This window comes from Pholcus phalangioides, unplaced genomic scaffold (assembly GCF_987345545.1).
Source record: "Pholcus phalangioides strain wild (caught in Gottingen) unplaced genomic scaffold, Ppha-v1.0 ptg000010l_1, whole genome shotgun sequence".
NCBI classification, from domain to species: Eukaryota; Metazoa; Arthropoda; class Arachnida; order Araneae; family Pholcidae; genus Pholcus; species Pholcus phalangioides.
In genome coordinates this window covers 26679873-26822077 of record NW_028301603.1, presented here as the reverse complement: position 1 = coordinate 26822077, position 142205 = coordinate 26679873, and the positions used below count along the sequence as shown (strand labels likewise).

Below are 142205 nucleotides of genomic sequence, written 5' to 3'. Positions count from 1 at the left end.
GGCATCTTCCCGTAATTTTCCACGAAAAAAATAGTAAAATGAGTGACCTCCCAACGGCTTTGGATTGAATTATCTTCGTAAGTCATTATATTTGATGATAAATAACGTATGGGACGAATAGGAAGAAATTTGGGACTTATCATACCTGACGTTATAATGGGACGGTCGCAATAACACACGGTCGATTTAACGAGCGTTGACTGTACATAATATGGATAGAACATCACCAGTTATCATTCTGCAAATTCTCTCTCTCCTCCAGAAAAAAAAAAGAAATGTATTTATTTCTTTGCAAAGAATTGGGATTCTTGAGCTTTCCCTATTTTCGTTTGTTCAACAGAAACCATTTTATGAAACTTAAGCGAAAGTTATTTGTGTCATACCATTTGAGAGTACAAAGAGCACTTTTCTTACCCCCCCCCCCTTCCCATACACACAGCACACGTGGCAAAATTACCAACACAGACAGAGGGTGTTGAAGCACTTGAGTTGGAGAGAATCTAAAAAAAAGAATCAACATACATAAACATAGAACATCTTAAAATAACGAATAGATATAGTATGTATATACACACATGCACGCGCGCGGCATTTTTAAAAACCTGATAAATACATATATATATTTTATAAACACACACACACGATAAAAATATGTACAGTATCTCATTCTAACGAGAAATATTTTTAAGGTGAAGAAATGGACTGGATACACTACTTGAAAAGAATCTCGCTTGTTCAACTACATATGAACACCAGTCATTGAAAAAAAATATCAACAAAGTATTTTGCTTTAGACGGCTTTGAATTTCTGATTTCATTTGAATGTATTTGAAGAACCCGAACAAAACAGTTTCCTTTCCTCAATTTTTTCCGAAGACTGAAAAACCGTTAGGCTTTTATATAGGCCCAATGATCTTATTTTTATTTTTTTTAGAAAATTTGTGCACATACTGTACGCACATTCCGTATATACTCGTATATAAGCTGACCTTTCCCCCCTCCCCCCCCCCACCCAACTTCAGGACCACCAAAACCGTAATAAATTGAAAACAACCCCGTGTATAAGCCAACCCCAAAAAATCCGTGCACACACACACACACATTTCAGAAAAAAACATTTTTATATTTTCATGCAAAATGAATAGTTTGCGGAAATTTACAATAGAAAATGATTCAAACTTTTTAATCTGTTTCTACTGACTCTCCAAGCTCATCGTAATCCATCAGATCATCATAGGTGCGGCATCTCCGTTTTTATCTTCATCTGGGCTGTCATCGCCATTGTTGCTTTCAAAGAGGATATCATCTTCAGTTCCGTCCATCGCATTGCTGATGCAACACTTTTTGAAAGATCGGTGGAAACAGAATTCCACGCCTCATGTACCCATTGGCACACTAGGCCAATGTCAGGTTTCTTCAAAGCACCACCTTTTTTTGTAGTTTCTTTATCATCGGAACTCATCCATTCGATCCACAAATTTCTCAAATAGTCTTTGAAAGTCTTGTTGATGCTCACATAAGGCTGTACGATTGACGTTAGCCCATCTGGTATCAAAGCCAATCGTGTTTTCGATTTCTTTGCCATTATCGGTTCTGTGGGATTTGAACATATCCCATACCAATAATGACGGTTTCTCGAACACTGTTCCATATTTCCTGGATCTATTGTAGAACGACCTTTTCATCAATACAGCTCTTTTCTTGGGGCTTTCACGATCATTCTTAGTTTAAAATTCGGAGGAATTTTCTTCCTTTTGAAAATCACAACTGGATGCAATTTCTTTCCATCTTCCATGAACGATAGCACGACCGTAAATCGTGTTTTTTCGTATCCAGTTGTTCTAACAAAGATGGTTTTTCCGAGTCCATCAACAGTTTTTATTGCTTGGAAAATCGAAAGTAGCTGGGGTTTCGTCCATGTTACCGATTTGTGACAGTTCAAATCCGTCTTTATCGCAGTTCAATTATGAACTTCTTGAAAGATTCAATTCCGCTTTCCAATTCTTCTGGGAGTTTTTGTGCGATCTTTGTTCGGTGGCGTAAGCACAGGCAGGGCCGTCTTAAGAGTATCATGGGCCCCCGGGCCAAGTGGTTTTTCGGAGGCCTTACCTGGTAAATCCTAGAAAATTTCAACCGGACCTCATTTTTGGGAGGCCCCTCTTCTCTTGAGGCCCGGGTGGGCCCATGCGTTAAAACGGCACTGAGCACAGGTCGAAATGGTTCATGAACCGAGTGCACCAACCTGGGAATGCATAGAACCTTTCTGGTTTGTGTCTTTGAATTTTACCTTTCAGTCTGAGGTACGTGTAGCACCCATTAATTCAATTCCTTCTCAAAAGTTCAAGGGAACACCGATACTTTTCCTCGAAGAGCTTTTTTGTCTTCCGCATGGCTGAAATTTTCTCTTTCATATTCCGTCATTCTCTCACTTGTTTCTTATTGACGTTATATGTCCGAGCTGCAGCAGTTATTGTTTTCTTCGGCGAATTTGATAACTTTCAGTTTGAAAGACGCATCACACACAAATCTTTTTGCTTTCCCCATTTTTGATCGTTGATACTCATTGATGCAACAATAGATCAATGGTTTTTCTGTGGGTGATCACGACTTGTACTGACGCGGGAAAAAATGATCTAATTGGGTTTCTGAGCGCTGGGTCTTGTATAAAAAGTTAGTTTTTGTATTTCAATAACTGCACTAACTGTACCCCTTGCAACATGGATGACGTATTTGAGGTCTACACGCTATTTGGATACTTTTTCTAACTGGAAGTATGCCTCAAGGATCAACGATTCGTCATTAAAATGTGGCCTAGGGGCTTTCCTTACGACCCAGAATTTATCTTACACTTACATGCTGTACGTTTACAAGTTTATTCGAACTAATGAATAGAAATGCCCGTAATTTATTTTCAAAATATAGAGTAGTCTGATTTTTATACACTGGCAAACTAGATATTTTTGGACTTCATATATAAAAAAAATATTTTTTAACACAAATGCACATTATTGCCAAAAATATACAGCAATCACTCCAAATGAACGAGCTTTTCCCAAAATAGTTAATGACGACATCTTATATTTCAATCGATACAAGATCCAGATAGCCCCGTGGTGTTGCCGCCTGTGTGCTGCACAAATTTCGCAGCCCTTCTCCCATTCTAGTCTAATTTTCTTCACCACTCATTTCTCGAATTCGCCGCCCTATGCTTAGAACCCACCTCTGTACATAAGCCTGCGACCCAACGTCACTCTTTTAGTTACTCCCATGTTCACACATTCCAGGTCACTCTTTCGGTCATTAACATGATTGCACTTCACTATTTTGGTCATTCACATGATTGCACTTCACTCTTTTGGTCATTCACATGCTTGCCACTCACTGGCCTAGTCTCTTTCTCTACGAGCAAAGGCGGATTTATGGTGGGCAATACAAATTTCGCAGCCTTCTCCCATTTTACTTATTTTCTTGGCCACTCACTCCTCACATTTGCCGCCTTGGATAAGTTCGGAGGGGACTAACTAAGTCAACACTCTTAAAAAACATCTTCTTTGGGGGATGTTGGCTAAGCCTGGCTGTACATACATGCCCCCCCCCTCGAAGCTGTCTGGTTCTGGCTCTGACAACAATACAGCTTCTGGATCACACATCTCCGTGAATATATCACTTTGACCAAATTCGGTACGTTTTACCAAGCGAAGGAAAACATTTCTTCACAGAAAGCAATAAACACGCCTGAAAACGTCAATTTTTTTTTATTTGTCAGGTTCTTGCACCAGATTCTTAATTTTTCAAGAAAATTACGTGTAAATGAGCTTTTACACTGTACATACATACAAACAAATACAACGCCACAACAGGCAAATTGCCCAACGAGGTGGCTGACTTGAGAACATCATGGATCCCCGAGCCATTTTTTGGAGGCCCTACCTACTACTGCTACACCACACATGCACCCCCCCCCCCCGCGGAACCCCCAACGAATCGGTACATGCGGGAATTTAAAAAATACGTGTAGTGAAACCTGACGAAGTTTTTTTTTGTTTCTCTGTAATACTTGTTATGTGTAGTTAGAAAAACCACCAGTTTTTCTAACTATGAGTGAAATGTTATGATTGAATGATTCATCGTTGTAGGACTGTTGCTCTCTGTGGCGAGACTTTTTAACGGGGAGATCGGCTCGCATTTGCGCCTTGAAGTTGGGAACCACAGAAAACCAACTTCAGCCGATCACCACTGTGGGGTTCGAACCCGGATTCTCGCATCGCGAGTCCGTAACTATAACCACTCGACCACCACAACGGCTTTTTTTAAAATTCCATACGCCCAGTCACCTATACACCCTGTGAACTGTAGTTGAATTTACGAACTAACGAAAATGATACATGGGATGTTTTTACTAAATGTGAGTAGCATAATATAATTCTCGGCTAAAGGAGCCTATAAAGGTATTTCGGTGAGCGAGTCGTAGCTGTAGTCCGACTGTTTGTTTTCAAGATGCTTATACAAAATAGCTGCTCGGCCTTAAACGAAGCTTATTTGGAATTTTAAAAATAAAAAAATGGGGGGGTTGGCAGCCACACCTACATTAATAGTCACTCGATAAGCGAAATTCCTTCGTCAGCTGCAGGAATTTTTTTTGCTGAATTTGAAAAAGGAGGAAGTAAAGAAAGGCTTCCCTCAAAAATCATCGAACAGAGATACCAGAACCACGGAACGCGGTTGTGAAAGGGAACACTTTTCGACCGCTAACAGCAGACTGGAAATTTTATTCCTTAACTTTCGAAATAAAAAGAATCACATTTCGCGAATCTCATTACTAAGGAATTTTACTTCTTAAAAAAGAAAGAATCGCGCATAACTCGGCTAATAACTCTCCACGCAGGAAACAAAGTTTGGAAATACCAAAATCTCTTCGAAAGCAGCGTCTCCCCTTTTTTTTCATTATTAAAAAAAACTCCTTCCCGTTTCCTTTTTTTTTGTCGGAAGGAAGAAACAAAGAAAAAAAATCTTTTCTTAAAAACTTTAATCAGGATCGAGGAATTATTAAGTTTACCTCGGCAAAAAAAGTAATATCGACGAAAAATGGAATTTTGATAACGACACTCAGTTACACCAACGCCATCTGTAGCAGGGCCTTCGCACGAAGTTCGTGACGTCACTGAAGGTGGTCATCTCATCTATAGCTATTAACTATAGCAAGCCGACGCATGCGCCATCTTTAGCCTTTTTTGTAGTATATCCACTGACTATAAGTGAGATGACATTCTTCTGTGACGACGAGCTTCTGCTATAGATGGTATTGGTTACACTCACATATACAGGGTACATTGGTAAAAGGGCATATGATATTTTCCTGGTGAGCCTTTGATCTTAGAGGCATGCTTCCAATTAGAAGAAGTATCCAAATAACGTGCAGTACTCATATATGTCATTCATGTTTCGAGGGGTCGTGTAGGTATTAGAATAAAATTTAAAAACAACAAAACTTTTTATGTATGGACACCCTTTGCTCAGAAACCCAATTAGAAAGTTGTTGTCTTGTCTCTGCTGTTGCCAACATTCATTCATTCAAACCGAGCAACTCGGGTCTATCGCCATAGGTAATTTACTACCGATTGAGTTGTGCCGGAAGTATGAGTGTGTGTGTCCTCTCAAATCCCTCGGGGCACGAAAGCGATTGTATACAAAGTGTAAATTTCACAAAATACATTCAACTGCCTGGCATTTGACCAGCTGCCACCCAGCCCTCACAGTCCAACCGCTTCTCGAGCAGTTGCCCAAATGGCATGGTTTTAAGGAAGCTGCCTCGCGACTACTGTTGCCTATACGGAACAGCTTTCGCCTTTATTTATTAGAATCCGATTCTTGACTTCCTGCCTTCGCCTCGTCCTCATTGGAAGTTGGAGTTCGAGCCCAGGGTCGTCTGCCTCTCTCTTGATCGTTATTTTCCTCCTCACTCCGTTCTTCTTCTCCGTCCTGTCTCCTGACGTCTTTTGATCCTCTCAAAGCTTCAAAAGCACATGTAAATGATGTATTTTTTTTTTAAGAATTCTCAGAGTTGAAGGATAACCAGATATTTAATACGGATCAATCGGGTTTTAATAAAGAAATTCATTCGGGGAGAATGCTTGATTTTTTGGGTTCAAAACAGATTGTGCTGCACAATCTATCCATGCTACGACCCATTTTCATATACTGTAATGCCAACAATCAGCAAAGATGGAATGCTGCTATAGCCTTTATTTATCGTGTATTTTGAACCTAAAGGACAATTCGGAACCCAAGTTCGGCAGAAAATGTTTCAAGCTGACAATATTTATACCGTCGCTTCGAAATCGGGGAAAATGGGATCAAAAGAACTGCTATCGGAAAAGAATATTTAACGGAAGTGTATTTTAAAAACACATCCTAAGAAACCGTACTTTTAAAAGTGGATTCTTGGTCACCCTTCAAAAACAATGATTTGATTGATAGTGTTACGCCACCGGGTAAAATCGTTCACGTGTTTGTGATGCCACCTAAAACTACTCATCTAATACAACCGCTTGACAGGTACGGTTTTCGGGTGTGGAAAAATTTCGATCAGAAATTTTCAGATCTAGTTATGATTGAACAAGTACAAATCGATTTTGTTTCATCGAGACAACATTTTTAAAGTACAATATATTCCACATAACCAGTTTTCTTCACCACGGTCACTCATATGATTGCACACTGTTGCTCAGATGATTATTGTTGCTATATTATGATTTACACATACTTTTGGTGAGGGGGTCCTCAACCTTTCTCGAGTCACGAGCACTGCTAATGTCCATCATCACACGAGGAGCTCTTCTTTGACGTAGAAACTTCGACGTAGCCTGTTTGTGCCCGAAATCTGCACAATAGTAAGCCTTGAATGCCATGCCATTTTCACAGGGAGTTTAATTGAAGCGTGTATCAAGTGCTCGCGAGTGACAGGATGAAGATGTCTGCTCTAGATTATTCTTTTGGTCATTGCGCACGCTCTAGGCCACTCCGACCCGGTTCCTCGCTCTGTAGGCCACTCTTTTAGTCAATAACGTGCTTGCAAAGTCGTTTTTTTTTGTCACTCACTGACCTGATCCCTAGCTATCTGGGCAGAGGCGAATTTATTAAGGGTCATAAAATTTTTTCCACCCTTCTCCCATTTTACTAATTTTTATGGCCACTCATTCCTCAAATTTGCCGCCCTGGGCTATAGCCCGCTAAGGCCCGCCCCTGTAAATACGCAACTGGACAAAGGGCTACGAAAATAAAACATGGTCGAAGAGGGGCCATGGGCCAAAAAAGGGTGGGAATCAGCAATATAAGGTACGTTCAAAATGCAATCGTTACGTATAAATCTGTTCATATAACGTAACGAACCAAATGGTTAATGGTGTGGCAGAAATATTTTTATATAAATATTTTAAATCTTCTCACTTTTCTTTCTTGTCAAACAGCCACCGCATGGATTTAAATCGTGTTGATATTTCGGTATGACTTCGAAACCAGAAAAAAACTCCAGATAGCCCGATGTTCGCCATTCCTCACTCACATAATCTGGGGGAGAATAACATAAACGGACACAAAGGACTTTTGTACTGGTGTTTAAAAAGAATTATTGTTGTACTTAAACAATTCCTTCTTTGAAGAACCAAGGAATTTCAAATCAAAGAACAAACATTTGCGTTATGTTGTAACTTGGCTCATTGCCAGGCTGATACGAGGACCCAGATAGGTTTCACTTGTTTCTAATTCTATAAAAAAGCGCATACTAACAACATGCAGGTCAAACAAACATTTATTCTGTAATGTCAGAGATGAAAGATATCTCATCAGACTCAATTTGATCTCTCCCTCCCCCCCCCCCCCCCCGAACGATATATGCCATCAATGAACACGGACTTGAGCCTGCTAGATAATTGAGTAATTACTAGTTGAATAATTCTAAGATGCATTTTAAAAGCGTTTAATAGTGGTTCGGAAACATTTTCTACCTTGAAATAGAAAAATGATAACTTTGATACTTTGGAACAATAAAATTCAGTGAAATGAACCAAAAATTTGTTTTTTTACACACATTATTCAATCGTCCGCAAGGAAATATAGTGAACAAAATTTCTCTAGAATACTCTTCTAGAAGGTACAGAGGAGTACACATGGGTAAGGGGAGATTTCTTTTAATTCAAATGCTTATCAAAGGTTGCTAACTCGAAAATTTTTTGGAAGAAATTATTTGTGCCCCTTCCCCAAACATCGGTCTTGCATACGCCCTGGGAAGGTATAATTGCAAGCAGCATCTAATTCTCTGCTCTGCATAATTAAAAAAAATTCCAAACATAGAAGTTCATCATTGCAATTTTTTTTCAAACATAACAGACGTTACTGTCGTATTAGAATCATTCCGAGTGCATCTCTATATTAGGCCCCTTTCACACGGAGCGGATGCGGGTCCGCATACCCTTTCACACGAGCACTAAAGATGCGGGCGATTTGCCCGCATCTTTAGTTCGAAATTCGTGCATAAAAACTGTTTTTTCGCAATTTTTGTAATTATTTTTCTCCTTCATCCCTGATTCAGTGCCCATAGGCAGCCTAGAGGCATTCTTTGGTGGTTTAATCTACAGCCCCATAGAATATGGGTATAAAGATGTCTTCATTCTGATCCTCACAAGTATTCGATGGGAGAGAATGTCTTAAAATATTTTCAAAAATAAATCTGTCTTTTCGGAAAAATATGAAAGAAAAATTTCAAAAACATCCAATGTTCGAAAAATCCAATCCAAAAACATCCAAAACATTTGATGTTCCAAAAAATTTGCAAGTAGAAAAAAAGGGGAGGGGTGGAGACTTTTAAAATGTCTGTGCTTAGAAATATTCACATCACAATTCTGTCTTAGGATTACGCTATAAAAGTTTGATAAAAGTTCGTTTATAAAACGAAAAGTGCAACCAATAGGCGGATCAGTTAAGTTCGCTCGAATGTAACAGATGTGTTTATTGGCTACATTTTTCAAGTTTTATAAAAGAATTTTTAATTAAAGTTTTATAGGGTAATTAATACCAGTCTTAGGCCGGGATTACACTTTAAAAGTTTTGTAGAAGCTCTTTGATAAAACGTGAAAAATTCAACCAATAGGCGCATCGGTTGCATTTGATTGAATGCAACCGATGCGCCTATTGGTTGAATTTTCAACTTTTATAAAAGATCTTTCATAAAACTTTATAGTGTGATCCCGGCCTTAAGCCCAGATTACACTATACAAATTTTATAATAATTCTTTTAAAAATGCAACCAATAAGGTGATCGGTTGCATTTGCTCGAATGCAATCGATAAATTTATAGGTTGATTTTCTCAAGTTTTATAAAATAACTTTCATAAACCTTTTAGAGTGAAATCCCATCCTTAGATTAGTCACTTCTGAAATATAAAATTTATTTTTTTTCCAGTTTATAGGCTGAATATCGAGTAAAATATTGGATTTTAAATTTGCTGGAGCAAGGACCAATTTGGTCAAACTGCGCCATCGAGTAAAATATACTTGTAGGTTTCGGGGGGGGGGGGGCATCAAAGATATGCAAGTGCTTAGGGCCTTCAAAAATCTTAAACACCGTACGTGGATAATATTGTTTAATAAAAGTATTTTTTTTTAAAGTTTAAAAAAATTAAAAGATCGAAAATTTAAAAAGTAATAAATATTTAAAATAATTTTCAATACTTATATTTTTTAATAATTTCAAATATTTAAAAAGAAAAAATTAAATATTTTAAATTAAATTTAAAAGTATGTAGTCAATTAAATATTCGTAATGAACAGAACGGCTTATAATTTTGGTCCCGCCAGTGGCCCTTGTTGGCAGGTTTTATTGTATAAAATTGTAAAGTATGGACAAATGGCAGAGTTGCTATATCTCCTCCATCTCAGAAGGAAACGGAGGGATAGACGTGTGTGGATGCATCCTATTGATGAACAGGGGCCTTCATATGGTGTTTTCAAGTGTATTTATGGCAAATAATTTAAAAAATTCCGTGCAAAATCCTCTAAAAAGTAGTCAAAGATGCGGACGAATTCGCTTCGCATCCGCATCGTGTGAATAGCTCCGAAGAACGCAATTGTTAAAACTTCTATGTGCGGATGCGGAGCCTGCACTTAGGTTTTGACACAGGCGGACGACGTCCAGACCCACATGAACATTTCCTAGGTGCGGGGAAATTTCGGCTGGCCTGAAAGGCTCAGTATATTCCAATTGTTAAAACTTCTTCCGGACCCGCGTCCGCACCGTGTGAAAGGGGCCTTAAAGAGATAACATATCCACTCCCAAAAAATATATACACAATATATACAGGGTGGATACTATCGACTGTCCAATAATTTCACACGTAAATACTTGTGGAAAACTAATATGGAAAAGTTCTTTCCGTTTTTTGATTTGACCAATAATTATTGAATTGCAGCAGGGCTGTTGCGATTAATTGATCAACTGTTAATCGCTGTTAAAAATTTTGAGTTAATCGACTCGATCAATCCAATAAAAATTCGATTAAAATTTTTTTGCAGAAAAACTTCGTAATTTAGCTTGATTTATTATTAAACCAATTTTTGATGTCTTAATTGTGTTCCTATACATAACATTTTTCCCACACACAACTCGTACACTTTTACAAAATTTCTTTAGCCAAATTTTCAATTAGCAATCCCAGCTCGTACGAAGCCATACCCTTTAAGGAGCGAACAAGAGCGCATATTATCCGTCACCACCTACAAAGTTCCATTTCAGTCAGTCAGGCATAAAATTTTAGATGAGTGACCATATTTAAAATTATTTGAATCAATGTATTAATCAAATTTTTCGTCATTGAGGAATACATGTAGATTTAATGAAAATTGGTGATACAGAAATTTCAGTTTCAAATTGAGTTTAATGGACGTTTCACAGAAGACAAGACCAAAATTTATTGTCTCCACAGTGAAAACAACAGTTTCCGTGTATTCCGTATATATTTTTGACATCCATATTTCCGCAGACATTTTTTCCCCAGCCATTTCGTTGGCAGTTGGCCTGTTGTGCTATTTGTATTTGGGAAGCATCAGCTCCCAACAAGTACTATCAGGCAATAGTTTCTAGGAAAACAAGCTACAGTATGAAGATTGGAAGTAGTTTTGAAATTAGTTGATTAACGTAAAAAAACTGATTTAAATGATAAGAACCAAAAGTGCAGAAACTCCAAGATTTGACAAATAACGTTCAGCATCTTAAATTGCTTCATGCGGGCAGCCTTGATTTCTTATTTACCCTTAGATTTATTTAAAACTAGCGAATATTTGTATACCATCAGTTACGAAAAATATTCGATTAAAATTCGATTAATGGGTCAAAAATTTTCGATAAACCAGTTAAAAATTTTAATCGATTCCCAGCCCTAATTATAACGCATTAAAAATAGATGTGACGTCCCTTTCGAATCCTGCAAAATTTACCGAATGCGCACCAAACGTATAACTAGGCGTTTTTATGATAGCAATGCTACAACCCTGACAATGATCAAGAAAGCTAAAGCTGTGCAAACTAGATTTCTTCCCCTTGTCCTTTCGCTCAAAAAATTTCACTTAACAGCGAAGGAAAATAAATTATCACATTTCGGCAAAAAACTGTTTATTTTGGGAAAACATTTTTTCCATTAGATCTCGTTTAGCTAACGTTTTACAAATCTGGTGATAAATTTGCCAATATAGTGGGGGGAAGGTAACACGTAATAACAAGATTGACATCATTCCATACGAAGAGGAAAAAGTACAAATCATGAAAAAAAATAACAGTTTGGCTCACGGGGTTGAATATTTCAGTTCAATTTTAAGTAGCTGCAACCCGTTGCATGGGTAATTTTTTTTCATTGGGTGTTTGGCGCATAACTGATCGTCAGAAAATTGACACGTCACAAAACTTTAAAACACTGTAACTCCCGTAATATTCGTCCGATCCTCAAACGGAACACACTTTTCCATATTAGTTTTTCCACAAAGAATCACGTGTGTAATTACTAGGCGGTCGATAGGATCTACCCTGTATAGGCCCATAGGAGTGAAGTTATTGGAAGGTTTCTAATATTGGGGGAATCCTAAATTCAATGTTTCTATAGGTGCTATGGCGATAGTGGCAAATGAAGTTGGGGCTCCGAAAACAAGTTTATGCCTATTTACAGGGGCCTTCAACCTTTCAGACATTGTGGACCAAATTAGAACTGGTCCACAATAATTATTATACTGTATAATTAAGTCGTGAATTAATGACAGTACCATCTTCAATTTTGCATGCAGCAACATCAACTTGGTGGTTCTTGAAATTTCATGAATTTTGCGAAATTCAATTTATAAATGGACTTTACCCATCTCATTAAGATGGGTTGGAAATGAAGGCGCTCTTTATAGATGGTCGCCTCAAGTTCATTAGGGAAAATATCTAACCTATATCTTCCCGGATTCGAACTCGTGACCATGACAGCAACCTTCACAGTAGTAGACGAGCATCTTACCACCAAGCCACTCGAGCGCAACCTTGGTTGCAAACTGACCCAGTCCCTCGATTTATAGATCACTAGCTGAATGAGTTATTTTTATCTCTTGAAACTGCTCAAATGGTAATGGTGGGGAAACTGATGCTTCCCAAATAAGAAAAGTGCTGTTTACAGTGAAAACAGTAAATTTTAGCATTGTCTTCCAAACTTCCAAGAAATTAGATTTGAAACTGAAATCATCGCTAGCTTTTGTAGAACAGACTTGTTTCCCCATGGTGAAAATTTGATAAAAATATTGCTTCAAATATTTTTAAATATGATCACAAGTCGATTAACTCAACTAACATTTTTAACTGCAATTAACAACTGATTGCTCAATCAAACCAGCCCTAATAGTGACCCATAGACTAAAAAAAGCCCCTTCCTATTGAAAAGTAACATGTCATAAAAAGTTTCCCACAGCATGTGAACTCTTTTGTCAAAAGCTTAAACAGTGTTCACGAGGTGAAAAATGAAAGTTCTTTCTTAAAACCAGTAAAAGAAAATATCTAGATTCAGAGTGTACTCATGTATATTCATACATAGATATGTTTATATATATGTATATAACATACATTTCTACATACATCTTCTTTTTAACAAACTGAATATACACAATTCAAATATTATCACAGGCGAACAGCTTTGTTATTCGTTTTTCAATCGCGTGCAGTGTCATGGATGATGGTGGGTAGGAGGGGACAAATGCGCAAACAAACCTTACGGAAATGGTAAAGCATGAACAATATTTCTGAATGGAGCTGTTGGATTTGGAGGTTTAGGAATTAGTCGATTGTCTGAATTCGGTGCTGAGGGCTGACTGCAGCTGGTGATGGAAGAGTGGCAATGATTTAGCACAGAGGATACAGGACTTGGAACTGCAGCTGCAGGATGCGGAGGATAAAGAGATGAAGCACATGACTGATGAGGAGTAGAGAGAATTGCGGTCGACATGTTTGGATGTAGTTCTTGGTGACTCTGAGGCACAGCTGTAGGCGATTGAAACTTTACGGATGAGCTGCTACTGCTGCTATTAATAGGATTGCCCATATCTGGCAGAATGTTACTCAAGTTGAAATTTCGTATGGGGTGATGACTGGTATTAGGAAATGTACGAGTCATTTTAGGATTTGTAGTGCATGGGGAGGACAAAGGTAATGAAGGAGGTGGCATAGGCAGGGGTGCTTCTGAATAGACGGGAGCTTGAAAATTCAAGTTGAGAACACTTTCATTCTGTTGATGCAAGGCAGGATTGAATGTATGGTGCATCACACTCCCAAGCATAGAATCGGGCAATTTAGCTTGCTGGTTACTTGAATCTATGCTCACAGAAATTATAGGCTGAGTATTATGCTTTGAGTAAGAATTAGGAACATGAGATATATTTGATTTGCCGCAAGACAAATCAGGCACAGTGAACAAGTTAAAGTTAATACTACTAGCATTTGCACTGAAATTCAAAGTCTTGTTACTGCTTCCATCAAGCAGCTGAACTGTACTGTGCTTTGATTTCTTTGCCTTTCCTTTGGAATTTGTAGTAGCAACAGACCTCTGCTGCTGAATACTGCTTGCCATCTGTCCATTTCCACTTTGCTTAGGCCTTGATGTTGCATACGTTGTTTCCTGAGACAAATTCATGATGGACGGTTTATTCCCAGCAATTGCTTCATGACTGCAATTAGTGGGTTCGTGGTATATGTTGCCGCCATAGGTGCTTTGTGAGCTGCTCTGCACCATATGAGCTCTTTGGTCAGGAATTATACTTTTTCCAGGATGAAGCGAACGAATGGGTGGTAGTATTGGAAATGATGTTGATGGCAATTTTTCGGTTATTTCACCATTACCTACAGGTGGTTGATCTCTGTAATGGCAATAACTTTGCTTTGGAACTTGCTGAGCATAACTACTATTCACAAAGATAGACTGGAAAGAGGAACCATTATCAGAGGTTCTCATAATATCCAAACCTGTTTTTCCACTTTGCAGAAAATTGCAACTGTTATACAAACTTCCCGGAGCTTCTACATTCAAACATAAATTAGAATGTGATTTTGAAATCGGATCAGAATTTTGCGAACCACAAATGTTATTTTGTACACTTGGAGGAATATTAAAGTTTGGATTTTGGGATAGGATACTGTCTTGTCCATGTGGATGTTGATTGTTTTGATATTCAACCATGGGTTCAACATGGACATTAGATGATATGCGAACATTAGTCACAGATGGAGGTGGAGGAAACGTAGCTGGAAAACTTGGGAAAGATGTCACTGGTGGAAGAGATAATGAAGAAACAGACTGTACACCCAAGTCTGGATTTGAAACTGAAGCAAAACAATTGGTCTTGCTCAAATTTTGTGATACTCCAATAGAGTTTGGTACTTTTTTCCCACTCGTAAAGCTGGGTCCATTTGTCTTTTGCCTGGCTTTGTCTTGACTGTGAATAAGCCTTTCTGCTGAGTAAGAGAGAGCAGCTTTTGGAATTCTATTGCAGTTTGAGGATTGAGGGTGCAGAGCTTCAAAGCATGAGGCTGCAGTAGATACACAGATTGAGCTACTTATTTGGGGAGCCAATGATTCTGTCATTCCACTGAAATTGCTATTCGAAATGAGTGACAGTGCAGAGTATTTGTTAGCTGTTGATGTTGGAAAAGAACTGCTGTTAGTACTTGTTGAAATCGGAATACTTGGGATTAAAACAGAGCTGCTGATAGTGTCCACGTTACTTGTGTTAGCACTAGCAGAGGTTTCTTTCAGCAATGAACAAAGAGAGTGGCTCAGTGAATCTGCATTTCCTGATGATGGCACAATGTGAGTTTTATTGGCTGGATGCATAGTACTGCTTGAACTCAAAAAATTAGGATCAAAGAACTGAACATTTCTACCGCTGAAGTCATTTGAAAGTAAAGTGGATGTATTGGGTATCAAGTGCTGAGAAACAATACTGCTTGGAAATGAACTCACGAGGGCGCTCACAGGTTGAGACACACTCAATGGCTCCTGATTTCTAAGTGCAGAAATAGTTTGCGTGACAATGGTATGAGGTGCAGTAGATGCTAGGGATTTATGCTGAGGATCAATCTGAAACATTGAGCGTGAAGTCACTTTACTATTGGCTGTTTGTGCAGTAGAAACACTTGGTTTTGTCAATGTAGTAAAATCATCACTAGCACAAGACTTTCCATTGATTTGAATGTTTCCTTGTGGTAACAGACTATCTGGGCTATTTTTGTTATTGCACGACGCAGAATAAGATGGGTTCACTTCACTTCTAGCATCACTATATATACTGTTGAACAAATTGTTAACAGAATGGAAAATGGCTGTACTGGAAGTTAAGTTATTTGTATTGGGTAAAGAGTTGCACAACTGTGTGTTGTTTTTATCTGATGAAGATATTTGTTTAGCACAGTTATCTAAAGTAGTGGAATTCAAATTGATACTGATCCTAGAATGCTGAGGTAATGTTTCTGGTCTGGTCAGCAATGAAATGGTGTTTTGAGATAGCACATCTTCATTAGGATTAATTCGAACATTTGTCAAGTTCTGTACAGGTTTCATGCTGCACAGAGAATTGATTGTATGGTTTTGCCATGTCACTGGAACTACAGGTGCTTTATTTTCATCTACAGACTTTATTTTCTTGCACTGATTTCCATCAGATGTATCAGTGCTCCTTTTATTCAAATTTGGTGGGGTTGCTGAAGTTGTCTGACAAGAGTTATCTTTGACCTGTTTTGACGGTGGTTCTTCTAAAAAATTTTTGCCATTGTCTCTCAATTCCGGCATGGCAGCAGAAAAAGATGGATCAGTACTTGAGAAATTTCCAACTGAGCATTCTTCTGTTTCTGACACATACATGTTACTGCTATTAGCAACAGAATTCTGTGAGCTCTGGTCTTTTGATCTATGAAAATCATGATTTCGGGAGGTCGATGGGGGAATAATTAAAGAATTTGAGAAAATATCTGAAGTAGTAAAAGCTATGGCTGCATCATACTGATCACTGTAATCGACTTGTGTTTGCATTTGATCATCACTTGAAAGCTCTATATTATTAAATGCATCATGTCCAAATATTGATTCAGCAGCTTTAGCCAGTATGTCTGATGTAGAACATATTGACACATTTTTAGGAAGTAACTCATTATGGATAGACCTCTCACTTGCGATCAATGCAGAATTTAAGGCATCTAAAGCTGAATTTGAAAAATTTGTTGTTTCATTCACAGACAAAGTTGGGTGTGTTGTATTAGATGAAGCTTTAGCTCTTTTCATTGTCCTTGGTCTTCCTTTATTTCCATTCTCACTCACTGTGTTTTCATTGTCTTTGTAACTTTTGGTTGCTTCATTATCATGAGAAACATGAATTGAAAGATTATTGAACATATTGCTAGAATTCTTTGTGGTTTTGCCAAGAGATGGCTGCAACGGCACAACAGTGATTTCTATTTCTTTAGCACACATAATTTTGGTACTTCTATCTACACTTTCACTTTCTGAGTTTGACGGTTTTTCATTTTGGGTTAAAACTGTTTCAACACACACTGGTAATCTGCTTCCGTTTAGCTGTTCATTACCATTGTTTGCTTCATTATTTTTAGTGCAGAGGACAACAGCACTTGATTTGGCAAGGTTACTTGCATCAGCTTTACTACTCCCTCTGTCATTTGAATGAGTACATGTGTCTCTTCCAATTGACATTTCTTTATTTGGGCCACCTGTATTTGAACTTGATATTGATTTTTCATATACATTATTTGCTGGATTGGTCAAAGAAACTTTTGAATCATTGAGACATTTTTCATCAATATTTGCATGACTAGATATGGATAATTCACCACTTGAAACAGAATCAGATTTCTTAACATTGCAGAACACAGCCGAACCAGCAGTTTGACAAGATATTTGAGGCAATGAAGATGAGCTTGATACCCTAACAGGGAATATACTAGAGGTAGCTGCTTCCTCAGAATCAGTGATCATCTGATTATTTGATGTATCTAAATGGTGTACAGAAAAAGATGTTGATACACTGGATGACACCACACTGTTTGCATCAATATTTTTCAATGCTAACTGGTTTGACAGAGTAACAGGTGTTGAAATTTTTCCTTCGAGAGACTTAGGTGTTACATCTACAAGTTGCAAAGTTTTTGAATTAGAGCTTAGGGTGGTCATATGATGAACAGTTGGTGAAGAATTTGAAATGCAATTTTTCTGTTTTGCAGTTTGCTTAGGTGATGAGTTTGTTGGGTTTGAGGAAGCTGTAACCACATTACAAGATGCTGTCACAATTTTATTACCATTACTAATAGAAAGGTTGCTACCATTGGAACTGTTCTGTTTGTGCAATACTGGAGATTTCAGAGCTAATTTACGCTTGCTAGCCAATGATATTATTTCATTAGCTGAAAGCACTTGCAAAGGCAAAGGGGTTCTTTTCTTCGTTTCACTTGAAATCAACGATATTGAACTTAAAGAAGCATCTTGGTTACATTTAATACTCATGCTTTCAGTGAGCAAGATATTTTCACTGGATAATGATTCAGTTGCACTGAGCAATGACACTGATTCAAGCAAACTTGATTTTTCATTTTCTGGTACTGCTGTGGAAATAAGTGGACAATTTGTCTTCACATTGGAAACAACAGCTGTTCTGTTTCTTTCCGTTGATTTCGAATTTCCTGTTTTTTCTTGCTCAGTTGAATCAGCAATAAAGCGGTTCTTTTTTAAAGATTCTGCACAAATGTATAAAGAAGGAAGCACTGATGTTTCTGAAGAAATTGAAATCTTGTCAGTTTCAGTGTTGTTGAGAGTAGTAGACTTTGAAACTGCATCATTCGGGCTGCAACTTTGTGCACATGAAACAGGCACAGAGTTTTGTTCAGGAACTACAATCGTTCTGCTTCCAGCCAAATTTATTTCTGGCTGCACGATAACACTGTTCGCAGCATTATCTGTTGCAACAGTCAAAGTTTGCAGAGGCACATTTTGAGGCACGATAACTGGCCACATGCCATCAAGGCAAGGGCTAATAACAGGGATGTTTGAAGGAACAAATGAGGGCTGAACAAAGCTTGTACCTGTAGGTAAAATAATAATCTGCATACCCTTACTGTATACATTGCCAAAAGATGAACCAATTGTGCTTGACATAACAGGTAGGGAAGGTAATGCAGATGTAACACCCCCACCAGAACTGGAAGGCACAGAATTTTCCTTCCTCATACTTAGAACTGAAGGTTTTACCAGAGCAGCAGTTGATTGTACTGAAGTGGAACTACAAACTGTATATGATACACTGCATAGAATTTGAGGTGATGACGATGAAAGAGATGGTGATGATGGTGTGATCAATGATGCTGTAGTAAGTTTATCTGTTGAAGCATTACAAGGAGCAGCTGTAGCCACTGAGACAGCATTTTTCACAGATACTGTGGAATCAGAAGCAATTTTAAGAGTCTTATCCACTGAAGTTGGACTTTGGGTGCTGAATGTCACTGTTGATGAGAATTTTTGTAGAAGAACATTCCCAAGATCCTCTGAGAATTTATTACTGTACTTCTGATTTTTTTTAGGGAGTGAGTTCAAGCTGATGTTGGCCTGTTTCAAAAGCTTTGCATAAGCAGCATTTTGCTCTTGAAGCTGCTTTATGTTTCTTTTCAATGAATTAATTTCTTCCGCTAAAATAAATTAAAATTTTTTTATTAGAAATAGCATAAAGTTTAGATGATTGATCATTCTAACTAGAGCACATATGTTAATACGTTTTTTTAATGATTAACATATCCCTATCATTCTCACTGATATCTCACAAACGCATTTCTTTTGGTCTGTAAGAAAATAATTTGTTTATCTTGTAATTTTCTTCACTTTCTGCTGCACTTATTATTTAAACATCTTCATAGTTGAGTGCAGCCATCTAGCTTTATTATTACACAAATAAATAAATACTACTACATAATAAATTTTTAATTTTTTTTATAGCAAGTACAGGGTTCTTCCATGCATGGTGTACTTGTTGCACTTCCAATTGGGGGGGAATATAATGCATTTTGCCGAAAACACTGCTTTTGACATGAATACATCTTTTAAATCACCTGATGATACTGGGAACATTTGCAAAAAGCTTGCATGACAAAATTTTTCAAACACTCATACCTCCAAAAAGTAATCAACACACGGCAAAAGCAATGGCATCATCAGATGCATATTGCAAAAGCGCATCAATGGTTTCAATATTTTTTCCTGTCTGGGCACCAGGTTCACCGCTGATTCATATAACAAATTGCTTTATGCTATATCTGAAGCAGTTCACATCGAAAATATATTACATTGGTATCATTTGTTAGAAAATTAGTTCCAAAGACAAAGCCAATAATAATGACATAATTATGTAAATGATTAATTCTATTCCACTATTCAAGACAAAAAACGTATTCACGTCAAAACCTTGCAGCCATGTCTATGACACAGCCTACCCAATTTTTTTCTTTTATTAAAACATTGTTTGAAGACAAATATTTAAAGTACTAAAGGACCTGCCATGTTTCACACCCCTAGGTGCCACAACATGTTAGACTCAGGCTGTCTTAAGAACATCATGGACCCCCGGACCAAGTGGTCTTTCTCAGGCCCTACCTGGTAAATTCTAGAAAATTTCAACCAGATCTCATTTTTGTGAAAAACTTCAATTGAGGCGCGAGTAGGCTCATGGGTTAAGACGCGGCACTAGTTAGATCGTTCGAATATTTGTATAATTAAGTCATTTTTAATGAAAATTTTCCCTAAGGGTGGCTCGGTCTTCAGGTAAAAAGTTATACCCGACTTTCATACTGAAGAAAGAAAATTTGTAATTCATAGTACTTTTTTTAAACCAAATAGTTCAGCAAATCCTTCATGCTTTGTAAAAATTTAACAGGCGATAAAGCATCAATAAGACATTTTCTGTGATCGATAACACTGGACAACAATGAAATTGCATTCGACATGAAAATATACAATTCCAAATAGTTTTGACCTGCTGAACATGAATATCACCCTGAAAAGTTTTATTGGCTATTGTTTTTAAGATATTACCTTGTCAAAAATTAAAACAAGCTTTATGAGTGCTGTTGTATGGCAAAAAAGTGATGATAGTATGAAACGTTACCAGAGAAAAGGCAAACATTGAGCGTGATCACTGTTACTCCTTATGTCCAGTACAAGCATAATGCAGAACGAAGTAGCATGCCAGATATCGATATAAATGACTTCAATATTGTCCTATTTACATTTCGATGTATTTTTTGTTGTGTTTCAATGTAATTGTGTTGTGTTTTATGTATATTATTATTATGTTCATATATATTGGCGAAGTTTCAATACAACTGTGTTGTTTTTTCTGTGTATATAAATTTTTTTTTTCACTATGTTGCATTATTACTTATGTTGAGCTTCTAATTCATTGCATTTTGTTATTATACAGGGTACGCCAATTTAAATCAGCTTGATTTTTTAAACAAAAATCATTGATTTAAATCCCAATATTTAAATTTTGTTTTTTCTTTACATAAATTCAATGATATTGAAGTAAATGTAACCTGGTATAGTTTGCATGTTACTGATATGTGATAAAGTTTGTGATTAAAAGTAGTATAGATCTTTTTTGGGGTAAATTAGACTTGAACTTAATCCCTAGATACACTTCAGAAAGAAAGTTGCTCTATTTCTAGATTTTATGCATGGAAAACATTGAAGAAAAATATAGGGAGATAAACTTAGCTAACCTGCATTATATTCAATTCATTGCTATGTCGCACTAGGGTTCCAATGATTAAAAAACAGAGGAATTATTTTTTTGTATAAAGCCTTGAATTCTATGCCCTGATTGTTGATTGAAAGTAATTAATGTTGTACCCACATATCACTGGGCTTTCAACTTTACTTTTCATATTAAAATTTTGTGTTTGTTTTTACCAAAATTCATTAAATCTTTGAAAGAATTAAAATATGTAAACTATGTCCCTCGAGGTCACAAAAGTGTTATATATGTTTTTATATTGTATAGATATTGTGTATGTGTACATATTTTGTATTTGTGTAAATTAAAAAAAAATTATTAAGCAACATCATGCAAGTTGGAAACACATCCATTCACTGCGCAAGAAACAATCTTGCCAATATAGAATCTGTTTTATTTAGTTGATGCTGAATGGCCCTTTGGTTGTACATTGAGTGAATTGACATGTCTGCACCACATGTGGGATATTGAGTTGCCACCACTCATTCACTTTAATTTGGGGGAGTTCATGAATTAAAAAATACTTTCTCTACAAAAAAATGTTAATTCATGAAGTTAATTTGGGCACAATGACTTTCCATGTTACGTAAACACAGATTTTTGGTGTTTGTATTTTTTGCTTATAGTTCGTTTGTTTGTTTGATGCTTAATTAAATTTGAGCAATTAGGAGAAAAAAGCAGTTAGGTGATATGAAAATATGCATTCTTAGTAATTAACAAGATTTGTTTTAATTAATAAGAAGTCAGTTAATTTATAATCAAAAAAGTACGATTTAAATTTAAAAAAATCTGATTTCAATTTTTTCATACCCTGTTACTATATGTATGCAAAATGTGCAATTTCAGAAAAAACCGTAGCCAACTCAGCTTTTTTATGGTCAAATTTGTGTTCAGCACACTGAATTAGAAAGAAATGCCTGTTTTTGTTTTTGTTTAGGATGCAGAAACTCTATCAGTATTTGTTGTTCAGTGTAATTTGTTATAAATTAGATTACACAGAAATTCAAGTCAAATTTCACGCATTATTTACTGACTTAATGAATAACAAATGCACTCAGATTTTAATTTTTCACTTCATAAGAGGTTTTTAATATAAATTGTGAAAAAGTAAGATTTATAAATAGATATAGCACAGTGAAAATACCAATGCATGAAATTTTGAAACTTTTTATAATTTTATAAAATAAAATTCTTAATTGTGACAAGCAATTCCTTACAGACTATTCTTTAGGAAAGCATTTTTTACACTGATTGATTTTTAATTAAATTTTATAATGTATAATAGACTTTTTTGGTCAACCCCGTATATCTTTGTCATGCCTCAGTCATGATGCAGGCCATGATATTCTGATGATAGATGTTTCACTAATTAATTTAGCGAGCAAGTCCCTCATGATGTCAGATTTTCAGTTTTTGCTGAATGAATGTAAATTTTTCTCATGTTCAGCATATTTTGTTGCTCTTGTTGTTGCTTTTTTAGACAGGTTTTAATACAACACTTGCATCTTGTACTACTTGAGATTATCTCTCATACAGTTAATGAGCTCATATTATGGGGACTCCCAAACTGTAAAGAAATAGTTACCTTGAACCTCAGAGCACTTGTCAGACAGAAGTTTATCTCTCTCAGTAACAATTTCTTTGATGTAACCAACAGCCTGCTCCAGAATGCTAATCTTGCTCTGCAATCATAACAATCAGAAAACAACTACATTCATAAAAGTATGAAATATCCAACATATACTTTTAATCTGACAGATCACAAATACCATCAGCTTACTTTTTTGTTACCGTTCTCTTCTGGGAGCAGCTCGGACAGCCTGTGAATCCAGTTATTGATTTTGCCTTTTCGCCTCCTTTCCACTTCATTATGTACCTGGCGCTTCCGAGGTGCTCGTTTTGGTTTAATTTTCCTGATCACAATAAAAGTTGCACACAAAAATAAAAATTAAAAAGTGATGATCTTAAAAGGCGATTCAGTTGAAAACAATCAAAAAATAAAAAAAATCATGACCTAATACACTGAATTTAAACACATAATTTATAAATGTTTGTGTTGAGGAATCAAATGAAGTAACAGTGGATTATGGAAGAAAATGTTTGGAGAGGGAGGGGAGGCGAGACACACCAATATGATTTCACATTCTAAAACAACTTAGTCTTGAGATACTGTTATATGGCGCTGTCCCTGCTGTAAAATAGTAGAGCATGCCTGCACAAAAACCAACTCCCATATTGCTTCTCATCTATGATGATCACACAAACCATTCTTTGTATTGCTCTTGTATGCTTTTTGTTCGACAAATTAATTAAATGTGGAGGGAGAAGTGTGTGTTATTTATGATCTAAATTCTCCTATGATATTAAGCATATTTGTTTGTGTAATAATACTACCGTTTTTAAATTGGAACCTTTTTGCCAAACTGAATGAGTTAAATAGAAATGTAGTGAAACATCTCCCTTGCAAACACTGGGGGGGGGGGGGGAAAGAAAAAAATTCATCTGTAAAAGATGAGTAACTATAAAAAAAATGTTCCTATAGAAGCTTCCAAAGTAATTCATATGTTGTAAAGTATTATTAGTTGTTATAAAATAAACACAATTACACAATTTTAATAAAATAAGATCAAGATTGCAGGTAAAACTAGCAAAAACTTTTGCACAAATATGCAATTAATTTACAATGGAACATGAAAAACAAAATGACCATAGTTTCTGGTAAATGATCCAAGGAAATGGATGATGTTAGGCCCGATATATTGATTTGTGTAAATTGGCTGCTATTTAGTATGTTAACTGTAACGAGCATCTTTTTTGAGTGTTTTAGAACAAGGAAATAGGTCACTGTAAAGAAAGAAAGATGAGCAGTAAGCTCTCTTTTTAATAATAAATTATGCCACATCATAAACTATGGGAACTCGGGCACATACTCTAATTTCTTATTTTAGATAATATCATAGCCACTGTAATGAAATAAAGAGGCGATTGCAAGTCTAGCTAGCTACCAGAGTAAGCTTCCATGATGAAAACTGGTGCCTAAATCTCTTGCAATTATCCTAGCTGTTCCCCCTCCCCCACCTACTTTAATCATAACCTGTGTTTTAAGCTTTCATGAACTTTTGTTTACAGTGCTTAGTGGTTACATCTTAGTCCTGATAGCAGTTTGCTTTGGTAAGTATAATTATTGCTTTGACTATGGATGGTAATTATTCTAATTATAACAGTTTTTTAAATACTGGTTGTTTCACTAGTGAAATGTTTAATATTTGCAGGGTGACTTGTGTGTGTGAGGACAGTATTTTATATTTGTTATGGGCACACACAGTTTATACAGATGACACCAACATATGGGAAAATTTTAGGCTCCAGGCCCTCTAAAAATTACATAGAAGATAAGATCAAATTGATTTAAGAGATTAACACCGAAACAGGTTTCTTCAACTAGGCAGATTTACACTGCAGACTTAAAAGAATAATTCCTTAAGCATTATTTATGTATTTATACTTTTTCCTATTTGTCCCTGATTATTTCGTTGGGTGAGATGGTAACATATGCTTCAAAAAGTGAAATACCAGGGCAATAGAGTATCCATCTCTTCAGGTGAGTACAACTTAGCATCCATTTTTCTCCATCACACAATGAGTTACAAAACAATTATCTTCGCATAAACAAATATTTAAAAACATATTTTTTCTCTATTGGTGTAATTTTTAGTAAAATACTATCTCACAAGTCCTTGAAATGAGCAAAGGATGAAATAATTTGCAGGACGTTACAGATTCATTCACACGGGGAACAGCTAATTTACATGTAATTATAGAAAGCGATTTTACAAAATACGGTACAAATAGATTTCTTGTATTGAGCTTAAAGTCCAACAATTCTCTCTATTCCGGCATCATTTTTAAACACATAAAATTTTCCTGAAATTCTACCGTAGTACCAGTCTGGCAGCACCACCACATGGAGGTCAACGAAGACCTTCTCGATCTTTCCACATGATTGGAGTGTTCATCTTCACATTTCTGGTTTGGCAACAAGAGATTACTGTCCCGAGGGATTCTTTAAAAAAAAATGTGTTACTGATATTTTTCGTAACAATATATTAATTCATAAAGGAGATAATACAAAAAATGTCCAAAATCTGTATCCAAGTCACCCCAGTTTAATGCATTTTGTTTGCGGGTTCAATTTTTGTAATTTTATTTGTGCACAGTAGTAGCACTTGAGTCAATCAATTTAGTTATTGTCCAGCTTGATAAAAAAATTTTCAGAGCAATGCCATAACTTTTTATATGCTGCAGCTTTGTATGGGCAGCATTTTAGTTTTATCCAAGAACAGATTGAAATAATTAACATTCACACTTTTTTCTGTAAGGGGCCGTTCAAGTATTACGTAAGAAAATTTTTAGCCATTTTTGACCCCCTCCCCTTGTCAGCAAAATTTTGCCATCAGTCCTGCCTCTCTGAATTCTAACGCATATTGGTGGGATCAGATACGTACTATGGAGGCATAGGTGGCTCATGCCCCCCCCCCCACAATCAAAAATTTATTTTTTAATGCAAAAAAATATTTTTTTTAATTGAAATTTCGAAAGAAAATACCTGTATGTTATTATAATCAATTTCTGTTAATTTCAATGTTATATGAAGCCTATGAGCCTTTTATCATTTTTCATTATCAAAATTTATCTTTAATAAATTTATTGCAACCCACCCTCTAAGCGATATTTCGATAAATCGCATAAAGCCATTTGGCCAGCAGACCAAATATGGCCCTGGGGTTATCTGATGCGGCCTGCCCTCCTCAAATCTAATTTTGTAAAAATGAACTAAGCGGCACATTTACAGATTGTTTGTGTCTCGTGGTACAATTCCACAACATTTAAGCAGCCCTTGGCACATTTTCAGATCACTTAAATGACCCGCGACACAGTTCCAGAACACTTAAGCGATCCGTGACATGTGACATAGTTTTAGAGCACTTAAATGGCCCCCAGTGAGGTTCTACATCACTCATGTTACCTGCGGCACATTCTCAGATTATTTAAGTGTGTTCCATGGCATATAATTATGGATCACTTGAGTGACACGTGGCACAGTTCTAGAGCACTTAAGCTGCCCAAACACATTTCCAGATCACTTGGATCAGCGAAAAATTTAGAGATCACTAAAGTGGCTCTGTAGGGCACTTATCAATAGTGGGGGGGGGATGTTACTTCACAAACTATTGAAAGGTTTTTCTTGTTTTTGGCTCACAGAGTAAGATGGCATTAAGAATATTTCATATTTTCATAATGGGTGGTTGATGATGTGCCAGACATTATCCAGACCCCCCCCCACCCGTCATCAAAAGTCAGCAAATCGGAAACCCCCCTCCCCCATTGATGATGACTTCAACAGTCCCTAATCATCAACCCTCATACAACTTTTCCACCCATACGTCTCTGAATATATAGTGTGACCAAGGAAAGATGGCTTCTGACCTTGTATGACCTTCTTGACAAAAAAGAGGGTAAATTCTTCTGTAGGAAGAATTGTGGGGGGAGACGACTCCAGCATCCAGCAGCAACCGTGAAGGATGTTTATTCTCTTTTGTCCTCCCATTTCTTCCTATATACTGAAAAGAATGAACCCTCTCTTTTCATCATAAAAGCCATGCAAGATCAGAGGCCATCTTTCTGTGATCACACTGTACACATGCAAAACATTTTTTTGGTTGTTTCGGATATGGGAGGATTTTCTTGTGAGAAATCATATCCATGGCCCATTAAAAAAAATGAAGCGGCGGAACGGAACTCACTCATTTTCAGGGTGCGATTCAGCAGATGACATGATATCATTCACTCAATCCATGACCAAACCATCCTGTGAAGATTAGAACATGACACAATTATTCAAATGTAAATATAACAAGAAAATAAATACATATAATTCATCTATGTATAAATTATTATTCAAACTTAAAAAGTTGAAATAAACACAATCTGCAACAGAATTTGGCAATCAAAAGTATTTGAAAAAATTATATCTGGGGCCATATCCTGTCATTTTTTTGAGATTATACGTGAGACAAAGTTGCGTGAAGAGAGTTGAATTAAATATGGGTAGGGATGAGTAAATTTTGCAACCAAAAAAAATTGAAATTTCATACAATTTTTTTTTCCAAATTGGTAATTTTGTATTTATTAGAAACAAAAAAAATTGAATAAAAAAATTTACATTTATTTATAGAAAACAACGCAAACTGCACACAAATAGTTTTTTCAAGGGTTATTACCAGACTATATAACTACATTGAATTCAATTAAGTATAATTTAACACTGCAGTCCTTTCTGTATTCTCTTCCTTTAGCTATCTTAGATTAACCCTTTAAGCAGCAATGATAAGACGTCTCGCTTCCATAAAAACTTCTAATTTTTAGCATTGACAAGCCCAGAAATTTTATAAAAATGGAAAACTTTTCCTTATACCCCTTAGTTTGCACTTGCTGAAAATTGGAAAAATCCTACTTCATTACAAAGACATGCCATTTTGAAGGGGGGAGGGGGGTGGGTTAGTGATTTTAATTGCAGTTTAAAGAGTTAGATTAAATGAAGTCATAAATGGGGGAAATTATGTTTTTTGCAGTTTTAAATACAAAATATATATAGTACAGTAGAATCTTTCAATAACGAACACTTATCAGACCATAAATTTCATCCGCTAATGGGATGGTACAATATACAGTGGAACCTTGTTTATACCAGGGTTGTAAAAAACCCAGCCCAGACGGGTTTTTCTAAAAAAACCCAGGTTTTTTGGGGAAAATTGAATTTATCATTTCCACAACCTCAACATATCAAATTTGAACATGTATGTACATCCTTTATGTGTACATCTCACATCATGCCTAAATATAAATTTTTGGTGAACGTTAAACTACGTATTTGATTAATGAAATTGACCATACAATAAGGGAATAATTGTTCACACACAAAAACACCCACTTCCACATAATTGTATCTGAACCTTGAGTTGCATGCAGAACTGTAGCAAGAAAATTATTTGTGGTAAAAACAAATGAATTTTGATAATGAAAATTCTTAGAAATTAGGATGGTACCTGAACTTTTTCTCTATAAATTTTTCAAACACTGCAGAAAATGTATTTAAAAGTGTCCTGATCCGTCAAAAATAAAACCTTCGGCTATGTGACCAGAACCATTAAGTTTTTGTTTTTTTTAATCGAACCCAAACTTTCGGGAGCTAAAATCACATGCCCCTCTTTCTCTTGAAAAATATCCCTGCTTCATTGAATTAAATTCTGAAATATTTTTAAAAGAGCAGTAATAAGTAAAAAATAAAATGATCTGATGAAGAGGAGGAGATAGCAGTCATTCCGAGGATTCATTACTCTCAAGGTGTTTTCCACTTGTATAAATTAGCCATTTTTGGGAACTTAAAACTACAGAATAATATGAATTATTATTAAATACAAATGTCAATAACATTGTATATTAATATCACTTTATACAAGACAACCTGCCATGTATAGCAACAGAATACCTTCATCAGGATGACGATTTTAACAGGCTAATTTTCGGGGGGTTGGGCTTATATTGTGAGCATTTTGAAAAATCAAGCTAAGACTTAATTTCTGGTTATAGATCTTATCTTCGGAAAAAACTATACTTTTTGTTCTGTTTCACTTGAAGGTGTTCATTACCAATGTTGAATTCAAGAATCTCACAAAGTTATTTTCTTTTCATTACTAGATAATGTTATTTTTGTCTCTTGATATTCCAGTTATGAAAGTCTGATGTACCTGTATAAAACTTATAAAAATGTAATGCAAACGTAAATATTTTTTGAATGAAAATTCAGTTTACATACATTGGTTTACTTCTTCACAGAGGCTTCAATTTATTTATACAAGGATTTGTGTGTGTGTGGAAAATTATTATAATACCCAGTGCTGCTCGGGTTTTCTTCAATGAGGTTTTTTGGATCATGTGATATCTCCCTCTTTCTTTGAGGGATATACAAACTGTGTCCACGTAAAACAACATGGCGACTTCCTTTTACGACTCATGAAATAAACAAATCTAGATTTAAAGAAACATGGAAATGAATATTTTTTTTCCTTTTTCAAGGGGCGCTAGGTATTTCGATCCCCCCCCCGAACTTCAAGTTATCCATCTACCTATATCAACTTCCAAAAATGCTTAGTTAAAGCTGTGGAATTTCTTTGATGTACAGGCCCATAATTAATTTTGAAACAACCTAAACTATATGAATTTATGCAGTTGAATATTAAAAGACAATACAGACACATTTTCATTTTGGAGCTCGAGAAGATGTAAATAAAAAGTTGAAATCAATGTTATCGCATGGATTTATCCAACTTAAAAGTAGGTCTGGCTAATTACTTCATATTCAATTTTCTGGGCTTCGTATCTCTAAGCGAACTCAATATTTCAAAAATTGAGATTTCACAACAATTTTTAAAATTATTGATGTGGCAGAAAACCACACTAAATTTCTGCATTTCTACAATAAAATCTGCAATTTCAATATTGATTTCTACGAGGATCATCCTTTGTCTGTCCCTCAAAGTGATGTTGAGGATGATTCTGGCGTCTATTCAAAAAACTCTCATTACTAGGAGGATTGAAAAAGTGGAAAACCATTATAAAGGCATAAACTATTATACATACACTGGCTGGTAGCATTAAAGAAGTGACAAACCATTGTAAAGGCATATACATGTCTGAAACGCATTGCTAGGGAACCATGGTAACCAAAGTAATTGTTCCAAAAAGTGATAGTTGAGGCCCAAAAACCATTGTTGCCCTACAGTTTTTTGCCTATTTGGGGCATTTGCCCTGCTCTGACGAGGAGGAGATAGCAGTCATTCTGAGGATTCACTACTCTGGAGGTGTTTTCCACTTGTCCAAATTAACCATTTTTGGGAACTTAAAACTACAGAATAACATGAACAGAACATAACAGAATTTCAAAGTAGCCTATCGTTCAAGTCGGGTTCCATTTGGTATATATGCAAAATTTGGCGACGATCAATCTAAAATTGTAGATTTGTACAGAGAACATACACACACACAGAGACAGAAAATCAATTATATACAGTCGAATCCCGATATAACGAACTCCAAGAGACCAGAGAAATAACTTCGTTATAACAAAATTTCGTTATAAAGGAATTCCAGGTTTTTGTATTGTTCCTATGTAAAATTATCTGGGGGATTAGAAAAAGTGTTCGTTAAAACGGGATTCAACTATATATAGATTATAAATAAGCAATAATTTCTTTGGATATGTTTATCACATATCAGGTATAATACATATATTACATATTTAGGTTCATGGATACATTATCTATTTGCGGTTTTTGGAACATTTTAATATGTGAATCTCGTACCTAAATGCTTACATAAAAAAAAGTAGTTAGAAGAATTATAAAAAAGTGTGTGATTCCAAGAAATTATTTATCACATTTTTCCTCCCAAAAAAATCTTTTAAAAATACTTCGAAATATACATATTCTAAACACTGCACTATGCAGCAATTTCTGGAATACATAAACTAACCTTAAAATAAAATTTTAACCTGAAACAACACATTTTCTTCGGAAACAAACAATTTTCCCCAAAAAACCCAGGTTTTTTAGCGTAAAAAACCCAGCCCGGGAGGAAAATGGGTATCTACCTGGGAAGCAAATTTGACAACCCTGGTTTATACAGCGTTCACATTTATACCACATTTGTCTTCTGTCGCAAATGGTTCCACTTCATTTTAATGCTAAAATGTATCACACTTATCAACAAACAAAACCAACAGTTCAGTTACTTAATAATTTAATAGACGATTTATCGTATTTACCAACATGCATTTCACGTGGATCAAACATAACCTTAGTTGAATGATACATTCTCGGTTTATGATAAAAAAATTAATAAATTAGAGTTTGCAAAAACATAAGAGTTTGATATCTGCTAACAGGAAGCAAAAATAGGGTTTAATAAATTATAGCCCTATTACACTGAACCAGGGATCAGAAAACTGCTCGCTAACAGGAGATGCCCATTGGGGAAGGGGGAAGTTTCACTGCATAATATTACATGAAATACTATAAATGCTGCTACACATGCTTTGGTATGCCTGATATGCACAGGTGTGCCTGTCAGATACATTGAAACATGTGTAGCAGCCTTAATGTATTTACAGTTTACGACATTTCGAAGATTACGTTACATAAATTGCTTTGAAAAATAGCCCTTCAATGTCTTCATACAAGTACAGTCAAACCCTACAGTAGTGCCAACCCAGCTTAGCGCCACAAATTTTCAGTGAAAAAATCTTTCATATGGTCATTATAATTTAGAAAACTCAATTGAGCACTAACTATTGTTTGGAAGTGTACAATTCATTTTCCAAGCATTTCTATGGCATTTCTTGGCCATCGCTTTGTTTTTTTCTCCCCAAAGGAGTTGAAGATTTCTTTTGATTCCACTGTTATCATCAACAGTTTAGAGCAAATGACTTAAGAAATAAAGAATGGTGTGGTCAATTGGGGGTCTAGAAAGCATATTGTTCATGAATACCTGGACATGTATAAGGGCCTTAAAGCTAAACAACCAACCTATTCAAAGAAACAGATCAAGTTTACTAGATCACGTGCGCAATGAGTGTAGCTACTGCAGTTTGCTCAACATTGCCAAGATAAGTTTTTCAACAGTGCATGGTTTTTACTCTTTAGTCATCACATTTTGGTGGTAGGGGAATCATCAGCCTCCATATAAGACTCCACCACCTCACACTTCACCATAAGACATCATCTCCCTCGATTCATGTCAAAAGCTGTTCTTTCTGGGAAATTTGTGATTATCACACCAATGCGAACTAAACACAATGCCGCCATTATTTTCTTTTGTTTATTTTGTTTTGGCACTTGTAAAATGCATCGCTAAATGCATGCAGAATATTTTATCATTAAAATACTTTTAAAGATAGGTGTATGTTTGAGGTATATATGTAAGGGTATCTGTTGACTTTTATACCACGAAATAGTTGAGTAATTGTACAATTTTACGAATTTTCTCAACTTCAAATTGAATGCATATAAAATAGGTAATTTTTGTCATGATTCAATACAACACCAGACTCGTTGCAATGCCAAAATTCTTTGTAATGGATGGTGGTGTTATAACAAGGTTTGACTGTGCTCTTTAATGGTTCAGGGAGCATTATGGTGCTGGTGAGCAATAACAGGTTTAAGGTCTGGACACACACATATCCTCACCGTGCCAGGACCGTAGCTCGGGCGTCAGTTGGCTGCGACTCTGCTCATCCTCCTTCAGACCACACCTTTCCGTGTCTTGCCCGTGCCGTTGCCATATGCTAGCTGTTAGCTTAATGAAGCTGTGTTGTCTGCTTCAAGATTTTAATGCAGCCAGTTTGGTGTAGTTAAAATTTTCAGTAAATTAGCAATTGAAATTTGGCTATAATAGCCTTAGAGTAAATTAATAATGATTAGCAATTATTCTAAATATTTCTGTAAATAATCTGTATATGTATTAAGTTTTTGTGTTTGTGTATATGTATTTTCTCAATAGGAATTTTTATTTTGGAATGATTTGGCCAGATTTTTTTTTTGTACGTGACAAACCTGCAAAAATGATAGGATCTTCACATGCAGGTGAAAATTTGCTCAGTTTGACTACATATATATGTTCTTGTTTATAGTTTGGAGAGAGGGGATCTTTTTTGGGGAGAGAGGAAAAGAGTCATATATAGAAATTTAAAAAATCTGCGGGGGACAGCGGTAGCCTACTCTCTTCCTCACGTACACACTTGTTTTTATTCAGCAGTCAATGATGGCTGGCCATCATAAATAAAATCACCTGTAGAGGGCAGATGGTGTCAAATTCCGATAACACCTAGGAGTGCATCTCAACTCAGTAGGAGCATATTGTAAGAAACAGCACATGTATTTCACTCTGTGTGTGTACGTGAAATCTTCTAAACCAAAAATTGGCTCCTCTACAGATGGCAAATGGAGATAAAATCAATAATAATTAAGGGTGTTTAATCTGTTGGGACTTGATTCAATGATAAAACATTGCCAGTGTTCAATAATAATTTAAAGCACTCATTGACAAAGTCCCAGTTGCTGAAACACCTATGTCGGATATTTAGCACAAGGGTGCTCAATGTTTTGGGAAGTGCAGGCCAAATTCTTGTTTCAGAAATATGTTGTGGGCTTCTTGAGTTATCTGGAAATGTGCCTAGAGCCTGCAAAATTATCTATAAAAATGCCACAACCACTTAAGTGATCTGTAAGTGTGCTGTGGGCCACTCGAGAGATCTGGAAATGTGCCGTCAACCACTCAATAGGCTAATCTGCAAATGAACCACGATCCATTTAAGTGAACTGGAGGTGTGCTGCTAGTTCCTCAAGTGATTTTGAAATATACTTGAGACCACTGCAGCATTTTTTTTTTGTCACAGGTCACATCAACTGATGCCGACACAGGTGTCGGGTATAGTGGAGATATGTATGTCTAGACCTTTAAGATGTTTTTCTGATACAAAGTCTTCAATTCAAATAGAACCAGTTTTTCGAAATGCAAACATTTTCCTGCAACTAATTAAAAAAATAAATTTATGAAAAGTAGCAAGTACCTCAGATTTTTCCGAAACTTGGCTAATTGAAGCTCAAATGATAGGAGGGTCATACTGCAATTTCAAATAATTTAAAGCACACGCAGAGAGAGAGAGAGTTTTGTAATGCACAGATTCTCATGTTATCAGGATGACCTAGTTTATGCAAGAAATATTGGCTTTTAAATAAATAATAAGACACGCTTCATTGCAATATGCAAAAAAAAGGGGGGGGGGTTAGAACTCTGAACCCCCCAAGCCAAGATTCTAGTGTTATTTTGTGTGGAAAAAACTGAGAAAATTACGCATATCCCTATGACACACTATGTAAATGCTGAGCGTAATTATGACACATTTTCGCTTTTAAAAAGCATAAATTATATAGACTTTGCATTTTGAAAAGTAGTATATGAAAATTATGTATCCCCAAACATGGGTAAGATAAGAGGATGGGGTTTCTTCAGAAAGATAAAAAGTAAACGTGACTCCTAGCCATTCATATTTCACGCACTGTGGTGCAGGACGTTGAAGTAGAGGTATTAGTATGCTTGTCCCCCCCCCCCCCACACACACACAGTGGGACAATAGATGGAGTGAGACAGCATTTTCTCAGCCCAATACGTCAAGGAATTAGACTTTTTCTGGATATTATGCCAAGGTGAACTCGGAAAGAAAAGTTACCCGGTTTCCGCCAGGAATTGTGAACCCAGGTTCTCTTGCGATCCGGGCAAGTGCACTACAAGAGAACCTAGGTTCAACTCTCGGTGAGTTCACATTGACATAATATAAAGAAAAAGTCCAATTCAGAAAAACTTCATCGAAAAAATTCGGAACAATATACACATCAATCACTTCAAGAAAACATTCCTAATAAGTAGCATCACACATGGGGCGGGGGAGGAGGGGACGTCTACTGATGAGTATCTCCCTGTCGGGGAATTCCGCAACTACTTTTTTAAATTGCAAAACTTTTAATCACATGCTTCCAATAGCTTGTGTACAAACTTCAGAGTCAACCTGAAAGCTGATTAAAGGTGTGATCGGAGAAGACAGATTTATTCTGTGTCCAGCTTTGCTTATCATTTCAAGTAACGGACCCATACACAAGATAAACGCTTATTTTGAAAAGGCGAAAAATCATTACAGTACAATTAGCGACGTCGTTGATTGTTTTTCAATCCACAAAGGTAAATAAATATCGATAAAAGCATAAAACAACATCGGCTGATACGTACGAAACGTCGGCGACGAGTCAGTTTCAAGCTGAGCTAATCTCGAGTCCATAATGTGCTCAGCAATAAATAACCACCGATCACTTATCCTTACAACAATATAATCGACCACAAAATTTAATTGCAGACGAATCCTTCGATCTCCGTCTCCATCACGTACGATTTCGCACTTCCCTCTAGTTTCGGTCCTCTCGCCATTATCGCTGCGTTGCCACAGGTGCCGAGTCACACTTTCAGCCAAAAATCTTTTTATAAAAAGCTGGAAAATTTTGTTGCTTACCTAGTGATCATAATTGAATATACCCATTGCACGGTTTTTAAATAGGGGGGGGGGGGCTTCACGGACCCCTTAAGATATGGGCAGGTGCGATGGGTGCAGCTACACCGGGCCGCTGAACTTTGTGAGCCGGTTTTTCCGAGGAGCAGGTCTTTCTACGCCGCGTGACCTTCTACTACTACTACTAGAACAACTGGACCTTCTCCATTTTGAGGTCAATTCAAACGTCTTCGTACGAAAAGACGTCTTTAACATCTTTTGCCAAAAAACTCGTTAAAGGGCCCTACACACGCTCAGTTATACCTGCGCAGTTATGCCTGTACAGGCCAACTATGTAGGCATAACTGAGCGTTTGTAGGGGACGTCAGTTGACCTGCACAGGCTACCTGAAGGGAATGGGTTTTCGATTAAATGGGTATAACTGAGCGTGTGTATGGGCCATCAGGCATAACTGAGCGTGTGTATGGGCCATCAGGTATAACTGAGCGTGTGTATGGGCCATCAGGTATAACTGAGCGTGTGTATGGGCCATCAGGTATAACTGCGCAGGTATTTTTTCCCGCTTTCTTATATTCGCCCTTCTTTCTTCCCTCTTCTTTTTTCACTGATAAAGCATGGTTCTTGGAGATTTTAGGGGCCCCGTGACATCAGATTATTTTAGTATTCTTTCACATGTACTTCCTTTAGAAATCAAGATTCCTAGAAATCAAGCAGGTGTTTATACGAGTTAGTTAATGTTTGCAATTGTTTGCAATTTCAAACGCAGGATTCCCACTACTTTCTTGACCGAAAACCAGCAAGCATCAATAGGACAAAAATCACTGTAATTTATTATTTTCTTTTACATTTCTTTTACATTTAATGAATCTCATTGAATTTGTTTTTTGGACACATCTTGTCAGATTGCAACGAATTTCAACTTTCAGCTCAAACATTGAAAGAAAAACATTCAGATGAAATTACGCTAGTTAAACGTAAGAAAACAATCGAAAAATTCTTTGAGAGAGATATACGATTGATAATATAATTATATCATTGAGTAATACTATTAATATACATACTATGCTTAATAATAAGTCAATTTCTAATTGAGTTGAATTAATCGTAAGAGGTCGCGTGAAAATGCAGTTTTCTTTCAAGGAAAAACACTACGTAAGTTACCATAAAAATCTTCAAGGCAAAAAAATTATTATTTTTTTAAATCGACGCTATCGCGAGAAAAAAAATGCTATCATACGATGCTGAAGGAGCATGTATCCCCTATCTGTATATTCAGAGGAGAAACGATGCTTGTTTTCGAAGATACAGTCGACGCTCGTTATGACAACTTCACGTTATAGCGATAAAGACTGGTAGGGTAAGTCCCAAATGTTTTATGTTTTACTTATATAACGACCGTCCCAATCAGGCCCGACCACAACCCCAAGTCTCCCCCTCGCTACGACTTTGCTCCAAATATAACTTCCATTCTCGATGGGACGAAGGGGTCGTTATATCGGGCGTCGATTGTAATACCAAAATTTCTCTTTTATTGCCTACACGTATTGTCATAATCACTGTAGATATGGATAGCATTCTTGATAAGCATGAGTAGGCAGTAGTGCCTTTTACTTAAGTCATGAAAATCGGTCATTATGAGAGGTTTTAGTAACATCAAAATACATTATTGTACTTATGGTGTAGATTCACCTAACATCTTCCGTTACAGCAGTCTTCCTCAAAGTGTGCATCGCGGCTCTTGGGCGTCACCCCCCTGCCCCTCCCCACCCCTATCCTGCCGCAGGGCACAGAGGCTATTCTCTTTGCCGAGCCGCCACTATAGTGAATTTTTTAACGTGGGAAAAAAGAATGATTGGAATCATCTCGGGCTCTGAAACCAGAATCCTGATCCCAATCCCATCTTTGTGGGGGTTGGGGGGAAATGGCTCGAATAATGGCAATATTCATTAGTAAAACCAGCCCCCGGGGATGCAGGACCCCAGATGGTGTGGAGATCTGTGACAGTAGGCTTTACCGATCAATTTACAGTTAAAATACATCTGGAATGTACAGCGCACATTCAAAGGGAGAAAAAAAAACACTTTAGCTCTGATGAAACAAGTACGAATTTCTGTGCGCAATATTAGTTTTTTTTTTGCCCAAGGCCCATATTTACAAAGGCTTCCTTGGTAAAATCGTCTGAGTTTTCGAAAACTGATGTTTTCCTCTCGTCCCCCCATCACCCCCTTGTGCCCATTCATAGCCTGGATAGTCCTACTTTGGGAAACACCGACTTCAACCCTCCACCAGAGTTCAGTTTAGTTTTCACGACTTGAGGTTTACAATGACGAGTGGTCTTCGAAATGGGCAGCGCGAATGTTTGGAAGAATTCATTGAAATGTATAGGAATGAGAAATGCTTGTGGCAGGTGGAAACTAAATATTACCATAACAAAATTAAGAAAGATGATAGTTATGAGAGATTGGTGTGGAAATAGATCCTCTAGCGAACAGAGACAGTGTTTTTAAAAAATAAACAGTTTGCGAAGCAATTTCCGAAAGGAATTGAAAAAAAGAAGCTTTGAGTAGGTATCTTGATCCATTCTGAGAAAATTATGCCAATCTTTTGGTGCAAATCTCAATTCCTGTAATAATTTAACGTGCGAATATTGTTGCCTTTTTTTTTAACCAATCTTTGTACCACGTTATCCGTTTTTTTTTTTTGTTTTTTTTTGAGTTAATAACTTTCAGTGCCGTAACCAATCCAACTACACCCAAAGCATCATCTGTGGAAATCATACTAGAAAATTCCGAACTTTATAGACAGTAAAGTTCCCCTCTTCTTCTTATCGGTCGTAGGTCCTCGGCTGTACCTCCACTACGATTCCAGGGCGAAATAACTGGATTCTAGACTCCCAAAAGGAAGAAAACAACACTTTATTTAATTTATTATCCAACACCTCCACGAAACCGTCCTGTCTCTTCGGTACAAACTTTTACACTATCCTTCTTTTCGAATGTCTCTCATCGTTCTCGTTCCTCTCTCTCGCGACTCCTGTTTCTCCTCGGCCTTTTTCCAACCTCTTTTCTCCTGAACCTTACACGTCCCATCATCGAAAAGCACATCCATCATTTTTAAATGATGATGATGCTTCAAGAGCGTAACTTGGTTTCTCACTGCTACTGTGACAGGGCGTCGGCATTATCTTGCGTATCACCCTTTCGGGTCCCCCAGGCCAACGCATGACGCTATCCGGTAGGCGAGTGTTGTACCGTGCAGTAGCAGCTACTTTGGCGGCGGCCATACCACCCTTGAATGGCAAATAACGGTTGTTCATCCAAGAGTTTATGGGGTGGTGGTCACCACCGGCACAAGAGAAGGATGACCTTTCCCTGCCCTGATTCCTGGGTACGCCGTTGTTGACGATTGAAGATCTGGCCGGTTGGCTTCTGGTTTTCTCGGTCTTCGACTGCCGGTTCGTAGCTCTGTTGATTCCTTTGGCAAATGGACACGAAAACAATCGCCAGTCCGATTGCTTGGACGTTTCCTGCCTAGCCGGGAACTGGTTCGTTGCCGATCTCCTCCTGTTGACAGAATGACCATCGTCGTATCGTTTCGAGTTCATCTCCTTGAGCTGCGAGGCCTTGCCCTCGGATGCGGACGCGTCCCGATTGGTCTTGCACTTGACGAGGGCGAGCGTCTTCTTCACCATGTTCCCGTTGACGTAGGGACAGCGCCTCGTACAGACATATGGTATCTTGGATCCTCGATTGACGACTGCCACGTCGACGACTTCTCCGTGTTCTGATATAAACTGCGACACTGACTCGGGTGTCATTCCCTCGGACGGCATGTTGCAGACTGGGGTCATTTTAGCGCATCTGGTCTCGCAAGCCGGTACGGGCACAATACAGCGCACTTTAGTGCCTCCTCCGTTGACTTGGAATTTGTTCGAGTTCCTGAGACAGTACCGGACGACCCTCCAGTCCTTGGTCAGAGTCTTGACCTTCCTGAAAGATGAGACCAACCTCAGGCTGATGTAGACCTCCTTGTTTCTCTGGATTTGTTTCAGCAGGAAGTTGTTCTTCATGATGTTGAAGTTGGTGAAGTAGCTCTCGACTTGGGATATGATCCTCTCTTCAAGTTCTTCGTTAGGTATGCAAAAATCGTTGTTATTGCCGTTGTTGGCCTTCTGTTTGCCATCGGCAGATGAAGTACACACACCGTCCCTACGGCTCGGCTCATTGATCGGACTTGGAACTGGTACATTTTCCAAGAGTGCGTCGTATGCCGTCGGACATATTAACATTTCATTTATCAAGCGACTCGACACTGCGCAAGTAATCGGCACGTACCCGTGTTTGCCGTCGCTGATCTTCATCATACATATTTTGAGAGGGGCTATCTCACTTTCGCCAAATGTGGACTTGATCCTTATTCTCCCCTCGCCTTCACTGTCGTCGATTTCAACCAAATCAGATCTAACGACTGAGATCTGGGTCCCAGAATCAACTACGCCTCTTATTGTCTTCTGACCACATTTCAAACTCACGGTCTGCGGTGTGTCAATGTCCGCACCAACACCAGCTGCCGGCACCGTGATATGTGCTGTCAGAACTGTGGTTTCTTCAATCGTGTCCCCCTCTTCTGTCTGGACAGAGTTCACCTGGGCCCGACTCAATGGCTCCTGCTGGCCTCTTGCAGAACAAAACCTTGCTATATGGCCTTCTGCTCCACACGCGTAACAAGTGACTGCAGCTCTCTCTCTGGGATTCGAACCCATCGTCGCCTTAGGTGGGCAGGACTCACCCTGAAGCCTCTGGTTTCCGTTGGCTTTCCATCTCGGATTTTGATGAACCGGTCTTGGGGTTCTCGTCCTGTCACTAGGAAAGGGTGTCTTCAGAGTCCTCTTCACATCATCGAATCTATCTAGTTTCTCCGATAGCTCACTTGGTGACACCATATCACTCCATTCGTCCAGATAGTGTTCCTTAAAATCTGCTGGAACGCGTTTTTTCATTTGATCGCTGATGATTAAATCTCTTAGTTGCTCAAACGTCGTGACCCCCAAAGCCTCCGTCCATCCATCAAAATAGGTACACAGTTCGTGGTAGAAATCTCTCCAGGTGTCCTCTTGATTCTTGTGGCGCGAAGAAAACATCTGTCGGAACTTCTCAGGGGTGAGCTTGAATCTCCGCAATAACAATTCCTTCACTTGATTATAGTCCTGTACTTGCTCTTCCGGCTCGCGGGCAATTAACTGGTTCATCTCGTAGGGAAGAAGTCCCAAGAGCTCAGCTAACCAATCTTCCCGTGCCAAGGCCGCGCGACGAGCTTGCCGCTCGAACAGCACCAGGTACAGACTTATGTCTTCTTCCATTCTGAACTTTTGCATCATGTTCTGGAAATCCCGGCTGGGGGTTCTGCCGCGCCCAGCTTGATTATTCTCCTCTCTTCTGACTCCTGTCTCGATCCTCAGTCTTTCGAGTTCATGTTCCATCTCCTTTTCTCTACGCCGCTCCTCCATCTCCATCTCTTTCTCTCTACGCCTCTCCTCCATCTCCATCTCTCTCTCTCTACGCCTCTGCTCCATCTCTTCTCTTTCTTTCCTATTGCCTATGATCATTTTCAGCATCTCTCTGCACGTCGCTTCGTTGTACAGTTCACTTTCCTGTATGGTACTCACTAGTTGCATTAAGTTGAACTCCGGTCGGACTTCTACTCCCAAGTTGGCGGCGTAGCCGGTCAATTTGTCGCAATCAACTTGTCGCGCTCAACTCGTCGCGCATCAATTTGTCGCAGTGCCAATTCGTCGCGGTACAAATTCGTCGCAGAGCCAATTCGTCGCGATACAAATTCGTCGCGGTACAAATTCGTCGCGATACAAATTCGTCGCGGTACAAATTCGTCGCAGAGCCAATTCGTCGCGGTACAAATTCGTCGCAGAGCCAATTCGTCGCGGTACAAATTCGTCGCAGAGCCAATTCGTCGCGGTACAAATTCGTCGCAGTGACAATTTGTCGTGTAACCAATTCGTCGGGACGTCAATTTATCGCAGATTCAACTCGTCACGCGATCTGTATGTAGGTTTTTTTGTCTCATACGTGAAAAAATAAACATGAAGAAAAGTTTTTTTCCATCAAGAAATGCACACAGTTTACTAAATTTTTTTTTTTGTCATTTCGAAAAAAATCATCGAAATTACATCGAAATTAAAATTACAATTGATATTAATGTTTTATTATTTAATTATTGTAAATGTTAAAAAAATCATTTTTTCTATGATAAAATTTTAAAATTCTGTAAAAAAATGTCGGTGTTTATGATATTCCCCAAATTACAGTACAGCGGAGGCTGTCTTTAAGTGTAAACTTGTATCTGTCCCATGTGGAATCGAGACTCCCACCAACATTAACCACTACAGTATCTCCACAAGAACCTGAAATAATTAATAATTTAATTTAATTAATATTTCATTTTCACCGGATAAGCCACACTTGTCGCTTTCTCTCGAGATTTGCATTACTCGTAGCGAGGGGAGTTGGGGCGCACACCGAGATGATAAATTGCGATCACATACATTTTCAAAATTTAATTTGCACCGGATAAGTTGCTCAAGTTAAAAACTCAAAAAATCCAACCAATAAAGTTCATAGGTTACATTCGAGCAAATGCAACCGATAATCTTATTGGTTGAATTTTTCAAGTTTTATAAAAGGACTTTTAGAACACTTTCATAGTGTAATGCTAGCCTTAGATATATTGTCGGTAAAAAATTCCTCAAAGATGTATTCCCTACATGGCAGATACATATTCAATAGTGAATTAGGGCCATTCAAGTATTACGTGAGCAGATTTTCAGCCATTTTTGACCCCCTCCCCCTTGTCAGCAAAAATCAGCAAAACACTGACCCCCATCCCCTCCCCCGTCAGCAAAATTTCACCAGAAGCTTAGAATATTTCATATCTTCAAAAAGGGGTGGTTGATGACGTAAGCGACCTTCAACCCCCCCCCCCGCCATCAAAAGTCAACAAATCCGAAACTCCCTCCCCGATCCTGACGTAATACTTGAATGACCCCTTAGGCAAATTGTGCTTTGGGATGGGCATTGATCCTAATTTATCATCTTGGTGTGTTCCCGCAACACCCCTCGCTGCGAGAAATGGAGATCCCGCCAGAAAGCGGGAGTGCGGCTTATACGGTGAAAATTTAATTTTGAAAATTTATTTTATCGTAATTTATCATCTTGGTGTGTTCGCCCAACGCCACTCGCTGCGAGAAATGGAGATCCCGCCAGAAAGCGGGAGTGCGGCTTATACGGTGAAAATTTAATTTTGAAAATTTATTTTATCGTAATTTATCATCTTGGTGTGTTCGCCCAACGCCACTCGCTGTGAGAAATGGAGTTCCCGCCAGAAAGCGGGAGTGCGGCTTATACGGTGAAAATTTAATTTTGAAAATTTATTTTATCGTAATTTATCATCTTGGTGTGTTCGCCCAACGCCCCTCGCTGCGAGAAATGGAGATCCCGCCAGAAAGCGGGAGTGCGGCTTATACGGTGAAAATTTAATTTTGAAAATTTATTTGATCGGCGTACTGACTCTGCGACAAATTTGTACCGCGACGAACTGATTCTGCGACAAATTCGTACCGCGACGAACTGATTCTGCGACAAATTTGTACCGCGACGAACTGACTCTGCGACAAATTTGTACCGCGACGAAATGAGTCTGCGACAAATTTTCACCGCGACGAACTGACTCTGCGACAAATTTGTACCGCGACGAACTGACTCTGCGACAAATTTGTACCGCGACGAGTTTGTAGCACGACGAATTGACGCTGCGACAAATTGATTGCGACGAATTGTCGTGCGACAAGTTGATCGCGACGAATTGACCTAGACCCAGTTGGCGGCCATGGTCTCCAGATCCTCCTTGTTCCCCTTTGCCAAATACGCCATCTTCATTTATCGTCTCGATACCGCCGTACAACACTTGCTCCTTTTTGCCTGGGCAGGATTGCCCCTCTCAGCACCGGTTGTCGGGTTGACTTCACGAAAAAAAAACAGCGTGGGTGCTCGACGCTGCTACTATCCTTCTATACGAACCGGGTGGTTCCACCGTCGCTAGGACACTCTTCTTCGAATTCAGCTCGCAATCTTGAGTCGTTGAAGCTACGACCTCATCTTGTCGACTGCGCCAGTAAAGTTCCCCTCTTCTTCTTATCGGTCGTAGGTCCTCGACTGTACCTCCACTACGATTCCAGGGCGAAATAACTGGATTCTAGATTCCCAAAAGGAAGAAAACAACACTTTATTTAATTTATTATCCAACACCTCCACGAAACCGTCCTGTCTCTTCGGTACAAACTTTTACACTATCCTTCTTTTCGAATGTCTCTCATCGTTCTCGTTCCTCTCTCTCGCGACTCCTGTTTCTCCTCGGCCTTTTTCCAACCTCTTTTCTCCTGAACCTTACATAGACTATGGAAAAAATCCGAACTGATCAAAAGACCGCGAAGACAGAGATCGAAGAATGAAAATATCCCCACAGATTGCCTAGAACCGGTTCCAGAAGCTTCACCTGCACAGGTATAACTGAATGGTGTGGATGCATCGAACCGTTCAGGCATAACTGTGCAGGCATAACTGAACGTGTGTAGGCCCCTTAAGAAATTTTTCGAGAAGCTTTCTAACTCCGAGTTCGATACCCTGGCGGAAATCTCTCCCAATGACAACGGGGAAAAAACTCGCATTCCCACGGCCGAAGAACTTTCTTCATATGCCTTGACCTGTCGTTCTCAGAGTGTAATTCAATGAAAATAAAATTTTCTTGTGGATTGTTTTTCCCCTCCAAATCGTTTACTTCGCATGTGTAAAAAACTCTCGAATTATTTAATGCTAAATACTGGTCTTGATAAGATCTCTCTTTTATTAAATAGGTGAACATCTCTTATGTTATCTTTTCGGTTCCTAGTAGTAGTCAGTGCGGTCTTAACGCATGGGCCTACCCGGGGTCCTCAAGAGAAAGGGGGCCTCACAAAAATGAGATCTGGTAAAACTTTTCTATAATTTACCAGGTAGGGCCTCAGAAGAACCACTTGGCCCTGGGGGCCCATGATGCTCTTACGACGGCCCTGGTAGTAGGGACACCTGGGAATGGCTTCAGATGTTAAAAACCAAATAATTAATTAAATAAATTTGTGACATATTGTCATAATCGGTGGAGGTATATTATCACTTTCTTCATTATACTCCCATCGGGTTCCGTTCACAATCCCGACAGACGAAATCCCGACAAGTCACAATCCCGACAGACGAAATCCCGACAGGTCAAAATCCCGACAGGGTCGAAATCCCGACAGGTCAAAATCCCGACAGGGTCGAAATCCCGACAGGTCAAAATCCCGACAGGGTCGAAATCCCGACAAGTCAAAATCCCGACACGGTCAGAATCCCGACAGGGTCGAAATCCCGACACGGTCAAAATCCCGACACTGTCCAATTTAAAAATTCAATTTCGCCGTATAAGCCGCACTTCGTGATTTCTGTCGGGATTTGAATTTCTCGCGGTGAAGGCCGTTGGGGTGACGATGAGAATGATAAATTGCTATCAAATAAATTTTTCAAATTTTAATTTCGCCGTATAAGCCGCACTTCGCGATTTCTGTCGGGATTTGAATTTCTCGCGATGAAGGCCGTTGGGGTGACGATGAGAATGATAAATTGCTATCAAATAAATTTTCAAATTTTAATTTCGCCGTATAAGCCGCACTTCGTGATTTCTGTCGGGATTTGAATTTCTCGCGGTGAAGGCCGTTGGGGTGACGATGAGAATGATAAATTGCTATCAAATAAATTTTTCAAATTTTAATTTCGCCGTATAAGCCGCACTTCGCGATTTCTGTCGGGATTTGAATTTCTCGCGATGAAGGCCGTTGGGGTGACGATGAGAATGATAAATTGCTATCAAATAAATTTTCAAATTTTAATTTCGCCGTATAAGCCGCACTTCGCGATTTCTGTCGGGATTTGAATTTCTTGCGGCAATGGGCGTTGGGGTGACGATGAGAATGATAAATTGCGATGAAATAAATTTTTCAAATTTTAATTTCGCCGTATAAGCCGCACTTCGCGATTTCTGTCGGGATTTGAATTTCTCGCGATGAAGGCCGTTGGGGTGACGATGAGAATGATAAATTGCTATCAAATAAATTTTCAAATTTTAATTTCGCCGTATAAGCCGCACTTCGCGATTTCTGTCGGGATTTGAATTTCTTGCGGCAATGGGCGTTGGGGTGACGATGAGAATGATAAATTGCGATGAAATAAATTTTTCAAATTTTAATTTCGCCGTATAAGCCACACTTCGCGATTTCTGTCGGGATTTGAATTTCTTGCGGCAAGGGGCGTTGGGGTGACGATGAGAATGATAAATTGCGATGAAATAAATTTTTCAAATTTTAATTTCGCCGTATAAGCCGCACTTCGCGATTTCTGTCGGGATTTGAATTTCTTGTGGCAAGGGGCGTTGGGGTGACGATGAGAATGATAAATTGCGATGAAATAAATTTTTCAAATTTTAATTTCGCCGTATAAGCCGCACTTCGCGATTTCTGTCGGGATTTGAATTTCTTGCAGCAAGGGGCGTTGGGATGACGATGAGAATGATAAATTGCGATGAAATAAATTTTTCAAATTTTAATTTCGCCGTATAAGCCGCACTTCGCGATTTCTGTCGGGATTTGAATTTCTTGTGGCAAGGGGCGTTGGGGTGACGATGAGAATGATAAATTGCGATGAAATAAATTTTTCAAATTTTAATTTCGCCGTATAAGCCGCACTTCGCGATTTCTGTCGGGATTTGAATTTCTTGTGGCAAGGGGCGTGGGGGCGCCGATGAGAATGATAAATTGCGATGAAATAAATTTTTCAAATTTTAATTTCGCCGTATAAGCCGCACTTCGCGATTTCTGTCGGGATTTGAATTTCTTGTGGCAAGGGGCGTGGGGGCGCCGATGAGAATGATAAATTGCGATCAAATAAATTTTCAAATTTTAATTTCGCCGTATAAGCCGCACTTCGTGATTCCAGAGGCCTGAGTTAGGTCCGACCGTTCATCGCATACAAGTTCCAAGGAAAAATTGATATTCTTTGCCTTTGTAGTCTAGTGGGCTCACCCAGAAAGCTCGAGAACGTGGGTTTGATTCCTAGCAAGAGCACAGGTGAATTTTTCCTTCCTAACTTCATCTCGCATCAGCTAACCGTTGAAACCTCCGTATAGATAGCGGAAAGTGATATCATCCTCGGAAAATACAGTGTGTGTGGCTCAAAACAAAAAAATCTACATTTTTCTTTGATTTCCCGTCCTTTAACTTCCAATTTGAAAGTTGTTGCATTGTCTCTCCTGATGCCAACAGAAAAATTGCATGTTTCTCAGTGCAATATTCGCTAAGATATTTGAATTCGAAAACTGGAGAAAAGTTATGAAAAGACAGCAAAAACTAATCGACAACGCTCCTTCCCCAAAGTTATGCTGTCCTTTCCACCTTTCCTTCGAATTTTGAATTCAAATATCTCGGCGAACATTGTACTTGTCAACTTAGATTTTTTTTGTTGGTCTCAGGAGATACGGTGCAGTCACTTTATAATTAGAAGTTTTAAAAATTTATATTTTTTTATTTTGTTACACACTGTGTTTTCACTCTCAAAACTGGTACAGGGTAATTTTTGAACGCCTTTTGAGCATTTTTTCAAACTGAAATCATCTCTACCACGGATGGTTGAGAAGACAATGGCCGTACTAACTCTTAAAGGACACCCTGTATGCAACTACACTACCACACAATTTGCATACTCTCTTCAAAGCCTTAAGACCAACTTAGAGATAGAATTTTAAGAAATTTTTTTGGGAGTCTCAACAGTATAAAATAAAACTATTGACAGAATTTTATGTTTATAGCTTCGTAGTGAGAAGGGGGGAATTGGGGATCCGGTCCCTTCGAAATGAGAGAAAATGATTGAAATAAGTTAAAACATGGCCAAATATATTATTTGACCACCTTGTCCCCCCCCCCCCCCCGAATGGAATTTCTAGATACGGGCCTGACCTTCAGTGGTTGCGGCTCGGCGATGAATCAGTGAATTAAGCTGTCAAGGCATGTAATTTTATACATATGAATAAAAATATTTCTCTACTATTACATTGCTTTCGAAAACCTTGAAAATTTTAAATTAAGATCTTCATGAAACGGTCTAACTTCGTGCAATATCATTTGACATTTTAAGTCTATTTGAAACTTGAGCGAGAAAGAATTTCGAAAAATTCTCAAAGAAAATAATAAGGAACAGCAGTGTTTGTGGAGGATAGAAAAATCGATAAATGCCAGAAAAAGGCAACCCTGAATCCTTTGCTTTTCGCCAAGTTGGAAAAGTAAATGAATTTCCAAATTATTGATCTCCATTGATCATGGTATGCGCCACAAACCACTTGCAGCGACAAACGGAAATCCCGACAGAAATCGCGAAGTGCGGCTTATACGGCGAAATTAAAGTTTGAAAATTTATTTGATAGCAATTCATCATTCTCATCGTCGCCCCAACGCCCTTAATCGCGAGAAAGTCAAATCCCGACAGAAATCGCGAAGTGTGGCTTATACGGCGAAATTAAAATTTGAAAATTTTATTTGATCGCAATTCACTATTCTCATCGTCGCCCCAACGCCCCTCGCCGAGATAAATTCAAATCCCGACAGAAATCACGACGTGCGGCTTATGCGACAAAATTAAAATTTGAAAATTTTATTTGATAGCAATTCATCATTCTCATCGTCGCCCCAACGCCCTTAATCGCGAGAAAGTCAAATCCCGACAGAAATCGCAAAGTGCGGCTTATACGGCGAAATTAAAATTTGAAAATTTATTTGATAGCAATTTATCATTCTCATCGTCACCCCAACGCCCTTCATCGCGAGAAATTCAAATCCCGACAAAAATCGCGAAGTGCGGCTTATACGGCGAAATTGAAATTTTAAAATTTATTTGATAGCAATTTATCATTCTCATCGTCACCCCAAGGCCCCTTGCCGCAAGAAATTCAAATCCCGACAGAAATCGTGAAGTGCGGCTTATACGGCGAAATTAAAATTTGAAAAATTTATTTCATCGCAATTTATCATTCTCATCGTCACCCCAACGCCCCTTGCCGCAAGAAATTCAAATCCCGACAGAAATCGCGAAGTGTGGCTTATACGGCGAAATTAAAATTTGAAAAATTTATTTCATCGCAATTTATCATTCTCATCGTCACCCCAACGCCCCTTGCCGCAAGAAATTCAAATCCCGACAGAAATCGCGAAGTGTGGCTTATACGGCGAAATTAAAATTTGAAAAATTTATTTCATCGCAATTTATCATTCTCACCGGCGCCCCCACGCCCATTGCCGCAAGAAATTCAAATCCCGACAGAAATCGCGAAGTGCGGCTTATACGGCGAAATTAAAATTTGAAAATTTATTTGATCGCAATTTATCATTCTCATCGTCACCCCAAGGCCCCTTGCCGCAAGAAATTCAAATCCCGACAGAAATCGCGAAGTGCGGCTTATACGGCGAAATTAAAATTTGAAAAATTTATTTCATCGCAATTTATCATTCTCATCGTCACCCCAACGCCCCTTGCTGCAAGAAATTCAAATCCCGACAGAAATCGCGAAGTGCGGCTTATACGGCGAAATTAAAATTTAAAAAATTTATTTGATCGCAATTTATCATTCTCATCGTCACCCCAACGCCCCTTGCCGCAAGAAATTCAAATCCCGACAGAAATCGCGAAGTGCGGCTTATACGGCGAAATTAAAATTTGAAAAATTTATTTCATCCCAATTTATCATTCTCATCGGCGCCCCAACGCCCCTCGCCGCGAGAAATTCAAATCCCGACAGAAATCGCGAAGTGCGGCTTATACGGCGAAATTGAATTTTTAAATTCGACCGTGTCGGGATTTTGACCGTGTCGGGAATTTGACCCTGTCGGGATTTCGACTTGTCGGGATTTTGACCTGTCGGGATTTCGACCCTGTCGGGATTCTGACCGTGTCGGGATTTTGACTTGTCGGGATTTCGACCCTGTCGGGATTTTGACCTGTCGGGATTTCGTCTGTCGGGATTGTGACTTGTCGGGATTTCGTCTGTCGGGATTATGACCCACACCCACTCCCATCATGTTGGAGATATATTATCACTCGAATCGAAAAATATTTTATGGGAGGGGAAACGGTCTGTGGGCCCGCCTCAAAAACATTACGATTTTTCCCAAACCATATCAGTTTCCAATTGCCATCAAACGCTGCTAGGCGCACATAAGATTTCGCCACCCTTTATGCTCTTATTCCAATCATGGCTTAAACGCACTACTGCTCATACAATCGGCAGAGTTATTTGACAAAGAGGGTTCGCTGAGTTATTATTACGTAGTGGAACCCCGGCTCGCACCAATCAAGGTCTAAGGTCAAACGTTCTCCTACGTTACGGATTCCGGATCTGTGCTGTTTAACCTTCTCGATTACAAGCGATTGGCAAGAAACTCGGATGCTCTTTATTTGACGAATCGGCAATAAAAATGGTAACCTTGTCTTAACCTAACCGCACGTTAAAAGAAAGGAGAAGGGGGGAAAGAGAAGAGAAAGGAAAGAAAAAGACAAATGGAAGAATAAAACAGTATAATAGATAAGTTGATAACATATCAACTATCTATCAAGAAAAATCTAAAAAACAATAAATAAAGTACACAAATAAACTTTGTGTACCTATAGGTACACAAAGTTTTTTGTGCACACAAAGGATTTTTCTTTTCACCCTCACCCAACCTGTTCTTTTTCACAAAAATACTGCCTTAGACCTTGATTGGTGCGAACCCGGGTTCCACTGCGTAATAATAACTCAGCGAACCCTCTTTGTCAAATAAAGGCCCGTTTACACGAGGCAAGTGCTTTAGTCGGTAACATAATTTTTAGTTGCCAAGTACGATACAATGTATGCAGACGATAAGGGCCGTTTACACGGCTTTAGTTGGCAAGTGCGCAAGTGATTTAGTTGGTAAGTGAGATAAGAACGGTTCTATTTTTTCCGGTTAAGTAGACCTATGCGTATGCGCCAGTGGGCGTGACCTGCCGCTCTGGAGGGGTCTTTTTGCTGTCTCACGGAGGGGTTTATTTTGATCTCAAGCGTGAACCTGTTCATACTCCGTCGTCTCCTGAAGTTTCGCTAGAATTCCGCCGAAATATTGGATGGTGAGGTGGCCAGAGGACACAATCTTTAAGTTTATCGAAAAATATATTCGCCATGAATGTTTGTTGAACTATAGAAATGGAAATTACCTTAACAAACAAGCTAAAAATTATTCGATGTTGGAAAAAGCTATGGAATATTCTGTCGACGAGATGTCAGGAGTTAAAAAAAATTGAAGATTCAAAAATATATATCAGGTGGGGAGGATTTATATATTAAAAACTGGAGGGGAGTTTCGAATATTTCTCTCGTCCAGAACGAATTTGCTGCCATCTGTTGTAAAAATATATGATCAAATATTTAACATAAAGATATCATCTCTATAGATTAAATTAAAAAATAATAATGATTTCGAAAATTTGGAAATAATTTTTGTTAATGAATTTTGATTATTTAATTTTTAACCCTTAGAATTTTCTACGAATGCCAAGAATCTTCTCCCGTATTTTCGGCTTATATAATTCATAATTTATCTCCTCTTCAACTTTGATTAAAATATCATATAATCGATATTTACAACTTGGACGAGAAATAGAGAAATCTTATATTTCTTCTCGATGACTTTTACTTAAGTTTATAATATGTTGTGTGTTCTTTTTCCCCCTGTGGCGTCATCTCTCGTCCCCTTGCGTGGGTGGCAGAGGCGAAAAAAAGGGGACAAGCGAACTGTTTCCCTTGCGTGACCTACTTCTTGCTCAGTGTGTTGCTCTCGCGCAAGTGAGAAAAAAGTTTCTCCTTTTTTATTATGTGGAATTAATATTGTTAACCTATGTAAATAGTTTTTTAAAATTAAATGAACTTGAATATTATCAACCGTTTCTTCAATTGGAGTCAGAATATACATCGTCCTCAATGTGTACCACATAACTATACCCCCCCCCCCCCTTGAGTAAGTGAAAGTGAATAAATTTATATTCTTTAAAAAAAATATCATTTAATGTGGCTCTGATCACAGTATTCTCAAGTTCTACCTGCTCATCTTCATCCATCGTTACGAAAGCTATGAGCTTTAAAAAAAGCACTTCTCTGAATACCAGATAAATAAAAAATTATTACTATTATACTCCCGCGCGTTGCGTCTCTCTCTCTCCGTGGATTTGAGTACACTGAAGTGCGCATGCGCTAACTGCGCTCGCCTTTGTAAAAATTATCCGATGAGTATCTACTTGCCACTTACGTGTGGACACTTTCAAGAAGAATTGGTAAGTTAAAATTAAGTTGCCAACTAAAGCACTTGCCTCGTGTAAACGGGCCTTAACTCTGCCGATTGCACAAAGCCGTGATTGGAATAAAAGAATAGGAGGGTGGCGAAACTTTATATGTGTACCTAGCACCATTTGATGGCGACAATAAAGATACTAATATGGTTTGAGAAATCGTAATGTTTTGAGGCGACCCAGACCATCTTCCCCCCCCCCCCCCCCATAAAATATTAAAAAAAAAATACTAGCAGGGTATTCAAAAAACCGAGTGGAAAAAAACTCATAGGATTGCAACAACTCTTCACGAGGACGAGGAGAGAGGAAACAAAACAGGGTGAACTAGCGTGAATTTATTCCACTAGTGTTTGGACGCAATATTAGGTCCTTGCTCGTAAAGTGGTTAAGTGACAACATATTTTAGCCACTGAGACCGCAACTTTTGATCCAAGCTCACGCGCACGTTTAATATAAGAGGAGGCGATTTCTTTTCCAAGGGTTTATTAACGATTTCGCTTTTATTTTGTCAAAATGTCTCCGCTACTACAGCGATAAAGTTACAATGATATATAATTTAATAAAAATATAATAATAATGGTATTAACATGCAGGGCCGTAACTGGGGGGGGGGGGAGCAACTGCCCCGGGCAGCAAAATTTAGGGTGCGGCAATTTTAGGTAGGAACGAAGAACACCGTTATAAAATTATAGAATTTTAAAGTTGTGGGGGCGGCAAAAATCATAGTTACGACCCTGTTGACATGCAATAAATACAGCAGCTTGCAGCATGTTTCGTTTCGTAATGAATCTACTTTTGATTCATAAACCAAGAAATGGGTACGGGGCTTAGCCTCGCCACTTTCGCTGTTTATAACTACCCCTTAGCTCCGTGCATCTGGGGGGGGGGGGGGTAATCTAGTGCATCCCCGTGCATCATCTAAAAAAATTAAATTTTATTAAAATTGAATATAAATTTAAGATTATCAAGAAGCAAAGATGGAAGACAACCGGAGACATACTTTACTCGAAGAAATTACCTCTTATATTGCTCATGCGCATGAATCTGGATCGAAAGTTGCTGTCTCAGCGGCTAAAGTCTTGTCCTCCCCTAATGCCATCTGTAGCTAGTATAGGAGTATGTGGTCTGATTTTGCGGTCTGATTTTCTTGAATAAATATCTATTCTCGCCAATCCAAACTTTCCGTCCTTGGACTATAGCCGGCTTAGGCTCCCACGAGGTTTGACACGGTTGAGCCCATCCCCTCCCAACAGCCCAATAATTCACTAATACAAAACGCAACAGATATCTCCTGCACTAGAATCCCGTATGTACGGGACAACTAGTGACCCTAGCTTCCCTCCCCCCTCCCACAATATTTTTTTCTTCCTGTAGATTTTGAAATTGAAATTTAATTAACACATGAAGACAAATACACAAACACACATTGCATTCCAATATTAACCCAAGGGATGCAGGGTTAATAGACTATTTTTGCAGTTTCAAGACTATTTTTTGCAGTAGTGAACCAATATTGTCGGGCAGTGTTTTTCTGTCAGTACTTCTCCGAGGACCACCTGATCTACGACAGAGGATAACAAGTACTGCTTGAACTACGCTATTGTTACTCTCGAGAGAGAGGGTGCATAGCCAGGGCCACCTTAAGGCATGGGACTGCCCGGACATGCCCCTTGGGGGATGGGGCTCATGTTAATGAGACCAAAACATAAAACATATACGGTATACAGAGCGGATACTATCGACCGCCTAGTAATTACACACGTAATTCCTTGTGAGAAATTAATATGGAAAAGTGTTTTCCGTTTTAGGGTTGGACGAATATTTCGGGAGTTATAGCGCTATGAAGTTTTGTAACGTGTCAGTTTTCTAATGGTCAGTAGCGCCAAACATCCAACGAAAATAAATTTGTCCCCCTGCAGCGGGTTGCAGTTTCTTGAAAACAAACTGAAGTATTCAATCCCGTTAGAAGTCAAGCTCGTTTTTTTCTTTTTCACGATTAGTGCTTTTTTTCTCTTCGTGTAGAGTGATGTTATAACCTTGTTATTACGCATTACCTAGATCCGATATATTGCGATGCATTAATATAGGTGTTTGTAATTTCTTTTTACATCTCTGACACATAACGTGACTGCCTTTGAGTTCGGTTGTACTATGGGTCGTGCTCTCTAACGAGCTGTGTTTACGCTGATCGATCAGCGAGAGTTGAAACGTAGAAGGATTCTCTATTACGAAAAAGCATATCTTACAATAGGTCCTGAACAACACGGTTTCAGAAAATAACATTCTACGACAACTCAATTACTGAGAGTTATTGAAATATTAAGAGAAGCAAGGATTTATGGAGACACAGCTGCTGTGGCCTTCCTGAACTTGAAAAAGTCATTTGATAAGGTATGGCACAAGGGTCTACTGCATAGTCTCCCAAACTTTTTGTTCCATCGCCCCCTTCATCAGAAATTTTTTCCTCTCATCGCCCCCAACTCAAGTAAACCCATAGGATCCTATGTTAAATCAGTAGGTTCTATCGCCCCCTTGGACCATTCCATCGTCCACCAGGGGGCGATATTGCCGACTTTTGGAAACACTGGTCTACTGTGTAAAATGGCTAGAATGGCCCTTCCTCACAGTATAATCAGGTTTGAGAGACATTATTTGGCCGCCAGGGAACATTTAGAGTTAAAATAAATACCACCATTTCTAACACACGAAGAATAAGATCATCCATTGCACAGGGAAGTGTTCTGGGGCCTTATTTACATAATTATCACATGAATGCCTTCTCGGTTGCACCAAAAGATACCACGGCATTGTATGCTGACGATTCAGTAGCACTGACAAAAAACCAACTAAAGCACTTAGTAACTTACAAGAATTATAGTCTACCAAGTTGAAGACTGATGCGAGTATACTAGAGTAGAACTAAATGCAGATAAAACTGTATTTATGTGGATAACTGGCGAAACAGATCTCCCCCCCCCCCTGATGCACAGATAGAGATAGATGGAAAATTTATCTCTCCAGTACCCATAATACAAAGTATCTTGGAGTGATAAATAATAGATAAACTCTTGTAATTTGTTGAACATAGAAAATACATAATTCAGCGAGCAAATGTGGCCAAACACACACTCAAGCGCATTCTATCATGCAGATCTGCACTTACAATTGGTAACAAATTAAACTTATATAAGATGATGGCAATAAGACCAATATTGCTTTATGCAGCTCCCGTGTGACTCTATTCTAGTAATTACCACATGGTTGTTCTAGAGCAGTGATTCTCAATGTGGGTGTTAACGCCCCTTTGGGGGCGATGAAATGTTCCAGGGGGCTGTAGAAGCTACGGGTATAAATAGGATCCTATGTGTTAGATAGCGTTGGGGGGCGATGGGAGAAAAGATTTCTGAAGAAGGGGGCGATGGGACAACAAAAAGTTGGGAAACTATGCTCTAAAGCGATATCAGAATAAAACAATTAGGGCAATAACAGGAGCCAATTGGTTTATGAGAAACTGAAGTATAAGAGCTGATACCAAATTCCAGCTGTTTTTGACAGAAATTAGCAAAAAATTTCTTCAACTCATTAGAAGAATCTAATTATCAACATCTAAGAGAGATAGCAAACTATCTAAGAGAAAAAATAGTCAGACATAGAGGCCTAAACTTTAAAAGGCCAGAAAACTTTTTGATCATGACAAGACCAGATATTCCTGGTCTATAGAAATGGTATTTGGTGAATTTAATCATTTTTTTTTTCAGTTATTTTTATCTTGTAAATGCATTTAATCACATTTATTTGTATGTATATAATACATTTTTCGCATCAATGTAAGAATAATTTTGAAATATCTTTTGTAAATAAATTTAATAGGATTTACTCGCATTTTTTAATGTTATATTAATACTAGGGGGGCAAAGCCCCCCTGACACCTACGGCGTCCAACCCCCCCCCCAACTCCTCCAATGGAGTTAACTACTCTTCACATCTTCTTTAATTATAAAGCAAAATATTCCTCAGGCACTGCAAATGCCTGCGAAATAGTTATTCATTGCCAGTTTCCCATTCTGATTTCGATAAGCAATGCACTGCCATCATAAATACAACAGAATACTCGATGCACCGCAATACATACGTGATACACCAAGATAGACAATACAGCACAATAAGTAATGCACCACTATATGCAATGCACCACCATATCTCAGCAATACAGCAAATTAAGTAATGATTCACTATATACGGTGTATAACACGCAAAGCACCACTATCGGCAATAAAGCACAATACTCAATCCACCACTATATGCGGTGCACCGCAATACAGCACAAAATGCAATGTACCACCATCGGCAATGCAGCAATAAGCAATTCACCACTATATGCAATGCACCAACATCAGCAATACTGCAAAGTAAGTAGTGTACCATGATAAGGAATGCACCACAATACGCGATGCATCGCAATAGGCAAAGTACCATAATATGTACCGCAATACACCGTAAGAACTGCATTACAATAAGCAACACAGCACAATATGCAATGTACCACAGTACGCAATGTATCGCATTGAACAAAACACAATAATACGCAATGCACCACAATACGCAATAAGCACTGCGTTGCAATAAGCAATACAGCACGCGATGTGCGCAATGCACTACAATATGGAATGCACCACTATTTGCAGTACGCCGCAATAAGCAATACACCCCAATATGCAGCAAGCACTCATTGAAATAAGCAATACAGCACGCGATGCACTACAATACGCAATGCATCACAATCAGTAATGCACCACCATTTGCAGTGCACCACAATAAGCAATACAGTATAGAATGTAATCCACCACAATACGCAAACGCGATGTATCGCATCAAGCAAAGCAGAATAATACGCAATAAGAACTGCATTACAATAAGCAATACAACACGTTATGCACTACGGTACGTAATGCATAACAGTACAAATCAACAACCAGCAAAATCAGCAATGCACTGCAATAAGCGAAACATCGCAATAAGCAATTTACCACAATACACAATACAGACTGCATCGGACTGCATTATAATAAGCAATACAGCATGCGACGCACTAAAATCAGCATTGTATTGGCAGTGCACAACAATAAGTAATACAGAACAATAACAATACCCACTGCATTACAATAAACAATACAGTACGCGATGCACCACAACACGTAATGCATAACAATACGCAATACACACCATAATAAGCAATACAGCTGGATACGCAATAAAGCACTATACATCGCAATAAGCACTATACATCGCAATAAGCACTATACATCGCAATAAGCACCACAATACGCAATACATACCATAAAAAGTAAGCAATACAGCTCAATACGCAATAAAGCACTATACATCGCAATAAGCACCACGATACGTCATAACCACTGAAACACTATAATCAGCAGTGCACTATAATCAGCAATGCACTATAATCAGCAATGCACAACTATTTGCAGTACACCACAATAAGCAATACAGCCCAATACGCAATGCGCCACAATACGCAATAAGCACTGCATTGCAATGAGAAATACAGTACGCGACATACTATAATGCATAACAATTAGCAACGCACCACAATCAGCAATACAGCACGCGATGCACCACAATAAGCAATACAGCACGCGATGCACCCCAATAAGCAATACAGCACGCGATGCACCACAATACATATAACTATATGCAATACAGTACAATACGCGATGCATCACATAAGCAAAGCACCATAATAAGCAATGGATTAGAATAAGCTATACAGCACACGATGCATTACAATATGCGATGCACCAGAAATAGCAATGTACCACTATTTACAGTGCCCCGCAATGCATCATAAAACGTAATGCACCACAACACGCGATGTATCGCAATAAGCGAAACATCATAATATACGCAAAAAGCACTGTATTACAGTAAGCAATATATCACACGCGATGTGCTGCAATGCGCAATGCACCACAATAAACAATACAGCATAATACGCAATGCTACAATAAACAATACAGCATAATACGCAATGCTACAATAAGCAATGCACCATTTTCGGCAATGCAGCACAATAAATAAGCCTTATATTAAGGGCACCACAAAAAACAATGCACCACTATATCACCACATAAAGCAATACAGCACAATACTTAATGCACCTCCATCGGCAATACAGGACAGTGCTTATTGCACCACCATCGGCAATACAGCACAATAATTAGTGTACCACCATATTCAAAGCACCGCAATAAGCAATGCACCACTATATTCAGTGCACCACATTAAGCACAATACGCAATACACCACAATAAGCAAAACAACACAATGCGTAATTTACCCCCATCGGCAATACAGCACAATAACAAATATACCACCACCGTAGTGTCAGCCCGTTGTTCATGTTGACTTTTACTTAATTACTAAGTATTTAATCAATTATTAATTCTCAAGATTCGATCAACATGTTTACATATATTGCGTTGTGTTATAGACGTATAAAAACAAATTAACATACAGTAACCCAGTTATTAAACGCACGGAGGCAAGTAGAAGTTTAAAAATTATTTAACAGAGAAGTTTAACACACAGCAGACATCAATATAGACTATAATGTATCTCCTTAACAATTACTGTTTTATGCGATCAGCACCAATGCAAGTAACCTGTACTGTATCTGAGACGTTACACACTATATACAAATTCAACAATTACCTAACTGGACATTACGGGTTAAGGAAACGATAGAGTGGTGTACTCACCCCAGTCCTCGTGTGTGATCGCCTTGCCATCTTAGCTGCTGCTGTTTTCCCGCACGGCACTTCCTTTGTCCGGCACTTCTTACACCCGGCCCCATATCCTTTCCATATTCCGCGACTCTCCACTATATCTCGAGTCTGACTCTCTCTTCTTAAACCGATGTCCAAGTCCCTTCTCTCATTCCCCGTTCTCCTAAAAAAACACTTTCCAACTTACATCTCACTTTCTCTCTCTCGATCTCCCCCTCATCATCCGGGCCTCCTGATTTTACATCCTCTTCGGCTCCTCCCTAGAACCCAGGATTCGCTCCGTCTTGTAATTTTTCTTTCCACTCTACATTTTAATTTGAGGCCTCAAGCAAGGTCAATTCGATTGGACTTTCGCGTGACCATTCCTGAGAAGATCAGTGCTATTCATCCCTAATAAATTTCGCTCCTTCCTAAATAACCAGAATGCCTACGTGCACCGGTCACCTTCATATCAATACCTAAGGCGACCCCCCCCCCCATGTTACAAGCAGAGCACGGGTGCTCTAATTGGCAATGCCACTTTGTATTTATATTTCCTCTCTTACATCCATTTCTAAAAGTGAGCAATATCCTTACTATTCATTAATTTCACCATTTCATTGTTCTCGCTCTCCATAACTTCTCCACACCTACGATTCAGGAATCGAATCTCATTCCGTAACAGCTCATATTCACGTATTTTAGAAAAACACCTTTCTCCTGTCACCAAGCCTTGAGCATACCAGGTGACGGTTATACACCCGTGTGAAAGTCGTACCGACAGTTTGCTTAAGGGTGACCTATACATGACGATTCGATCTCTTTCTAATATCCTCATCCTTCAATACCCTCTCTCTTTTCAAGTTGCGTTCAAATTGCATCTTCTTTTCAGTGAAGGTCCCGAATCTATTGACATCCACTATTCATGTATTTTCCATCTTACATTGACATCCACTATTCAGGTATTTTCCATCTTACATTGACATCCCTATTCATATATTGTCCATCTTACATTCTTATTTCGTAGCTTCATACCTTGCCAGATGAATTGTGCTTCATCGGCAGTTGGCCTAAAGCACGTTCTTCCTTTCTTACATAGTCTTTTATCACTCGTGGCCGCCCTGCACGTGTTCTTTACAACTACCCAAAGTCAAGCCTCAATTAATTCTAGACCTGTTACCCAGTCACCTTTCCAATAATTCTTTAAATACAAAATAATCCTTAAACAATTACCCATTTACCTAAATTAACAATTTTAACTAATTACCTTTATATTCAAATAATTAACGAATAATTATGAGCGGAACGGACCCGCTCATAGTAGGCAATACAGCACAATGAGTAATGCACCTCAATATACAGTGCACCACAATACGCAATGAACATGCATAACAATGCGCAATTGGCCAATATTTACAGTGCACCACAATAAGCAATGTAGCGCAATACCTCATGCACCGCAATAATATGCGATGCATCGCACTAAACAAAGCACCATAATACGCAATGAGCCACAATAATCCATAAGCACTGCATTACAATAAGCAATACAGCACTCAGTGCACCACAACACGTAAAGCATCACAATAAGTAATGAGAAGCAAGTATTCATCCTCGACTCAAAATGAAACCTGTCAATTTCCCCATAAAGAGATCTTTCCAATGCCCCGCCATGGGTACCCGGACCCTGTGTGTTGGGAGCACTGTGGTGATGTATACATACCTCTGGGTACATGCGCAAAACTTGATCCCTACAGGTCAAGCGGTTCCTGATGTCCTCAGGAGTTAAATGAAAACTCGACCCAAAATCGTAACCGACTTCCGTCACTCAAAAACGTAACAGATTTCCGTCACTCAAAAACGTAACAGATTTCCGTCACTCAAAAACGTAACAGATTTCCGTCACTCAAAAACGTAACAGATTTCCGTCACTCAAAAACGTAACAGATTTCCGTCACTCAAAAACGTAACAGATTTCCGTCACTCAAAAACGTAACAGATTTTCGTCACTCAAAAACGTCACCCACTTCCGTAACATAAAATCGTCACTAATTTAGGTTGCATAGAAACGGGCCCTTTTCGAGTTTGTGATTTTATATTATAGAGTAGATTTAATATAAGAATGTCATAGACATTCATAGTAGTAAAATGTAAGCTGTGCAAAATATGCATTAGTTGATAAGATTAAAAATAGCTAACTTATCCATAATGATGACTTTATAGTCTTCATAAGTGACATAACATCAGTCACTGACCTGATAAGTGCCTTTTTCTTTTTGAAATGTTCCCCTTAAGCTTTCTTTTCCTAAACTGTCCTATGAATGAGCTTATTAAAACTTGGTTTTAATATTGGAAACTATACCAACCATGGCGCAATGTCAACAACTGGCGCAATGTCCATGGCAACAACTGTCTATGGAATGGCAGAGACAAGACTCGGGGGTATGTACTGCTTGTAGATTACAGTCGGAACCTCAGTGCCACTACTCTAATTTTCCGTTATATTGCAATCATTTCAGTTAGCACCCCAGTACCACCAGTCAAGGTTCATGGATATATTGCAAACTTATCATCTGATTTTTGAAGTGCTAGCCAAATAAGATCGATTTGAAAATTTTTCAGTTGAAATCAAGACTTTTCCTTCCAAAATGTGGTAATTTTTTCTCCTTCACTAATAAGTTTATTTTTTTACGAGAAAATTTATGCATACCTCTACGTCTTTACTGCGAGATCGTATTTTTTTACGCTGTCGTGTGAATTAGACCACGTGTTGATCAATAAAACAGAGCAATATTTTGTGAGTTATTTAAATTTTTTTTGAAACTGTTACGCGTAAAAAGCTTCAGTGAAGAATGTAAAAATGGTAACTTGGGGGCGAAAGTGACTGCTGGTGGGAACACGAAAATAATAACGACGATTAAATCAGAAACTTTCAATCAAACTAATTAATTTATAAATTGAAATATTCAAAATAATTAGTGGAGTGGTTTCGAATTTCTCTATCGATTATTCGTCCAGTCACATTTCATACCCATTCATACACATTTATTGCAACTTTTACATGTTGCAATAAAGATTTTTAATTTGTAACTGCAATTGATTTCTATTGTGCAGAAATTTTGTCTTTTATGAGCACGTGCTGTGAAAATAAATTCACTTTCCGTTTTTATAAGAAATATTTTAACGACTTCGAAATTAATTTCAGCGTACATGATTCGAGCAGAACTTGGTTATTTTTTCAAACGAAGTTTCATTTAGAGAGCGTATATTTACAACCCCCCCCCCCCCCAGCAGAAACGGGCTTCAGGCTCCCGCCGCCCTAGATACTACTATATTAGTTTTGCCACCTCTTTTGAAATGCTCTTATATTTATTGACCACTGCATGTGGAGGAGCTTGCAAGGCTCCAAATTAGTTTCTTTATTTTTTTTCCTGAAAAATCATGCACCCTCTTCCCTCAGCTTTCAATTTTCAAAAAAAATAAAAGTCATCTCTTTACTGTTTGTTCTTCTAAATATATTTTTGAGTAGTTTCATACACACACTCACAACATAAATGAGATGCCGCGAAAATTTTAAACTATTTGATGGACTTCATCATGATAATTTGTAAATGTGATCGATCTTCCAACAATCTCATTGTGTTAATCAAGTTAATCGTGTTGCAGAATTACAATCAAAAGCTGTGATGCCACATGTAGGCCTATATCTTCCAAAATCTCTAAACATTGGAAGTAGAAAAAAAAAATCTCACTTCAAAATTGTTAACGATACTTTATTTATTTAAACGAGACAAATCTAATGAACAACAGACGTTACGTAACTTGATCAAAACAAAAACATTTCCACTTTTAGGTGAAACAAACCACGTAAAAATTGAAAAAGGGCAAAGAGAAAAAAAAAAAGACTGACTTGCACATTTTTTGCGTTCTACATTCCCGTGAGGATTAATAGGTTTGTTATCAGTTGTACGCTTGCTGTACGTTCGGTGAATTTATCAGGGTTTGGAAGTGACGGAATCAATTTTTAACCGTTTCACGTACAAGCTTTTGGTAACAAATTCGAATGATCTCTATTTGACGAATCGGAGAAAAATCTGGTATCCTTGTCCTAACCTAACCGCACGTTAGAAAAAGGAAGAAGGGGAAAAAATAGAGGAAAAAAGGAAGCAAAAAAATATAACTATAATAGATAAGTAGATAAGAGAGTTAGAGGTTTTAGAGTCTTTTTTCATCCCCACCCAATGTGTTTTCTTTTGCTTTTACATGTACATAGTCGAAAGATACATTACATGTGAGGGAAAACAATCACTAATATGAGTATAGAAAAAACGAGATGAAAAAAACAACAACTTTGGTTCAAAGGGTTCCAATAAAGCTTCGAGATGATGAGGAGAGAAGAAAGGAAACACAGAGAACTGGATTGAATTTATTCCACTGGCGTGCCAGTGATTGATTTTTTCGCTCAAACAATAGTTTTAGCATTTGCGCTATTTTCTATAAAACCGGAATTCCACCGGGACCAATGGAAATAGCGTTATAGGCATGTTTATCGTTATAGGCAGTATCGTTATACACAGGTTTCACTGTATTTCGTCCGTGATCGTAAAGGGGGTTGAAGCGTTATAACTTTTTAATTATTTGGTCAAATCAAAAAAAAAGAAAAAAACTTAAAATACTTTTCTATATTAGTTTTTGACAAGGGCTTGGATAATATTTCAGGGGTTTCCTCAAGGGAAAGAAGGTTGAGAAACGCTGATTCGATCACATTTTTCCTCTCATCAACATTTCATCGGCGCAGACCAATACCAATGATTTCGTAAAAAGATTTTCCGAAGCTTTTGGAGTTGAAAAAATGATGATGATGACTCTTGTCATCTGCCTTTGCACCTGCCGAAGGGAAACAATTTTTCTGGCGTTAGAGTTATTACAGTTGGTCATTTTATTGCGGAAAAAAAAGAAGAGATTGGAAACCACTCTACACACACAACGTTTGCGTGATGGACACCGAATTCGATGTTATGGGTTGGGAAAAATAAGTGACTATGATGATGTCATGATGTCAACCGATTTCGAGGGTTTAGATCTCATCTGATATTGCGGAGTGGGTGGAAAAGAACACGTGGAGTGATGTTGATGCCACACCCACGAAATATATTCCGATCATCATCATCATCATCATCACGTTTCGTTATCCTCCGCAGTCTAATGATGATGGTGGTGGTGGTGCGTGTTCTCTCTCTCATTTCCCCCAATACACATTATCTGCCCGAAAAAACCTGCAAGCAGTTGTTTCTGTATTCCCAGTATTCAGTTGGGGATACGCTCGTCAGGCCAGTAGGTTATTGGTCGCGATGAACAAGGTAAGACAATAATTTGCTACCACTATCTTCAGTGACTATTCTCTGATTTGCTGTTTGAACTGTTATTTCAATATTTAAGACGATATAGTTAAGATTATAATTGATATTTGCCATTTTAGAAACTGCTTCCGAAGATTTTTAGGATGTTATAATGGTTTGAAGCAAATGCGTGTAAAGCGATATACGTGTAGAAAACGTATCCTACAGAGATATATAAAGAGAAGAGGCACACACACACACGTGGATCCCTAGATCAGGCAAACTGCTACTTTTGAGTACCACGGTGCTCATTGAAACACCCAAGAGTGCTTAAGACTCCTACCGTAGTTGATATGCAGATTCTCCAAAACTATTGATTCTCCGGCCATTTTTGTAGGTCACGCAACAGAGTTTGTTTATGACTCGGAAGCATATTTCGCAAATGCACCGCTATTCCGCGATTACACGATTTTTTTCGTAATTTTTTCCACACAGCCAATCACGTTTCTTCAGCCTCTACGATCATTTGCCTAACTCTACAATCTCTTCTTTTCGTATCGGATCGTCGTTGAACAGCGGTGCAAATAAGGTAGGTAATATTTCCACCGCTGATTCGCGAGAAATTCAAAACAAGTGCAATCGGGCTATTTTCAATGCAATATATAAACGATTTTATTTTTTAAATCAACAAATTTATGCACTATAAGAGCACAAACTGAAATATTCAAACAGCTCACGAAAATCTTCGCAAATTTTCCAAAAAACGCATTTTCAATTTTTCAATTTTTGGACACTATAAAATTTTCTTCGTCTAACTGTGTTGAAGTTTTTGTTCTACCTGTATAATAAAAATATATTAATATAAATTGCTGGCACACAGGCATATACTGTATGTATAAATATATATACAGGGTGATTATAAAAAAACTATCCCGACATATGGGCCCCTAACTATCCTACCATTCACAGAAACTGAATGAAATTTTGGCATAAGGTATTTTGATGTATGCGCTCAAGAATGATATGGAAAACAACAGTGTCACTCTAACAGTTACGGTTACAGTGAGAAAATTTCGAAAGTATCAAATGGCAACACCAAGTTTTTTGTATTGGAATGTGATCTCCATTGTGAAAAACCCTAAATAGCGTTCGAACGGCAACTGTAGCATGAAAATCACCGGCGGTAGATAGGCTAAAAGTGAGGACAACCAATAAGGACAGAGAAGCAGCATAAAATAAAGCATTTTATTGTGTTTTCCACATGACCTTGTGGAGGACTAATCAGGCTGGGATCTCAGCCGAAGAAACGGCGTGACGAATGAAACGAACATTAATGCTCTGGTGCACGGCAAAGTTCTTTTTACTTTTTCCTTGCCTAGCTCCTGGGATTTTCGTGCTACAGGTGCCATTCCAACGCTATTTAGTGTTTTTCAGTATGGAGATCGCATTCCAATACAAAAAACTTGGTGTTGCCATTTGAGATTTTCGAAATTTTCTCACTGTAACCGTAACTGTTAGAGTGACACTGTTGTTTTCCATATCATTCTTGAGCGCATACCTCAAAATACCTTATGCCAAAATTTCATTCAGTTTCTGTGAATGGTATGATAGTTAGAGGCCCATATGTCGGGATAGTTTTTTTATAATCACCCCGTATTTATAAATATATATAAATATGCTAATGTATTTCACTAAAATGTTTTTTTCTCAAAACTAAGTTTTTTGTTAGGTAAGGAACATTTATTCAAACATGACTTGTTGAAATGTCTTGAAACTTTGTGTCTCTCTCAACACTATGGTGTTGCATACTTTAACGCGAGCTTTTAGGATTTCAATTGATAGCTATTTTTTTAATTGAATTTTAACTTTAACAACATGCAAATTTTTCAAAAATCACCAAAATTTACCCACATTTTGTGCCATAAAAATTTTTAAATATTAAAAAAAAAAAATTCTCGTGTTAAAGCAACACCACCTCAAGGCCTCCGCACGAAGCTCGTGACGTCACTGAAGAAGGTCATTTATTTAACCTATTGCCGTTGGATATAGCAGGTCGACGCATGCGATATCTGTACCTTTTTCTGCAATATATCCAATGACAATAGGAGAAATGGCCTTCTTCATTGACGTCATAAGCTTCGTGCGAAGGCCTTGTGCTATAGGTGGTGTTGGTTAAAGTGAGTTACACCATAGCGTTGAGAGACACAAAGAGTTTCAAAACAAGTCATGTTTGAAAAAATGTTCCTTATCTAACAAAAAACTTAGTTTTGAGAAAAAAGCATTTAAGTGAAAAACATTAGCATATGTTAATGCCTGATAGCAATTTATATTGAAATATTTTAAAAATATTTTTAGTATACAGGTAGAACAAAAAATTTTATAGTAATTAAAAATTGAAAAGGGTTTTTTGGAAAATTTGCGTCCCCCCCCCCCCCCCCATCTTAAATCATTTTCTGGTGAGGAGTAGAAAAAAAAAATTGATAACTTCCTCCAGTTGCGTTCACAGTCTGATGCACTACGACCTACACCAATTCAGTTGATGAGAACGCTCCTAAAACTATTTACTACAAAAGCAGATACTTTTAGTGAAGCCAGAGCCATCATTTCAACTCTTCCGGGTGACGAGACACAGAACACGTACTCAATGTAAGCATATATATGTTTGTGTGTATGCATATATATATTTGTGTGTGTATATATATACCATTTCCTAGTGTATTTTTTAAATCCGCCCCCCACCCCAAATGACGGGCTTGAGGAAACGTAAAAATTTCGTATTTTTCGAAATGTATTATCACTTTCATCACTCGCTGCCATTAACAACGGAATTTTCATTTTTTCCTTAAGCGAATTGAAATAAAGAATGTTTGTTTGGCTTACAGCATGTTATATATTCTGTTAGAATACATTCCAGTAATTATACTTAAGTAAGCCAACTTGTGACGTGTATTACGATAGTGGGAAACCAAGAAGAGGCGTGATTGGCTGAAATCGTGTAATCGCGGAATAGCGGTGCATTTGCGAAATTAGCGACCCGCATTTTTAAAACTTTTCCATATTCACGAAATCCTTTTATGAGTATGATTAGAACTTTAAGTGCCTATAGGCCTACCACTTCTTCTTCAGAGGTACACGCACCTCTGCACACATACACATTCCCCTGCGAAATTCCTAATGAATTGGTACTTGCAGGAACGTGTGTGTGTGTGTATATATATACACAGTTGTATATATATATATATATATATATATGCAGGACCTTAACGTATTTATGTTGTTAGAGATGTGCTAGTTTCGTGTTCTTGCTGGTGCTGCCAACCTTACTTCCATGTTTTGAAGATATGGCCTACCGTAAAATTTACATAAATTTTCTATTTTTGGCAGGAAATGAAAAGTCTTAACTGTGATTAGTGTCCTGCATTGGGAATGCGCACAGCCTTCGACTTGATAATTGAAGCTTCGATGACGATGGTTATCGTCAGTTTCGTTTTGAATTCGGGTGAGTACTGATCCTAAGACTAAGAATATGATATTATTCTGTGAAAAGGTCGATGGCCTTCGTCTCATTGGCACAGGAGGTCCGTGGAACACCAAAGGTTAAGAAATATTATTCAATAATTTGGGGCCTCCTGTCAGTGTCGTCCTAACGCATTGGCCAACCCAGGCACGGTAATGGGGGGGGGGGCTTCATAAAAATAAGAATTAGTTCAAATTTTCGAGAATAAGCATGTTAATTGGTAGGTAGTAATTTCTCTAGACAGGTAGGGGGCCCCAGAAAAATCATTTTGCCCGTTGCCCCCCCCCCCACGATGATCTTAAGACGGCCCTGTTTGAGTTAGTGCTAGAAGAACTGTAGCCCCTTTGAGGACGTTCCTCTGCGGAATTTCTAATGTATCGACACGTGCCGGAATCTGTGTTGCGATTATATGTGTGATCCTAACGTATTTATGTTGTCAGAAATGGGTTTGTTTCATTGTTCTTGCTGATGCTGCCATCTTTCTTCAATATTTCGAAGTGAAGATGGCAAATGCTTGAATTTTCATGTTATTTAAGTATCATGTTGAAGGTCTGCGGCTGAGATTGAGATGCCACTGTTGACGATGACGCGCAGCTGCAATCATATGATTTGTTTTTTTTGCATAAATTCGGTTTTCATTTATGGCAGGACGAGCAGAAGCGCTGCGACTGGTAGACCTGGAGATCCCGTACAGCGCACCTTTCGGCAGAGACGTCACTCTCAAGTGCGACGTCGGACTCGAAGGACAAGAATCTCTTTATGGCATCAAATGGTTCAGAGAAGAGCAAGAATTCTACAGGTTCCTGCCGTCCGAAAGACCTCCTAGACTCCATTTCCCGCTCGTCGGCATCAGAGTCGATGTTAGTATTTCATCATTTTCTTTCTGGATGTTCTATCACTATATGAATGACCTGTTGTCAATCGCTGTGTGAATGACGCCGCGCTGTATGTACTACACCAATAGTCATCATCCAGGATTTTTCAGATTTATTCTCTATCGTCAAATAAGGGAAGGTTTTCTTATCAATTTCTTATCTGTGCTGCATGCAGGCTGTCCGGACTAAAGGTATCCAAATTGAACGGCTCATAATTGTGTGAGAGAATCCTTTCTATCTTTCTTTCAAACCGAGCACAACTCCGGCCTATCGCCATGGGCGATTTAGTACCGATTGAGCTGTGCCGGAAGTATGTGTGTACCTAACAGTCTGAGTACGTATATGGTGTTATGCACGAACTAGTGCTGCCATCTATATTTCAAATTGTGAGTGAAGTGTTACAACGTTTGTATCGTTGTAGGGCTATTGCTCTCTGTGGCGGGACTTTTTAACGGGGAGATCAGCTCGCATTCGTGCCTTGAAGTAGGGAACACAGAAAACCAATTTCAGCCGACCACCGTTGTGGCGACGGTGGGGTTTGAACGCGGGTCCTCGCGATGCGAATCTATCGGCTATTGAGAGGACCCACATGCTTAGTTACGAAAGTGCTGTGCCGTCGATAAGGTATTTTGCTCTGTTCTTTTCACTACATTTTTTTTTCTAAAAAGGTTGCGCATGCGCACTCTCGATAACTGCTCTGAGATGCTTTTCGCATCAGTTGGGCTGATTGCCAGCATGGGGATGCCGTAATCGGTTGAAGTTGGTTTTCTGTTGTTTCCCAACTTCAATGCATTTTCTATTTTTTCTTACTGTATATACTCGTGTATAAGCCGAGTTTCTTTGTTGAAAATGTTTTTCCTTAATTTGGGGGGGGGGGGTTGGCTTATACACGGGTTAGTTTTTGAGTAGAAAATATCGATTCAAAGGCGTCCAAGTTGACAGTTTTACCGCATCTGTAGTTGTTGTTCATAAGTAAATCGTGTCGCGTTGTGTCTTTGCAGATGAAGCACTCGACGAACACGTCGGTTGTTCTGAAGCGCGTGGATTACTCGTCGTCCGGCACCTTCCAATGCGAGGCGTCAGCAGATGCTCCCAATTTCACCACGGTGTCTGCCCAAGCTTTCATGGGCATTGGACGTAAGTACCTATTTGCCTCTCGCGCTTTATTCACTTTGATGAATACTTATATTTAAAAAAATGCACAGGATCCAGAAAAACGGCTCAACTTCGTAGGTTAGCGACAGAACGTTACATTTCCATTGAAAGCCGTACTGAATTTCTTAATTACACATATTATGTCGAAAGATGACGATGTGGGGTAATGTCCCTTGTAGAGTAGAAGTTCATAATCAGGGATCTTTGGGAAGAGATTCCGTGAGCTTGGGGGAAGAAAACAATTTACTCATTGCGAAATACTGAATATTTTTCTGAAAAGGGATTCGTGGCTTTCACCTTATTGGCACAATTGATCTGTGGAATAATAAAAACTCCTGACTACACCATAAAATTTCAAATAGATATTTTCAGGGTCCCGATAAAGATTTGTGTCTTCGGCAAAGAAAGCATCGGGGGAGGGCTCTTACGACTAGGGTAAAAATGTCAACATGTGTTGGTTAAATTTAGAAGACCCTTCCCCAAATCACAGGTTATTGAAATGTCCCACAGGTTATTAAAATGGAAATCAAGCCGAGGATATTTTTCCATATGAAGATTTTTGGATTACGTGATATTTTCCCTCTTTTAGGGAAGAGTTTGAGGGACGTACAAACCGTATCCAAGGCAACCAATATGGCGACTTCCTGCGAAGCTCATGAAAGAAACAAATCTAGATTGAAGAAATGTAGAAATGAATCGATTTTCATTCTTTTTGATGGGTGATAGATATTTCGAAATTTCTAGTTATCCAATTAAAAAAATGATCCAATTAAAGCTTCGGAATTTCTTGAATGTAATTTGTGGGACCATAATTCGTTTTAAAACAACTTGAACTATATGAATTCATGCAGTTGAATATTAAAAAATACAATACAGAGACATTATAATTTCTATTTTCGCCCTTGATAAGTTATAAATAAAAAGTTGAAATCAATGTTATTGCATGGATACCCAACTCAAAAGTAGGTCCGGCTAATTATTTTATCTCTAAGCGAACTCAATATTTCGAAAATCAAGAATTCAATTCAATTTTCAAAATTATTGATGTTTCTGAAAAAATCTCACTAAATTTCCGCATTTCCTACAGTTAAAATCGGCAATTTTAACATTGATTTCTATGGGAATCATTCTGTGCCTGTCCTTCAGAGTGATGCTGATGATGATTATGACGTCTATGCGAAAAAAAAAGCCTCATTTATTGCAATCTTAAGTTGACGGTGAAAGTTTTAAACTGGAATTCGTTGTTCTCTTCCGCAGAAAGCTGAAACACACTACGCTGACGTGACGTGATTAACGCCTAGATTAACGCCTACGCTTTGGCGTGACGTCGTCACGCCAAAGATGTTGTGACTTCCAGTTCGTTGAAATTCTGTGACGTCTGAATTTCACGTCATATAATTTCAAGGTCACAGAATTTCCACGAATCAGAATTCACAAAGTCTCTGATGCGATGTGATTATCACGTCACGTCAGTGTAGTGTGCTCCCGCCTTAAGGGTGAAATAGTTGCAGTACGCATTTAGGCACGAGCCTCCAGGGGCGTCTGAAGTGTTTCACACGTTTGGGTGCTCATCTTGAGTCTAATGTAGGAAATTTTGATTTCTGGATCAATTCTGGGGGAGAGGGGGGGGGGATGGGAACGGCTCTACAAATTTCCATGAGTGCTTGGTCACCCCCGGCTTTGACATCACTGTTAGGCTCGTTAATTGCGCATACTTAGCACGGCCCGACTGAGGGGTCCTGGGCATAGCAATAATCAGAGGCTCCCTGTGACTAAATAATGAGCCAATGAGTATATATTATTGAAATTTTGGGATCCTAGGCGAATTCCCCGCATGCGCATGTGGCAATCCGACCCTGATACTTAGGGTGACCAGACAACTCGGTTTTATTCTGTTCAAGTGGTTACTGAAGAAATGAAATTACTTTTCAACGTTTTGATTGACGATTTTCCCTTTTCTATTCGTAGATTTCGTCGATCACCAGTCGTCGATGTACGAGTGTCTGGACGGATATTCCACTGTCGCAACCGTCATTTATGCCATTTTTCCAGGGGCATATTCTTTTTATTATAGTACTATATGAAAGAGGAACAAACAGAACCGAAGATTTACGTCTTTCATCTACTTACTCATCAACGGATGACGACTTCCGAAGATTTTACACGAACAGCAAAAACCGGTGCTCGAATCAATCGTTGTTATTGCGAGACGACGTTTGCAGAAGAAATAAAAAATCGTAAAGTTTTTGTGGTGGATGTCGTTTCATTTCGATCAGCTGATCTTTTCTTTTTCTATCTCCGTACAAAAGAGTCGCTCTTATGAGGCTTTGCTCCGCCCCCGCACTAATGGAAATTCGATCCATTTTTTGCAGTGAAACTTCTTTAGGGAAATAGTAGTGAAATTTGTGAGGAAAAGAAAAGATATTACAGAAAGTGAGAGGCTTTCCTTTGTGAGGGCCTTTCCTTTTCTTCTTCAGAACCGGTTCCGTAGAATAATTGATTGTGTGATGAAGTTCCGAGAATCAGATGGGCTTGGTGGTAAGGGGGGGGGGCGTTAATAGAGATTCGGCCATGGAAGAAAATAAAGTTGGGTGGAGGGGGCGTTTACAGTAACAATTACCCTACTTACATACCCTATTAAATACTCTACTTACGCTACCCAGAGTTACGTAAACTTGGTTTCGCGATTTTTTGTGAAAAATGCATTTTTTTCAAATTCAAATATTATCACAGGATAACTGCCGAATTAGTAGTGATTATTAAGTAATAAGCATCTCTTTGTTCCCACGTGGAATTCACGTTTACAGGAGTGGTGGGAAATATCTGAATAAAAAATTAACAAAAATGGAAATTTAGGAAGTAACTCCAGAACTACTGACAATTTTGACTTATTGGAAAAGTGATAATTCGGCATTTGTTATAAATTAAAAATTGATGGAAAATTAGGGAACAAAATAATGGAAATTGATGTATAAAACAAGCGGTTAATAAAAACAAACAATAAGAGAAATTGTTTCAGAATCGATGAAAATTCAGACATAATTGCATTTTCCATGAAAGGCATATAATTACAGAATAACTGAAATCTTACTAATGATTCAGGGCCCTTTTGATTCTAAATGCCAAATAATTTGGTATAGATCATTCACGTCAAAATCATCCTCCGAATTGCACCATTTTCGCTACTTTTTCGAAAGTTCGTAAGAGTTTCAAGGGCATCAAACGCCCGTTTAACCTGTAATGATGCGATATTATGAATCAGAAGTTTTTGTATCTCATTTGATGTAGCACAAAATAACAAACTGGTTTAAAAGATATAGTTGTTGAATTTAACATTTAACAACCCAGAACTTTCACTTCTATCGCGCGAGATTCTCGCGCAGCAACCCCCCCCCCCTCCGCCACTATAATTTTGGTCACACCACGCTCATTTTCTGCACACGAGAACTGCTGTTTATTGTTGAGCCTTTAACGGCAGCGTTCAACATTTTATACGTATATTCAGGGTAGACGAGAAGTCCCGGACAAATTTAAAAAATTAATAACAAATTAACCAATTGGCATAAAAAGTATTTATATACCAAGTATTTTATACTAAAATACTTTTCATGTCGTAGAGCAGTGTTTCCCAAACATTTTGAGATAAAAGCGGATCCTTTGTGGTGCCGGTCAATGATACCCCCCTCGATGCGTGAGAAGATAAATTTCGACGACCCTCCTCCCATTAAATGCAAAATGTATTGTCTTTTTTTATAGCTTACGCATCGTAAAAAATGAATAAATTACAATTTCACAGCACAAAAAAAATCATGCAATGGTGGTAAATATGAAAATATGATCCCGCGGATCACTTACAAAGTACTCACGGACTCCCCCCCCCCCCTTCCCTAGGGGTCCGTGGACCACAGGTTGAAAAACACTGGCTTAGACTTTTTTTTGGTAATTTTTTAAAAAGTTCAAGGTTTACTCACAGGCGGCGCTGTAAAACCAAAAACTCGACGTGACACATAAAATGCAACACAAACAGTATACATAATTTGTTGATGACAATTTGCGTCACATAAAACTACCATATTTCAACACTAGGAACTTTTCACCCGATTAGATCTAGCCCGAGCGAAAAAAAAGGTACTCGTATTGAAATGAGTTTTGCTTTATGTAATGCGAATTGTCATAAACATTAATTATATTAACACTTTTTGTGTGGCATTTTATGTAACGTCCAGATTTTCGTTTTACAGCGCCACCTGTGAGTGAAATTAAATTTTTTTAAAATTAGAAAAGAACTCCAGGCCCTGCTTCTAATTTGCGGCGTCGACTGTAGTTTGAAACACGACACACACATTGAGAACCACTGGTTCAATCACTAGTTGCACATTCAAAGCATAAATTTTAAACATCAGACGGACTAGTTTCCGCTGATTCATTTCCCGCGAACACTTATAAGATGACGGATTCAATTCTTGCGCGTAAAAAATACACTAGCACAATATAGGGTTGGACGGTTCCATTGCACGAGAGTGTTAGTGGTCTCTCGTATTCATTGAGAATGAGCGGCGGCAGAGAAGAGAGAGTGGGCTTAACTCACAAAGTGATCTGAAACACCTGCAACAGCAGCGAGAAACGGCACAACTCGACGGTACCAGCTATGTTAGTGATCGCACATATTCGGGATCATTATGCTTTTCGCTATCCGGTTGTTTCTGTTATCATCCTACGGAATGGTCGGTAAGTTATATGTTAAAGTTATGCCACCAAAAATAAGTTATCATTTTACGAATTTTTCGGAGCACTTTTTCTTTTTTCTTGAGTGATTAATACAACGAGAAGAGTAGTGCAAACCCCAAGTTCTCATCGAAAAACAATAATAACGGTTTTCTCTGGAGCTGAGCAATCCCAATTATTGTTCGATATTTTAGTAATGACGATCGTGTTAAGAATGTTTGTCTTAACTGTATCTATTAACTCAGCGTTTCTCAATCTCTAGTCCGCGGATCACTTGTGGACCGTGACGATTACCCACGTGGTCCGCAGGCGGACTTGATATTTCAATTCTAATTAAACTAAAAAAACTATTCAATTGTAATTGATACAAGCCAGGCCCATATGTCAAGGGCTGTCTCATAAGGCGCTGGAGTCGATACCAGCTGACATCACGCGTTACGTCATTCCCCTGCAGAACAGAGTGCGTCCGCTTTGCTACCTTGTTGATTACGGTACTTTCCACAATCACTGTACTACCTGTTTTACTGAATTCTTTCCGAAAAATTATATTTTCGATTATTTTTATTGCTACAGTAAAACCTGCCTCCAACGGAATTGCAAGGGACCGAGATTTTTTTTCGTTGAACACAGGTTTCCGCTTAACAGAGGTTCAATTGACATAACGTGTAAAATTATGTAACGATCTCGTATGTAATTGAAGAACAGTATAATAAAAATAAATCACTTGAAAATAAACTAATTCATTCAACTGCTCATAAAACAATGTACATTATTTACTCTACAATTACTAAATATTTAGGTTTCCACAGCATCTGTATGAAACTTCACCCCACACCGTTCTTCATCTGAAATAACTACATTTACGTTCTTTTTTGACTTTCTGAAATTTCCAACGAGGGTGTCAATAACCTGTGAACCTGTCGTGTCAGGTTCAGTTTGTACATGGTCCTCTGTATTTATGTAACCCTCAGCACCAGGGCCGTGACTAGGACTTTTGTCGGGGGGGGGGGGGGTTGGTTTTCCCACGTAAAATTTGTCACCTGCGATCACGGAAAGCAGCTTGCATACAATTTTGTAAGTCATTGTATATCATTTGGAAATTTAACCATTACACTGATTTCTCCCGTAGAAAAGTCTGCTTTACCGAAAAATTTTGTTACAATTTCACAACAAGCAACTGTTTCACTACATGTGGCTTTTCAAAAACCGCAGCATCATGTACGGTAACGGTTTTTGTAAATCCAAGGGTCAGTGAAGTCAGTGGCGTCGGAGCCGGGGTAGCTGTGGGTGCTCGAGCATCCACGGAAGTTTGTAGAAACGGTCCGAGCACCCACAGAATTGATTCAAAAATCGAAATTTACTACATGAATCTCAAGACGGGCACCCACAGGTTCGAAACACTTCCGACGCCCCTGAGTGAAGTAGAACTCGCACTGGTAAGCAGTCATTGCATTCAAAATTTCGATAGAAAAGAACTAATATTTTGTATGAACCTTTTGTTAATTGGGTCGCGAAACAGTCGAAGTGTTTGTGTGAACTTTTCCGTTAAAAGGTAAAATTTTTCTTTCCGTGTCAGCGTTAGGCAGGTTCCGTTTAATGCTGGCTTTTTAATGTGTATTTTGGCATTGAAATCACGGGACCACGATTTTGTTCCGTAAAAGACAGGGGTTTCCGCTTAATACAGGTTCCATTAAAGACAGGGTCTACTGTATTCGTATATTTATTGCTCCGCGTCCAGCCATTTAAACATTTTGAATAAGAAATTTTGCATTTGCATATAAGATATAAGGTGACTTTCCTTAAGAATATTTTCTCTGATCCATTTCAGTAGAATTACGTACGTTAGTTAACTTTTATTGGGTTGATTGAAAGCCAACTCGAGACCGATAATTTGAATTATCTTATGAACTTCCCGATAACTTTTAATTGCTTTTTTGTGTCCATTTGAACTAGACGCAGCTTTTAAAGGCGTTGACTTTGACTTATTACTAATATAACAGTAACATAAAAAGAAGGGGAAGCAAATATATAAAAAAATCCTTGTATAAAATGTTTGAAGTTGTTATTACTTTGCTTGGTCGCGAAGATTTACCGACGGTGAAGCAGACGTTTTCCAAAGAGTTTGTTGAGGTAAACCTAGAAGACGATTCTTCAGGTCATCTTCATAATCACTTGGTTAAAAATGATTGCTGCAAACATAAACGTGTACTTACAGTTAGTTTACTCGATCTTATATTTGGACACTCATATTTTGCGAGTCTCTGGTGTTCAGGAAAAGTATGATAAGTGGCTTGAATCCCAAGTTTCTTTGTCTTCCGGGAGTTTCTTTCTCAAATCGCACAAGAACTCGTATTTGTTTGTCACTGACAAGACATCCCAAAAATATGTTATAGAACCCGCGCATATACCAGCGACACTAAGACATCTTGAACGAGAGATCACTCACTTAAAAAACAGTAAAAAATGAGCGACTAAAATTTTAAATAATCTTCTTCAAAGTAAGCTGATGCCGCCTGCGAGCAAAAAGTAGTAGGGCCGTGACGTAGCGGAGCCACTGTGGTAGTCGAGGAGTCATAGTAATCGCATCGCGAGGATCCGGGTTCGAACCCCACCGCAACCACAGTAGTGGTCGGCTGAAGTTGATTTTCTGTGATTCCCAATTTCGAGGCGCAAATGCGAGCCGATCACTCCGTAAAAAGTCTCGCCACAGAGAGCAACAGGCCTACAACGATAATTCAATCATTATACTTCATTCGTAGTTAGAAAAATTGATGACGGATGGCAGCACTGCATATAGCAAGCATTACACAGAAACAAACTTAACATTGGGCTCACAACATGTACACGCACATTCTAACATGTGCCAGTTCGTTAGAAGTTCCGCGGAAAAATATGAATGAGGTGCATGTGTGGTTTAGTAGTAGTCATAGGCGGAGATAGACTTGAAATGCTGGGGGGGGGGCATGATGATGACGTGGATTTATATATATGAATGTACATTATGTCAGTCGGCTCTGCCAATGTAGCTGGGGATCGCTTTCCCCATGCCCTTTCACACGAGTACGAAAGACGCGGGCAAAAAAAAAATTCCAGGAGATATTCAAAGACTTTTCGAAGTAGAAAAAAGGGGAGGGGTGGAGACTTCCAAAATGTCTGTGCTTAGAAATATACGCATCACAATTCTGTGTTAAGCCCAGATTACACTATAATAAGCAGATCGGTTGCATTTGCTCGAAGGTAACCGATACATTTATTGGTTGCTTTTTCCAAGTTTGATAAAATAACTTTCATAAACCTTTTAGAGTGAAATCCCTCATCCTTAGATTAGTTACTTCTTAAATATAAAATTCCACTTTTTTTTAGTTTATAGACTCAATATAGAGTAAAATATACTTGTAGGTTTCGGGGGAGGGGGCACCAAAATTATTCAAGTGCTCAGGGCCTTCAAACGTCTTAATTCGGCGGTAAGTGAACGCCGTACGTGGATAACTTTGCTTTATAAAAGCATTGTTACGATCTATATAGACGATAGATGGCGCAAGTCTTTATCGCAATCTTCTGTTGGCAACGAGAGTTGATACCGGTTTCGGTTTATCGGACAAAGCTGCGATTTGCGGAGAACTGGTGGGAACATTCTTGAATGTCCCGCCCCTCCAGACAATGGTTACGTACGGTGGTGCCGCCAACTTGGAAACTGTAAAGTAGAATTTTGTAGAATGTTCGGCAGACCTATAAAGATAGGGGAGAATGAGAATAAGAATGATGCCAAGCTCGAATAGAGAGAGACTGGATGAAAAGTCAGTTGTGGTTGAACCTTGCGAGAAAATTGTCAGCTCTCTGGTTAGCTTGTAAATACGTGTAAATTGATGTTGTGTAAATAAATCTGTGTTTGTCCGTCGAACCGCTTCTTGTTTTGCAACATCGAAGTCTTGTGGAAAATTATCCGGAACAATATTTTTTTAAAGTTTAAAAAAATTGAAAGATTAAAAATTTAAAAAATAAATATTTGAGAAATAATTTTAAATATTTATATTTTTAAATAATTTTTAAAAGAAAAAAATTAAAATTTTTAAATTAAATTTAACAGTTATTAAAGTATTTAGTCAATTAAATATTTGTAATAAATTACAGAACGGCTTATAATTTTGGTCCCGTCAGTGGCCGTTGCAGAGTATGGACAAAAACCAGTTAAAGTTGCTATATCTCCTTTACAAGATTCATCGAAAGACTGGTTATTTGTGGAGATGAAGATTACAAGGAAGAAAATTCCTCACTAACCCCACGGGGACTCGAACCCCCGTATATATATGTTGAAACGCTCCAAGGTTGAAATATTCTATCTGCTTCCATAGCGTAGATGGTAGAGCACTCGTCCGGCAAGCGAGAGATCGGAGTTCGGGTCCCCGTGGGGGCAGTGATCAATTTTCTTCCTTGTAATCTTCATCCCCACAAATAACCAGTCTTTCGATGAATCTTGTATTGACAAGTGGAGAGGACGTTTCTATATGCATATCTCCTTTATCAGAAGGAAACGGAGGGATAGACGTATGTGGGTAAATCCTATATATATATTGATGAACAGGGACCTTCATATGGTGTTTTTAAGGGCATTATTCATGGTGTTTATGGCAAATAATTAAAAAAATTCCGTGCAAAATCATCTTTAAAAAGTAGCCAAAGATGCGGACGAATTCGCTCCGCATCCGCGTCGTGTGAATAGCTCCGAATAACCCAATGTACAAAACTTGTATGTGCGGATGCGGAGCCCGCACATATGCGGACGACATGTAGACCCGCATGAACACAATCCGAAGTTGCGGGCGAATTTCGTCTCGTCTGAAAGGCTCCGTATATACCAATTGTTAAAACTTCTTCCGGACCCGCATCCGCTCCGTGTGAAAGGGGCCTAAGGTAAGACGCCTTCATATACGTGCATTAAGGAGTTCTAGCCTAAGGGTAACTATGTCTCGTTGGAGATAAAACGTGGGATATCGCTAATTGTAGTCGAAAATGCTGTTTTGGACAAATTTGTTAAAATTGCCGCTACAAATTGTAGTAACAAAAATGTGTTTCAAAGGTTTTTAACAACAGGCTGTTGCGAAGACATATTTCGGAAAGAGAGAAAATTCAGCTGCCCCTGCGGGGAATCGAACCCACGTCCTTTCACTTTCCCGGTGAACGCCCTAGACCACTAGACTACAGAGGCACCGAATCTCTCGATCTTTCCTTGGAGCTCGTGTACACTGAAAGGGACCGTACATGGACGGCTAGACCAGACTCAGGCCAAGCTCACAACTGCTGACGCTGCCACCAGATGGCGACTTATAGAAGGATGACGTCACTCTCCGCTACCATACGAAGGTTTTTAACAACTGGCTGTTGCGAAGATATATTTCGGAAAGAGAGAAAATTTGTTTTATCTCTTTCCGAAATATATCTTCGCAACAGCCAGTTGTTAAAAACCTTCGTATGGTAGCGGAGAGTGACGTCATCCTTGTAAAAATGTGTTTCACGAAAAATTCATTCCTCATGTAATGGTGGCCATATTTCTTTGAGAAAAAGAAACCTGAAAACTGGGATATTAAACGGCAAATTACGGGACATCATCGATTCGCGTCAAAAACGTTGTCATAAGTCGTCAAAATCGTTAACTGTTGCTGAAACTGCTGAAAAACTGCCAATGAGTGGGAAATGTAGGGCTTCTAGAAATCGCGGTGAATTGAAATGCAGTTAATGGCTGCTATATAGTATATTGCTCTTTGAAGCAGAGGCGTATGCAGGGGGAGGGAGAATGAGCTCATGTCTATAATAAAAAGGGCAGCGAATTTTGGTGTCCTGAAAATTTGTGGGCACTGGAAACGTGCCCCGTTTGACGATGCAAGAGACAGCCCTGAATCTGTTTACGGAAATTTCACATCCGACATTTCACCGCTGGCACGTTTCGTCCCCGGTACATTTCGCCTGCCCTGACCATGTGAGTGACCAAAACAGTGACCGTATTAGTGATCAAGTTAGTGACACCGTATGAGTGATCGAGTGAGTGGGACATTTCACTCCTTGTATAAATATAATGATTAGTCTGCAAAAATTTGAATAATACATTTAATTTCCTTAACACAGTGAAATCACGTTATAACGACATTTAATCGATTACGCACGATATAACGATATCATACGGTCACTCGCACATTCACTCGGTCATTCATACGATCACTCACTCACTCACTCATACGGTCACTTGATCATTCATATGGTCATATCAGCCATGCAGTCAAACACACTCATTCACTCAGATGGTCATTCACCCAATCACTTGGTCACTCATACTCACTCGGCCAGGGCAGGCGACGTGTCAGTGGCGAAAACATTTCAGGGGCAAAAAGTCTTGACGAAATTTCCGGATCGATCCTCCCTGGGTCACATTGTTCATGCTGTAGATTAGCGGTCCGTCAAATTATTTCAGAGGCATTTTCTTCCCGTCCATGAATTTACATTAATGAAAGGTTTAGAAACGCTGTGAGTTTTAAACTGAATTGCCGCTACTTTTTTTTTCTCTGTCTTGGCTCACCCCCCCCCCCCCCCCGTCGTTGCTTACAATAGCGATGCCTGGTGATATTGTGGAATCCGAAATCCCAAAAATTTATGCCGCGACCCAGCCCGATTTGGGCTGTCTGCCGGTTTCAGAAGTGGGCCCCCCTTATGAAGGGAAAGACGAGGTCGTATGTGTAGGTGTTGGTGTGAAGTGCTTGTAAGTCTGAGGGCGGTATTCACCGGCAGGGTTTAAACTATAGTCGCAATTTTTTTGATACGAGATCGACACGAATTGGTTAAATTCAGGTTTTTAACCAATCCATGTTGATCTCTTATCAAGAAATTGTGACTACAGTTTAAACTATGTCGGTGAATACGGTCCTGAGAGGAGAATTTTGTCAAGTCCGGGGTTATTTTAAAGACGCTTCAAAATTAGAATCTGTAGGATTTTACTCAACGTGTCCTTCCGAGCCTGTTAGTATTATTAATTATTAAATAATTCGCGGGCAGGAAAAGTACTCTGCTTCGCTGACGTCCATCGAGCTTATGTTACTGGACAGAGTATGACGTCAGCGGAAAGAATCATCTAATTTCAAAATGATTCTTCGCTTGCAATCGACCATCGATGATGCTGTTCATAATACGTAGACATGCGCACACCCCCCCCCCACCCTTTACTTGCACATTTTACTTCACCATTCTGTGTTTTTAATTTTGAAAAAAAAAATCCCCGCATAACGTAAAATTGGATAATTCTTGCTAAGTCACCCTGTACAAGTACTTACTAACTTGATATGTTGATTACGCGTAGAATTTGATAAAATTATATGATACAAACACAAACGCCACAAGAGGCAAACTGCCCAGCGATGTGGCTGAAAAAAAGACGCTCATAAGCATTATGGATGTCAAATACAGTACAACCAAAGTACAGCCACCCAATATAAAAGCATGTACCACGAAAGAAAAACTATTTAAATTAATATTATACACAATACAATGTCCATAAAGAATATTTATGGTTGTCTTATTCTAAGTATGGATAGCTTTTAGATTTATCCCAATATGTCTATCGTATTTCTTTATAAACGCGTCAATCGAGTCAGATTTCACGACCCCCGGATGTAAGCTATTCCATTTATTCACAACCCTATTAGAGAAAAACTCCCTTCGACACCACAGCCTAGAATTGTCCCTTACCGATCGATACCGGTGTCCCCATTGTCGGAGCAGTCGAGTGACGGTGTATTTATACCTCATGGTTCATCTTCTCCATCCCGTTAATAACCATACCTTACAGAGGGACATACGCTTGGTTGAAGGGGGTGTAGATAAGAGCAACGTGTGCTCTTGATGGCACACGGGGCTTAAGCTATGAAGAGAGAGAGACTTGATTTTTTTTATGTTTACATTGGATGAATGCAGGTGTCGGTAAGGGGGATATATATATGAATCAAAGTGTTTCAAAATTTTTAACGGAATGAATATGATTTTTTTTAATACGCAGTCAATCAAGTGCTTCGACGGGGGGGGAGGGGGGACACCGATATTGATTGCTAGTTGTATAATTACTTTACTTGCCGTAGAGTTTTGAATGAATGGAATAGCTTACCCTCGGGGGGAGGGGGGGGGTTGTCAAGATAACTGACACGTTCAAAAGCATAAGTATATTGGGATCAAAATCGAGAAGCTAATCTATACTTCAGATAAGACAACCGTAAATTTTGTTTTCATGAACAGTGTATTATGTTTTATCATAACCATTGATATTGGTGAGATAATTGCTATTATATCGGGTTGCCATATTTTATATTAATTGACATCCGTATTTTTTTTTTTATGGGCATATCTTTTCAGCCGCCTCGTTGGACATTTTGCTTTTTGTGGCCTTTTAAACTACGTGGTAAAATTAATTGGCTCATATTGCGGGCGACAAAACCTGGAAAAATTATGTCTTTTGATTAATTTATAGCTCGCACGGACGTCCAATCGTTCGCCGTCGCTCCATCCGACTCGAAAATACTCGAGGGACAAACGGCGCGGTTACCCTGTCAAGTCCACAACCAGGCAGGCCGAGTACAATGGAGCAAAGACCAGTTCCTCTTCGGTAAGTAGATAGACACTACTTCTTGTGCGCGATGTGTGTACGGTATTTAAATTTATTCTCAATGAAGGACTGAGAAATGTTGTTTTTGACGGCACGTCCCACAGGATACAACCGCACCATCCCGGGGTATGAGCGGCACTCGATGGCCGACGGCGGTCTATCTTCTTCGACGCACGACCTCATGATCGTCAACGTCACCGAATCGGACGAAGGTGATTACGAGTGCCAGGTACATTACACGCTATTGGTTTGTTTTTTTAAACGTGTTCTACCTCGGTTATCTGCTGTAATGAAAATTCGATTCCTTATCGCCAGGTGTCTCCAATGGATGGACATCCGCCTCTGGTGGCCAAAGCTCATCTCACAGTTTTGCGTAAGTGTCACTAATGTTCTCGCAATTCTATCAAATAACGCTTTCAACAGACAGACAACGCCTTTATTACGTGATTCCTGTTCGTTGGATGCCAATTTTCCCTCCCAAAATATATGAAATTAGGGGCTGAAAAAGAAAGAAGAAATTGCGATAGGCTGCGTCACGGCCGCAGTATTTGATGTGAATACGTTCTTTGTACCTTGAATCGGTAGGTACTGACCATTTACTTTGACCATTTCATCGGCAATCCCGATATATCTCGTCAAACTTGATCTGCTTTGTTTCTGCCACCCCGAAATATCTGGTCTTCTAAAAACGCGTTGAAGTTGTTTTCACTGTAGAACATGTTTTACATTCCTTCCCTCCAATCAATTAACTGTCAGTGGGCGGAGTCAGCTCTTGCTCAAGGTTACATAAGAGAATGAGCGAGAAATATACGCTCAGTATAAATAACACAAAATGATTTGTTTTATAAAAACAAGCATTTCTCTTCCTAGAAAAGGAAGAGATTAAGACTTTAAGATCACAAGAACGAAATATTTCGTCCTAACGCCAGTGGAATAAATTTAATCCAGTTCTCTGTGTTTCCTTCCCTCTCTCTTCACCATCGCGAAGCTTCATATTGACCCTATTAACTGAAGTTGTTTTTCTTTCTCTGAGTTTTTTTTCTATAGTTCTGTTAATGATATTTTTTTCCCTCACAAATAATGTATCTTTGTACTATGCACATGGAAGAGCGAAAGAAAACACCTAGGGTCAGGATAAAATAGACTAAAAAAATACTCTCTTATCTGTTTTATGCTTTTTCATATTTTTTTTCTTTCCCCTCCTTCCTTTTTCTTCTTAACGCGCTTCTAACGTCCTTTTTCTTCTTCACACAACATGCGGTTAGGTTAGAACAAGGCTAACAGATTCGTCGTCGATTCGTCAATCAGAGACAATCCAATTTTTTTGTCGCCAAAAGCTTGTACGACGTATTCATATCAATGTTCAGGCGCCGGGCGCCACACAATTCGTTCAAAACTGTCCGATATATCTTCATTCGCGTGAACATTTGTAACTATAAAATCTCAAACGACTTTTTTTTAAAATAAGGCGATGAAATGACTTCTCAACATCGAAAAATGGGTTGGACGTCCAATATGGGAGGGGGTCCAAAGCACAGGGGGTGGGGGTATATGTGCAATGTTAAGTATATGTGTTTTATACCTCTTGTGCTCTAAACCCCTTATATGTCGCGATGCTGACTTCTAATACTCTATTTCTGTGACTTCTGATGCTCAATATTCAATTGAATTTTTGCTTCGTGAGGAAGTCCCAGCTTCGGAGATCGAGATCAAAGGCCAAGGAAACTACTCCGAGATCACGACGGGCGTCGCCGATTCCTTGGATCTGACTTGCGAGGTGAGAGGTGGCAAACCAGCTCCGCAAATACGATGGTACAGAAGTGGTCTCCAAATTCGAGAAGGTTAGTCTTCCACTTCCTAAGCGCATTTTTAAACACACGTGTGCGTCCATTTTCACGGACGAGAGTGAAATAAACATACTGTTCCACGAAACACCAAGTCCGGCCATATCGCTATATTGCAATTTACTGCCATTAATCAGATGGGTTGGAAATGAAAGCGCTGTCTATCGGTGGTCGCGTCGAGCTCGTAAGGGGAAAATATCTATATCCTCCTTCGGGTTTGAACTGGGGCACGGGTGTACACTGTGTGCACTGTATGCGTTACACTGTAGTGAACAGTGCATTTAGTAAATAGTAACAGTGCGTTAAGCAAAACTTCGATATTCGTCTGTCTGCTTTCGAAGAGAAAGGATGTATTTTTCCTGTACACCGCCGAACTTCGACGCGTCCGGTGTACGCGGCCGTCTTTGCATTGGGTACGCTACTGTAGTCTCATGGGGTGAGTGTCACCTACAGAGGCGCTGAAGCATTTTCACGATACCTACTGACCAAATGTAAAGCCGCTGATAGAGATACGGGAGTGGTCTGTATATCCTAGCCTGATGCAAATTCTCAGAAATGTAGCTGTAAAAATCATAGGAAGCATTTTTGAGGAAAAGTGGCAACCCAAAAAAGACAACTTTTTCTGAATGTATTTGATGTATTGATTCCGAATATTTTGTTTGCCACTCTCGATTCTGATGTTATATGCTTCAAATCCCTAAATAAAATGGCGGCCATACGAAATGAGATCATAGGCGGAGATAGACTTGGAAGTCTGGGGGGGGGGGGCACGTGATGATGTCAATTCATATATATATATATACATTAGATCAGTTGATTCCACCTTTGACGCTGGGGGGTTGCGAACCCATAGGATCTTATGTTATCCTCGTAGCTTCTATCGCCCTACTGGACCATTCCATCGCTCACCAGGGGTGCGATATTTCCCACTTTGGTAAACATTGCTCTAGAACGTTGCCACAAAAGATTTAGCTACTTCATATATCCGAGATACTATCCTCATAGCTGAAATACTGCGCCAGTCAAAGATACACACCTTTGTGAAAAAATGGATGAGGGCTGTTGGTAAAAGTCACGCACAAGTCAAGTTCAGAGATCCTGTACATAAATCAAATGAAAAAGACCTTAAAGTGCCTCCATGAACTCCTTGTTACGATTTGTTACTTAACGAACTACAGCCAATGCTGTCTTGACGCATACGTCCACCCAGGCATGGCCCGAGGTGCAGGGGGCTCGTGGCAATGAGATCTTGTTAAATTTTTTGGAATAAGCATGTAAATTGATGTGGGCCGACATTTCTAATCATGTAGAGGGTCTCATAAAAATCACTTTACTTGGTGCCCATGATGCTCTTAAGACGGCCGTTCAGATCACTTAAAATTGAGTCAATCACTTGATTACTTAACCACAGGGTAAATCATCATTTAAACATGAAGATCCAACCCCTCCCTTTTTGTTTCGAAAAACGTTTAACGCGAATTCATTCAATATCGGATCTATTTTTATTTTCTGCAATCGAAGCGCGTGGCAACCGATTGGTTGGCGTAACCAGCTTTTCTTTGCACAGCTTTGAATATTCTGGGTTTTGAATCCCTAGCCGGGGGCTTGGCTGCTTTTTCTTTCTCAAGTCGTACGCGTCTAATTTCATCATCATTATAATTCGCAGGATCCGCTCAGATGCGTTCGAGTGTCGACGATGCGTCTGGAGGGAGGCAGACGTCGTCATCCGTCCTTCATCTGGAACCCAACCCTGATGATAACGGAATCTTATACTCCTGCGAATCTCAGGCCCTGGAGGTCGACGGCGTCTCCTACGACACCCCGGTACTCAGGACTTCCGTTCGTCTGAACGTCTTGTGTAAGACGAATCTTTTCGTTTTTTTATCAAATGATTTTTCTGTCCCGAAATTTCGTGAATTAAAATTTTACTATTTTCTACAATTATAAACCCGTGTTTTTTTTCTTGGTTTGTTGAGACGTTTGTGTGTGTCTGTAGTCGCCCCGGGTCGGCCGATCATTGACGGATACCAAGCTGATCGAGTGGTGCGCAAGGGAGACATGATGAAACTGCGTTGCACTTCGAGGGGTGGCAATCCGCTGGCGCAAGTGACCTGGCTCAAAAACGGTGTCGTCGTCGACCATTCGTACCTCACCACCAGCTGGGAGGCCGTCAACGAAATGAGCCGCGAGGCTGATCCCAGCGACAACGATGCCCGGTACACCTGTAGGATCACGAGCAACGCCAACAAAGATATTCATTACGAGTCGTCGTTCGTGCTCAGCGTCCAGTGTATGGGCAAACACACACCTTTCTTTAATTTTTAAACTTTAGCTCCTCATGATTTCGCAATGCACCCGTGGTGTGTATTTAAACGAATTCTATGTTGAATGTAACTTCTTTTTACAGATGCTCCGTCGAAATTGACGATCGAAGCACCAGAGAAAGCCAAATCCGGCGACGCGTTGACGTTAACGTGTATCACGGCCGCTAGCAACCCGGCTTCTGACGTGACTTGGGCAGTCGACGGCGGTTTCACCACGTCCTCGTCCACTGTGACCAAAGATACCGCTACCGGAGGTTGGATCACGAAATCGAAGCTCGCCGTAAACGTCACCGATCAAGTGAGTTCCATAACAGGGGGTTCTTAATCTTCTTTGTTCCACTGATATTTCGGTCAAATAAGACGAGGACCACGGACCACTCCACAGAAAAATATTTAGCACATAATAATGTAAAAATAATAAGTTAATCGTTTTCTTATCTGTGCTCACGTACCCCCTGAAACCTCTTCAAGGAGTCCGGGAACACCTGGTTAAGAACTATTGCTATATAAACTCTCGACATTCGGTATCAATAGTTCTACAACCACTGACTCTTCCAAGGACGGTAACAGGTCCAGCGTGGTTGCAGTCCATTTGCCAACTCTCACGCGTGCAGGAACTAAAATCAGCAAAATTCTAAGGTGCCCCCCCCCCCTCACACGGGAATGCTGATGGTGCCTCTACAGGGGAAAAAATTGCATCATGTTCCTTAAGGTCTCTTGTTTTAGTAACGCTGTGTGAGGGAGAACGGACAACTCAAGTCTCCAGGCTACTGGAGATTGATTTCGGTATCCCCTTGTGAAAAGGGCTCACTCCTAGAATGCAACTGGAACTGGAAATGAGGGTCATCGAACACTCTTGAAGGCTTCTGTGAGAACCACGGGGTGCTCACGAGCACGGTCGGTCCTAGAAATTTTTCCGCCTGAGGCGAATAATCTTTTGCCGCTCTTTGGATACAACTATCTGACGTCACGTCTATTACCTTAATACAGTGGTTCCCGAAGTGTGGGTTGTGAACCCCTGGGGAAGGACGGATCACACTGGGGATTTAGAGCAGTGGCTCTTAAACTTTTGCCTCCAGTGGTTCCTTTGCCGTGACAATATTTATTCGCGGCTCCTCAGAATAGTCTAAAAGAAACACGTCGAAGGACTAGGCAATTTTAAATGTCAACAACTCGCACAACGATGTCCTTGACAGAGGTAGGCGACGCCCCTAGGAGCCGTGGCGTGCACTCTGAGAAGCACTGGTCTAATTCTACAGAAAATGCACAGACAATAACCCAAAAGTTTAAGGTGTTCTTTGTCGGCGACAAACTTGGCACAATCTTGCAGAAAGAGGAGTCCATTAGACAATTCCGATAACAGACTGAAGGAGAAGATATTCAGGTAGCTCTGAAACTTTCCTCGCTCGTGGCTTCCTTGCCCTAACGTTCGTCCACGGCTCCCAGAGTAGCCTTAGGAGCCGTTCAAGTATTACGTAAGAAGCAAATTTTTAGCCATTCTTGACCCCCCCCCCTTGTCAGCAAAATTTCGTCATAATCTCTGCCCTTCTGAATCCTAACTCATATTTTCATAAAGGGTGGTTGATGACGTAAGCATTATCCAACCCCCCCTCTCCCCTTGTCATTAAAAGTCAGCAAATCGGAAATCCCCCCCCCCCCCCCATCGATGATGACGTAATACTTGAACGGCCCCTTAACAAAGAACTACTTCGAAGCAACGAACAGGCGCATATGAATATCGCAAAATTCACCGCGCCGCCTCTGACAAAGGTTGGCGATGCCCCTAGGAGCCGTGATGCGGACTTTGAAAACCACTTCCCATCACTTATGCGATTCCGAACCTTCCCGAAGAATGGTTGGATGTAGGTCCATAGCCAGAAATTTCTTTTTCGGAGAGGACCACATTCATTTTGGGGTGGGGGGGGGGGAGGACCGAAGTGATAGAACAATAGATATGGCCATCTTTTTCCCTTTTTTGGGCCATTTTCTCACATTTTGGGGGGAACCAGACCCCAAGCCCCACCACCTCCTCGCGACGGCCTTGGAGGGATGCAACTAGAAAAGTCTTTCTATGTCCGTCCTATCCAGAGAGACCGACGGCGCTTTTTTTTGAAATTGCAGGAAAGGAGGTGTATTGAGATGAATTGGGCATCGAATAGCAAAGAGTTGAATAGCATTTCAAAAGTACTGTATTTGCTTGCGCTTATTTACCCACTTTTGCTTTGCCCGCAAAATGTGTAAAAATTTTGATGTGTAAAAACCAGTGTGTGAGAGTGAAAACACCGTCATAACAAATCTGTCATAAGAAATGCCGCCCCTGTAATCATGCCGCCCTAGGCGGCTGCCTCGTCACCCCATGTATGGCGCCGGTTCTGCTCACGAGCAACATGTTGTGGATGCCGGTATGGATCGTCATTTCATGAACTTTATTCAATCGCTTCGCTTACACGCAATTGGCAAGAAATTCGGATGATCTCTGTGTGACGAATCGGCGACAAATATGGTAATCTTGTACTGATCTAACCGCATGTTAGAAAAAGGTAGAAAAGAAAAATTATAGAAAAGTAAGAAAAAAACGAATGAAAGGAAAACAATATAATACATAAGTAAAAGAGAGAGAAATATACCTATTATACTCTTATCTCGCCCCCCACCCCCCTTACCTGTAATACTCACAGAGAATAGAGTAGGTCCAAAGTAGATTTCTCTTTTCACCGTCCCCTACCTGCTCTCTTTCGCTCTTAGATGAATATAATAGAAGGATACATCACGGAGGTAAAAATAACTACTTTTTTTCGTAGGGTTACAGCAAAACTTCGAGGTAATGAGGAGAGGGGAAAGAAAACAGAGAGAACTTTTTTGAATTTATTCCACTGACTGTTTGTCATTCATTTCTGTTTTGAAGGACCAATCGGTCAAATGAATAAATTACGTATCATTCATTCATTATCGTTCGTTTCTTTTTGCCAGGACATAAAAGAGAAGAGAGTTTCGTGCTACGCGACGAACAGAGCACTCGGAGAGACGATCAGCGCAGCCGCTTGCATCGACGTTCTCTGTGAGTCAAACATTTCACTTGTATTTGGCCGGGTCGAGCCCATTCGGGGAAAGAAGGGGGGGGGGGAAGGGGGTAATATCACCACGGAAGCATGCTATTTTCGATCTTATGCAATTAATGGGATTATTGGTAACATTCTGGCAAATGATACCAATAATCTCATTGGTTGCATATGCCCGAAAGTGAAAAGTAAGTTCTTGTCAAATGTGATGCCGAGGACTTTAGTATTTTCTATTATTGGTGTTGGATTGTTGTTGAGAAACATCTGTGGATCATGATAAAGGTCTCGACGCCGACAGCACTAATCAGTCTTGTCGGTGGAGAAAGAGAAGCCACATTATCACGAGCCCATCTGCTTATTTTGTTAAGTGCGGTTTGTAGTTGTCTCTCGGCTGACCTCATATTGACTGACTGATACGATTTTACAATTGTTTGCTGGCGATGTGCGTAATATATATATTATATATTGTATATATAGCACCTGCCCCATATATATATATATCTCTTTCTCAAGCTCAGTAAATGGTTAGGTTCCCCCGGACGCCCCGAGTCCTCCTCAGGGACAATGTGCTTATATCAACGAATGTGACAGTGCCTGGGTATCTCTTGGTTCCTATCACTGATTGATCATCATCATCCACGTAGAGTGCGCCTGTGACAGTCAACGGGAGTTGATTCAACACTCCGCGTTGAGTCTCAAAATAAATACTTACCTCAAGGTAGCATTTTAAGTGTTCACCTTGTTCCTGAATTCGGGGACCTAATAATGTGTGTCCTATCCGTACCTGGAAGAGCCAGAAAGATCCTAATGAAAATGGGCAAGTTGCCCCACAAGCCGCACTTATAGAGATAGGAAATGATTCCGTGGCTCCATGTGCGGTCATAGGCCTTTTCTATATCGAAAAATATTGCAATCATGTGCTCACATTTGAGACTTTATGACCCATTCTCATGTTGGAAGACACTATTAAGAAAACAAAAACAAAAAATTGTCTCATACTTACACTTCATTTTATCAATGATACGTATAAAATTTTAGGTGCCAAAACAGATTTTCTATTGGTTTTCTGTGGTTTCCAACTTCGAGACGCGAATGCGACGTGATCTCCCCATTAAAAAGTCCCGCCACAGAGAGCAACAGGCCTACAACGACACAATTATTGAACCATTACACTTCACTCATAGTTAGAAAAATTTATGGTAGATGGAGAAACATTACACGTAAGAAGAGCATTACGTAGAAACAAACTTTGCTACACATACACACACATTCCAACATGTACCAATTCGTTAGAAGTTCCCCGCAGGAATATGGACGAGGTCCCTGTGTGGTTCAGGAAGAGGGAAACGATTGCTCCCTCCCGTTGAGGTCCGAATCAACCGATCAGGACCAGTTGGGCAAGAGTGCATGCAAGTGAACATGAGGTTAAATCTATTGCAGTAAAACTATTGTTTAGGGCATGAAAATGAGTAAAACTGCCATCATTCATGATAGCGGGTTGAGTTAAGTTTGATAAAAAATCTTTTACAAAACTTTAAAAATACAACCATTAAGCGCATAGGCTACATTCGCTCGAATGTCACCGATGCGCTTACCGGGACTTTGACAGTGTCCTAAATAGCTGTTCCGGAAAATAAATTTGCGCTGTCCTGGAAATTGATTCGTGCTTTGCCATGTCGAGTGCTTGTGAGAGACATCCGGAACAGTGGCACACACACATTCCATATTACCCCAATGCACTCTATATGATACGTTTTCACATGGTTTTATTTGAAAGAAAAAAAACATTTGCGAAATAACAACGTATTTTTCTAAAAAATGTCAAACACGTTATTGATCTTTGTAATTGGTTTGCATCTATTTCTCTCTTTTGTATCTCTTTCCGTCGTTATTTGCAGGGCATTTATTTACGGTTTAAGAAAAAAACAAAACACAAAACCAGTTGCTTCCCAGGGCTAGAGCCCTGTCAGCTCTCACGCCACTTGCTGGAGTCATGACGCCAACTTTACTGATGGGCCATCGGACAGTCATCGGTCAGCTATTCATATACAATGCTATGTAATACACGATATGGTGAAGCATGTGGAGAGATTCTGATTTATTCTCAGTTTTTCTCACACTTGGCTTCCTTTTAGCCTGGAGCTCTTACAATCTTGACGCGAATTCGACGGCATGTTGATCCGAAGCTATGTTTAAAGCAGAGATGGAAAGTCTTTGTCAAGACTATATAAGGGTGCGATTATAGTGCACGCGTGTTTCCGAATCAGGTAGTGGGCGCGCTTTACTCGTGCCTGGAGGGTGCTCATAGTGCGAGCCTGTTTTCCGCTGCTGTACTGTATATATTTTTTCACTCGTCAAACTGGCGGGAGGGAAAAAAGGTGACGTAAAGAAAAAAAAAAGCAGTTTCGATTTGGCTTTTATACTGAGAGTGTGGACGTTGTATTTATTCCCTTTCATCTGCAATTGCTCATTGATTATTTGGTTTCGTTCCCATTGCACATGCAATGCATCAAAAATTAGTTTCTTCTGCAAATTATTTCATCAAATTTATTCATAGTTTTAATTCCTCTCACAAATGAAACGTCTGTTCCAATTTTTTTTTCAATCATTATTTTGACAAAATAGGCAGTCTGCCAAACGAGGTGGCAGAAAAAATAGGAAAACAAATTGCCCATGTGTCAAGTTTTATTAGCAATTTGTGTCTTCGAAAAAGGGGTATGGTGATAACCAGAACCCAGATGTTGATGACATTTGCATTTTATGTTTTTTTTTTCTCTGTTAGAACATGTTTTTTTAGTTTTGGGGGCTTTTTTTTGCCATTTTCACGATATTTTTCAAATTTTTCGAATTTTTTGACAATGGAAAAGATTGAGAAAATTGTATGAGAGAGAGAAAATATACCGATTGAATTGAGCATTAATGAAAAAATATGCTCGAATTTCTTTGCTTCCTAACCATAGGCATGCATACACAGGATTTCCTGGGGGGGGGGGTCATTTTTAGTTTTTTACTCGAGGAAACACTACCCCCCCCCCCTTTCGCATCTAGCAACAGGGCCCTCCGATCAGATTCTCTACGGGACTCTCAATATTTAATTTCTTGTGAAAAAACAAAAGTTGATAAGATTCGTCTCGGGCTCTCCAAGTCGGAGCCCTCTCAGCTCCACCCTTGTGGGGCCCCATAACGCCAGTGTTCCTAACCGATTCAGGAAATGTAACACGTTTATTAGAAAAAATTTTATTTTTGATGAAATCTCTAAACGAGAGAGAGAAAAAAAAAAAACTCGAGAAAAAATGTACATATGGTTTTGATGTGATCAAACCTTTTTCTTCCGACATTCGGACATACTCAGTTTTTCAAGAGAACTTTGTTTTATTATTTTTTATGGCATTTTTTTTTTTTTTTTGGTCATTTTTCAAGATTTTCGGAGCAACAACATCCGGGCCTTGGTGATAACATTGTAAATTATTTTCGTCACTAGCAATAATGAATGTAAGAAGTTTTCCGCTGTGAGAACAGCTCTAATAACGATTGCAAATGTGATTCACCACCTTGCAAATTATTTTAATTTGATAATTAATTTTACCTTGTCGGAGGCCCGTGGGCCAGCTGTTGGCCACCCCTGCCACAAAGTATTAAGCAGGTAGGAGAGAGAGAGAGAGAGAGATTTTTCGAATTTATCATTTCTGCCATCTCTACTCTCCGAGTCCAGTAAACTCGCCTCGGGAAGAGGGTCAGTTAAGTAATAATAAAGTTAATATAATCATTTTTTTATTCGTTAATTAATATTTATAGTTAATAATCAATCTGTTGGTTGATTTGGAGGATTGAAAATCTCTTCAGATCACGAAATGGATGCATGTCAATAATAGGGTTGGAATGGTATTTACCTTTTACAATTTTTTACCGCCTTTGGAAAAACTAAATATAGGCCTGGTATAATTATAATATAACTATAAAAAATACTTCAAGTTGTCCTTAACCAAACAAAAAACAAGAATATATGTGGTGAACATCGTCATTTTTTTTCCCAACTACTAGCCGATGTTGAGCGATTCTCTGAATGTTTTCAAATTTACCAAATTACCAATTTCAAATTTACCAGAGTAACAAGTTTGAGTTTTCAAAAGAAAATTGTCAAATATATTCATTTTACTTTTTAATCAATGAATCAGTATCTGCTCACAATCTATGCAGTTCAAATACTAGCTCGACACGCGCTGAATCTTTAACCAGAAAGAAAAATTCTTTTCGGGGAATTTTCTGCAGCGCCGGTTTGCGTAAAGCAGCGACACGATATGCAAATGAACGGAGCGTTCCCTTATTCCTATTGGCCCGATCGCAACCGATTGCCGGAATATCGGAAACATCAAGAAATTTTTCCCGTTAGTCGCCCGCTTTTAAAAGCTAAAGAAAAGTTGAAATTCGGGTTTTTAACCAATCGGAGACGACGCGGGTTTCCAAAATCGGAAACACGGACGCACCATGTTCACACCCTAACACCAGTTTTCCTGTCTCTCAAAGTCATTTGCGCCCATTCGCATTTTAACGAGGTCAGAAGGGTTGTGGGTTTTTGCTGATACGAATTAATACTAAAGGTTGAAGATTTTAAAAATAAAATTCTTTTTTTCAATGCCGAACAAAATCTAACTTCCACAGAATATGGGCCAGGAATAAACATGTAACATGTAAACAATAAACATGTAAACAATAAACATGTAAACAATAAACATGTAAACAATAAACATGTAAACAATGTCGAAATAAGCATTAACTCGGGAAAATTCGAAAAAGGCATTTTTACGAAAAAAAAGTTTGATAGAGACAAAAAAAAGGGGGGGGGATTTTTATAGCATTTTGCCGGAACTTCGGGGCTCTAGTTATTCTATTTATTTGTTTGTTCCAGATCCTCCGGATCCCCCGGCAGTTCTGGGCTACGTCAAAGGCACCTTTATCAAGGTCGGAGACGTTCAAAGACTGACGTGTGTCTCGCAACGAGGGAATCCATTGCCTACGCTCAAATGGTTCAAGAACAACAAACAGGTTTTAGAACGAAGACATGCTGATTTGTTACGTTTAATTTCTGATTATGATAATACACAATATATGACATGAATGTCGAGTGACATAATACACAATATATTATGATCACTCCCCCCCCCCCCACCCACTATTTAAATAGACGCAGGAAATGTTTTAGACCTGTGGGTGTGTTCAGCTTGAGCTTTTTACAGGGAGTTATCATTTGCGAATTTATTCTGGAGGTGCTCAATCTGGTTCTACGAAACACTGTGGACGCTCGAGCACCCTCAGCAACCAGGACTCCGACGCCACTTCACGCTCACACACAGCAAATAGGAGGCTCATATAACCGTATATATGCCGCGGTTACAGCAGGACTGTCCTAACATCATGGGGCTCCCGGACAAAGTAATGTTCTGGGCTCCCCACCAACTTCATTCCTTGGCCGGTATTACACTATAAAAGTTTTCTAAAAGTCCTTTTATAAAACTTGAAAAATTCAACCAATAAGATTATAGGCTTCCCTGGGTAATAGTGATAAATTCGCCGATTATGAATCACCGACTGGATCCTTCCCCCTGGTGATCGGCGATCAAGTTACACCGGACGTGGACGTATATTGTGTTCTGGCAGTGATAGTTAGGTATTTCCCGGAGCATTCAAGAAAACTGAACCTGTTACGAATAGGCATTCGACTTGCTCATGTAGTCAACCGTCCACGCTCCCAACCACATCAGAAGTTGCCTGACTCTCCTATCACGTTGGTTGGCCGCTTGCGCCATTGTTGTGTCACCAGGTGCACTTATTGTACTCAAGAGGATGGTCATTATATTATGCTCATCAGTGTATATACTGTACCTTACACCAGTGGTTCTCAAAATAGACGCCGTGGCTCCTAGGGACGTCGTCAACAATCTTTGGCAGTTGGTGTCGCGGTGAATTGACGGTAGTGGTGGGAACCTGTTCAATGCGTTGAATTGATTCCTTTTTTAGACTATATTGGGCAGCCAAAGATTAATGACGCCAAGGAAGCTGCTGGTGGCAAAGTTTGTGAATCACTGCCTAACATGAAAAATATATATTTTTTCTCCTTAAACGTACATTAGGTCGAGAGAACCGAGTCAAGAACCGATGGCAATATGGTGTCGTCACAAATAACCATTCTGGCCACTCAGTCCGACAACGGAGCCAGGTATCGGTGCGAAAGCTCGAGCGCCGCCATGTCCGAGCCTTACTTAAGCGACGTGTGGCTCAACGTATACTGTAAGTTCATTTTATTTATTTGATGAGGTCCCTGCTCCATTTTTGTTTTCCCGATCTTCAAATCGGCCATGTTTTTGTTATTCTTAGGCCTTCTCACATGGGTTTACTCATGTTGCAAGATACTAAAACACTCGGTATCCAAACTGTAGGTCTCCGGTCTACTCTAGTCACTCAGTCGACCGGTCTCTTGGTCTATGTGTTATTCAAGTCAATCCGTACACTATTCTCTTGAACACGAGTCATTCAGTTTAAAAGTGTCTTTGGCATTCAGGGTACCTGAGTCAATCATTACACCAGTCCCTTGGTTTCGGGGCGACTTAAGAGAACTAGTGTCTTGGCATCCCGGCTACCGGAGTCATTCAGTGCACCAGACTCTCGGACAGGAATCATTCAGTCAAATAGTCTCTTAGTTACTCTCTCTGGCATACTCGAGTCACTCAGTATACGAGTCTTTTAGTCTCCGGGCAACTCGAGTCACCCAGCCTCAGTCTCTTTGCTTATGGTAACTCCTGTCGTGTGGTTTACCAATTGTTTGGTCTCTGGGCTATTCGAGTCGAGCAGTCTATTGGTATTCGGACTATTCGATTCCGTGCAGTTAATCTGTTTTTTGGGTCTCGAGGTTACTCGAATCACTGAGTTTACTATTCTCTTGGTTTCTGGGGAGTTGGAGCCATTCAGTCGACTGGTCTCTTAATTTTCAGGAGTAGACATAAAGAACTAGAGTCACTCAGTGGACCAATCTCTTGGTATCCGGGCTATCCGATTCATTCAGTTGACCGATGTCTCGGTCTCTGGGCTAATCAAGATTGATTTAAGTATCCCCGGAGTGAAGAGGACCTTATTAGAGGAAAACAATCGCTTATAACTCCGTTAAATGTGATGATGCGAATTAATTCTCATTCGTGGATCGCAATCCCCCCTCCCCACACACACACACCCACTCTTTTCATTAATCTTTTAATCTTTGTCTTTCCGCAGTTCCACCGACGGCCGTCAAAATCAAAACGAAGCCGAAGAAACCGAAAGCCGGACAAAAGGTGAGATGGTCGATTTCTTTGTTTCACAATGTTATTCTGGATTTTATCGCTTACCTCGCAATTACTTGCCACCTGGCAATCAAGGGGGTGGTGCGCTAGTGTTCAGCTACGGGCACGAACTGAATCACACTAATCTTTTGGGAAAGCGTAAAGACTACGTTATTTGAAAAAAAAATTTGTTCTCTGGGCGTTTCTTGACTAAAAATTAATCCCATAGAACCCATAACTTCCCGAGACAATTTATGCAAATCCACCTTTAGTTCTTTTTTAATTACGGAAAATTTTTCCTTTACTTCTGAATTTTCATTGATTATGGTATTTCATCAATCAAGGAATAATTTATCAGAAAAATCTGAATTTCCAATAGTTTTTAATTATTCTCTAATTTCGAATTGTCAGATCCTGGGTTTTTATTATTTTTTTGTGTTCACGTTTTTATATTTTTGTATTTTAATAGATATTTTACGACTATAATATCCAGGCTCCGGGAGCCTCCCAAATGCCAAGGTTCCGGGCCCCACGAAATCGTTTCTTTCCGAAAACGCTCGTCCAATCGCGTTCAGAGTCCACGAAGGAACCGTGTTCCAATATGCGCATCCCCTCAATACGCGTGGGGCGTGTTGATGTCATCGCGCTCTGGACCCGCCCACTCGCTCGCGAACGCTGCACGCGACTCAATTTGCGCTTAGATTTAAAACCAAAAAATTCGCTTTAAGATCCGTCTCGTAAAGCATGCGGATATGCTTTGCGATGATATTGCGTTGTATTGCGCTGCAATTCCTTTGTTACTGCACACAATGCGTATCAGTCACCTTGCACCCACTTCTTGCGTTCACAAGCGATTTTCGCTCACTATTCCGCTTTCCGCTAGAAGTTTTTGGCTTAGCTGCCATATTTTTTGAAGACTCGAGATACTGTTGTACGAGAAAAGTCAAGAAGGTTAGCGGCTTCGGAGATACTGGAACCGCTCCTTCTTGCGCACACAATCATGCTGCGTTCAGTAACTAAAATCTCTTGTTTTTCCTACGAACATGCAAATTGCACGTTATCTGGTGTTTCTGACCAGGAGAAAACTTTTTTATCAGCAAATCCAGTTTATCACATCCGCGCACGGACGAGTCGAAGTTTGAGCAAGGGGTGTTCCTAATTTTCTGGCCACTGAGTGTATACCTACCTGGAAAAAAAGCAGCAGGTTAAGGGCGGTATTCACCGACATGGTTTAAACCTGTTGTTACAATTTTTGGATAAGAGATCAACATAGATTGGTTAAAACCCTGAATTTAACCAATCCGTGTCGATCTCATATCAAAAATTTGCGACTACAGCTTAAACCATGTCGGTGAATACCGCCCTTAGCATAAATTCGTAAATATTTTAAAAATTCATGAAAATTGAAGTAATTGGTATATTTGAACGCGGTTTGCGAAAAAGTCACTTTCACGAAAGGGGACTTTTTTGGTGTCGAAAAAAATTTAGTTCAAATTTTTTCGGATAAAGGGTCTTGCACGGAACCAAATCACTGAAAATATGCAAATCAGAGTCCTATAAAATGCAGGCAGGATGTGCGATTAGTAGTACATTTCTGAATTTTGCTGTTACTAGCGCTTACATAACGTTTTCATTGTGATGTTGACATTGGTAGATAGAGCACTACTGGTGAAGTTTTTTACCTCCACTACAAACCATCAGCTAAAGCTTTACGAACGTTTCGGACACAGAGAAGAGATTGTGAATTACTCTCTGGCGGAGTGCACTCTACTGACAAAAATTTGAATAAAATTTTCTTTTTACACCAAAAAAATTCCCTTTCGTGAAAATAACTTTTTCATAAACTGCATTCAAATATACCAATTACTTCAATTTTCTTGAATTTTTAAACCATGTACGAATTTATGAGACTCCCTGTATATACAGTAGACAGCCCCCCCCCCCTCCCGTCGTCGTCGATGTCAGAACCCCTTACGTTGAGTCTCTTTAGTTAAAAAATAAAAGTGTCTCTATGGGTCAGAGTTGGGACGAGGATTCATTGATAAGGGAAAAGGACGATATTAATGGAATTTCGGATTTTGTTTTGTTTTTTTTGGTTGCAGATCACTGTGACCTGCGATTCGGGAAGCAGCAACCCGACGTCCGTGATCAGCTGGTGGCGCGGCGACGTCCGGCTCGACGAAAGTTCCTCGCACATCAACGAATCGGACAACGGCGGTAACTCGACGAGGAGCGTCCTCGCCATCGGCTCGACGTCTCACGAGGACGACGGTTCCACCATCACCTGTAGGGCCACCAACGAAGCGATACAACAGAGCGTCCACGACGCCGTCATTCTCCGATTGCTGTGTAAGTACGTAGTATCGAATAAGTTGAATTTATTGGACATAATTTTCTACGTTTACAGAATTAACGTTATACCGATATGTCACTACACTTGACTAGTCTCTGGGTCACTGCACCTTAATTTAACCTCAAGTTGAATAGCTTTAATTTTTTTTTCAAGAAAAGCTCGTTGTTTTTACAGTCTGGCATTTTTGTTTTTTCGATCTTCACCTCGGTCATGTTTTTGTTATTCTTAGGCCCTTTTCACGCGAGGATAGTCATGTTCCAAAGATACCAGAAGACTCGGTATCCAGTCTATTGGCATCCGGGATACTCGAGTCACTCAATCGACCGGTCTTTTGGCCTGCGTGCTACTCAAGTCGTTCCATAGACAAGTCTCTTGAACAAGTCATTCATCATACACGTGTCTTGGTCTTGGTATCCGGGCTACTCGAGTCATTCAATCGACCAGTCTTCTTGTCTCTGAGCTACTTGAGTCATTCGGTCAATCAGTGTTTTTGCCTCTGGGCTACTTGAGTCGTTGAGTCGAAGAGTTGTCTCTGCGCTACTTGAGTCGTTCAGTCGAAGAGTCTTGTCTCTGCGCTACTTGAGTCGTTCAGTCGAAGAGTCTTGTCTCTGCGCTACTTGAGTCGTACAGTAGGAGCCTCTTCCATTTCTGGTTTGTGATCAACCTGGTTTATCTCCTGAGAAACTATTCCAAGATCCATCGTTGCAAGTCCTTCCGGGGTCTTCGTAGAAGCCACAGGTGATACCACAGTATGCTCTTCCCTCCGTAAGGCGATGTTCGGAAGCTGCTTCTGGCAGTTGAGTGATTGTTCCAATTGGTGAAATTGTATACGCAATTCTTCCTGGGCGTATAAAAGCACAAATCGCTTGTGCTTTCCTACAGAGTTTCTGCGGGGAGCAGTTAGCCCTTCCCATATTCTTCGCACATGCTCATTAGAGAAGATGCTACCGTAATCCGTCTCGGATAGTGTCAAAGCCCCTGTATCTATCTGCTTTGTCCGATCTGCAGTACCGCTACAGTACTAGCGACATCATTGAAGGTTGTAACGTGTGCAACTGAGTATCAACGTCTGCTATTACACTTCTCTTCAGTGCCCTAAGAGTCTTCATTCCTATGTTTAAAGACACCGTCACGTTATATTACATCGGTGCTCAGAGACCTATTGTAAATGGTCTTATCCCGCATGCCAGTCATTATAGAGGTACGTCGTCGTTCTTTCCGATTGCCAATAGCATTAGTAATGAAAGAGTCACACGTCTTATAAAAGGCAATAATGTCTGGAGTCAGGTTCCGATAGTGAGACGCAAAGAAACACTGATGAGAATTTACATAAGGCTGAATTATAAGTCGATCAGAAAAATGGTGAAAACTCTTGTAAGTTTGATATGAATTGGCACAATTTTTAGCGCATAGAGAACTCACTGCCATGTGAATAGCCCCCCGTGAACCATACCTTTAATTTTTTTTTCTTTTCCAGACAAGCCCGTGTTTTCACAGGCTGGACCCGTGGAATCCCAAATCAAGGAAGGTGAATCTTTTACGCTCGACTTGAAGGCCGAGGCGAACCCGAACGAAATTTCATACTCGTGGTCGAGAAACAACGACACTCTGTTCGACGGTCCCATCCTGAACCTGACGTCCGTGTCCAGGATCGACGCGGGCAAATACGTCTGCCAGGCGACTAATGACGTCGGGACGTCCCGCATCACTCTCGTTCTGAAAGTGCTTTGTGAGTTTGGAAACTTCCGACGTTCGAGTGAATGTCAAATGTGAGGTGTCAAATGAATAGACTACGACCCTAATTTGTCATTTTCATTTCAGTTGCTGCGGTCATCGTGGAAAAACCGAGTGATGACGAGCAGGCGACCTACGTCGTGTCTGAGCCCGGCAGTAACGCTCGGCTACAGTGCACGGCGGAAGGGTACCCTCTGTTGGAGGAAGCCATCAGCTGGAAGAGGGAATCCTTCGACATGGCCGGACGCACGAGCACCGCCACAGCCAGCCAGGAGCCGCAGCCGAACGTCGTCAGGAGGACGAGCACCCTCGTCGTGAACGCGGTCGAAAAACAGGATTCCGGAGAATTCCTCTGCACTGTCAATAATGGAATCGGCGATTCCGATTCTCGGAAGATCGTCCTACTCGTCAAGCGTAAGCTCATGATCAATGTCCCTTTTGCGTTTAACTTATTAGGCGGCTCAGTCGCATATCAACAAACTTTACATTCATACAGGTGAGGAGCAAATTTACTCTCGTGATTGAGTCTGTGACAAAGGTTACGGAAACGTGCCCCCCCCCCCCGACATTTCACCCGAAGCACGTTCCACTCCGAGATTTCACCCCTGGTGGGGTCAAGTCAAGATCCACTCACTTGATCCCGTCCGAGGCGAAATCTCGAGGCGCAACGAACTTGTGAAATGCCGGAGGCACACGTTTCCGTAACATTTGCTATCTTCGTCATGAACTCAAGGACGAGAGTAAAATGACTAAGTGAGTGGGTGAGGGGACCACATTTGTGACTAAGTGAATGATCGTATTAGTGACCAAGTAAGTGAATGAGCGAGTGATCGCATTAGTGACCAAGTAAGTGAATGAATGAGTGAGTGGGTAAGTGAATGAATGAGTGAGTGGGTGAGTGAATGAATGAGTGAGTGGGTGAGTGGCCAAGTGAGTGGATGAATGACCACATTGGTGATCAAGTGAGGGGGGGGGTGACTGTATAAATGACCAAGTGAGTGAGTTAATCACCTAATGAACGACCGAGTGAGTGTGTGATTGAGTGGCTGAGTTATCGACGGAGTGAGCAAGTTTGTGAGCATGTACGGAAGACTCATGTACTCGGTCATTCATAGGGTCACTCACCCACTATTTTGGTCATTCATGCAGTCACTCACTTGGCCCTGTCTGGGTGAAACGTTCGGGCCGAAACGTCCTGGGAACGAAATTACGAGGCGAATTTTCCGGATACCGGTAACAATACGTTACCTTTCACCACTCATTTTGACCAATCACGGGACGCTAAATTTCTTTCCCACTCATATCAATGTGAGGTTTGCTAATATGCGTTCCAGTCAACTCTTAGACAGATGCGATGTGTATAATTGTGTTGCATGGTTTGAAATGTGCGATATTTGGCGTAAGTTGGCCAGATGTTCTGGCGTCGTTATTTTGAGATCTGGTCACCACACGAGCATGGTCCAGGTCTTCTTCGGTCACCTGCTTATATCTCTTCATTCAGACAGAGGCGGCGTTCCATGATCTGGTCACTACAAGTGCATGGTTGTAAGGAAATAAACTTTGCCAACGAACACGGGCTGGTTCAAGTGAACCGGCTTGAAGCTGTTGTATGCGATATAAAAAAACAGACACCTTGTTCACGTATGGACCAGTGTATCACACTGGTTCTAACGAGTGCCGTTTTAAGGCATGGGCCCACCAGGGCACGCCAGGCTTTAAGAGGAAAAGGCCTCACAAAAATGAGATCTGGTTGAAATTTTCAAGAATTTGCCTAGCAGGGCCTCGGAAAAATTACTTGGCCCGGGGGCCCATGATACTTTTAAGAAGGTACAAGTTCGAACGAGTAGGCGATAAATCTCTAAAGCGATGGCCACACTCGTGTCAAGGCTGGCCCAATACGTTCCATGGGCAAGTAGTGTGGTCACTACACCATTGGCTTGACAACAGCGATGGTAATCTTGTCAAGCAAAAAAATTTCCCTTTTATCTAAATTTTCCCCAAACATTCCGAAATTGTGCTGCCATCTATCGGTGGAAATATGTATTCAAGTATTTTACGCAAGAAAAGTATTTGTTTTGTATTTTATATTTTTTAAAACAAAAATTGTTTTGTTTGATGAACTCTCAAAATTTCCCACAAACACCAAGAAATCTCCCATGTGGGACAATTTTTCCCATGAATATGGGGAATTTCCCACTAGTTACCACCACTGATTGACAAATGTTGCAGGCTGGAAGGTATTGGAAGGCTGGTCGGGTAACTTCCAGCCTCCAACCTCAGTCAAAGGTACCACCTATCTTCCAATCCGTCTGGAAACACATTAGTCGAAGAACGTCAATAGTCCCAACACAGGGAGTGTTCTGGAAGCAAATATTCGCCAAGGAAAATTGGGCCAAGCTGGGCCGGTGTGAAGCCAGCCTATGCCGCTGCTAATTCTTTGCATCAGGGAAATGCAAATATTGGAAGCAAAATATTTGCGAATGACTATTGGACCAGGCAGGGCCGTCTTAAGAGCATCATGAGCCCTCGGGCAAAGTGAATTTTTCTGAGGCCCTACCTTGAAACTTCTTGAAAAATTCAACTACTTCTCGTTTTTCTGAGGCCCCCCCGGGACGTGCACGGGTAGGCCTATGTGCGATTGCGGGCACTGGGGCCAGGCTTGACACGAGTGTGGCCATGGCTTAACAATAACCTCGGTTATCTTGTAGCAAATCAGCCAAATACAGTAATTAGATTTGGTGGTCGTGATCCCGGTTCGTTTGGTTTAGCTCGGTTCAGCCAAACAGCCTTGGTCCTACCTACCTACCTACCAAAAAAAAAAAAGCATTGCGGCCCAGACTTGGCATGGCAACCTAGCAGAATTTCCCGCACAAAAAAACTATTTAGTGGCTACTAAAAATAGTTTTTTTTGTGCGGGGGGCATCGTCGCCCCGTAAAAAAAGGCTTGACTAGTCGGAACTCGACACGTCGTTCGCACTGATATTGTTATTTTTAGTTGCATATATGAACGTACTTGACCTTCTCTTCTCTGGTAGATACTCCGGCCATCATGGATTACGATGAATATTCGACCGTGTCGAGCGACAGGAAAGTGGAGACTCGACTCCAGTGCAAGGCAGTCGGAGTGCCCGAGGTGGAGTTCTCGTGGTCCTACGAGGGGGCGAAGGTCAGCGACGGAGATCGGACCTCTCTCGCCAGGGAACGCGTCGATCACCACACTTGGCGATCAACGCTCACCATAAAGGACGTCGGTCGCAAGGACTTTGGCTTCTACAAGTGCATCGCCAGGAACGAAATCGGATTCGACACGGCCAACATCACTCTCGAAGCCGACAGTGAGTATCGTCCATCTCTCTCTCTCTCTCTCTCTCTCGCCTTTCAACCAGCGCCATCTTTAGCTAGATCTCTGGTTCAACACAGTGAATTGACCGCATCCACACTCCACTGTGTAATTGTTCTCCATTGATATTTTTTTCTTAGGTGCTCCCGATGCGCCTGCGATATTGAGGGTCGTGAACGCGACTCGCGATGCCCTACGGCTCAGTTGGGTTCCCGGATTCGACGGTGGCCACGAACAGGCCTTCAGGACTCGATTCAGACCTTACAACTCGCCAAATTTCAAATACATCGACGTATATCCTGCCAACTCTACGTCGATGTGGATGACCGGGTTGGAGAAGAACACCACCTACGAGATTGCAGTCATGTCGATGAATGAAAAAGGTGACAGCCCCTATACGGTGGACATCGTCAAGGCAAGAACCCTCGGTAAGATGATGATGGCAACCAGGCTACGTAATTAGTGATTCCAGACGTTCGTGAACACGTTATTTAGCACAAATGTGACTAATTACGCTGTTCCTTGCCAAGAAAGCAAAAAGTCACGTTACCAAGCTACTACTACTACACCAGGAGTGCACAACCTCCGGATCACCAAAGTTGTTCGGTAGAAAGTATAGAAACACACAACACGACAAATAACTAGGCTGACCATAGATCTTTCATAAAAAAAAAAAAAAAATACGGGATATTTCCAAAAAAACGTTATTAAAGCAAGTAAAGTTGTCATTTATAGACGAAAGAATCGTTAAAGGCAATTACAGCCAAAAAAGAAAACATTTTTTTAGTAATGTATATCTAACGTGTTTTGGTGCCCTATAATTTGGCGCCTTGTGCAATTGCGCTAGTCTCACCACCCTAAGACCGCCTCTGCTTCCCCGTACATAAGCGGATACATGTTCTTTGAATGAGGCAGGGTTCATCAAAGTTGTCCATGGTGACCAGGGGGGGGGGGATTGTCTACTTTTGCCTCGCCACCTATGCTGATATCATTTTTCGTGAATCGCGGAACATCACCCCCGTTCTTGATTTTGTGGGGCCCCAGGTGCAACCTGATCTGGGGGCCCCCGATTGACCCTACTAAGAATGGGGGGGATGGTTCACTAAAATGAGCAATGCTGAAAATCATAACGTTTTTTTCTTTCTGGATCAACAAAAACATAAATATAAGATACGGAAATGAACTGTATTCTCAGGCAACTGGAAAAAAAAAATTCCCATTTAAAAGAAAAAATCCCACACATTCTCAGATTAAAAAAAAATCGCAATAAAATTCAGCATCACATATTTTAGAATCACTAATGAATAAAGATGTTCCGAGCACACCGATGTTCCGCTTTAAACGAGCACCTCTCGTTTGAAGTGGAACTTTTCTTGCCTTCATTCTCTCGAACTTATCAATAATACATTTATGACATGAATGTCGCTCTCCACTTGTTAATACAAGATATACGGAAGACTGGATGTTGTGAAGATATTTATTATTTGAGATGTTAATTTTTTTTAAGGAAGGAAAAAACTCATCACTACCTCTACCGGGAGTCGAACCCGATGTTAATTTTTAAAAAAAATTAACATCTCAAATAATAAATATCTTCACAACATCCAGTCTTCCGTATATCTTGTATTAACAAGTGGAGAGCGACATTCATGTCATATATATAGCCCCCTGGTGGCTCGTCGTCCATGAGCTATTAGCTGATCGGTTTCACCGTCCATTGCACGGTTCCGTTCGGCATATATACGCTCTAGCGAAGGAAAATCTCTATCTCCTCTGTAGCTTAGTGGTCAGAGCACTCGTCCGGCAATCGAGGGACCCGGGTTCGACTCCCGGTAGAGGTAGTGATGAGTTTTTTCCTTCCTTAAAAAAAAATTAACATCTCAAATAATAAATATCTTCACAACATCCAGTCTTCCGTATATCTTGTAATAATACATTTGTAACGAATCTATTTTCCCAGTATGGATATTTTTACTAACTCTCTGTGGCCTTACAGCACCTAATGCGTTTTGTTTGTTTATACGTTGTTAAAAGAAGTTGAGAAGAGAAAATCTATCTTCCAAGAGAAGAGAACGTGAGTTGGAATGTGGCTTCCATTCTGTACGGTTGTCTGTTTTGAGTGTGATTCGAAATAAAGGCTTCTTCTTTAAGTTCCGCAGTTTCCCTGCTTTAATTGGACACCCCTCCAATATCAAGGGTTTAGAACTATTCCGCCATCTCCCGGGAAAGAGACGCACCTCCTACACGACGTCCCCTTATAAAACTGGCGCCCAACGTCGTGGCTCGAACTCAAGGCAGTACGAAACGGACATTCGAACTCGGTTGTGAGGTTCCTGATAGTGCCTAGAAGAAATGGCTTACCTGGCCAAAGGTAAGAAACGTGATTTGATCCTACTCGCTCTAGAATTAGGAGAGGAAGTTCCGAATGATTCGCGTGTAGTAGATCTCAAGCATATAATAACAAAGTCCTCCGGTTATGAGGAAGAATTCGTGAAAGCCCTGCTGGCTACTATTATCGGAGAAAGAGAAAGAGAAGAAGAACGAGCCAGAATAGCCGAAGAAAGAGAGAGAGAGGAAAATCGCTCTAGAATCACCGAAGAAAAGGAACGAGCCAGAATAGCCGAAGAAAGAGAGAAAGAACGAATCGCACTAGAACGTTCGTTTGAACTTGAAAAGATGCGGTTGCAGCTTGAGTTTCAACGACTCTCGCAACCGGCAGAAGAGCCATCCGTCGCTCTCATCGATCAGCCCAAGTTCGACTTGAAGAGGTTGATCCCGAATTTCAATCCGAGTGAAGATGATATGTCGCTATTCCTAAAGTTGTTTGAAAGACAGCTAAAATTCTTGAAAGTGGAGAAGGTGAACTGGGTTGCGTATCTGCTGGGAGTTTTGCCGAATGAAGTTGCTAAACTCACTGCTCGAGAACCTGAAGATAAGGCCCATGATTACGACCACATCCGGGAGGTTCTCTTACGCCGTTTCAAGCTGAGTGCGGAAAGGTTCCTGCAGCTCTTCTCTACTCACAGAAAATCACCTGGAAGTACCTGGAAGGACTATCACTTTGAGATCCAAAGTTATTTTGAAGGCTGGCTGTCCGAACTGAACATTAGCAACTTTGACGAGCTGAAAGATCTGATGATTTCGGATCAGATGAAGAAGAGGATTCCACCTGAAGTAAAAGAACATTTTCTGGATGTTTGGAGTGAGTGGACTACCCCTGATGAAATCGTGGAGAAGCTTGATGCTTATGATAACCTTCGAAACAAAAAGAGCGACATCCAATGTGAGAGGAAGAAGTTGCAGTCAAAGCAACATGAGCCCCCTAGGTCCCCAATGCGACAAAGAGACTTTCATTCTAATCAACTTGCGAATCCAGAATCGGAAGATGCAGGACGTCATCCTGTCTTAAGATGTTATGGTTGTGGGGAACCTGCTGTTACCAAGTCCCGATGCCGAACGTGTAATCCTCCAACGGATAGACCAGGACCCAGTGTCAACGCTTTGGACTTATACAGTTTATCATCCCATCCTAATACGGAATCGAAAGATGCCAGTAGCAGTCATATCCTAAGATGTTACGGGTGCGGAGAACCTGGTGTCGTCAAGTCCCGATGTCGAACGTGCAGTCCTGCCACGAACACCCCAGAAGTTAGTGTCGACGCCTTGGACTTTTACAGTTTCTCAACTGAGAGACGTCAAAGAAATGCTATCGAAGTCATGATCTGTCATAAGCGTGGAGCAGTGTGTGCTGACACGGGTGCCACACATTCGGTGGCAGGGGGGAAACTATATCATCTCCTACAAGAACACGGTTTGCCCTTTTACAGCAAGACTATCGTTATGAGACTAGCCGATGGATATGCTCGTAGAGCCGAAGTCCTAACTACGACTGTGGACATTAACGTCCAAGGTAAAGTGATTCCCACCGAGATGATGGTGCTACCACAGGCCAGAGAAAACCGAACCCTTCTCGGTACCGACTTTCTCAGTGATGCTGGTATCGTCCTGGATGTTCAGCAAGGAAAGTGGTACTTCTCTGAAGCTCCTGAGAAGCGACATCCGTTCGTCCAAAGCCCATATGAAAGCAGTGCTCTCCTGGCACTACCTGCTGAGTCACCCTCGTGTCGACGTCGACTTCGTGAAGATAAAGGTAACCACCTTACTTCTCAGCAACGAGAACTTGAATCATTCCCGCCGGAGTTCAAGCGATGCTTCAAGCCAGGGGGAGGCCCGATACCTTTCATCGAGCAGCGAGAACTTTATTCCTTCTCAGAAGAATCCCATAGATGCTCCAAGTTAGGGGGAGGAAGACCTTTTCTGAAGCACCAGATCAACAAGAGTGGTGATGACATGGTATACCGCTGTGAAGGTGGCCCTAGAGAAGACTACGAAAAGTGTCGTGTTTCAAATTCTCACTCGGCCTCGCGAGGAAGGCATGCTTGCTATAACTGCGGTCAACGTGGACACGTTGCCCGAAGATGTTGGGATCCGATAGTGTGTTATCAGTGTAAAAATCGTGGTCATATTGCTCGTAACTGTCCAGGCAGCCACACTGATAAGCTATCCAGCCCAATTGGTAAAGTAGCCAAGCAGTGTGAGCTGTTGAACTTCATTGTAGTGGAGAAGAGTTCACGGACTCTCCGCGAGTCCCAAAATGGGAATGATGTTTTGGATAAGATCAGTGGAACCGTTGAATCTACTCAGGAAACTGAAGATTTCCTGAACGGGAGGAAACAAGGACTCGTCTTGAATCCCTTAAAGCAGTACCGATTCCAAAGGGAGTTGACTCCATTACGAGATGCTGAGACCACAACCGTGGTTACCCGAACCCCAAGAGAGTGGCGTTCTTCAAAAGTGCATCCGAAACTTAGTCGACGTCCCCAGAACCGGTGTGACTCGAGGACTGAACTTCGACCTGAGACAAGAGTGTCCGCAGTTGCCCGGAGAGTCCCGTTCTGTTCGTCAGGAACTACACCCAAAGGAAAGATGGCTCTTACTGGCTCCTCGCCGAGACGTCGTCGGAGCCAGAGGGGGAGATTGTAACGAATCTATTTTCCCAGTATGGATATTTTTACTAACTCTCTGTGGCCTTACAGCATATAATGCGTTTTGTTTGTTTATACGTTGTTAAAGGAAGTTGTGAAGAGAAAATCTATCTTCCAAGAGAAGAGAACGTGAGTTGGAATGTGGCTTCCGTTCTGTAAGGTTGTCTGTTTTGAGTGTGCTTCGAAATAAAGGCTTCTTCTTTAAGTTCCGCAGTTTCCCTGCTTTAATTGGACACCCCTCCAATATCAAGGGTTTAGAACTATTCCGCCATCTCCCGGGAAAGAGACGCACCTCCTACACGACGTCCCCTTATACATTCATAATCTAACAATTGATCGTTTTCTATGGACATAAGTGACAAATTGCTCAAACGTGATAATGACTTAATAAATTGCTTAAATAATTCTTAACCCGTTGTGAGAAGTACGAACGTTAAGTGTACGGAGAATGAACGTTCACCGCTTGCATTGCTTTGTCTCAAAATAGTTTCTACATTGGGAAATGTAATAAATTATTAATGTCCGTCAATTAATAATTTATACGTATTATCGACAGGATCGGATACGTTTTCTTCCTTAGCATATTTGATGAAATGGAGAACTTCATCTTTAAAATACTTAATGCCGATATCATCGCCGTATTTTAACGATGACCTATCCGCACATTCAATAATTTCATCCCTTCTCATTGAAAAAAACCCTTGAAAATCATTCGAAACATCGCGGTAAACGGTGAATCTCCTGGCTATCTCAGATAAGAACACATCACGTAAAAATCACATTATGTATGTTAAGTATAAAAGGCTAAACGTGTGTTTGTTATTATTGGATGTTCCTCCAAACTGCAATTTTGTTTTCCTTATTCTGCCATCACTATCTTTATACGTAGTTTCTGTTCCCTGTCAGTAAATTTGATTCGTTTTCAATAACCTTTACATTTGTCTCTTACATCTATACATATAAAATTGATTTTCTGTGTGTGTGTTCTCTATACAAATTTACAATTTTAGATCGATCGTCGCCAAATTTTGCATGTATACAAAACGGGACCCGACTTGAACCATAGGCTACTTTGAAATTTCGTCAGAGTAGGGCAAATGTCCGAAATGGGCAAAAAACTGTCTGGCAACAATGGTTTTTTGGCCTCAATAACCACTTTCGGAACGTTTACTTTGGTTACCGTGGTTCCCTAGCAAAGCGTTTCAGACGTGGTTTGTCACTTCTTTAAAGCTACCATATTTTCAATACTCCCAATAGAGGCTTTTTGAATAGACGTCAAAATCATCATCAGCTTCACTTTCAAGGTCAGGCAAAGGTTGATCCCCATAGAAATCATTGTTAAAATTGCCGATTTATATAGATTTCTCGATTTTTGCAATATGAGTTCGCTTAGAGATACGAAGCCCAGGAGATTAAATATGAAGTAATTAGCCGGACCTGCTTTTGAGAGTTGGATATCCATGCAATAACATTGATTTCAACTTTTTATTTATATCTTCTCAAGCATGAAAATTAATGTCTCCGTATTGTCTTTTAATTCATTCATTTCTACGTTTCTTTAAATAAAGATTTGTTTCTTTCGTGAGTCGCGCAGGAAGTCCTCATACTGGTTACCTTAGAGACGGTTTGTATGTCCCTTACAAAGAGGGGGATATCACGTGATATAAGAAGCCTCATTGAAGAAAGAGTGCCGGGTATTATAGCTAGTTATTTTATAATTCTCTTATTAACGGATACTAAAAATTTAATTTTGGTTTTTGAGGATGGGGCACCCAACGATTCGCAGGCCCCCGCTGTGCTGAGGCCCCAGGCACGTGCCTCATGCGCCTGTGCGGTAATCCTCCACTGGGACGGAGTAGTGTCAGTGGGTATATATATCTATTCAAACTGAGTAGTATGAGTTGAATTCTACTGACACTCAGGGAGGTCTTAAGACCATCATGGGACCCCCGAGTCAATTGATTTTTTTGAGGCCTTCTAGGCAAATTCTCGATAGCTTCAACCACATCTCACTTTTGTGAGGCTCCCTCTTCTCTTGAGGCCCCCCGGGCCTGTGCCTTACGACGGCATTGCTGACACTACTCCGACCTATAGCGGTTTGGGGTGTATTTTAGCCTATTGTGGTGGACATATAATTGAAACTTATTTTTTACGTTGTTTGGACATGTAAAGATAATTGCGATAAAAAACGCGCATCTTTTCACCTGATGATCAAAAATAGGAACTTTTTTTTCATCTTCTCCCCCCACCTCCCACCTGGTCCATATATTATTTATACCAAGTTTCATCAAATTACATCCATCCGAATGGGTGCGTATACGAATATACGTCTAAGTAATGTCAGTTTATTTATAACCGCGCTGTACGCTAGGCGTAAACTTTCATCGGGTCCGCGCTCCCCCCCCCCCGCCCAAACATTTTTTTCCCTTCCAATATTTTGAATAATTCTACGTCTACATAAATTTTATGAACTTTTTTGAACGCACATGGGGGTGTAGTGTAAAGGGTGTCCCCTAAAAATTCGTGAATACAATTTTAAAAATTCTCAAGAATGGAAGGAATTGGAAACTTTTTGAATGTGCGTGCGTGTGTGTTTGGTTTGCAAAAAAGTTATTTTCTCGAACGGGGATTTTTTTTTTTTTTTTGGCACAAGAAAAATAAATTAGTTCAAATTTTTGTCGATAGAGGACGAATCCCTGGAAATATATAGTCCTATAAAATGCAGGGTGGTTATCAGTTCGTTTCTAAATTTTTCTAAATTTGCAGGTGACGAGATGGAGCGACACTCCAGCGGTTCAGAGGACAGCGTCGGTCGGAAAGACGGTGACATGTTCCGGCTGCTCGTCACCTCCGCTTCCATCATGTTCCTGATCCTTCTCCTGTTGAACATGTTCCTCGTTTACGCTTATTGCAAGCGGCGCGGACACTCGTCGTCGTCGCAATACAAATACGGTCAGTCCTTTTTTCTAAAAAAAAATTCTCTTTCCCCTGTGCGTGTGTGTGTTTCTGTCGCGAAAATTTACATTTTGTTAGGGCGTGGAAGCTTTTGTAATCTATTGGAAGATCAATTGTGCGTTCCGCCAAAGCAGGGATCAGACTATTTGCATATGACTGAAGTAGGTTCGTGGCACATTCAAAGATCACTTAGGCTGCCGGCACACTACGGTTCGGCTGGTGCGGCTGATCTTATCAGCAACCGTGGAATTTCGCGTGAAACACACACTGCTGTTAGCAACCGGGGTTTTTTATTTTTTAATGTCACGTGACATCTCGGGATTGGCTAAATTATTTTCGCCAAGCTGAAGTTGGCTCCAGTTAGCATGCAAATTCGTGCTCATAAGCTGCATTGCAGTAAAACCACCTCTTAACGGATACTCCCTCTTTTACGGACAAATAATAATTTACAATTGTATAATATATAAAAGTATGAATTTCAAACCTCTTTGTAACGGTCACCCATTTTACATGGATTTAATTTTTTTGTCCTGTTCGTGTTCACAAAAAGGAGGGGTTTTACTGTATATACTAATAAAAATATTCATGTAATGAATATGGGGCCCATAATACTCTTAAGACGACCCTGGCACCAGTCCCACCTGCTCCTCTCTAGTTGCGGCCCTGATGCCGTATGTACAGGGTGTTAAGCGGACCGGGGTAGCAAGTTCAGAGGGGCGGCAAATTTGAGTAATTCGTGGTCAAGAACTTTAAATTATAACGTGAATAGGGGGCAGAGCAATTCGAATAGCCAGCACGTGGCGAAGCCATAAATCTGTGTCTGGAAACGGATTTAGTGTGAAGCATGTAAATAATTTCGTATGAGGACATTACGTTCCCTTCGTGTCATCGCATCATCTGGAAAAAATCATCTGATAACTGATCGGGAGAAATGATAAACGAAGAAGTTTTTATGAAGTTTTTCGTTACCACGGTTCTTCGTGTTCATCACAACCAATTTACTAATCCTCCGTTGATGGATGTTCTTAGTATTATTTACAGCGTTATATCATGTGTGATTGAATAAATTTAAAAAAAAAATTACATTAAACGAAAATATCATATGTTCCAGTGGTTGCCAATTTTTGTGAGCTAATGGCCCTTTGTACCGTATTTCCTTCTCGTGCTGCCCCCCCCCATCTTTCCCCAGAACCTTCTACCCCGGGTGGGGGGGGGGCACTTTTCCACTTGTTGGTGGAAAATTGAACTGCAGCTTAATCCCATTATAGCAAACTTCCAAGCGACCGGATCACTTCGTTACAACGAAATTTCCTTGTAAAGGAATTCCAGGTTGTTGCCGTTGTGCCTATGTAAACTGTTGTGGGAGGTTAGAAAAGTTTTCGTTAGAACGCGATTTTCACTGTAACGGTATTCGTTAAAACGGGGTTAGACTGTATTTGTTTTTACTTCATAAATCTCCCCATGGTCTCATTGAGATATCCTGAAAATTTGGATGTACTCTGTTAAGCAGTTTTTGAGGAAAAACTACTCGAAGTACGAGAACTTAAACTGTAATTACCCATTATGTAATTATTTACACTCTAAAACGGAGGTCCTCAACCTTTTTCTAGTCGTGAGCACTGGCTGTACCCATCATCGAAAGGAGAGCACCCTTACAAGTTTGATCATACGTATGCATGAAAAATTAGGATGATTTTAATCCTCGAATGCGATTTGAACGAGGTAATTTGATTGAAACGTCGATCGAATTCTAGCAAGCAATTATTGGACAGGAGCTTCGAGAACTCCAGTTGCTTCAGGTAGCACCGTGGTGCTCGCGAGCAACAGGTTGAAGATGCCTGCTCTAAACCATTATACTACATCTGGTCATGTAGGGCCTATGTGAACAAGAAGCCCAGGGTCACGCGAATATGGGTGGCTTTAAGATGGCCTTGGTTCCACGATTAGCTTTGCTGAATTCACAAAGTAGTCCCTTCCCCCCCCTTTTGGTAGCAGTAAGCCGATCTGAAGCCGCAGCTACGCTTATTATTGGAACGCGTGAGGGCGCTTGCACAGTGCTGCAGTACATTACTAATCATATTTTATCCATCTCATTTCTTATTTACCAGTTCCATTAGTCAGCTGTGTCAACGAAATTTTTTTGTGCCACCATGTCTTCAGCAGATTCTGATTCGTTAATGGCTAGCGATAGTTATTCCGAAAAAATCATAAGCGCGGTTGAAAAAAGACCAGCTTTATATGACAAAAATATGTTACTTAAATAGTTTTTTATTATATGTTATTTAAATAAATTATGATGATTCCAGTCATCATGTATGAAAAAATTTGTGCGATTTAGTCACGAATCGTAAAAGCATCAAAAATGGGTCAACTTTTGGGTTGTCTTTCTTCAACTCTGAATTAATTTCAAACGGCACATATTGTTACAGAAAATAAAATTTCATTACATGAATATTTTTATTAGTATATACAGTAAAACCCCTCCTTTTTGTGAACACGGACAGGACAAAAATTAAATGCATGTAAAATGGGTGACCGTTAAAAAGAGGTTTGAAATTCATACTTTTATATATTATACAACTGTAAATTATTATTTGTCCGTAAAAGAGGGAGTATCCGTTAAGAGGTGGTTTTACTGCAATGCAGATTATGAGCACGAATTTGCATGCTAACTGGTGCCAACTTCAGCTTGGCGAAAATAATTTAGCCAATCCCGAGATGTCACGTGACATCAAAAAATAAAAAACCCCGGTTGCTAACAACAATATGTGCTTCACGCGAAATTCCACGGTTGCTGATAAGATCAACCGCACCAGCCGAACCGTAGTGTGCCGGCAGCCTAACACCTGCATTGTCTACGCTCTACGACAAAGGAGTTGCTCTTTTCTTCCAAGGTTGCGTGAAAACAGGGCTGTCTTAAGAACATCATGGGCCCCAGGGCCAAGTGGTTTTTCTGAGGCCCTACCTTGTAAATTCTAAAAGATTTCAACCGGATTTTATTTTTGTGAGGCCAATCTTCAAGGCCCGGGGGCGCCCATGCGTCAAGACGGCGCTGCATGAAAATGAAGGGATGCGAGGGAAAATCAAGACACTGAACTTGGCGCTTTTCAAGTGCTGCCAACTGAGTTATTAGTTCTGTATTTTCAAATTGGATGTCGGATTTTTTTCGGCGAAAAGAATAATAATCTATTTCCGAAGCAAACTATAAGCTACACAATTAAAATTATTACAGGCACAAATTTTCTTGTTCTTTAGTATTTTTATTATGCGAATTTCAAAATGTCTAGTTGTCTGACTTATATACTCTATTGCCCCCCCCCCCCACAGTCTGCTGTAGAGTCTTAGGCATGGGGCCTTTGCATTCTGAAACGTGGGCCAGGCCAGATTTTTCACGAGTTCTCACAAATGAATTTATAGTGTGGAAAGCAAGGCCGTCTTAATATGGTCATGGTGCCACCGGCCAAGTTATTTTTCTGAGGCTCTACGTAGCAAATTCTCTAAAATTTAAACCGGTTCTCATTTTTGTGAGCCCCTTTCACTTGACGCCCCCGGGCGTTAAGACGAGAATTTTCCAGGTAGGGCTTCGGAAAAATCACTTGGCCCGGGGGGCCTATGATGCTCTTCAGACGGCCCTGCCCCTGAGGGGGGGGGGGAAACGCGACTTAACTGCAAATTTATGAGTGCGTTTTCTTTCATGTATACATGTAGAATCAAACTTGATTATGACAGCCTTCATGAAATTATGTTATTGCTTCGCTCGTTGAAACTGAGAAAGAAGTAGGGTCGTCTTAATACATGAGCCGGGCCCCAAATAAGGGAGTCTCATGTTAAACAGAAGTGAAAAAAAAACCAACTATAAGATTCGGAATCAGGGCCGCAACTAGAGGGGAGCAGGCGGGTCTGGTGCCTTTCGGGCGCTGGGCGTGAAGGGGAGCCGAATTCACCTTTTAACTGCTTCATACCGTGCACCACCCAAGCTCTATCGACCTTTGTCAATTTCAGCTATTACTCCGAATGAGGGAGCTGTCGGGTGCTTTATTATGCATACATAAATAAGACATGGATATAAAACTCATATATTTAAAAAAAAAAAAAGTACACACGCACAAGATTTAAAAAAATTATAATGAAAAATTCCTATTATACAAAATTTATGTCCGTGGCTTTGTAGCTCTCTCTAGTGAGCACTTTGTTCTTTTCCATCTGGAGAAAAATTTCGTATTTGGTGGTCACTTCTTTCGGAAGCACAGATTTGGTGGATTTCTGGATCCCAATACGTTCCCAAATGGATTTTGCCAGTTGTTAAACTCAGTTCAAGAACTTGCAGACAAAGTCTTCCCAAACATTGAACAAAATCACCGAAACCATGAGTGGCTTTGTGAGAGAGCGATTCTGGCACCGAAAAATGACAGTGTGAACAAGATCAACGAAAAAATCCTAAAAATTATTCCGGGAGACTCCACATCTTACAAATCGGTTGACACTATCACAGACACAGCGTAGACAGTTCTGTATCCTGCAGAATTTCTGAACTCTTTGGATATTCCGGGTGTGCCACCACACAATTTGACCCTCAAAGTCGGAGCACCTATGATGCTTTTAAGAAAATTTGGAGACACCGAGACTCTGCGTGAAGAAATTGCACAATTACATCATTGAAGCAACGATTCTAACTGGATGCGCCAAAGGAGAAGACGTCTTCATTCCACGTATCCCAACTAACCTGAAGAAATGTCATTCACTTTAAAGCGATTACAGTTCCCGATTCGTTAAGCTTTCGCCATGACAATCAACAAAGCGCAATTCCAGTCGTTAGCAGTGGCAGGTATCAACCTACTTCAGCCCTGTATTTCTCACGGACAGCTTTACGTCGCCTGTTCACGTGTTGGTAATCCCAAAAATTTGTACATCTACACACCAGATGGAAAAACAAAAAATATTGTGTATCCACAAGCGATTGCCTGAAGATTTTAATTAAAATATTTAAAAATAAAAGTAATTTTTTCTTACTTGATGCAGAAATTTTTTTTGATTAAGAATTAATTAGAAGCTATACGTATATTAATTTTTTACGGGGCGGGCAACGTCGCCGGGTATCAGCTAGTATCTTATATACAGCACTTCATTTCCAGTATGGTAGGCTACATAACAACGATGAACAAATCCATCTGCGGATAATTAGTGGATTTGTACCTATGAACATGAAAAAGCGTCGTAACAAAGTATTAAAAAAAATATTTCATAACCTGATTTATTATTTTTCCTCGAAAAATTACCAGCAGCCGTTTTTGTTGACTAGAGATCGATTAATGGAACACAATGGCCTTCTCACGAAATCTGTAGGTTATACTGTACATGCATCGAAAAATAATTAAAATAACTACGGAACCCCCCGCGGTAGATATAAAATTTATGTCTGATAGTGTGCTTCATCTACCAAGAACTTCATCTACATTAGAAATTCCGCAGAGGAATATGGGCGAGCGGATCCCGCTTATTACGTTTTCCACTAAACAGTCATTAAAAAAAAGATGTAAGCGGAAAAACTCTTTAAACTGGAAATCTGAATGAGAATTAGTGGAGTTGGGACCACGAAAATAAGTCGTACTAAGCGGGAAAGTTAAAGAAAGGCTCGACTGTGTTTCAAAAACGTTATAAGCGGGATCCACTGCGTTTTATTCCTGTATTTCAAAATGTACATTACACTTTCAACGGCATTAACGGGGGGGGGGGGGGGACAATAGTAAAAAATGAAACAGCCAGACATTTTGAAATTTACATAAAAATACTAAAGAACAAGCTAAACTTAAAAGAACAAGAACATTTCTGCCTGTGATAATTTTAATTGTGTTGCTTATAGTTTGCTTCGGAAATAGATTGTTATTCTTTTCGCCGAAAAAAAACCGGCATCTAGTTTGAAAATACAGTACTAATAACTCAGTTGGCAGCACTTGAAAAGCGCCAAGTTCAGTGTCTTGATTTTCCATTGCATCCCTTCTTTTTCATGCAACCTTGGAAGAAAAGAGCAACTCCTTTGTCGTAGACAATGGGAGACAATGCTGATGCTCGCGCCTGTCCATGCTTTGGGGGAACGCACAATGGACTTTTCAATAGATTACAAAAGCTTCGTCGCGAAGGAAATGTGAATTTTCTCGGCAAAAAACCGCCTCTGCCGCTAATAGAAAAAGCGGCGTGTTGGTGCGCTTACAGTATAAACCTATATATTTTCGACTCCCAATCGAGCGCTGTGGGATCTTCGATACTTTTCTTTGGGATCCAGGCGTGGTTTCCATACATTTCAAAAGAACGACGAAAGGCGGGAGCGCTTTGGAAAAAGAAAACAAAACGAACCGGTGAATAAGATTAATGCCGGCGCTAAACGCAGACTTAAGAAACATGCGGAAACGACCAATGCGGATCGCATTTCGGCCGCTGGAAGTTTCCCTTCGAGGGGTTAGCGCCAATCTCTTCTTGAGGTCTTTCTACTGTGTCCTGCGCCGGTGTTTATGGTGCCATTCCAACGCCACTCATAAAAAAGGAGTGTTGGTATTCGAATTTTCCGAAATTTTAGTTCTGTAACTGTAAGCCAAAGTTTTGTTTTCTTGTTCTCTCTCGAGTGCATACTTTGAGAAACCCCTATATCTCATATGCGAGAAAAAACGAAATTCGTTTTTCTCGTTCTCGTCGATGGGGGCCACGGCCAGGTATCTCGATGAAGATCAAAATAAGCCCCCTTGTAAGCCCTCTCGTTCGGCATTTTGCTTGTTGTGGCCTCGTATTTGTAAAAAGAAAAATAAATTTAAATATATACATATATAAAGAAATAAAAAATAAAATTTTGAAAATGTGAACGGGTGACCATACGTCCCTCGCATTTTGTTCCGTATTTTCGGGACAGTCTCGGTTTTTTTGTGAAGTGTGTGTTTAGAAATATTCTGTCTACTCTTCTGAAATTTAAAATTTCATTTAACGTTTATTAATATTAATTAACGTTAATGAATAGATAGATAAGTACGGCACCACCCTGGATAGAATTGGCAACATTCAATATTGTCAATTCTCGCCAAAAAAACCTAAACGCCCAAAAGGGGGGGGGGGGTCAAAAAATTTCTCAACTGCTTAGAGCCTTCAAACGTTTTAATTCGGCCCTGCCCTTGCCTGAAACGTCAGCAACCTCTTGGCTTGTTTCTCAATGAATGCTTCTCTTCGTGTTTCGATTTTCTTCATTGTTTACTCAACGTCCAATTGTTTTCTCTGCATGTGTATAATTGTGTCTGAGACTCCCGTCTTTCTCTTCAGGACATGATGATGATGATGATAGTGACTCGACCGTTCAGGACAGCATGTCACTCAGCGTGAGTAGTGGTTCCAGCAACGGAGGGACGATCAAAGAGTCCGTCACGACTACCCCTTCATCTAATTACTCGGAGTCCGTGAGTATAGTAACTACTGTCAAACTCGGTTTTGATGACATTCTAAGAAAATTTGTCGTTATAACCGAGGGAACCTTTTTAAAACGTTTTTGGCGAAAACATTAATCTCAGACAATCAAATACTGTGTCTTTCGAATCAGGGTGACCATATTTGATCGAGAAAAATACGGGTAATTCGGACGCCCACGTTAAGGGTACTTAGAGATCGGAAAGGATTGCCGCCAACTTCGTCAGATATTCTTATTAGAACTCCAAATTTTCTCACACCAAAAAATTCCTCTACAGAACACAATATTTAAAACTCAGCCCATCGCATTGTTTCAGAAGTTCATGAATTGTTTCACAAAATTCAGAATTTTTAGGACAAAATTTTTTATTGTATCGAACGTAGTTTAAACTCGGCCGAGAACTGGTTACGCAATTTCTTGGCTGATAGAAATTGTTTTTCCAACTTAAAAATTATGTTATGATAACTATGACTTGAATATGAATATTCTCACCTCACACATAATTATCATAATAAACTCTTTTTTTTCTGGAATTTCAATTTAATCCATAGTTTTTTTTCTTATAAACGCAATGTCTGGAAATCTGTGTCAATAATAACATCCAAGTTTGAATGAAACTTATATGCTATGGAACTCCTTGATCTGAATTTAGAATATTTGATGAAAATTTTTCAGATCATAGTGGATTCAAAAATTATGAATTAAATGAAGAAAACTGGGTAGAAAACCTGGTTTATCAGTGCTCAAAAACCAGGTCTGAACTCACTGAGGTCAAAAAGAATATCTGCAATGAAATAAAGCACTACCCTCCCTACGTTTGTGCTTTCTGGGTCGGAAATGGTCAAATAAACTGTAATTGATTGATTGATAGCTTAACCGTTGCCCAAACTCAAGTACCCTTATGCATCACCTTAAGATTAAAAACTTCAACTGTAATTTTGAAACTTTTTTAGAACGATTTTATCTTCGTTCCTTTATTGGATGATGATCAGTCAACCGGCTGTGATGATGCTTGTGACAATATGCACGAAAAACAATTTTAGCAATCTACAAAAATTACGTGGATTCGATGGATAGAAATGATATCGTTGCCCAAAGATTTCGTGCTCATATGCGGAGATGGACTTGAAAGGCTGGGGGAAGAGGACACGATGCGAGATAATGTCAGTTCATATACAGTATATGTATTAGATAAATCGGCTCTTCCATTAAAGCTTGGGGGGCGGGCACTGTCCTCCCTGTCCCCCTCCCCGTATCTCTGGCCACGTCGACGTTCCAGTAAGAGTCGACATAATTGAAGTTGTTTTTCGTATAAATGAAATATTTCGACATCTACAAGAAGGAATTGTTACCAGTAGTATCGGAGAAAATAACTTTCAAGAGTAATTTCATTACTCTCCAAAATTTTAAGATTAGTTTTGTAAAAAGCGGAATATTTTTTAAATGAAAAACAGAGAAATAACTCTGTTTAAGAAAATAACAAAATTTGAAGACGTATTTTCATTCCTCAAACTAAATTAAGAGGAGTAAAATTGAATTTCAATGCCTGAATCACGCATCTAGAAGCGTATTGGCGAGCACTCATTGTAACCGAAGCCAAACTTCGTATAAATGTCCCATAAAGGAGATAGTAAAGGAGGTCGTATAAACGGTATCCACTGTATACTTATAGTTCCACTTATATTGGTGATATGGGAGAAATTTTACTATAAAGGAAGAAAGTAAATCTAGTCGAAAAATTACTCTATATTCACAAAGATATCACCACAAAAGAAAGGATTTGTCCAAGTAAAGAATGGAGACGGATTTGGTCGCTCAGAGCATGGTCACTTCCTGGAAATGGCACCATGCGAGGTCCGGCAGCCACCCCTGGGAGCCGCTGTGGTGGTCGAGTGGTCATAGTGACGGACTCGCATCGCGGGGACCCGGGTTCGAGCCCCACCGTCACCACAGTGGTGGTCGGCTGAAGTTGGTTTTCTGTGGTTCCCAACTTTAAGGCGCAAATGCGAGCCGATCTCCCCGTTAAAAAGTCTCGCCACAGAGAGCAACAGTCCTACAAACAGTACAAATATTCAGTCACTACACATCACTCACCTCACTTCTGAGATATAGATGGCAGCACTGAAAAATCATACACAACACTAGACACGCACTCAAACTGTTAGGCACACACACTTACACTTCCGGCACAACTCACTAGGTAGTAAATTGCCTATGGCGATAGACCTGAGTTGTGCTCGGTTTGAAAAAAAAAAAAAAAAAAGAAAAAAAAAAAAAAAAAAGAAGCCACCCCTGGGAATTAAAGCATACTTCGTTGAAAAAAACAACGAGTGATGGGATGACTTATCAAGTGAGTAAGCGATTTGACGAGTCACCTTGTGAGTGAGTGACTGTATGAGTGACCAAGTAAGTGGGTGGGTGAACTGGTAAATGAATGAGCGACCGAATGAGTCACTGATCGTATAAGTGAATGGGTGAGTGGCAGAGTGAGGGTGAGTGAGTAATCGTTTTAGCGAGTGAGCAGGGTATGAAAAAAATCATTGATTTAATCGGATTTTGTTTGATTAAAATTAACTGACAGCTTATTAATTAAAACAAATCTTGTTAATCACTAGGAATACATATTTTCATGTCACCTAACTGCTTTTTTTTCTCCAAATTGCTCAAATTTAATTAAGCATCAAACAAACGAACTATAAGCAAAAAATACAGACGCCAAAAATCTGTGTTTACGTAACATGTGAAAGGTGTCATTGTGCCCAAATTAACTTCATGATTTTGTAAAGAAAAGTGTTTTTATTCATAAACCCCCCCCCCACCCCCGATTAAAGTGAATGAGCGGTGGCATCTCGGTATCAGACATCTGGTGCAGATACGTCGATTCACTCGATGTACAACCAACAACAATTCAGCATCATCTAAAGAAAACAAATTCTGTATTGGCAAGATTGTTTCTTGCACAACTGGTGGACGTGTTTCCGACTTGCATGATGTTGCGCTTAATAGTTTACACGTTTTCCATTCTTTCACAGATTTAAAGGAGTTTTGGTAAAAAAACGAGCAAAAACACAAAATTTTAATACGAAAAGTCAAGTCCAATGATATTTATGTTGGTACAACATCTATTATTAAGCTTTTAAATCTCGAACTTTACCACATATCAGTAACATGCATACCATACCAAGTTACTTTTACTTCAATATCATTGAAAATATGTAAAGGAAAAACAAAATTTAAATTTTGTGATTTAAATCAATGAATTTTTAAAAAAAATCAGGACTGATTTAAATTGGCGTACCCTGTGAGGGAGTGAGTAACCGTATTGGTGACTGAGTGAGTGATCAAGGAAGAGGGTGAATGACCGAGTCAGTATGTAACCATTTGAGTTATTGAGTGAACGAGTGATCGTGTAACCGTATGGGTGAACTGGCAAATGGGTGAGTGAACCAGTGACCGTATGAGCGACCAAATGATTGAGCGATTAAGTGACTCGCTCACCAACTCTTGACTCACTTGATCAATTACTCATCCACTCACTTCGTCACTGAATTGTTGGCGATAAATTTTCCGTACACATCCCCGGAAAGAAGTCGGAATGGCGAAAACTGCAAGATAATACGGGAATGTCACGGGGGAAAACGGGTCATAATATGGTCACTCTAGTTAAGAATTCTATTTTTTTTCACATAAAATACGTAATTTATTTTCATTTCTCACGCAGGATGTATCGAGAAGCGAAACGACGACGACGAGAGAAGAATCGGACGAAGTGAGCTTCTCGAGCGAGAACAACAACAGGATCTTCAATCAGAGAGTGTCTTTCGTGTGACAAGCGCACACATTCCATTGAATACATACATAGTAAAGTGGACGATTGACCGATACATATTTCGATGACCATCATTAAATATATCTTTTAATAAGTCTTTTTAAATAATAAATACACGATATTCACAAAAGGTGTCGTGCATCGTCGTCATTCTCACTGCAAGTGTATTTGATTTCTGATTCGGACGCTGGGGGAATGCTCACAGGACCGACCTTTGGGCAGGGCACAGGGAATCTACTCCAAAGAAGTTTTGAATTGTAAGGGTGCATCAAATGAAAACGGAACAGTTGTTATAATTTGGTTTATTTTTTTACGTGTGTGGCGAAATTTCGTGTAGAGATAGAGCGGGAGGTAAGAAAGGCAACCCCTATACTGCGGCAATGACAGTGCATGTTCATCGCACATTGACTTCGTTCGCTAACTCCTTTTCTGTCACTAAAAAACGAATAACACCAAGTTGCTTTTCTTTACTCCCAAACATTCCGCAGACGCAGATGAAAGAACAATAGATTTTCTGTTGAACGATAGTGTCGGTGTCCAGGGGCGTCGGAAATGTTTCGAAACTGTGGGTGCTCGTCTTCAGTTTTATATCGGAAATTTTAATTTCTGTATCAATTCTGGGGGTGCTCGGATCCATGTCACAAATTACCGTGGGTGCTTGAGCACCCACTGCACCCCTGGCTCCGACGCCACTGTCGGTGTCGACCGCCGGCGCATATCACGTGATTCCGTGCAACTACCTAGGACAAATCCATTCCGCAGTAGGGTTGCCTTCCTTACCTCTACCTCCACATGAAGTTTCGCCAAACTCATACAAAAATGAACCAAATTATAACAACTGTTTTACTTTCATTTTTGATCCACCCTTATACTAAACTACCACCCTTATACTATACTCAGCAAAGCATTCCAAATTTAACAGAAACTGAAAATTGTATTTGAAGCATATCTTAATTTTTTTTCAATTTATTTAAATTTTTGATCATCTGGGGGAGGGGGGGGGGGCCTTGCGCACGTTTCTGAATGGACGGAAGAGGATCTTGCCCAAATGATTTTCTCGATCGCGCATAAGTGAAAAATCTCGATAATGATGGGTGATGCTGTGTCATTCGCCCATTACCATAACCAGGGCCAGAGGCATCGAGATGAAGGCAGTATAGACGGAATGGGAGGGGACGCTTAGACTTAGAGTTTACAGTTGTACCGTATATGCAGGACTCAAACGCGTAAGCAGGAGGAGGGAAATGAATGGTATTGCACTGTATATTCATGACAGAGAGATCATACACACTCCGCTCCAGTGACGTCGTTGCGCATAGGCCTACCATGGGCGGAGATACGAAGGGGGAGGGGCGTGGGAGGCATTGCCCCCCCCCCCCCAGCGTTAAAGGTGAAGTCGACTGATCTAATGTATATATGCATACATGAATTGACATCATCATCGTGCCTACCCCGCAACAATAATGACCGTGCCCCCTCCCCCAGACTTCCAAGTCTATCTGCGCCTATGGGTCCTACCCGGACAAATACCATCATTTTTTGTTTCTGCATGCCATAAACTCATTGTACAAAAGCCAGAGGACCCGCCCAATATCTCAGTCCAGCCGTGTCGGAGGTTCAAGTGCAGAGGGTGCCTGGTGATAATGAGATCTCGTTGAGATGTCAATATTAAGCAAGTAAATTCGCAAGCAGTCGTTTCTAGCCGAGTACGGGGCCTCAGAAAAATTAATGTGCCCTAGCTCCACGATGCTCTTAAAACGGCCCTGCCCGGTTGCTTGCACACTTTTTTTTATCCACGGCAAATATCGGGGAATTCCCAAAGGTTAGGTGTACCTGGCTGTATTTATTGATCGGTCTTTCTGTATATTCATGAATCATGAGGTTCAGCCCCCCCCCCCACCCAACAAATCATTGGGGTGCTCAAATACCGAGTTCCTTACGCACTTTCTAGGTCACTCTTTTGGTCACTCACTGATCTGGTCGTACCCTGAGCCTTTCTTTTGTCGCGCGCCGTATGAGATACCCTCTGGTAGTATAAAAACCAGAGGAGGGAGAAAGGGGGGATGGTTAGTACACACAGATTATTATACTCATTTTGGGAGAAGATGGGTAGGTGTTGGAGTTTTTTACTTTTCTTCGCTCAAGTCCTCTCTGTCATCTATAACTTTCTATGTATCTGGTATAATTTTTCTCAAACAGGAGATGGCCCTCAGGCATAAAGCCCTGTATAATTAAAGAAGAAGATACTCATTTGGGCGCAGAAAAAAAAAAGCGCCGTAAATAACTTGTGCTGCCATTTACTTTCTTTTAAAAAATCTACCGCCTTTTAAATTTGTTGTATCTTCTAAGTTAGAATGTATTTGAATAAAAAAAATATATTTTTTATAACTTTATCATAGAAATTTATACGCCTTTTAAATTAGAGTATAATATTCAGGCGTCTGTGTGTCCAGACCTTTTTGTAGGCTCCAGTTTTTGTGAAAAGGGTCATTAATTTTGTTAAAAATAAGTAGTTTTTCTGTGAAGTAATCTAGTTAATCTGCAGTCTACAAAAACGAAATGAAATTCCAAATTTATGGTTTCATTTATTTTTATTTTGAGAAAGTCCGTTTTTCAGGTCCAGAATTTTGTGAAGGGTCCGTTTTTTAGATCCGGAATTTTGTAAAGGGTCCGGAAAACGGGCCCAAATATTGGCTGGGCGCAGAGCCCTGATATTCGGAGAAGAGTATGAATCTTCACAATTTGCAATAATCACTGCCGATGGCAACTGCTAAACTTAAATGATGATATTCAACGTTGTTAAGGGAAATCGATTGAGCTCATTGCGTAAACTATTTACGTAAATGTTGCGTTGATAGAGCATTATCATTTTTGTACTGCATACGTATAACGTCAAAAATAGTTTGATAAACAAAAATAAAAGTTTTCAATGCAGTGCAATACTAATTGCAAATAGTATATGTACTCAAGGTCGGAACTAGAGGGGGACATTACCCCGGGTGGAAAAATTTAGGGGTCGGCATGTTTTTTGAGGGAAACAAAGAACACTACATTATATAAAATTATCACATTTTAAATTGGCGAAAGCGGAAAAAATCATGTTCACCCTGGGCGGCAAAAATCCTAATTACGGCCCTGCATGTACTTGGTTACATATCATCACCGATAGGTGTCGGTATATTTTTGGAAATCTGCGTCGCCCCCCCCCCCCAAAATATCCGACCACGAGCAGCCATTGCTCTTTTGATCGCTCATGTGCTTCACATGATCTAGGCCACTCTTTTGACCGTTCACTGATTTGGCCCCTCGCTTTCTAGGCCACTCCAATATTTATCATCCCCCCTGCTTACACACTCTTTTGATCGCTTCTATGCTTATACACTAGCAAGGAAAGTCGTCCTCAAAAAATTTGAGAAAAATTCAAGTACATTGTTATATCTGAAGGTGACAAAAAGGTAAATTTATGAATTTAGAACAGTATACAAAATAAAATTTGGAATAATACTGTAAGGGAATGGTCACGGTACCATTGTTATATCGAACCACTGGAAGAATATATATATATATATATATATATATATATAATTATCTAGATTAACCCAGGCTCCTAGTGGTCCAATATACATTTAGAATAAAACGATGACTCATGAAAAGAAAGAATCAGTTAAATTTCAATAGCATTTAATATTTAATCAAATGATCATATGAAAAGAACGAGTTATATTTACACAAAATAAAAGTCAATTAAAAAAATCCATTTCCACGGTATCAAATTCTGCATAATACATAGACAAAATACTATATGTCCAATTATAATAATTTTAACTTGATGCTGGAATAACTCTCTTTTAATCACTCTTTATGCCTAATTTCGCCATCTGCCCCCTGTTAATTCCTCATAATTTAGGTTTCAACTAAACGTCTATAATTTACTAAAAATGTGGTAAGAATTTCTTTCCTACCTTTCCTCCATCCCTTTCATCACGGATGATCGCCGCTCCTGATGCTAATCGTTGCAATGTGTAAAAACAAAAATCTAACTACATCTTTTTTCAACTTGATTTCTAGCTTGCACTAATCAATCTAATTTAATTTTTCAAAGATTCCAAAAAGTAAAGTTTTGAGGGGTACCAACCCCCTATTTCTAATTGGTAGTCCGGCTTCAAAGAAAGACCCTTCCATTGGGTGATGAGGATTACGTAGGTACAAATTAGTATTAATATTGACATCATTGGTCAAGGTTCACCCCCTACTGAAGTCACGCGCCAGAATCAATCAAACTGGTTGTTTTGCAACCAGCAAGCCTGAAGGAAAAAATTTTTTGACTCTCGGATGTGACACGAGAGAGAGAGGATGCACTCCACATGAGCTCCTAAAAAACTTGTAAATTAATCAAGTATTATGATAGATTAGTTCAACTCGGGCTAGGCACTATCCGTACTCAGTCGGATAAGATAGCCATCTCATAACATGGCACCGAGAAACAACTTAGCACCACAACCAGTCTGTTTCTTACATGAAGTGATTCTTGATGAGGACAACGAGAATGCAGAATGGGCCAAGCTGCTAGCGGTCTATAGCAGAAGGAAAGCACGTAACGCTGACCTGAACAAGGCTGCCATCGCATACCTCGGGACCATCAGGGACCACTTCCACAGCTGGAATAAATCACACCCCAGGAACAGACGCCCGGACACGGAAGTGTTCTATTGCACGGGCGATGACTTTCTAAGGAAGGCAATGGAGGACTACAACAAAATTATGGGAAGTCCAGATGACCCGGAAGTGCCACTGTTCAAGCAGTCCCTAAGGTGGAACTTGCAACAAATTATCATCATCGGTACAGATTGCTTCTTCGATGAAGATGAAAACGAGGGCATCTGGACGGAATACTACAATGAAATCAACAAACATATCTGGAAGCGGGCCAAGAAATGGGACGAGATCCCGTTATTCATGCGGAAGAATCCCGTCCCGGACTCTGAAGCCCAGCCTGACCAAGATGTGATACCACCGAACCCGGGCATTGCTGAGCCCCCGGAAGAAGGAAACAAGGCCCAGCTAAGCGACAATTACCAACCACAAATCCAGGAACCGGAAATTCCGGGTGAAAACCGAGGAAAACTGGAAAATGATGTGGGCGAACAGGCCAAAGATGAGGTCTTCACCGCCGCCGACGGTAAGGGAAGCCCCGCCCCGACGAGCGAACCAGCAGCAGCGGACCAATCGCGTGGAATGAGCGATGATGAAGCCCCGCCCTCACTGGTTGCGATCGACGGGAAAACCGGCAGTGATCAGCCGGAGCTCCCCCGTACTCAAGACGGCAAGAGTGAACCCCCCACCGCAGTCATCGGCACCCAAGAGGTCCACGAACCACAAGAAGGGACAGCGTCGGCTTATCAGTCGTGTGCTAGCGACGAGGAAATGGATATACCCGTTCCAAACGAACCCGAGCCAGGCAGCGAACAGCCAGCAACAAGCGGGTTAAACGGCGTCACGTACACCATTGTAGCTCGCGCTGACCGGCAGTGGCGAAGTATCTCCAAAGTGATAAAAGATCAGTGCTGTGCCCCAGTTAAAACAAAAATAGTGCGTGATGAATTTAAAATGGACTTTTGCACTCTTAAAGACTACGAAACGATCCTCAATCACATAGGTAATAGTGATGCAAAAATCACTAGACGATCTGCCTCAGATGATCCCACCCTCAGCGTACTTATACGAGGGCTAACTGCAGCGATTCCAGCAGAGGACATCTTAAACGAACTATGTGATGAAGGCTTCTCACCCCTAGACGTCACCCAACTTAAATCCCAGAGGAAAAGAATTAGAGGGAAACCGCTACCCCTCTGGAAGGTCGATTTGAAGGACGACCCAGATTCAAGGAGAATCCTTGAACTCAAAAAACTTTTCCTTATCGATATATCGATAATGAGATATCGTAGGAACCCCAATAGGAAATCGATTAATATCTGTTATCGATGCCAAACCTGGGGACATCGAGGTGACGAGTGCGAGCGACCACAGAAATGTTTGGTTTGTTCGGGGAACCATGACGTAAAACGTTGTGCCAACATTAAAGGAGTTGACACCCCGACCTGCTCAAACTGTGGGAAAGGCCACACGAGTAACTTTCGTGGATGCGAAGTATACAAAAAATTATTTGCAAAATTCCAGGAGCAAAAAACTTCCCCAATAGTGGAACGTAATGACGAGTTCATCGCCCCCAAAGAAATCCGGAGATCAAAGAAAAATTATACAAACACGTCGTTTCTCCCACGAAGTGTACTACGAAAATTTAACGAGCGAAAAAAGAAAATTTCGCTGGACTTACAAAAAACGAAGGAAAAGAATGCGATTGGCCGAGCCAGCTCTACGGACCTCCCAACGGAACCTTTAACTCAGCGTGTATCAGCTGAAAAACACAAGTCCCGTTCTACGGACCTCCAACGCAGTGCTGAAGTGAAACGTAAGGCGACAGACGGGGCGAGTGAGCAGCCCCGACAGGTTGACGTCCATGCACGGCACAGCCCGAGCCCACTGCATACCGTAAGCAAGACGGTTGGAGCCAACGCACTACCCACGGAAGAAGCCAACAAGGCACCCGGACTAGGTCAACGTGATTTTTTGACAGATAACCCGGATTCCGATGCGATGGATGCTAGTGATAGCCCCGCAAACGAAATCTTCCAAATAGCTCAATTATACATGAAGAGTATAATAAGAAAAACATCACGCAAAGACAAGCGTGAACTAATCCAGGAATTCAAAAAAGAAGCTGGACAGTATCTCGCCCACTAAAAGAATTCCTGAATAGCTTGCAGAGTAGCAGCAAGCAACCCTAAGAGCAATTAAAGGCTCATAATAGCCGGTATTAATCAATCGGCATTTTCTATCTTTTTCTACGTTTCCCTTACCCATCTTTCCAAGAATATTTTCTCCAAAACACATATAAAAACTTAAAAATTTTGAGGCATTCCTGAATTTTTCAGAAATGACTCTGAAAATAATTAAAAATATTTCATCTATCCCTTTTCCTAGCTTTTTTAATAATACTAATACTATTCCTCTTTTTCTTCACCTTTAATCTAATATTTTTTTATTACTTACAAAATTGCATATCATGTGACTTCTCTCGTCCAATTAGGTACATGAACGCAACCGACGAATGAGGTGCGACCATGGCGCAAGATGATGACGTCAAAGGAGCGATCACTTTTCCTCCGAAATATTAATAAGTAATATGACTAACAGAGCTCGTCCAGACATGTTTGATTCAAAATTCCTGGTTAATTAATTCATTAATTAACCGTGGTTCCCCCACTAGACAGTGCTCCCAATTTCGGACTGACATACATGCATTTTCACATACACACACAATGCTCCCTTGCCTTACTCTTCACAACGGCCCCCCGCGGGTCGGCATGAGGGCAGCTAGTGTCAACTGACAGGTACTGCCAGAAATCCCCATTCGTATTTCGTAACCAGCAAGCCTTTTTAGGGTCAGGTCCTTCCTACTCTTTCAAATCTTCACGCTATCCTCTTTCCAAAAGCCCAAAAAATCTCTTCAAAAAAACTTAATAATTTAAAAAAAAAAAAAAAACTTTTCCATTTTGTTTTCTTTTATTTTTAACTAACACTTTTTTTTATCTCCTAACAACTTTCCTTACCGTCTAGGAACTTTGCCTTTCATTTTTCTCTTTTCAGATCCTAGATTGCAGAGAGGTCCAGCCAATCCCAGGGCTTGAAAGCAGCGGTCCAATCACCGAGGTCCAGTCTCTCCGGCTTTCTTCCACAGCAATACTTCTTCACTAAAACTACTAACCAAAATCAAAATCTTTTTAATCATCAAAATTCAACATCTATCAATCATTCATTCGCATGATAAAGCCCGAACGCAACGGTCACGCTTTTGCATCGCTGCCGTTAGTTCTCCCGTAGGGGTCCGGGTGAGAAGGAAATCTCATCCCGGCCAAGGGAGTAAATCCGGGGACCTAGGCCACAGTTAGGCCGGACGGGTCCCACAAGTTGATCTCGTAAGATCACTAATTAACACCGAACAGAGATCGACGCTCTCCAACGGTTGTTCAGAAATAAGGCTGGTGACACCTGCTCGGGACCGCCGCAGCGACTTTGTCCGCGAGGCTCTCCGGTGCGCTAGCCGCAGAATCACCACTTCGCTTCTACATCGCCCCCCTTTCTCCCCCAGTGACTTTTCGTTCTTCTCCCCCCCCCCCAAGTGCAATGGATTACACACCTTTTTTCTAGGATACTAAAAAACAAGGTAAGTGGTCTCAATTGTGCGCTCTCTATTTTTTGAAAATGGGTGTGTTATGTCCCTTCGCCACCGCTGAGGATGACGTCACTTATGCGCAACTTCAGCGCCAATCGTTTGCTTTCGACGAGCTCTCAAGGGAGCAGCGAATCGAATTTGGAAATCTTCTCCTAACATGGGCCAAAAGCAAGGAGAATGTAATTAATAATTCGCCTTATCAATCGTTCAACAGCTGCAAGTTCGATGAAGCAATTCTTTCGCTTGCAACAAGCTACACGGAGCTATCCAACAGGCTTACTCCGCTCAATCGTTCCGATCAAATCGATGAAATAATCGAAAAAAATGAAAACTCACTAATCGACAATTTTATATCCGAGGCAAGGGATTTCTTCGATAAATTCCAAGATGCCTCCTGTGTGCACAAAACGTCTCGCGCGTTCAAATTGGGAATTATTTCCACCCCTATCCCAGCTGAAGGGACCCCACCTTCGATCAATGAAACGCCGAAAAAAAACAAAAAAAGAAAGAAAAGTCGCCCCCAAAAAAATTCGCCCCCGATCTCTGAAGACGATTCAAGCCACTCTGGCGATAATGAAACGAACAACTTCACGCTACATTACTCTCATACAGAGAACTCCACTGTCCTTGAAGACAGCACCCAATCGACAGACAACAATTCAACTCAATCGACCTCCAGTGGCGTAACCGACTCCACTGATAACAGCACAGAAGACTCAAACTCGTCTTCATCCACCATTGAAGAACCCCCCGAGCCAACCCTGGCTCCAGTCGTAGTTACCCCGCACAACATTTCAACCGATAGCACCGAGGAAATACTCCCACCCAAGTCGCCCCCAGGGCAAAAACCTGGTACAACAAAAGAATCAACCGACGCTTCCTCCCTGTCAGACCCCCCCCCCTTCCCCTGTAATCACAAGTGACCAATTACCCATTGAACCCACTCCTACGCCATCCATGGCCCCCTCGCCCCCAACCTCCACCGCAGCCCCAGTGGACCAAGATGGATTCACCAAAGTCACCTATCGAAGAAAAAAGAAGCCTGCGCCCCCCCCCCTGTGGCCGCACCGACCCCAGCTCAACCCAACCAAGTCGCCCCCAGTCGAAGTAAAGTTAAAATCCCAGCCATAGTTCTCTCACGCTGGGGCGACACCTGGCTCCGGGATTTCGCAGCTGTTCGCAAAAAATGTGAGCACCCCCCGGAGGCGAAACCAACAGGGAGCACTATCATCTTCCAAACTTTCTCAGAAATTGATCACAGAACCGCCACGAAATTCTTCGACTCGAAAAATTTCAAATACCATACGTACCGACTGCAGCAGGACCGAACCCTCAAGTTCGTCATCAGAGGGCTACCTGCAAATGTAAAACCAGCAGAAATCGAGGAAGCCCTTAAGGGACAGGGAATCGAGACAATTAAAATAACCAATATGAGGAACTACACCACTGGCCGCTTCCTCCCACTATTCTTAGTCGAAGTCAACATTGACAACAAGCATTTTGCAAATGTCACGGAAATCGAGGGCGCCCCCATAGAGGTAGAACGCTACCAAGGGGGTGCCTCCCCAATTCAATGTAGGCGGTGCATGGCCCCCGGGCACACTGCCCTTTTCTGCCGAAATCTGCCCATATGTGCCTTCTGCTCTGCGGGCCACGAAACGACCCGATGCACCCTTAAAGGCAACAATAATTTCTTACGTTGCTTCTTTTGCAAAGGGAAACACACGGCCACATTTCCTGGCTGCCCGGCCCGCCCCCCAGCCCTAAACAATGGCGGCCGCACATTTGTTCCCAAGCTCCCCCCAAACCTTGCCCCCCCACAGGCAGCGGATTTCCCCCCGCTACCTAAAATCGCCCCCCTAATCGACTTCAACGACGATACGTACGAACACGGAACCGCCCCCATCGAGGTCAGATCGACCCGGCAACCACAAATCGAAACAGATATTCCAACACAAAAGTCGCCTTCATCCAACCTCACCGAACTTATAAAAAAGCAAGAGGAACTTCACGCCAAAATTAGGCCTGGCGCCCCCCCCCCAAGCGAAGGGGAAACCTTCACTCACCCTTGAGGAAATGAAGGAGAAAATAGAAGTCCTCGAAACACGACGCAAATACCAAGTCTGCATTTATGAACTCATATACCAGACGCCCAGACTAAATATCAGTGGCGTAAGTGATATCGATACCTCTGTCCAAAGCGACCACGTTCAACAAATCGACCCCCCCCCCGGCACCCACGCCCGAACCAGCTAGACCACCCACCCATTCCATATGCCAAGCCCCCACAACCCCGGCACCGCCCGCCCCCTCCCTCCCCCTACCTGAAACTGTCACCCAACCGTCGCCCCCAAAAGAAAATAATCTTCTCGTCAGCACTATTGGTACACAGCTCTCCGCCTTATCCCAGGAGACAATTGCAGCTCTAATCGCCCTTCTCTCCACCCTCCTTAACAAAGATTAATAATAACGACGCCCCCACCAAGCCTTTCACAATAATGGCTTGGAACTGCAACGGAGTTAAAAATCGAGTACGCGAGCTTCACACAGAAGCCATGCGACATCAAGTCGATGCACTTCTACTCAGTGAAACTTGGTTGCTTCCGAGCAATAAAATAAAATTCCCAGGGTACACCATTGCCCGTACTGATCGGCTTCACAATCGGGGGGGCGGAACAGCAGTTCTACTAAGAAACTGCTATTCTAGCCACCCCCTTCCCCTTCCTGCTTCCCCCCACATCGAGGCCACGGCCATTACAGCTTATGTGAACAAATCTCCCATAATCCTTTGCGCCGTATACAAGCCGCCCAACCAGCCAATAGACACCGCGCTTCTCGACACTCTTTTTAACCGAACTACGCCAGTCTTCGCTGGGGGCGACTGGAACGCAAAAAGTCACTTATGGTTCAGTAAAAAAAAAAATGCGGCGGGACGTCAACTCCGCTCCTTTTGCTTAAACAATTTTCTTGACATTCATTCCACCATAAACGAAACACACTTCCCTTCCAACACGCGTCACAGTCCTGACGTACTCGACTTTGGAATCTCGAAAAACTTTCTGTACCATATCACAACATACCCGAAAGCGTTGCTCACTTCACCGCATAACCCCGTCTTCTTCGAGATTGAACTCAACATCCCAAGAGCACGACGTATCATTAAACAGACAGACTGGGGTAAGTTCCAAGACTTTCTCCAAGAAGCCGCCACCATTGACCCCTCGCCCCCCACACCTTCGAACATCGACGCAGCGGTCGAAAAGCTCACCACCAGCATCCAAGACGCCATATCACACTCCACCACTGAAGTTCCCTATAACGACCTGCGATATGGCCTACCCCGGGACATTCTTGAAAAAATTAAATTTAAAAACCAAATTCGTAAGAAATGGCAGAATCGCCACCGCCGATCCGATAAGCTCCTGCTTAATAGACTACAAAAACAGATCAAAAAAGACGTCGACGACTTTGTCAATACCAGATTTACCGAATTTGTCAGCAACGCCACCGCTGAAAACGGCAACTTATGGAAAGCACGGCGAATTTGTCAGCCCAGGGCCCCCCGGGTAACGAAAATTAAAAAGGGAGACGACCTCATTTTTGACCAATACCAATACCATGAGTGGTGCTACGGGGTTCCAGTCGTTGCTGTAGTAGCAACGCATACCCCCTTCATTTAGTACCGCCATCTGCTAGCGTTGTTTGCGTATAGCCATTGCGTTTTGTGCAGACTTTTTTAAAAGGGTGCTCCGTTTTCTCAAGGAGCTGGCGCCCTGACGGGCTTTTCATGAGCATGTTTTACGTTTGTTCTCGCCGGGTTCCTGACGCGCTTTCCTCTTACAGGGGCTGGACCGTGTATCTAGCTACGATTATTTTCTTTGACGTTTTTACACATTAGTGTCTTATTTGGATCCGGGGTGATCGGGCCGCTGTCATGTGTTGATTGCAAAACGGAATCTTCTAAGGGCCGGGTCATGTTAAATTTGCAGTTTTCAAGAAATATATATTTACAGGTGTGCATTTACAAATTACAAGTTACTAATCTCAATTGCATTTACAATTATGGTTCATATTAATTTGCTTATCCTATTCCAAAATTGTTATATACCTCCACCAGAATATATTTACAGGTTCTTGTTTATATTTACAAATACAATTCTTATTGCTTGTTTATCAATTATAACGTTATACACCTCCACCATTATTTACATATTCGTGTGGGCGTTACCCTCTATATATCTTTATTTCCTTTTGTTTATTTACATACAAGAATTTCTGCCGTTTGTAGCTCCCCCTGGCGGGAGGGATCCTTGTGTTGTCTTTGGGTTTCTACTCTTTCCCTTCACAGGGTTTCCAGGGGGTGAACTATCTCTGCAGTCCTTAGTAACTACTAGTCCTAATGAACTACCGGTCGGAGGACTGAAGCTAAGGACCGCTTCAGCTACTAGTAGTTAAGAGGTACTATGTACTACCAGTCCTTAAGGTCACGTGACGTGAAACAGTAGTTAGAGGGGGAGAAAATTTTTGGTTTCGAGAGTAACAGATCTCTAACCAATCGGGATGCCATTTGAAGCCTACAACTACTACTAATTATTTAACAATCGTTTTTCCGCAGTGGATTGTGGCAGCGATTTCATGTTTACAAACAAACATGTTGTAAACAAACTTTTTTTTCCCGAAGGACTCGCCATACATTTTTTTGTCACCCGTGTTTTGCAATTTTTTTTACTCTAATATCGCTGGCTAGTTTAATTATTTTGTAACCGTATGAGGACGTTGCATTTTTCATCTTGGGACTTTTTTTTAGAATAAGATTCAGTATATAATAATAGTCAAAGTATTTTTCTTGTCCGAGCTCATGGGCCCCACTTTTGGATGCTTGAAGAAGCGAGTATATGGGACCCCAGCTGCATATAAGCGGGTCGCATACTGATGGAATCAAAATTTGAAAAAAAAATTCTTACAAACAAATGTAAGATTTTAAATTAAGGTTACCGGCACTAGTTGAGCCTATGGCCGTAATGTGCCTTTTCGGGGCAGACTTTCCCTTTTTTTTTTGAGGGGGGGGGCCTCTTCTTGAAAGGGTTATTATGCAAAATAATTATAGATTTTTGAGCCCCCTATTCACTTCGGGAGCCGTACTTGAGGCCCCAGCTGAATACTGTTTTTAATATTGAGTGCTACTTTTTTTTAAAAACCAATTTGTTAAATGATTTTTTATTATCCATTTTTATTCCTTTTAAATTCATTGAAACAACAAATTGCAAATTCTTTCTGGAGCAACTAAAATAATAAATTATTGATAATTTATAATTAAAAGAATTAACTGCCTTGCTGCGTATTGTAGTTCTGTATTTTAAACTATGGGTTTCTCCTCAGTATTAAAAAATATTATCAGAACATGATTCTCTATGAATGAGCACTTACCTGTTAATGCAAGTGAATACTTCAATATTTAAAAGATATATACTTCTATATTAAAGATCTTTCATCAATTTATCTGTTTCATATTTAGCTTCCAACAAATAACTTCACCTGATAACTTTCATTTGATCGTATATTTCATTTCAGTTGATTAGAAGATGAATGATTGATTGAAGTTGATTAATAGAAACATGAATTGAATAACAACTTGCACACATGATTTGTCATACAAAAACATTTTATTTCAAACATATATTCATAGAAAGTTATCATAATCACAATTTATTTGTTGTACTTTTCTTAGAAATCGCACCTTTCAAGAATATAATTTTTTGAGATTCATTAATTTTCATTTGCATCTTCAAATGTTGATTTACCTGAAATTAGAAAGAGGAAGAAAAAAAAACTTTTATTATGCTTATCAATCTTTAAATGTACTGTATATTTGATTTCAAATTATAACAGTCTTTATTTGCATAAGTAGAGATAATTCGTGCACAATAGCACTTTGTTGACTCGCCACCATTTTATCACAGTAGGATCCAAAATGCATCAACTGTGTTTTACAAGGGAGGCCTGGCATTGCACACAGATGCACTTGTTCATGTCTAGATGTATTTACCTAAGGCTTCACAAATCTTAGGAGCCAACATTGCAAAAAAGAAAATCATACTGACACCTCAAATTTTCTATGCAGATCACAAAATATTTGGAGTTTATATCTGCATCTTCCGATATGTGAAGATCATCACCAAGTGCTAAAAAAGTTGAATATAATTTGTTTTTACTTTGGATTATTTCTCCTAAAAATATGCTTGGCTGCCAAGAAATTTGGCCGGCACCTAAAATGTTTTTCAATTTTTCGAGCCATGGTTCTACCCTAAAATTTTGGTCAGACAGATGAAGTGAAAAAACCTATTGGCACGCGGCTAACTTCAAATTTTCACTTTACTTTCAGCTTCGCTCTAAAACACATCCTTAGCAACCTCTTGTGGATCAGGGAACCCTATTTAAATTAACATAGAAATTTTGCAGTGTTGTATGGTCTTACTAGTTAAAAAGTATAATATTATTTGTCGTCAAACATATTGTTTTAATATTTCCATTCACAAAATTTGCTCATCAGTAAATATAACACGTTTTTCAAAGAATTAATATTGCTTTTCAGTTAGCAAAGCTTCTAAAGGTTTTTTTTAACGTCCTCCCTCTCATTTATATAGCCAAGACAGGTTTTTCAACAGTATACATGTTTTTACTTGCACTGGTCAAATTTTGAGTGGTACAGGTAGCCATTAAGAAATCTATCTTAATTTGCTCAATTCAATTATGTCAAAAACAGTTGTTCTTTCAATAGTATCTGAAAAAATTATGATTATAAAGAAAATTACTCATAGCAAGATATTTCTCGAGAAAAACCAATATGGTATGGACTAAAAACAATGCCACCTTTCCCCCCCCCCCCTGCTTATTTTGTTTTTGCACATATAAAATGAGTTGCTGAAATTACAATAATTTCAGAGGGAAGTATGTTTCTGTTAAGTTTTATATTGAGAAATATTCAAGTGATTTTACAGTTTACAATTTTTATGAATTTTCTCAACTTAAAATTGAATGTGTATAAAATAGGTTATTTTATTCATCATGCAACATAAATGAGACACTGAAATACATTTCTTAATAAACGTGTGAATTTATGTAATACAGCCTCTCCGAAACGCTATTATGTCTGCGATCTGATATAACGCCAAAATTCTTTGGGTGGGATGGTGGCATTAAATCGGGGGTTCGGCTGTATTTGTTCCACTAGGGTTGTTGATACAAATGAAATCAGTGAAAATGATGCGACACAATGTTAAAATTTATGTCATTAAATCATGCATGGAAATATTTTATTTTACATGAAAATAATAATGGAAACTGTTGCTCAAAGTCAAATACAAAGAATTAAAATTACCTTTGTTTGCTCTGGTATAATTGTTTGGTAACTTTGAAAACCTTCACATAACTTCGTAGCTACCTACAGCCAATTTCCTGGGAAACAAAATTTTTCAAGAGTTAGAAAAGTCTCACAAATGTATATACAATATATATATATATATCAGCTGTTTACTAACAACATCGTTAAAAAATAAATGCTTGTTAAAAGTTTAAATGTTAAAAGTTTCAGTTCCATAACATCTCAAAATGTTATATTTTAAAGTTCTTAAGTATTCGACATGGAAATTTTTTTTCTGTCTTTACCCATACACACAATCAAAAATAATTTTTGGCAAAAAATTCAATTTGAACACACACAGCAAGGCCATAACCCAAATACTGAAGTAGTAATATGTTTCAAACACTAATCTGCTTCCTTTCATTGTAATATATATATACCTCAACACTAAAAACTGTGCGTGAAATTAAAACTTTGTTTTTTAGTCCCATTGTACGAACTTCATTTTTTATATCAACAAAACAATATAATGATTCCTTATTAAATATTCATCTCAGAGCGAGTTACAGAGTGCAATTTTTAAAGTAGTAGCATATGATTTTTTTCTGAAAATTTAACTTTCACTAAGTATTACAATATTGTTCATTTGAACAGTTCAAAATATCAAATCTATATTTTAATCCTTTACACTAAATTTAGTGCATGAGTTTTACAAAATTTAATATTTAACATTACTGCCAATTTTTACCATGCTTTATTTCAATTTCACCATTACTCATCACAAAAAAATTAATTAAAATTTTTGCCATTTAGGTGCTATAATTTATTATCAATGAATTGTATTTGTTATTATTTATTTACGCATGTGCTCAATTCATTTAGACATAATTTTTCATTAAAAAAAATTAATGTAGCAAAAAACATAGAATGTAAAATTTTAATCTGATATTATCGTAATAGAAGATTCATCTTTCATTCGCCATGTAAATATTTTCAATACAACCCAAAATATACATGGGCTATTTGATATTTTTCCAGCATTACCAAGTGGGACCCACTGCCCTATTGATTGCGTAACATTATGTCCATTTATATTTTTAAATAACGCATTTACTGAGCAAAAAAATATTAATAATATCTCTAACACTTTTCTTATATAGTTCGATAGCAATAAAATAATTCTTACCTCAGTAATGAACATGCTAGCACTTCGTCGTGGCTTCGATCGCCGATGTCAACATACACGTATGTATACTACAGCAGGTTTTGGAGGATATAACGATGAATCACTTCAACTTTGATGACACCGAAGATATAATCCAAGTTTTATCTGTCATTATTATCGTAAAAAAATTTTCAATTCGAAAAAAAACAGCATATTTCATCGCTAAATATCACAGCGAGAGCTCGCGGCCAGAGGCAAAATTTCCTCTTTTTCAAGATGGCCGCCGTGAGCTACTTTTCTTGCTGCTTTAGGACTGGTGCTAGGCAGTCCTTAGCAGCGGTCCTAAGTAACTACTAAAAAAAAGTCCTTAGCTTAGAGATAGTATCGAAAAGTCGAACTACTGGCCATCTAAGGTCAAATCGGGGCTTAACTACTTTTTTTCGGCTAAGGACCGCAGAGATAGTTCACCCCCTGCATCCTTCGTCACGCATCACTCGTCACTATGGCGATGTGGTGGGGGGGGGAGAGCCAGCAGCTCTCTTCTTATCTGCTCTTGCTATCGCCTTTGTTCTTTTCCCCTTCTCCTCCGTTTCTTAGTGACTTTTCTCCTATAGTTGGGCGTGGGGAGGGGGTCTAGTCTCACAAGTATCAATTACTCTTTTCTCCTATTCATTTCAAGGGTTGTTTATCTTGTTGGAGTTCTCCTATTGTGTTACTCGGAGCGCTCCTATTGTGGGTATTAGAGGCTCTCCTATTGTTGATTTCTGCGCTCTTTCGTTGTTGGCGCTGTTGCTATGACAACCGCACGGCTGCTACCCCTTTAAAGTTTGTGTGTTTAGCATTTGCTATATGAATGTATGTTGTGATTAAGATTGAATCAAATTAGTATGCATTGTTTTTTGCTGGGCGCCTCTGCGCCTGCTACAGTCCCGGAACATTTGGTCTTTGGAGACTCAGAATGTTTTTGGGCCTTCTTCTAGACAGAATCTGGTTACTTTCATAGTTTGAGACATTTCGAAGTTGTTCTGATTCGGAGTTTTCAATGTTTTCGAAAAATTTTCTTGCTAGTCTCTGGACAAACTCAAATACCGTTTCGACTTTTGTGTCTTTTCTAATATGC

The 142205-nt window shown here is 40.0% G+C and overlaps 3 protein-coding genes and 1 long non-coding RNA gene across 4 annotated transcripts; 2 read left to right on the top strand and 2 right to left on the bottom strand.

Annotated features, from left to right (window-relative positions):
• Positions 1 to 13076: 13076 nt before the first annotated feature.
• LOC149081171 (uncharacterized) lies at positions 13077 to 35411 on the bottom strand. Its single transcript, XM_089237953.1, has 5 exons — positions 35245 to 35411; positions 27150 to 27214; positions 23126 to 23258; positions 22931 to 23027; positions 13077 to 19246 (listed from the first exon to the last, which is right to left on the bottom strand). Exons 2-5 carry the CDS (start codon positions 27179 to 27181, stop codon positions 13281 to 13283), a joined length of 6228 nt encoding a protein of 2075 aa, XP_089094079.1. The 5' UTR covers positions 27182 to 27214; positions 35245 to 35411; the 3' UTR covers positions 13077 to 13280.
• Positions 35412 to 64044: 28633 nt separating this feature from the next.
• LOC149081170 (uncharacterized) lies at positions 64045 to 71851 on the top strand. The gene is made up of 5 exons (XM_089237315.1): positions 64045 to 64144; positions 67508 to 67622; positions 68289 to 68500; positions 69517 to 69652; positions 71639 to 71851. The coding sequence occupies exons 2-5, from the start codon at positions 67550 to 67552 to the stop codon at positions 71752 to 71754; spliced, it is 537 nt and encodes a 178-aa protein (XP_089093441.1). The 5' UTR covers positions 64045 to 64144; positions 67508 to 67549; the 3' UTR covers positions 71755 to 71851.
• A 2447-nt stretch (positions 71852 to 74298) lies between these two features.
• LOC149081169 (adhesion molecule nephrin-like) lies at positions 74299 to 124393 on the top strand. The gene is made up of 20 exons (XM_089237952.1): positions 74299 to 74398; positions 82899 to 83033; positions 83138 to 83262; positions 83349 to 83406; positions 84722 to 84874; positions 86544 to 86735; positions 86874 to 87167; positions 87285 to 87499; positions 90172 to 90259; positions 95167 to 95303; positions 96389 to 96545; positions 97524 to 97582; positions 99673 to 99919; positions 101401 to 101652; positions 101745 to 102071; positions 104693 to 104992; positions 105138 to 105425; positions 112809 to 112994; positions 120297 to 120430; positions 124160 to 124393. The coding sequence occupies exons 1-20, from the start codon at positions 74350 to 74352 to the stop codon at positions 124265 to 124267; spliced, it is 3504 nt and encodes a 1167-aa protein (XP_089094078.1). The 5' UTR covers positions 74299 to 74349; the 3' UTR covers positions 124268 to 124393.
• Positions 124394 to 137757: 13364 nt separating this feature from the next.
• On the bottom strand, positions 137758 to 141950 carry LOC149081168 (uncharacterized). The gene is made up of 3 exons (XR_016193411.1): positions 141107 to 141950; positions 139939 to 140015; positions 137758 to 138361 (listed from the first exon to the last, which is right to left on the bottom strand). It is a non-coding gene; the product is annotated as an uncharacterized LOC149081168 (long non-coding RNA).
• Positions 141951 to 142205: the final 255 nt, after the last annotated feature.

Coding starts and splice junctions, on each gene's coding strand:
- LOC149081169 (XM_089237952.1), top strand. CDS start 74,350: ATGCTTTTCGCTATCCGGTTGTTTCTGTTATCATCCTACGGAATGGTC. Junction 87,500..90,171: donor CCGTAAACGTCACCGATCAA/GTGAGTTCCATA, acceptor TCTTTTTGCCAG/GACATAAAAGAGAAGAGAGT. Junction 95,304..96,388: donor GGTTCAAGAACAACAAACAG/GTTTTAGAACGA, acceptor AACGTACATTAG/GTCGAGAGAACCGAGTCAAG.
- LOC149081170 (XM_089237315.1), top strand. CDS start 67,550: ATGCGCACAGCCTTCGACTTGATAATTGAAGCTTCGATGACGATGGTT. Junction 67,623..68,288: donor CAGTTTCGTTTTGAATTCGG/GTGAGTACTGAT, acceptor CATTTATGGCAG/GACGAGCAGAAGCGCTGCGA. Junction 69,653..71,638: donor AGCTTTCATGGGCATTGGAC/GTAAGTACCTAT, acceptor TTCTATTCGTAG/ATTTCGTCGATCACCAGTCG.
- LOC149081171 (XM_089237953.1), bottom strand. CDS start 27,181: ATGTCATCTGCTGAATCGCACCCTGAAAATGA. Junction 23,259..27,149: donor GAATCGCACCCTGAAAATGA/GTGAGTTCCGTT, acceptor TATTGTGATCAG/GAAAATTAAACCAAAACGAG. Junction 23,028..23,125: donor AAGAGAACGGTAACAAAAAA/GTAAGCTGATGG, acceptor TTATGATTGCAG/AGCAAGATTAGCATTCTGGA.